The sequence below is a fragment of the Podarcis gaigeae genome, assembly GCF_964106915.1.
Source record: "Podarcis gaigeae genome assembly, chromosome: 9".
Classification (NCBI taxonomy): domain Eukaryota; kingdom Metazoa; phylum Chordata; class Lepidosauria; order Squamata; family Lacertidae; genus Podarcis; species Podarcis gaigeae.
In genome coordinates, this window is record NC_139685.1 from 77025383 (window position 1) to 77147278 (window position 121896).

The 121896-nt window shown below is 43.7% G+C and overlaps 5 protein-coding genes across 15 annotated transcripts; 2 read left to right on the forward strand and 3 right to left on the reverse strand.

The window, feature by feature from the left end:
- Positions 1–8805: 8805 nt before the first annotated feature.
- Positions 8806–22078, reverse strand: LOC310852822 (uncharacterized protein). The gene is made up of 8 exons (XM_083756920.1): positions 21978–22078; positions 21724–21777; positions 20761–20880; positions 18891–18989; positions 17531–17617; positions 12274–12437; positions 11170–11279; positions 8806–9098 (listed from the first exon to the last, which is right to left on the reverse strand). The coding sequence occupies exons 1-8, from the start codon at positions 21997–21999 to the stop codon at positions 8924–8926; spliced, it is 831 nt and encodes a 276-aa protein (XP_083613046.1). The 5' UTR covers positions 22000–22078; the 3' UTR covers positions 8806–8923.
- Positions 22079–39507: 17429 nt separating this feature from the next.
- On the reverse strand, positions 39508–60078 carry LOC310852818 (uncharacterized protein). 5 transcript variants are annotated; one of them, XM_083756909.1, is made up of 8 exons: positions 59993–60077; positions 59742–59798; positions 58731–58850; positions 52313–52411; positions 50891–50977; positions 47004–47167; positions 44737–44846; positions 39508–39801 (listed from the first exon to the last, which is right to left on the reverse strand). In XM_083756909.1, exons 1-8 carry the CDS (start codon positions 60012–60014, stop codon positions 39627–39629), a joined length of 834 nt encoding a protein of 277 aa, XP_083613035.1. In that variant the 5' UTR covers positions 60015–60077; the 3' UTR covers positions 39508–39626. The 5 variants fall into 5 exon arrangements, with proteins under 5 accessions (XP_083613035.1, XP_083613037.1, XP_083613036.1 ...); XM_083756911.1 differs by lacking the exon at positions 50891–50977 and having other exon boundaries at positions 59993–60078; XM_083756910.1 differs by lacking the exon at positions 59742–59798 and having other exon boundaries at positions 59993–60030.
- Positions 60079–62870: 2792 nt separating this feature from the next.
- On the reverse strand, positions 62871–90738 carry LOC310852035 (lithostathine-1-alpha-like). Of its 3 annotated transcripts, XM_083754743.1 has the most exons (9): positions 90591–90714; positions 89614–89685; positions 87218–87316; positions 84670–84789; positions 83321–83419; positions 80361–80447; positions 75590–75741; positions 73082–73197; positions 62871–63144 (listed from the first exon to the last, which is right to left on the reverse strand). In XM_083754743.1, exons 2-9 carry the CDS (start codon positions 89624–89626, stop codon positions 62973–62975), a joined length of 858 nt encoding a protein of 285 aa, XP_083610869.1. In that variant the 5' UTR covers positions 89627–89685; positions 90591–90714; the 3' UTR covers positions 62871–62972. The 3 variants fall into 3 exon arrangements, with proteins under 3 accessions (XP_083610869.1, XP_083610870.1, XP_083610868.1); XM_083754744.1 differs by lacking the exon at positions 89614–89685 and having other exon boundaries at positions 73119–73197; positions 87218–87336; positions 90632–90738; XM_083754742.1 differs by lacking the exon at positions 89614–89685 and having other exon boundaries at positions 87218–87336; positions 90632–90684.
- On the forward strand, positions 90731–103247 carry LOC310852036 (collectin-12-like). Of its 3 annotated transcripts, XM_083754745.1 has the most exons (9): positions 90731–90869; positions 91509–91555; positions 92519–92542; positions 93630–93737; positions 95198–95296; positions 97938–98024; positions 99158–99312; positions 102168–102283; positions 102958–103247. In XM_083754745.1, exons 2-9 carry the CDS (start codon positions 91534–91536, stop codon positions 103118–103120), a joined length of 774 nt encoding a protein of 257 aa, XP_083610871.1. In that variant the 5' UTR covers positions 90731–90869; positions 91509–91533; the 3' UTR covers positions 103121–103247. The 3 variants fall into 3 exon arrangements, with proteins under 3 accessions (XP_083610871.1, XP_083610872.1, XP_083610873.1); XM_083754746.1 differs by lacking the exon at positions 92519–92542; XM_083754747.1 differs by lacking the exon at positions 91509–91555 and having other exon boundaries at positions 90784–90869.
- A 4724-nt stretch (positions 103248–107971) lies between these two features.
- LOC310852812 (CD209 antigen-like protein 2) lies at positions 107972–120759 on the forward strand. 3 transcript variants are annotated; one of them, XM_083756869.1, is made up of 9 exons: positions 107972–108082; positions 109799–109928; positions 110599–110736; positions 112408–112515; positions 113529–113627; positions 115927–116013; positions 116938–117098; positions 119769–119878; positions 120339–120759. In XM_083756869.1, exons 2-9 carry the CDS (start codon positions 109916–109918, stop codon positions 120511–120513), a joined length of 891 nt encoding a protein of 296 aa, XP_083612995.1. In that variant the 5' UTR covers positions 107972–108082; positions 109799–109915; the 3' UTR covers positions 120514–120759. The 3 variants fall into 3 exon arrangements, with proteins under 3 accessions (XP_083612995.1, XP_083612997.1, XP_083612996.1); XM_083756871.1 differs by having other exon boundaries at positions 107983–108103; positions 109801–109928; XM_083756870.1 differs by having other exon boundaries at positions 107991–108103; positions 109797–109928.
- Positions 120760–121896: the final 1137 nt, after the last annotated feature.

Sequence of the window (121896 nt, forward strand, 5' to 3'; positions counted from 1 at the left end):
AGTCTTTATCTGCATAGCCTCTTTCTTTGATATCTCTACTAAACATCTGATTCACCTGATGGTGATGTAGCCAATCGTAAACATGTTCCTTTGTTTGCTCATACGGTTTTAGCTTCCATTTCCCTTCAACCTTAGTTAGTAGCTGATCATAAGTTGCCCAATTGCTTCTCATATTAATGGTTTTTGTACTCATTACTTCGAGAGGTGAAAGCCAATGTGGTGTTTTCGGCTCTAACAGATTTTGATATCTTTCCCAAACTTCGATTAGCGGCCCTCTAAAAATGTGATTCGCAAACCCCTTGTGTTCTTTCCTTTTGTTCTTCCATAAGTACGCGTGCCAGCCGAATCTATTATCGAAGCCCTCTAAGTCGAGCAGCTCCGTATTCACCAATTTTACCCATTCTTTTATCCAACATAGGCATGATGCCTCATAGTACAGTTTCAGATCCGGCAGGGCAAAGCCCCCTCTTTCCTTTACATCTGTCAGTGATTTAAACTGAATTCTGGGTTTTTTGCCCTGCCATATGAATCTTGAGACTATCCTTTGCCATTCCTTAAAGATTCGACTCCCTTTGATTATAGGGATGGTTTGGAATAGAAACATCAACCTTGATAAGACATTCATCTTGATTACATTAATCCTTCCCCAGAGTGACAATTTTAGCCCTCCCCATTTCTCTAAATCTTTCTTTATTTCCTTCCACATCGGCTCATAATTATTTTTAAATAAGTCTATGTTTTTAGGTGTTAACCAGATGCCGAGATATTTGACTTTTTTGACCATCTCTATCTGCGATTGTTGTTGGATTGTTTTAATTATCTTTGGGTCCACGTTTTTTCCTATCATTTTCGTTTTTGTCTTGTTTAATTTAAAGCCTGCCACTTCTCCAAATTGTTCTATTTCCTTTAATATTTCCCCTATTGCCGTTGCTGGTTCTTCTGTCATTATTACTAAGTCGTCAGCGAAGGCTTTGGTCTTATAAACATTCTGTCCTACTGATACTCCTTTTATATTATCGTTTTGTCTTATTGAGTTCATAAGGACTTCTAACACAGTTATAAATAGTAACGGAGAAAGCGGACATCCTTGTCTTGTTCCCTTCTGTATCCTTATCTCCTCCATCACCATATTGTTTATGATCAATTTGGCCTTCTGTTCTGTGTATATTGCTTTTACCCCATTAAAGAAATCGTTACCCACATCCATGTGTTCTAAGTTCTTCAACATAAAGTTCCATATCACGTTATCGAATGCCTTCTCGGCATCTACAAACACCATTATAGCTTGTTTGTCAATCCTAACAGACAGGTATTCTAGCATATTAATTATATTTCTTGTGTTGTCTCTCATCTGCCGACCTGGCAGGAATCCCGCCTGGTCCCTGTGAATAATTTCTGATAGCAAAATCTTCAGCCTTCTTGCCAGAATTCCTGCAAATATTTTATAATCTGTGTTTAGGAGTGAAATTGGTCTGTAATTTTTAACCTGGGTTGGATCTGCATCCTGTTTGGGGATAAACGTAATATATGCCTCTTTCCAGGTCTCTGGGGTTTCTCCTTTCTTTAAGATATTGTTCATAATCGTTTTTAGAGGTCCCACCAAAATAGATTTCATTTCCTTGTAGTAGCCGGCTGTGAATCCGTCAGGGCCTGGTGCCTTACCCCTCTTTAAATCTTTAATTGCCTCCTCTATTTCCTCATTTCCAATTGGTGTATTCAAACGTTGCTTTTCCTCTATTGAGATTTTTTGCACCCTTTTATCCTTCAAGAATCTCTCTATCCTCCTTAAACCAACTTTCTCTTGATCTTTATACAAATTCCTGTAATAGCTGAGGAATTCGCTCTTAATTCCTTTGGGGTCGGTTCTTTCTACTCCCTCCACTGTTATTTTATTAATTACACCTTGCTCCTTCCTTTTTTTGATTTGCCAGGCAAGCCATTTGCCTGATTTATTCGCAAATTCAAAATTTTTTTGCCTTAGTTTTTTAATGTTCCACTCCACCTCTCTATTTATTATTATAGCAAACTGGGCTTGTAGAATTTTAATTCTTTCCTTCACTTTTTGACAATTTGGTTTTTGTGATAGTTTTTGTTCGTTAACCATTATCTGTTTTAGAATTTCCTCTTTGTTTTTCTCTCTATTCCTATTTTTGATTGCATTCTGTTGGATAAAAAACCCTCTTATTACAGCCTTACTCGCATCCCAGACAACGCTATCCTTTGTTCCTTTATCACCATTATCTTTAAAATAGTCTATCAGTTTTTTCTGTGCCTTTTCCACAACTTTCTGATCATCTAAAAGGTGGTCTTTTAATCTCCATCTGAAGGTTCTTGTCTCTAGGCTTTCCAGTTCCAGCTCTGTTGGGCTATGATCTGAAATTACTTTTGGTCTTATTTCTATTAATTTAACTCTTGGACCCAGTTCCTTTGAGACCCATATCTGGTCTATGCGTGACAGCGATTGGTTAGGCTCAGAATGAAAGGTGAATTGTTTGTCAAGCGGGTGTCTGAGACGCCAGATGTCCACCAGATTACAATTTTCTACCATGGAGAAGAAGGTTTTTGGTAACTTTCCTTCTTTGTTTGTTCCTTTTCTTTGTCTATCCATTTCTAGTGAAACAACCCCGTTCATATCCCCCATTAAAATTATTTTTTGGTCCACAAATTCCGTCAACTTCTCTTCCAATCTTTTAAAGAATTCCGTTTTACTACCATTTGGGGCGTATAGCCCCACTACCATCAGCTTTTCACCTTGCCAGTTAATACTGACCCCTATCATCCTCCCCTCTTCATCCTTGAATATTGTTTTAGCTTCTATATTATTTTTAACATACAGTACCACACCTCTTTTCTTTACCTTGTCTGAGGATTCAAATTCCTTTCCCAACCTTTTGTTAATTAACACTTTCCTATGCCTTCTAGCAACGTGCGTTTCCTGTAGACAGATAATGTCCAAATTTTTCTTTTTCAGATATTGCTCAATTTTATTCCTCTTATTTTTATCGTTCATCCCATTAATATTCCAGTTCCAAATTTTTAATCCCATGATGCTTAACTTTCACTTCGGAAGTTAAGTTTTCGCCTGAGTTTTATTCAAATTCTCTTTTCCTTTAAGGATTCCCTGAGTCCTCCGCTTCCTCCTCTGCCTCTTCGCCCGATCTACTTCCTCCTTCCTCCTCCTCATCCCCTTCTCCTGACTCTCCTGATGGGGCCCCCTCATCTCCTCCAGCCCCCGTTCCATTTACCTCCACTTTAAGTTCCTTATACTTCCTCAAGAACTTCCCGGTTTCTTCTTGACTTGACAACTTGTGCCTCTTACCTCTATATACAAATGATATCCCTTCCGGGAATTCCCATCTAAATTCGATCTTATTTCTTCTCAGTACCTGCGCCAAGGATTTATAGTGATCTCTTCGTTTGAGTAGTCTGATCGGGACATCTTTAAAAATAATTATATAATTCCCATCTATATTCAACCTCTTTTCTTTATTCCTTTGAAGGATCCTATTTCTCATTTCTTTATCCTTGAATGTAATCAGACAATCACCTATAAGTTTCCTTCCTCTTGTTGTGTTAACGCGCATTCTGAATGCATTTTGTATATTATTGGCCATTTCCTCCGCTGGTAAACCCATCCATTCTGCTAACTCCATTGTCAATCTCTCTTTAATATTTTCATTTTGGGTCTCTGGCACAGCTCTAAATTTCAGATTAACCTCCCTCTGCCTCAGTTCATTCATCGCAATAATGTCCTTCATCTCTTCCTGAGCCTTATTTAAGTCCATCATTTCAGTTTTAATCCTTTCTTTATCCCTCTTAATATCCTTTAATTCTATCCTTGTCTTCTTTAACCCTTCCTCTGTAAGCTGCGTTCTCCTAAATATTTCTTTTATTGGGCCCTTAAGTTCATTAACAGTCTCATCCATTTTTTTATCCATTTTCCCGATCCTGTTATCCACTTGCTCTAATTTATATTCTAAGTTGGCTTGGCTTTGTTTGATCTCTGTAAACATCTTCAAGGTTCAGGTTACAGACTCCATTAACCCAGAAATAGTACCTTGGGTTAAGAACTTTGCTTCAGGATGAGAACAGAAATCATGCTCACGTGGCGCAGCAGCAGCAGGAGGCCCCATTAGCTAAAGTGGTGCTTCAGGTTAAGAACAGTTTCAGGTTGAGAACGGACCTCCGGAACGAATTAAGTACTTAACCCGAGGTACCACTGTATTGGCTTTCTCTGGAGGCCAAAGTTGAATAAGGGTGTCTCGTAAGGAAGTCATTCTGCTAATGATGTCTTCCTGTGACTGGTAAGGGAGGGCTAAAAAAAAGCGTTTGAAGGTCTCTTTTCATCGAAGGCAAGGGAATCGTCAAACTCATTTATTGAATGGTGTACTCATTGGTTTAGACTGGGCTGTTTCCCTCCGTCATCTCTCACCTTGATAGCAGAACATTGTGAGTCGTGTGTAGGTGATGTCTTCCTTTCTGGTTTTGATGTCTGTTGTTTATAGGAGAGTGGCAAGGATTCTTGGGTCCCAGTCAGATCAATGAGGCTTTCATCACTGTTTGGTTTTTCGGAGAATGATTGTTTTTGCACTCGACTGCCATATCACCAAGAAGAGAGGCCACTGGCACCTGGTTTTCAAAAAAATCTTATAATTTCTAGCCTGTCTTTTATGAAAAACTCCCTGATTTTACAAATAAAATTGGCTAGACCTGGGCCCCTAAAGGTAACCACTGCCTGTGCCCTAAAGCTGTCATATTATATATATTCTTTAGACAATATCCTTGGACCTCATTGCTTCTGGTAAGGTCTTATTTCAAATAAGCATGAGATGTGTTATACGTTCTGCCTGAGTGAGGAGGCCTTTTGGTTTTGGATAATTTGCAATAACTAGTTTTTGTGGAATCATCACCCTTTTTCCTGATGAAAATTACGCTGTGTCTCTGAGTAATTAGTTATTAGGTCAGATTCAATTTTGTGGATAGTGTCCTCTCTGTTTCCCTTGTTCCCATGTCCTTTCCCTCCTGGAGTCAGAGCAACAACAACCGAGGAGTATCTTTTATTTTCCTCTGTCAGATTTTCTTTCTCTGGCATTTGCTGTGGTTTGGCGACATTGGTGCTGTCTTCTTTGTTTCCCCTTTTTCCCTATGAGCTTTTAATACAGGCTTATTTGTATCCCAGGTGGAAGCGTTGCTAGCAAGTTGTAATTGATTTTTACGTGCACAGTGAGTTTTCTTCTGCTTCTTTAAATTTTTAATATTTTTAGTTTTCTTCAGTGCTTTAGATTACCGTATTTTTCGCCCTATAGGACGCACTTTTCCCCCTCCAAAAATGAAGGGGAAATGTGTGTGCGTCCTATGGGGCGAATACAGGCTTTCGCTGAAGCCTGGAGAGCGAGAGGGGTCGGTGCGCGCCGACCCCTCTCACTATCCAGGCTTCAGGAAGCTCCGTGCAACCCTCCATAGCCCGGCTATGCACTCCCGGGCTCTGCACAGCTCTGCGCAACCCCCCCGCCCGGAGCCCGGCGTGAAGCCGCGCCGGGCTCCCGAAGGTTGCGCAGAGCTGCCTGCGTTCCCGGGCTCCGCGCAGCTCCGTGAAACCCTCCGGAACATGGCGCGAAGCCACACCCGGCTCCCGAAGTTTGCGCAAGCTCCTAGAGCTTCGGCATCACTCTGGCTCCTGTTCTGGGGCTGGGGTCGGGGGAAGCTCGGGCTTCCCCCACCCCAGCCCCGCACTTGGCGGGGAAGATTTTTTCCCCCTTTCCCCCCCTCCCCAGAAAATCTAGGTGCGTCCGATGGGCCGGTGCGTCCTATAGGGCAAAAATTACGGTATTTTTTATACAGTCCTTTGGTGACTTCTTTAGCATTTGCCTTTGTCATTTTAGTAATTGCCGGCTGGGTTTGCCTGGCTATCCTTTCAATATCTTTTGAGTCTGAAGCTCTCCCTTGATTTGGAAAGTTTTCTAGCCATGTTGTACGCAGCCCATTGCTTATTGTAAGGAAGTTTTCAATGAGAGTTAATTCTAGGCAGATCATATGAAGCTGATCCTGGAATTCAGTGGAATTCAGTGACTCTCCTTTGTGTACATTTAGAAATGGGTGGGCTTCTACTAAGCTCAAAATAATGCCTCTGTATAAGCTTGCCATTTTGCCCCAGTTTATTTCTCTGTTTTGCCTTGTTTATGTTCTCTGCCTAGGCCAATTCTAGGGCCAAATTTATCAAAGGACTTGTATTCCCAAATTCTTGCATGTTCCCTTGCTCGACTCTTTTTTCTGTCCTGAAGGAAAAACTGTGTGATTTTACTTTGTCTTCCCCAAGGTTCAGGAGAGCTACTTGTAAAGTTTGGCATAATTCCCAGAGCTTTACAAGCCCTCCTTTTATACACCATATTGGTCAGCCACTTGGGGAGAGAATGGAGCAAAAGCTGAAATCTTAAGCTTACACAGAGTCCCACAAGAAGTTACATCCCTCAAAGTGGAGAGGGGTTAATTGTTTGTTCCTTTTCTTCCTCACCTTATCAGTAAAACACTGACTCTCTCTCAGTGTTTTTCTCAGCCCTCACCACCCCTATCCCAGCAGTCTCTCCAACAGTCTCTCAGCTGGGTTTTCTCATCCAGTAAGTTGCAATTACAGTTGTATCTCAGTTTTTGAACAGCTTAGTTCACGAAGAACATGGAATTCGAACGCCGCAAACTTGGAAGTAGGTGTTCCAGTTTGCGAACTTTTTTTGTAATCCGAATGGGCTCTGTTCTGAGTGTTGCACTTCTGTTTTGAGTGCCACACTTCCATTGCCCACTTGCTTACTTCCCAGCCCAGCCTTCCCTCACTCAGTGCTGGGGCCGCAGGCAACACCCAGAACCAGAGGAGGGGGTAGATGTTGCTGCAGAGGGACCTAGCACTGGTGTGTGTGTGTGTGTGTGTGTGTGTGTGTGTGACATCCCTTGCCTGCTCATTTGCCGCCTGGCCCAGCCTTTCTTCACTCAGCGCTGGGGCTGGGGTGGCTGCTGGTGATACCCAGAATCTAAGGAGGGGGTGGTTGATGCTGCAGAGGTGGTGGTGGAGGACGGACCCAGCGCCGGGTGGTGGTGGTGGCATCCCTTGTCCACTCGTTTGCCGCCCGGCGCTGGGTCCCTGTGCCACCTTCGCCACCTTATCATACCACAAGCAGGTATGGCTTCCGTATTGATTTCCATATCCTTCCAAATCTGATCCAATTCCCTTAACCAAATCAGACTGAGAATCCACCTCTTTCTTTAACATCCATTAATTTAAATTTAATCATCGGTCTTTCCCCCTACCAGATAAATTTTGATAACTCTTTTTGCCATTGTTTGAAGCAGCTCATATTCCAGTGGTACCTCAGCTTACATACGCTTCAGGTTACATATGCTTCAGGTTACAGACTCCGCTAACCCAGAAATATTACCTCGAGTTAAGAACTTTGCTTCAGGATGAGAACAGAAATCATGCTCACGTGGCGCAGCAGCAGCGAGAGGCCCCATTAGCTAAAGTGGTGCTTCAGGTTAAGAACAGTGTGAGGTTAAGTACGGACCTCTGGAACGAATTAAGTACTTAACCTGAGGTACCACTGTACATTTCACTAGTATTGTCTGAAACAGAAATGACATATTAGGAAAGATATTCATTTTTACCACCAAAATCATCACTATTAGAGGAAATTTCATTCTACTCCATCTCTCCATATCTTTTTTATTCTTACTCCACATAATGATATGATTGTTTTAGATCAGATTTGCATTATTATTTGTTATCCCCAAACAGTACCCAGATATTTTACCTGGCGAGAGCCAGTGTGGTGTAGTGGTTAAGTGTGATAGACTCGTAATCTGGGGAACCGGGTTTGCGTCTCCGCTCCTCCACATGCAGCTGCTGGGTGACCTTGGGCTACTCACACTCCTTATGCATATATCTTTTTTTTTTTCCTGCTGACACTACTGCAGTGATATTACAACAGGTGTCAAAGACAGGAAGAGTCACCCAGACACACAGCAGCTGCTGCTGACAGTGAACACCTGATGCTCTACACAAAGAAGCGCCTGCTTGATCGTGGCACCCACAAAGATCAGCAGAGCTCTTTCTTGGTATTTCCTGGCAGTTGGTCACTGAGTGTTAGTTTTGTTCTGACTGCTGTGGTGGCTGAAATTTAGATGACTATTTGGAAGGTTTAGCTGTTGTTAGTTATTCAGGCTAATGACTTCATCAAATTCATAAAGGTATGAATGAACAAAATGTGACCAATTTTTAAATTAATTAGTTAATTAATTAATTAAAATACATACATACATACATACATACATACATGACAAAAGTTCAACTTCTGTCCCCTGGATCCTTGACACCTGTTGTAATATCACTGCAGTAGTGTCACCAGGAAAAAGATATACATGAAATTGGCTAGAATACACTGGAAAGGTGAATACGATACAATACTTGACTATACTACACTCAAATCCTGAAATGTTTCTTTGATTGTCCTTGAATCTTCCTGCCACACTTCCCACCCTCTCCTGCCACACTATTGTAGCATGCAACCTCCTGTGCCTCTGTCTTCACACAAAAGGAAAACAGTGCCTAGTCTGGAGAGAACTGAATAAACAATTTCTACCCTAAAAGCTTCAGGAAAAAGGCTGTGATCCTTTAGATAAACCTTGATCTAATACCACAGGAGTCCTTTCCAGACCTTGTAACATATCCGTAATCAAAAGGACAAACTAGAAACCAGATCTATCTGTTCTAACATTGCTAGGTAGATACACACAGTTAATCTATTGAAACGTACACAGACGGAATTCTTCCACACTTTATTTCACTGCCCAACTAAGCCTTTGCAGGTGTAAAACAATGGCTCTTTTCCAGCCTTGGAATAGCAGGATTGACAAGGTGGTATAGAGTGCAGATTATCAATTATTTCATCCACTTTTTAATAGGTTTCCTTTTGCAGACGCACCGTTTTAGGCCGTGGCACAAAACATCATGCCAACACTCATAAATGTTCTCACAGCCCCTTGTGATGATGACACAGTTGTTTGAATCTGGTTTTGCAGGACCTTTATTTCTTGGACGATTATTATCCCAGTAGCTAAAAAGGAGAGGAGAAACTATTCAGTCTGAATACTTATTTTATTGTGTACCTCTTAGAATCAAATACTTGCCTATCCTCCACACACTTATTCATTATTTTTGCAGTAACCCAGAGGAGTAACATTCAGAGGAGAATTCTCTTTTGGTCTAGCAGACTCCCCTGCCTCTCTGCCCTACCCTGTAGTCAGAGCTTACACACTTTCTGCACTACCACCAACACCAGATGAGTCCCTGTATCAAGAAGTTTTTAATGATTGCTTTTTTATGTTTTGATATATGCTGTGAGCTGCCCAGAGTGGTTGGGGGAAACTAGCAGATGGGTGGGGTATTATTATTATTAGTGTCTGATTGGAAGGCAAATCATGTGCTAGCCTGCAGAAACACGTACATCCAGCCAGCACTTATTGTGCTTTCCTCAGGAAAATAAGGGGGAAAATATTCTTGCAGGCAAACCCTATAAATTAATAAATGGTAGGATTTTGATTATTTGGAGTGTTGAAGGGAAGATTACAGGCCAGTGGAAAAATACAGGCTAAGCCTCCCTTCCAAGGCAGTGCCTCACCTGTGACAAAGTTGCACAGTTTGATGGCCTGGGACTTGGGCTTGGACTCGGAACCAGAGGAGTCTCAATCCGCACCAGATCCTTTGCCTCTGGGTCCATTAACCCACCGACATCTCCCGAGATGCAGAGACTAAGGTCTGAGAGAATGAGAGACCTGAGTACTTGCAGGAGGAGTCCTTGCCTTTGGGCGAGACAAGGAGGTGAGTCACTGGGGGATCAGGACCGGCTGTTACCCTGACAAAGAAAAAAGGCTGTCAGACCCCACCCCAGGTTGTGGGAGCAACATTGCTGTTTGCTAGAACCTGCCTGAGACCCTGAGCCTGACCTTGCCTGGTTTCCTGCCTCGTGTCCTGCCTTGGCCTGTTAGACTGATTCGGCACTGGACCTGGACCGCGTTGCTCGGGTTACCCCCGGGCCCAGCACACACAGCTTACAGAGAGGGCAATCCTAATACACTCCTTTTGGTCCTAATCAGGTCCACCAAGCAATTTGATAGTAGCATTTTCCAGTCTTTGTCTTTTGTCCATTCAGAGAACAAAGCAGGAGAAGACAGAGAGGGAACAGGGGTTCTGGGAGGTGTGTCTACCATTGGCAAGTGCCACAGCTCAGTAGCAGAGCATCTGATTTGAAAGCAGAAAGTCATTTTATGACTTACTAAATGTGTGCTCTATGTTTGTGCTAGGGAAGTTGGGAAGAACCTTTGAAAGTGGGATACTTTGCAGTTCACTGGGAAGGGGACATTTTTCAAGGTTTATAGCTGACATTTCCACAGTTTTCTTTGTTGCATCTTTTGCTATCTTGAATCTCTGCTGGGGTTCTCTCATCAAAGAGTACTCACCCCACACTTGGGTCTTGGCTTCCAGGATTCCCAACACACAGAGTGTGGGCTGCCTTTGCACTCTGATTGAAGCAGGGGTGTCCAAACTTTTTTCAAAGAGGGCCAGATTTGATGAAGTGAACATGCGTGAGGACCGACCAAAGTTGTTGTCTTTTTTTTTTTTTTGATTGAAGTTGTTTACCTTTTTTTAGGATTTTACCCCAGCATATAAACTGCTGCATGGGCCATATTAAACTAACCGGCGGGCTGGATTAGGCACCTGGGCCTGACTTTGGACATGCCTGGTAAAGCATCAGAGAAGCTTGAAAAGCAATTGCTTTGGTGCACCGCAGGTCCCTCCCCCCTGGACTGCTGGAGGAAGTGGAAGGGTGGTGGCAGCAACGGCCAGAGAATAAATCCCACTGGTTGCACTGCAGGGTTGTTGTGTTGCAGCTGGGCAACAAAGGTGGTGTGAGAGGCTCATTTAATCACACCTTTCCTGCCCGTGCATTTTGTTCTTTTCTGTTTTAATTTTGTATTTTGTAAAGCACTTTGAAGCTCTCTGGAAACGAATTGGTCTATAAATTAAACCATCATAATAAAGAACAATATAAACACACAAACATCTTGGCTCTCTTCAAATACTTATTGGTTATGAAAGTTCCCAGATGAGGAGGAGTTTGGACTTACAGTTTATCCAGGCGAAAGCCCTTTTGATAGCAGCGCCAATCTGAGCCTACCATGGAAATTCCAATAAAATAATCGGTTGGTCTGGGCTTCACTATGGCTACAGCAAAGGCCTACATCACAGAAAAGAAGAAAGTCTAGATAAGGGGGAAACGAAGGAGCACAAATACCTAGGTCTTGGTCTCATTGAGGAGCAGGAAACTTCAGCTGGCCGAAATGCAATGGGCAGATTGATCACCAGAACACCAATCAGGGCACAACTGCACTGGCTGCTGATTAGTAGTCCAAATCGAAGGGCTATAAAGCTTTACATGGCTGAGGATCCAATACCTTAAGGATTGCCTCTCCCCTTAGGAACCCACCATACCCTGTGCTTGTCATCTGAGGCCCTCCTCAATGTCCCAGAGAGGTTAGAAGGATTGCAAAAAGAGAAGGGGCCTTTTCTGTGGTGGCTCCCAATTATGGAATGTTCTTCCCAGAGCGGCTTCTCTGGCGCCATCATTACATGCCTTTAGGCATTGGGCAAAACCATTCCTCTTTCCCCAGGCTATAAAGTAATCTTTGGCCTGTAAAAGTGTGGGGGAGAGGACTGTTATTATGATGATTGTTTTATTATTAATAACCTGTCTGTTAGTATGCTTTTTTATTACTTCATGGCAGAGTGGGGATTCAAATCCCAGTTTCCCAGGTCTCATTATTCCTGGTCTCCCCATACAATTGTATCCTGAACTATTGTGTTTCTATCACTGAAAAATATGTAATTTTTTAAAATGTTGCACACTACCCTGGGTTCTTATGATAAAAGGAATAACTGAAATAACTGGAATAAATACTAATACTAATATGCCACCTTTTCCTCCAAAGGAGCTCAAGGTGCTGCATGCCCTTCTCCTCTCCCCATTTGTCCTCACGACAGTCCCATGGGGTAAGTTGGGATGAAAGGCAGTCCTGACCAGTAAGATTCATGGCAGAGTGGGGATTCAAATCCCGGTTTCCCAGGTCTCATGTCTGTCCCTTATCAGTCTCTACAACCACGGCAGACGCTGAACTCCACGGCAGTCACACTCCTCCATTGTCCCTTAAGAATTTATTCCATGATCTGCTTACCTCCTCCTCCTCACTTTCAACACATAACAATTTTGTATCGTATTTCATCCTTTCGCAGTATTGTATGCACTGTTTCCAAGTCCTTGGGGTGGCAATGAAGTCAAATAAATATAGGGCTCCATGCCAAACAATCCATTCCTCACGTAACCTGTGGCGAATGTCACCTTTGAGCAATGCCCAGAATATGAGAGCAATAAAAAGAGAGAAAGGACAAGTGAGGTTGTAGTAGAAGCCAGCTTGTAGGACTCTGCAGAATTTAAAACACTGATATCAGGGGGAACCTTGGGAGCACCTTGGGTGGGGGAACCACCCCCACTGAAGAAAATCTAGCATTGTCCTCAAAGACCCACTAGGACCCACTGGCTACGCACTCCAAATGTTGCATCTCCAATTGAAGAACCCAGTGCCTCTATAGAGGATGTTTAGTGGGATCAGTTTCACCTTATGCAATTAGCTGATGTGGAGAAGGTACCGGCAGCAATGCATCCAACCCCATGGCCCCTCAACTCCAATCCCTCCTGGCTTATCAAATCTATCAGAGGGGGCTGACTGGTTGGGTCCAGATTGTGGTTAATGCTTTGCTGCATGAGGGGGTGGTCCCTTCAGCATTGAAAGAAGCAGTGGTGTGACCACTGCTAAAGAAAGCAGCTCTGGCCCCTTTGGATTAGAACAGCTATGGGCCATTGCCAATGTTCCCTTTTGGGGGAAGGTAGAGGAGAGGGCCATGGTCGATGCCCCAATGGCTAGAAGTGGCTTTTACCAGCTTCAGCTGGTTCAACAAGTCTGGTCATTCCTGAACCATGATTCCTTGCCACAACAGTTCATACTTTGCTCAGTTCAAGACTGGATTTCTGCAGAATGCTCTGTTTGAGGCTTCCCTCGTGCTTGACCTGCAGTTGGTGCTGAATGCTGCAGCATGATTGCTGACAGGAGTGAGGCCTTGTCAGCATATCACTTCTTTGCTCAGGGATCTGCACATAGCTTATTTGGTCTGAGAAGTACCATTCATTTCCTTCCCTCTTTCTCTTTTTGCACCCATTAAAAATCACTAGCCAGCTTTCTAACTGATTTGGGTCAACAGGCCCAAGTACCAGACACAGACTGAGAGGTGCAAGGGAGCTCCACCAGGTCTCCTGTGAAATTCGACCTTGCTGTAGCCAATTCCTTCTAGACAGTTTCAGAACTGTTTTTGAGTACAGAGTATATACCAAAAAACCTAGAACGACCCACCATTTGAACAGTAGGAAAGAAAATATAGGAAACAAAAGCTGTACTACTGATCTGATGGGAAAGAAAATACTTTTTCTTACTTCACAGGCTCAGGATGAATTCCCTTAGCATGGAAAGGAGGACATGTGGGGACTGGTCATTGAGTCATGAGTCAAGTTCAGTATTTGGCCCTCAGCACAAATGCCTCAACAGACATGCTAATGCACCAGTCCTCAAAGGACTATGGGCTTAACCAGACATCCGTAATAATATTAATATTATTATTAATAATAATAATAATAATAATAATAATAATAATAATAATAATATAGTAATAAATATTTATACCCCGCCCATGCTAGGTTTCCACTGTAATGGAGCTGTTGCCCTCATAGGCTCAACAACATGGCCTTTTGACTGTGTCCATATTATTTAAAATCCTGTACCTGATAGAGACCCCTTCATGGATCACTGCCTTGCCGTGGCGAAGGGGCTTGAATAACTCAGAGAAGCTATGAGCTATGCCGTACAGGGCCACCCAAGATGGACAGGTCATAGTGGAGAGTTTTGACCAAACGTGATCCACCTGGAGGAGGAACCGGCAAGCCACTCCAGTATCCCTGCCAAGAAAACTCCATGGAGAAAGACAACAGGCATATAAAAGATATGACGCTGGAAGATGAGCCCCTCAGGTCGGAAGGCGTCCAACATGCTACTGGGGAAGAGTGGAGGGCAAGTACAAGTAGATCCAGAGCTGATGAAGCGGCTGGGCCAAAGCCGAAAGGACGCTCAGTTGCGGATATGCCTGGAAGTGAAAGGAAAGTCCAATGCTGTAAAGAAAAATATTGCATAGGAACCTGGAATGTAAGAACCATGAACCTGGGTAAGTTGGAGGTGGTCAAAAATGAGATGGCAAGAATAAATATTGACATCCTGGGCATCAGTGAACTAAAATGGACGGGAATGGGTGAATTCAGTTCGGATGACCATCATATCTACTACTGTGGGCAAGAAACCCGTAAAAGAAATGGAGTGGCCCTCATAGTCAACAAAAGAGTGGCGAAAGCTGTACTGGGATGCAATCTCAAAAATGATAGAATGATCTCGATACGAATCCAAGGCAGACCTTTTAACATCACAGTAATCCAAGTTTATGCACCAACTACTTGTGCTGAAGAAACTGAAATTGACCAATTCTATGAAGACTTACAAGACCTTATAGAAGTGACACCAAAGAAGGATGTTCTCCTCATTATAGGGGATTGGAATGCTAAAGTAGGGAGTCAAGAGATAAAAGGAACAACTGGCAAGTTTGGCCTTGGAGATCAAAACGAAGCAGGGCAAAGGCTAATAGAGTTCTGTCAAGAGAACAAGCTGGTCATCACAAACACGCTTTTCCAACAACACAAGAGACGACTCTACACATGGACATCACCAGATGGGCAGCATTGAAATCAGATTGATTATATTCTCTGCAGCCAAAGATGGAGAAGCTCTATACAGTCAGCAAAAACAAGACCTGGAGCTGACTGTGGCTCAGATCATCAGCTTCTTATAGCAAAATTCAAGCTTAAACTGAAGAAAGTAGGAAAAACAACTGGGCCGGTAAGATACAATCTAAGTCAAATCCCTTATGAATACACAGTGGAAGTGAGGAACAGGTTTAAGGATTTAGATTTGGTGGACAGAGTGCCTGAAGAACTATGGATGGAGGCTCGTAACATTATACAGGAGGCAGCAACAAAAACCATCCCAATGAAAAGGAAATGCAAGAAAGCAAAGTGGCTGTCCAATGAGGCCTTACAAATAGCGGGGGAGAGAAGGCAAGCAAAATGCGAGGGAGATGGTGAAAGATACAGGAAATTGAATGCAGATTTCCAAAGAATAGCAAGGAGAGACAAGAAGACCTTCTTAAACGAGCAATGCAAAGAAATAGAGGAAAGCAATAGAATGGGAAGAACCAGAGATCTGTTCAAGAAAATTGGAGATATGAAAGGAACATTTCATACAAAGATTTCCATAATAAAGGACAAAAGTGGAAAGGACCTAACAGAAGCAGAAGACATCAAGAAGAGGTGGCAAGAATACACAGAGGAATTATACCAGAAAGAAATGGATGTCTCGTATACCCCAGGTAGTGTGGTTGCTGACCTTGAGCCAGACATCCTGGAAAGTGAAGTCAAATGGGCCTTAGAAAGCACTGCAAATAACAAGGCAAGTGGAAGTGATGGTATTCCAGCTGAACTATTTAAAATTTTAAAAGATGATGCTGTTAAGGTGCTACACTCAATATGCCAGCAAGTTTGGAAAACTCAGCAGTGGCCAGAAGATTGGAGAAGATCAGTCTACATCCCAATCCCAAAGAAGGGCAGTGCCAAAGAATGCTCCAACTACCGCACAATTGCACTCATATCACACGCTAGCAAGGTTATGCTTAAAATTCTACAAGGAAGGCTCAAGCAGTATGTGGACCGAGAACTCCCAGAAGTGCAAGCTGGATTTAGAAGAGGCAGAGGAACCAGAGACCAAATTGCAAACATGCGCTGGATTATGGAGAAAGCTAGAGAGTTCCAGAAAGACATCTACTTCTGCTTCATTGACTATGCAAAAGCCTTTGACTGTGTCGACCACGGCAAACTATGGCAAGTTCTTAAAGAAATGGGAGTGCCAGATCACCTCATCTGTCTCCTGAGAAATCTCTATGTGGGACAAGAAGCTACAGTTAGAACTGGATATGGAACAACTGATTGGTTCAAAATTGGGAAAGGAGTACGACAAGGCTGTATTTTGTCTCCCTGCTTATTTAACTTATATGCAGAATTCATCATGAGAAAGGCTGGGCTGGATGAATCCCTAGCCGGAATTAAGATTGCCGGAAGAAATATCAACAACCTCAGATATGCAGATGACACAACCTTGATGGCAGAAAGTGAGGAGGAATTAAAGAACCTTTTAATGAGGGTGAAAGAGGAGAGCGCAAAATATGGTCTGAAGCTCAACATCAAAAAAACGAAGATCATGGCCACTGGTCCCATCACCTCCTGGCAAATAGAAGGGGAAGAAATGGAGGTAGTGAGAGATTTTACTTTCTTGGGCTCAATGATCACTGCAGATGGTGACAGCAGCCATGAAATTAAAAGACGCCTGCTTCTTGGGAGAAGGGCAATGACAGGCCTAGACAGCATCTTGAGAAGTAGAGACATCACCTTGCCAACAAAGGTTCGTATAGTTAAAGCTATGGTTTTCCCAGTAGTGATGTATGGAAGTGAGAGCTGGACCATAAAGAAGGCTGATCGCCGAAGAATTGATGCTTTTGAATTATGGTGCTGGAGGAGACTCTTGAGAGTCCCATGGACTGCAAGAAGATCAAACCTCTCCATACTGAAGGAAATCAACCCTGAGTGCTCACTGGAAGGACAGATTGTGAAGCTGAGGCTCCAATACTTTGGCCACCTCATGAGAAGAGAAGACTCCCTGGAGAAGACCCTGATGTTGGGAAAGATGGAGGGCACAAGGAGAAGGGGACGGCAGAGGACGAGATGGTTGGATAGTGTTTTCGAGGTTACCAGCATGAGTTTGACCAAACTGCGGAAGGCAGTGGAGGACAGAGGTGCCTGGCGTTCTCTGGTCCATGGGGTCACGAAGAGTCGGACACGACTAAACGACTAAACAACAACAACAACCTGATAGAGAACATGTACATAGTACACAGAGAACTTGTGACCTTCCCTATGTTGCTGGTTCGCAGCTTGAGACCGTCACCCTGCAATTTCACAGGGAAGAGCCCTAGTGGGCAAGAGCTAGTATGCTCATCCCTACAGCCCTCTGCACATGTGCTCACTTTAAACACCTGAAGAGAGCTACCCATTCTCTGTTTCCAGCTGTGCTAATCTGACTGATATTTCAAAACGGGATTGGCACCAGAATATGCCATTCTAGCCTGTAATGGAAAAGGGAAGTCCATGCCAATGGTTCTGAAATCGCCTATTGCCTCAAAGGTTCTGGCACCTTGACCTTGACCGATAAACTTGGTTTCTGAGTAACTTACTAATAGCCTGCTGTAGTTCACTGATTTTCTTTTTCTCTTCGGATATTGCCGCAGATATATTCTCAGCTTTCTTGAATTTTGTGATATCTAAGAGAGTGGCAACAATTGAAGTTGGGAGGAATCTCAAACAGCCATGTACAGATACTGAAAAGCCATGTTTCTCAAGATCTAATATTTATTTTTCATATACAGGAACCTAGGAAGTTGCCTTATACAGAATCAGACCATTCATTAATCTAGATGAGAATTGTCTGTGCTGACTAGCAATGGCTCTCCAGGACTTCTGAAAGAGGTCATTCCCACTTCTGCCTGGAGGTGCTGAAAATTGAACTTGGGCCTTTTTTAACACAACAACAACAATGGCATTTGCGCGTCCACTCAGCTGCAGTCCTTTCCTGGAGCTTCTGGATAGCTCAGTCAATAGAGCATGAGACTCTTAATCTCAGGGTTGTGGATTTGAACCCCCCATTGGGTGAAAGATTCTTGCACTGCATGGGGTTGAGCTAGAAGACCCTTGTGCTCCCTTCCAACTCTGCAACTCCAAAACGTAGGTTAATCAGTCTCATATAACCCACATGCTTAACTCTAAATAATGCATTAAGGTGTTCAAGCCATAGAGTATGCTGTCCTGCCAGCCTCAGCTACATTGGGAAGAAATAGGTAATCAAGCCTATTGTTTCCCCCCAGGCTACTTGAGAAGCTTAGTATGTGATGAGGTTTGATCTGGTTGCTCAAGCTCAAGCTCTTGAGTTCCTGTACCATTACTCTAGGAAATTTCTCCACATTGTTGCTAAGCTACGTTTTCCTGGTTTTATCTGATTGCTCAAGGTCAGCCACATGCTCCTCATGAGCCACTCTTGACTTCCTGTACCAATACTCTAGGATATTCCTCCACATTGTTGCTAAGCTAAGTTGCCCTGCCGGGCACCTTTTCTGAAGCACATGGCTCTGACCTTTGAAGAGCTTGTAAGCAAATCATTCTTTAACTTACCAAGTGTGTGTTCTCATTTGCTGGGGGAAGAAGGAAACTTTGGAACTCACTTGGAAGAGCCTATTTTAAAGGTCTACCAGGCTATACTTTCAGTCTGACATTTGCTGCATATTTTGTGACTGTGAATCTCTGCTGGGTTCTCTCACCAATGGGTACTTGCCCCAAACTTGGATCTTGGAATTCAGGAATTTTCTTTCTTATATCAATATATTTTTCCACCAACACGGAACACAAACACACACGCACAAACACACAAAGACACACACACCATGCTTATGGAGAAGTTGAGAATAGAATGAGCTTGAAGCAACCCTCCCATTCCTCTTCGACTTCCCTGAACTGAGTAATGAGAAGAAATGGTGGGCTTACCATCTGCCTCAAAAAGATCCGGAAAGGTGTCTTCTACCATTTGCAGAATCTTTGTCGTTCCTTCTTCAAATATGGCTCTCCTTTGCACTTCCTTAACATCTAAAGGTGATGATGGGTAAAGTTGTTCAACACATGTGGGAGAATAGCTTTGCTCCCCCCAGCACCCCTTTGGAGGGGATTAAGTTGCATTTGGAATGAGACTTCTGTCGTATAAGTTCCAATATGCAACGTACTTCCCAAAATTCGTAAAGGAAGAATTTCTCCTCTAGGAAGGTCCATTTTCAAGCCTCAAGATCTTAGCCCAATATCTTCATAGATAGATGAGTCCTTAGCCCAATATCTTCATAGATAGATGATGATAGATAGATAGATAGATAGATAGATAGATAGAGGAGTGTGTGTGTGTGTGTGTGTGTGTGTATTCTGAATTGAAAAGGTGCCGGGCCGTTACAGGAGATGGACATGATGGCTACCTCATCTTGACGAGATCGAGACCTAGAATCCCCTCCTCCCTCCACCTGACACTTGACGGAGGTGTTCTCTGTGGGTACTCCAGCCTCTCGATACCCTTGGGAGTTGAAGAAAGCATTTCAGCCTTGGGAAGCTCTCCTTCCCCCAGAGGTGAAGCAACCTGCTCTGGTACTCGGAGCGGCACTTGTCCCAGGGCGTGTGGTGTGCCACCCACAGGGGACATGGTTTGTGTCCCGGAGGTCATGGCACGCGTCCCGGGGGCATGGAGTGCCAACCGTAGGGGTGGCATGCTTCCTGGGGGGATGCATACCGCTGGGGTCGGTGCACAGTGAGTAGGGCGCACCCTGGGAGACACTGCTGATTGGGGGTCAGCATTTTGCCCCCCTTTTGGAATGACACCCTGGGCAGCCGCGCCCCCCCCCCACGGAATGCCCCTGCCTCTCCCTGACTGAGTCTCTTTCAGTAGCAGGATAGCTGCCGCCAGGTCGGCTTGGCTTGGCTGACCAGGGTTGGGTCTACCCCTCTCTCACAGTCCAGATTTGTCAGGAAAGGAACAGCTGAATGCACATATTTATGCTGGGCCATGAACATTAGGAAGGTTTTCTACAGGCTCCCAAAAGCAACAGTCTGGCCCCCAACCTGCTTCATCCTACAGGTAGTGTAGCTGCTTTGGGTACTTCTCAGATTTGAGGACCCTAGGCCACAACAGATGGTAGAGGTTGCAGTGTGCTCATCCAAGGAAGGGGTTAATCGCCTGAGTACAAAGGAGCAAGGCACGTTCCAGAAGAACTCCCAGAAGAACCAGTTGGGAAACGGGTGGCCACTGAGCCTAGGGCCTGCTGATTGGAAGGTCGCCGGTTCGAATCCCCGAGACGGGGTGAGCTCCGATTGCTTAGTCCAAGCTCCTGCCAACCTAGCAGTTTGAAAGCATGCAGTGCAAGTCGATAAATAGGTACCACTGCAGCGGGAAGATAAACGGCGTTTCCGTGCGCTGCTCTGCTTTCGCCAGATGCGGTTTAGTCATGCTGGCCACATGACCCAGAAAAGCTGTCTGTGGACAACTGTCGGCTGCCTCGGCCATTAAAATGGGATGAGTGCCGCAACCCCAGAGTCGTATGTGATTGGACTGAACTGTCTGGAGTCCTTTGCCTTTTTTTAACAAACCAGTTAATAGTCTCTGAGCATTTCTTCAGGGACAACGCTACGGTGCCACTGGTTTCAATGGGAGAGAGTACATTAAAAGTTTATCTCACCAACTGAAATCAGGAGGTGAAAGGGCTTAGTAGAGACCAGAACCTATCCTTTCCTTTTAAAGGTCTCCACTGAAATGAAGCAAGCAAGAGTGAATTGTAATTCTGCCCATTACCCTTTTATATTTTCCTAGAAGACTGGAACTTACACAGATATGTGAGCATTATTGCCCCTATAACGGAGCCCATCACAAGCACTGCGCCAACATACAGGGAATATGAAGATTCGAAGAACTTTTTCACTTTTTCCTGCAAAGGTGTTAGATTCCCTTGATGGACAGGAGGAGAGAAAATTCTGCTTTAGCCATCAACAGACAACATCCCAGTGCCACCCCAGTCAAGAAATTTCCCATAATCTCTGGCAACCCATCTAGATCAACATATGGCAGTCAGCTTCCTAAACCCATGGTGGATGAAGGAATCTGGCATGGAAGTATTGCTTCTTGAAGACACTTTTCTGCCTGTGTTCCCAGTCTGGAGGCCTCAGGAGCATGAAGAGACATCACCCGGGACTAGAAGGACCTTGGTCTGACCCAGCAAGCTCTTGCTATGTTCTCATAGAATAATAGACGAAGGTGGAAGGGACTACGAGGGTCATCTAGTCCAACCCTCTGCAATGCATGAATCTTTCCCCAATGTGGGGCTCAAACCCATGACCCTGAGATTAAGTGTCCCACTCTGCCCACGAAGCATAATGTTCTTATAGTGAAAGGTAGAGCTGAGGAGAGACTTCACGTCCTCAACTAGCAGAGTGGATTGGACACCCTCAATGTGTCTGTTACCCCGGCCTGGAACAAGAACACAGCATACTCATGGGAAGACTGGGGTTGTGGAGTTCCATCTGACTGCCCTCCATCAAGTAAGTGGAAGGGGCTGCAGCAGTGGATGGGTTGTAGTGAGGGTGAGGGCACATCAAGGAGAGCTTTCATTTCAAGCTGGGGCTGTTCACTCCCAGCAGCAGATGGTGGACACAAGCTCAAATTCATTGCTCCTCAGTTGCACTTGGTGGATGTCCTGGACCTATAGAAAATGCTTGTCCTCACTCTGGTCCGCCCCATCACAACTTTCCTTTAGTGTTCCTTCCTCCTCCATGTGCTAATGAACATACAGACCTGGTCCTTTGGCAGCCTTGTCTCCTGCGGGTGGTTCAGCTTTCTCTGGCTTATCTATATAAAGACAGCATGAGTATAGTAATGTTATATGATGAGATGAGATGAGATGATCAACATAAAAATAAAGATCGAGTAACAGCCCGAAATATCTCAGCTAAGTCAAGTGTCTACAGTACAATGTACTGGAGGGAACATATCAAGTCAGCAGATCTCTGTGTTCCTGTGAAGAGAAAATAGTAACCGAAGGGACTTACCTGGTGGCTTTTTAGGAGCCATTGAACTGGTTTCTTATTTTTTTCACAACCTGTGGGAGTATAAAGTAGACAGTGAAGTCAACACCTTACTTAAAAGCAGAGTCACAATGGGCAATTCATAGGCAGTGTTGCCATGGAGACCCTCTCCCAGTTAATATAATTGTTAGAGGGAGTTACTGTAACAATGCACTTACCTGCATTTCTTATCCCTCTGATCTACCTCTCTACAATCCCACTATAGAACTCTGCAGGCATCTTTTAAAGTGTAAAATACATTTGTTAGTCTTTAAGCTGCCAAAATAATATGTATTGTTTTTGCTGCAGAAAGACTAATAAGGCAACTCTGAAGATGTTCTTATAATGCTAATTCCTTCATCCTTGACCATGATTGTTTAAAGCAGTTAAGGAATCACGGTTTCACTGCTTGTGCTATTAGAAAAGAATTCTCTCTCTCTCTCTCTCTCTCTCTCTCTCTGTGTGTGTGTGTGTGTGTGAGAGAGAGAGAGAGAGAGAGAGAGAGAGAGAGAGTACATATGTACTTTGCTTGTTGAACTTAATTCATTCTGGGAGTCCGTTCGACTCCAGGAACCATTTAAAAACCAAGGTACAGCTTTCAATTGGCTGCAGGAGTGTCCTACCCACATGTGTTTCTTGTAGACAAATCAAGTCCAAATGTTCTTTTTTCAATAAATGAAAGACTCTCTGCCTTTTTTCCGGGGAGTTCAGTCCATTCACATTCCAACTCAATACTTGCAACGCCATTATGTAATTACTCTGATTTTCCTCCAACTGCACCCAATGCTTGCTCTTCTTCTGTTGGTAATGTTGGTGTCACATTCACTGGAGGGTCCGGTCCAAAGGAAAATGTTGATATATCCAATATTCCCCTATTTGATGATCTTCCGTCCAATGCTCTTTGCTCTTGTCCTCTGTCTGGTGATCTTCTATTCAATACTTCTGTTTCTTTCCCAAGTCCCTTCTGGAGATCTTCTTCATATTTATACAAAAACCTTCCTTTGAAATTGAAGGATAGACCTTGGGGAAACTCCCACCTGAAGATAATTTTGCTCCTTCTCAGCAGGTCGACCAAATCTCTATAGTTAGACCTAAGATCCAAAAGATATTTTGGGACGTCTTTAAAAATTTCCACTCTTGACTGTTGTACTTCCAAAGTCTTCTGATAGTGCCAACCCAAAATTCTGTCTCTCTCTTCTTTAGTTCGGAGGGTGATCAAACAGTCTCTTATTCTATTCTTCTCTTCCCCCCTCCTTCTAAGTCTGAAGGCACTCACAATTCTGAACTCCACTTGCTCCAAGTCCAAGTCCCAAAAATCAGCAAATTCCTGCGTGAGAAAATCTATCAAACTTTCCTTCTCCAGTTCAGGTACAGCTCTAATACTCAGATTTGTCTGTTTTTCTTTGAGCTCAATCATAGAAAGCGTCAGCTTATGGTCATCAAGTTGCCTCTGTAGATCTGGGACTCTCTCTGCCTCCAGTTGTGTTACTTTGCCTTCCACAGCAGCAACTTTTTCCCTGGATTCCTCTGCGGTAGATTCCTGTATCAATTTCTGGATAGTTTCTGTGTTAGTATTCACCTTTTGTCCCAAATTATTTATACTTTCTGTATTTAAATCAGTTTTAATAGTTGCGGCATCCACTTTCGCATTTGTCACGTCTGCTTTCTTGTTAAGCTGTTCCAATGCGTCATTTATCTTACCCAATGCAGCTGCTAAAGCTTCTTCTGTTGACATTCCTCTTGATTTGGAGGAATGTCAAGAAGGAGGTGGAGTCTCCTTCTTTGGAGGTCTTTAAGCAGAGGCTTGACAACCATATGTCAGGAGTGCTCTGATGGTGTTTCCTGCTTGGCAGGGGGTTGGACTCGATGGCCCTTGTGGTCTCTTCCAACTCTATGATTCTATGATTTAGAATGTACTGGTACAGCCGCTGAGGAAGCAGACGGACCTGATGTTGAAGCTCTCCTAGGTTGCTGCCAGGTCTTCCCAGACCTTGTTTTTTTTTTTTCTGGGATTGGCTGGTCTATTTTTCCCTTTCCATCTTCCATAACACTTAAAAAATTCAAGGTCAGTCACACATTTCTTATCTTGCAGCTGGGAATTCCTTAATCCAGCTCTTGTGACAGTTTCAAAAGCTTCCTCTAGAGGGAAACAGTTGCTATTTGTAACAGTCCGTAATGTCCCCTTTTAAAATGCAGTTCAAACAGTAAAGTTAGTTTCAATTTTCAGTTACTTTTTTAAAAAATCAGACGGAGACAATCAAAACAATGTATCTCTCTTATTTGACAAGCTATCAATGAATGTTCTATTCGCAGTGAATAAACATTTCAAAGCACATCAATCTTATTGGCAGCCCGTTTCCAGGTTCGGAGCGGTGGTATTTTAACTTCCTTCACTCTTTCCTGCAGGCATGTACAATCCAACACTTCCCCCCTCTTCTCCTGCTTCCAAGGGGGGTTTGATATTTTTAACAGATGGAAATTTAGTTCTTTACAGTAGACTTTCCAAGACTTTAGCTTGCAGCCTCTTTGCTTCAGTCTATTTACAAAAGGGGAAGGCGGACTTCCTGTTTTGAACCTCCCCTCGTTTGATGCCAAATTAAGACATTTAAAAACCCAATTCTTCACTCTACTCATGGGTAGTTGCTTCAAAATCAAATTGTCCACAGGAAAAAGTCAGTGCTCTCCGGCAACAGCCATGCGGCTTCGCTCTGTGAAAAAAGCAGTCGGTTCGAAGCTCCGTGCCGCTCACTCTACATCACTCCAGATCCCCAAAACCGGGTTTCCCCGCGAGTAGAGGAGGCGCAAAAGGTGCCAGCCAAATCCCACATTCACAGGCTTCACCCGCCTGTGATTTATAGTGGGTCTCCGCCTTCGCCGTGGCGGCCAGACCCAGATTTCCACGAAGCAAATTCCTCCCGGTCAGAGGAATTCCGCCATTGCCAATGGTGCTAACCTGGAAGTCCTAAAATTCAAATCTACTACGGTAACTTGGAGGACCATCCCGCCACATTCCATGATAAGACCTTCAATGTATTGTTGGCGACAATTGTATTGTTGACCTGCAGAATTCCTTATTGGAGTTATAACCTCATAGTCAAACAAGACTTGAACTTCATGTTTTCCCCAGAGGTTTGCATGGCATTGGGTGCTAAAAACTCTATTGAACTGTTCATTAAGGAATCATTATATCAATCCAGTTCTACAGTTGGATTTAATTCCCTACCTTTGTCCACAAACACAGACCCACCTCCTATTAAAGAGTTAATAACTCCTTTTTAGTAGTTGGAATTTGGCTTGTTGATTTCAGGTCAGCGAGGCCTAATTCTTCCGGATTAAGAAATCTTCTTTGGAGTCATTCAACAGAAGTTATAGAATAAAGCCACTTCTGACATTAGGAGGAGGTGGTGTTGCGGGCTTCCAGCCCCCGCACGATCAGGGGAATCCTCGGGCCACGTCATCCCCTGAGCCAGCCAATCGGCTGGCTCGGGGTGTGTGGCTTGCCTCATTTAAGGCAAGCGTGGCCTCGGGATCTCCCTCTTTGGTCTGTGCAGCTGCCGTGGTTGTTATGTAGATGTGCTGGGGGAGGGAGCACCATCACCTCCCCCAAATATTGAAGGGTAGTCCGGTAAAGGATTCCGGGGGGGCGTGGCCTCGTCCGAAGCCTATGAAGGTCAGGGCCTAAAGCGCCCCCTCAAGTGGTGACCCGGGGGGAGTCACTAATTGATGTGCATCAGCAGGACTCTCCCTACTGGTGGTTAACTCTTCCCAGTCTTCAAGCAAACAGGCTGAAGCCGGATAGTCGGTTAGGACCAATGCCTAAGCCAATACTGCTCTTTACCTGTAACCAATAAAGTTGTGGCCAACATTAGCCTATTAACCTAAACAATGGTGTCATGTGTCTTTATTTATACTGGGGGGAAGCAGGAACTCACCACGCAACTTGAAGGGACAGTACAGTTATATTCTCTGATAGGAGGGTGTTCCTTACCGATTTGGTTATCTTTATTTATAGAGGGGAGTTTCCCCACCTCATCCCTTTGTTTAGCTGTGATGATTAGACGTTATTTCCATAAATTGATCCGTGATTGTACAGAAGTACCTCAGATTACATACACTTCAGGTTACAAACGCTTCAGGTGACAGACTCTGGTTAGACGTTATTTCCATAAACTAATCCGTGATTGTACAGAGGTACCTCAGGTTACATATAATTCAGGTTACAAATGCTTCAGGTTACAAACGCTTCAGGTTACAGACTCCGCTAACCCAGAAATAGTACCTCGGGTTAAGAACTTTGCTTCAGGATGAGAACAGAAATCATGCTCACGTGGCGCAGCAGCAGCAGGAGGCCCCATTAGCTAAAGTGGTGCTTCAGGTTAAGAACAGTTTCAGGTTGAGAACGGACCTCCGGAACGAATTAAGTACTTAACCCGAGGTACCACTGTATTGGCTTTCTCTGGAGGCCAAAGTTGAATAAGGGTGTCTCGTAAGGAAGTCATTCTGCTAATGATGTCTTCCTGTGACTGGTAAGGGAGGGCTAAAAAAAAGTGTTTGAAGGTCTCTTTTCATCGAAGGCAAGGGAATCGTCAAACTCATTTATTGAATGGTGTACTTCTTGGTTTAGACTGGGCTGTTTCCCTCCGTCATCTATCACCTTGATAGCAGAACATTGTGAGTCGTGTGTAGGTGGTGTCTTCCTTTCTGGTTTTGATGTCTGTTGTTTATAAGAGAGTGGCAAGGATTCTTGGGTCCCAGTCAGATCAATGAGGCTTTCATCACTGTTTGGTTTTTCGGAGAATGTTTGTTTTTGCACTCGACTGCCATATCACCAAGAAGAGAGGCCACTGGCACCTGGTTTTCAAAAAAAATCTTATAATTTCTAGCCTGTCTTTTATGAAAAAATCCCTGATTTTACAAATAAAATTGGCTAGACCTGGGCCCCTAAAGGTAACCACTGCCTGTGCACTAAAGCTGTCATATTATATATATTCTTTAGACAATATCCTTGGACCTCATTGCTTCTGGTAAGGTCTTATTTCAAATAAGCATGAGATGTGTTATACGTTCTGCCTGAGTGAGGAGGCCTTTTGGTTTTGGATAATTTGCAATAACTAGTTTTTGTGGAATCATCACCCTTTTTCCTGATGAAAATTACACTGTGTCTCTGAGTAATTAGTTATTAGGTCAGATTCAATTTTGTGGATAGTGTCCTCTCTGTTTCCCTTGTTCCCTTGTCCTTTCCCTCCTGGAGTCAGAGCAACAACAACTGAGGAGTATCTTTTATTTTCCTCTGTCAGATTTTCTTTCTCTGGCATTTGCTGTGGTTTGGCGACATTGGTGCTGTCTTCTTTGTTTCCCCTTTTTCCCTATGAGCTTTTAATATAGGCTTATTTGTATCCCAGGTGAAATCCGTTGCTATCAAGTTGTAATTGATTTTTACGTGCACAGTGAGTTTTCTTTTGCTTCTTTAAATTTTTAATATTTTTAGTTTTCTTCAGTGCTTTAGATTACCGTATTTTTCGCCCTATAGGACGCACTTTCCCCCCTCCAAAAATGAAGGGGAAATGTGTGTGCGTCCTATGGGGCGAATACAGGCTTTCGCTGAAGCCTGGAGAGCGAGAGGGGTTGGTTCACACCGACCCCTCTCACTCTCCAAGCTTCAGGAAGCTCCGTGCAACCCTCCGTAGCCCGGCGAGAAGCCGCGCCGGGTTCCCGAGGGTTGCGCAGAGCTGCCTGCACTCCCGGGCTCCGCACAGCTCCGCGCGACCCCCCCGGAGCCCGGCGTGAAGCCGCGCTGGGCTCCCGAAGGTTGCGCAAAGCTGCCTGCGTTCCCTGGCTCTGGGCAGCTCCGTGAAACCCTCCGGAGCACGGTGCAAAGCCACGCCCGGCTCCCGAAGGTTGCGCAGAGCTGCCTGGTGGGGGGGGATAATTTTTTCCCCTTTAAACCCCCCCCCAATCTAGGTGCGTCCAATGGGCCGGTGCGTCCTATAGGGCGAAAATTACGGTATTTCTTATACAGTCCTTTGGTGACTTCTTTAACATTTGCCTTTGTCATTTTAGTAATTGCTGGCTGGGTTTGCCTGGCTATCCTTTCAATATCTTTTGAGTCTGAAGCTCTCCCTTGATTTGGAAAGTTTTCTAGCCATGTTGTACGCAGCCCATTGCTTATTGTAAGGAAGTTTTCAATGAGAGTTAATTCTAGGCAGATCATATGAAGCTGATCCTGGAATTCAGTGGAATTCAGTGACTCTCCTTTGTTTGTGTACATTTAGAAATGGGTGGGCTTCTACTAAGCTCAAAATAATGCCTCTGTATAAGCTTGCCATTTTGCCCCAGTTTATTTCTCAGTTTTGCCTTGTTTATGTTCTCTGCCTAGGCCAATTCTAGGGCCAAATTTATCAAAGGACTTGTATTCCCAAATTCTTGCATGTTCCCTTGCTCGACTCTTTTTTCTGTCCTGAAGGAAAAACTGTGTGATTTTACTTTGTCTTCCCCAAGGTTCAGGAGAGCTACTTGTAAAGTTTGGCATAATTCCCAGAGCTTTACAAGCCCTCCTTTTATACACCATATTGGTCAGCCACTTGGGGAGAGAATGGAGCAAAAGCTGAAATCTTAAGCTTACACAGAGTCCCACAAGAAGTTACATCCCTCAAAGTGGAGAGGGGTTAATTGTTTGTTCCTTTTCTTCCTCACCTTATCAGTAAAACACTGACTCTCTCTCAGTGTTTTTCTCAGCCCTCACCACCCCTATCCCAGCAGTCTCCCCAACAGTCTCTCAGCTGGGTTTTGTCATCCAGTAAGTTGCAATTACAGTTGTATCTCAGTTTTTGAACAGCTTAGTTCACGAAGAACTTGGAATTCGAACGCCGCAAACTTGGAAGTAGGTGTTCCAGTTTGCGAACTTTTTTTGTAATCCGAATGGGCTCTGTTCTGAGTGTTGCACTTCCGTTTTGAGTGCCACACTTCCATTGCCCACTTGCTTACTTCCCAGCCCAGCCTTCCCTCACTCAGTGCTGGGGCCGCAGGCAACACCCAGAACCAGAGGAGGGGGTAGATGTTGCTGCAGCAGCAGTTGCGGCAGAGGGACCTAGCACTGGTGTGTGTGTGTGTGTGTGAGAGAGAGAGAGAGAGAGAGAGACATCCCTTGCCTGCTCACTTGCCGCCTGGCCCAGCCTTTCTTCACTCACCGCTGGGGCTGGGGTGGCTGCTGGTGATACTCAGAATCTGAGGAGGGGGTGGTTGATGCTGCAGAGGTGGTGGTGGAGGACGGACCCAGCGCCGGGTGGTGGTGGTGGCATCTCTTGTCCACTCGTTTGCCGCCCGGCGCTGGGTCCCTGTGCCACCTTCGCCACCTTATCATACCACAAGCAGGTATGGCTTCCGTATTGATTTCCATATCCTTCCAAATCTAATGAACTTGTGTTCTTTAAGGATATCAATTCCCTTAAGCAAATCAGACTGAGAACCCACCTCTTTCTGTAACATCCATTAATAATTTAAATTTAATCCTCTTTCCCCTGCCAGATAAATTTTGATAACTCTTTTTGCAATTGTTTGAAGCAACTCATATTACATTTCACTATGATTGTCTGAAACAGAAATGACATCTTAGGAAAGATATTCATTTTTACCACCAAAATCATTCCCATTAGAGGAAATTTCATTCTACTCCATCTCTCCATTTCTTCTTTAATCTTACTCCACATAATGATATAATTGTTTTGGATCAGATTAGCATTGTTATTTGTTATCCCAAAACAGTAGCCAGATATTTGACCTTCTTCTTCATCTTAATACTTTCTTGCAGTTTCTCTTTCCCTTGCCAGTCTAACTTTTTTTGGTGTCATCTTAGTTTTATTCTTGTATCGCAATGCTGCTTCATTACTTCCAATAGCTTAACAACAGGGTCCAACAGGTTTTCCAAGAACAATAGTGCATCAACTGCAAATGCCTTCAGTTTATAAGAATGGGAATCTACTTGAAGGCCTTGTATATTACTATTATGGAAGAACGGAAGATCGCAGCATCCCCAAGGAAGTTCACTATGGACTCCCCTCTCCTGTCTCCGCTAATTAGATTTGGGATAACTGGACTGTGAGCAAAACAAAAACAAAACAAAACAAAACAAAAACTTCACTTATTGGGAAAATATTTGCTTTGTCATTGTGTGCAGCTCATCAGGCCCTGGAGATTTGAATTCATTCAAAGTAGCTACTGTAGGTGTTCCCTTGCCACTTATTTCCCTTTCTTGGGCCCCAGTTCCTTCCTTCCATTGTTCATTCAATTCTCTCCACACTAGGCACTATTTTCCTTTCGTGTGAAAACAGAGGCACAGGAGGTTGCATGCTACAATAGTGTGGCAGGAGAGAGTGGAAAGTGTGGCAGGAAGATTCAAGGACAATCAAAGAAACATATCAGCATTTGAGTATAGTATAATCAAGTATTGTATCATATTCACCTCCTCCAGTGTATTCTAGCCAATTTCATGCATATATCTTTTTCCTGCTGACACTACTGCAGTGATATTACAACAAGCGTCAAGGATAGGAAGAGGCAGACTTCTGGGTTAGCGCCATCGGCAATGACGGAGCTCCTCTGATCGAGAGTGTTGGGTTGAAATAAACGACAGACGAGTAGTGGTGTCATCTGGGAGGCAACCTCCTGAGCATGTCTCGGGGAGTCCCTTTTATGGAATATTACAACATTGCCACATATGTGCTTGTTGCTGATTGGTTAACACAAGTACAAAGCAAAGGTTACATATAGGTATTAATCACTGGTAGATTAAAGGCTGAGAAAGGGAGCACAAAACTAGACAGGCATGAAAACCTCCTAATTAAATTATAACTGGTGATTAATAGAACATGACCTAAAACAATTACTTAATGATTGATAATGTAAGATTTAAAAGGACATATCAATCACGTTCCATAGATGTGATCAACTATGCATTAAGAACAGGTCAGAATGCCATGTTTATGTGAAGTAACTGTGAACTGAACATCCTAGGAAGATTTCAGCTTGGAGCGGTTTGTGCAGAAACATGTGCAGAAACAAATACTTTCCTTCATCCCGCTCCGCGAAAATCGGGTCTTGCCACCGCGGCGAAGGCGGAGACCCTTTAAAAATCCCAGGCGGAGGAAGCCTGGGAACGTGGGATTCGGCTGACACCAGGAACGCCTCCCCTACTCGCAGGGAACCCCTTTTTTCGGGGATCCGAAGCAACGTGGGGTGAGCGGCGCGGTGTTTTGAATTGACCGCTATTTTTACAGAGTGAAGCTGCACAGCTGTTGCCGGAGAGCGCTGACTTTTTCCTGTGGACAATTGGACTCTAAACAAGTACCCGTGTGTAGAACGGAAAATTGGATTAAGAAACATCTTAATTTGGCACCAAAGCGAGAAGGTTCTAAACAGGAAGTCCGCCTTCCGCTTTTGTAAATAGATTGAAGCAAAAATTGTGCAAGCTAGGACTTCCGGGTTAGTGCCATCGGCGAATGGCGGAGTTCCTCTGACCAGAGGAACGGGCTCCATGGAAACTGGGTCTTCCCGCTGCGGCGAAGGCGGGGACCCACTACAAATCCCAGGCAGAGAAGCCTGGGGACGTGGGGTTCGGCAGAGCACCAAGAGCGCCTCCCCTACCCGCAGGGAAACCCCCTTTTTGGGGCCCCGGAGTGAAGTGGGGTGAGCAGCGTGGTGCAGTGAACCAATTGCTACTTTCACGGAGGGAAGCCACATAGCTATCGCCGGAGAGCGCTTACTTTTTCCTGATGACAATTGGACTCTAAACAAGTACCCGTGAGTAAAATCGGAAGATTTGACTAAGAAAAATTATGAATTAGGCAACGAAGCGGGAAGGTCTAAACAGGAAATCCACCTTCCGCTTTTTGTAAACAGACTGAAGCAAAGATCTTGCAAGCTAAATAGCCTGGAAAATTGATTCTAAGATTGAAATTTCCCGCATCTATAATCATCAAAACCCCCTTGACAGCAGGAGAAAAGGGGGGGGGGGACTTTGACCATCTAATCCTGCAGAGAGAGAGAGTAAAGGAATATAGGTTTCCATCATCCCAAACCTGGGGACAGGACGTCAGGACAGAAATTGTTGGAGATGTCCATTAATTGAAAACAGAACACTTTTGACAGATAGAAACAAAAGAGAAACAAATTAACTTCAATGCTGCTTTCTGCTTTTCTGTATTGTAAGGAAACAAAGTATTTGAAAATCGAAAGTAAATTTCCCTTTGTTGGATACATTTTAAAGATGGACGTTAAATAGAAACTGTGTCCCCTAGAGGGAGCTTGTCAGTTTGTTTGCTGCAGTTCACAGGGAGACATAACAGCTGTGAAAATCAGACCGTGGGATCAGCCACTTGACCTTGAACAGAAATGAGCAGGGAGGAAGTTTTACCCTCTGCCCTTGGCAAAGTAAATGCTATGCTGCAGCAGTTGCATGAGAAAATGAATTTGATGAATGAAAAGTTGGATTTTATGACTGCTGTAGCCAGTAAATATGAACCAACAGGAAACAAAGACAAAGAAATCTCACAACAACCAATTCAGGAAATTGGCTCAATAAGGCAAGTCCAAGGCCAGATGAAGATGGAAGAGGTCGCGATTGCACCTCAAAAGATACAAAGGGAGAGATCCAAAGTCCTGCATGACCAAAAGCCGCAACATTGGAAGATTGAATTTGGAGAATGTCTGCAAGTCTCTGGAGTTAAGGAAGTTCTTAGCTCTGGAGGGACTGGGAAACAAGTTGATAATTATTTCTGGAACAACTATCTTTTGGATTACAAAATTAACATAGGGGAGTGGGATTGTGGGGAATGGGATAACCTGATGAAAGAAAATGGAGACTATTACTGCATGGAATTCCCCGGAGACCCACTCCCCAGGGGGAAAGGGAAGAAACTATGAAAGAATCCAACAAGGGACAAGGAAGTGTGCAAGTACAAACAGGAACAAGAAAACCTACAGAGGGGGCATAGAAGAGACCTGAGAGCCTCGGACATTAGAACACCAGATTGATGGACAGGATGTAATGGTTAGAAAGGATTGACATAACCTGAAACCAGGAAGAAGGGACGTTGGATAAAATTAGAAGAGAATTTCTTTTTATATATCTTTTTTACTTTTGGAATTAGTGTAATACTAATGAAATATTAGAATGTGCTGGAAAGGAATTAATTGGCTTTAGTAGAAAGGTTTGAAGGAGTTAAGTATAAATATGGTTCAAATTTTGAAATTCTATGGTTTTGAAGGTAAGATATGGTTAAAGAAATTAACAGTAAATTGAGACAGATTGTTAAGATAAATTATTCAAATAAAAAATTGAGAAGTATGGGAAGAATTTGCTGAAATAATGATTGAAGTTAGAATACAAAAAGGGAGGTGTGAGGAGGTCCAAGAAACAAGTTAATGAAAGGATGTAATTTGAATATATATATTTTTCTGTTATCTATGTTTTTTCATTCTTTTTTATGTTTTGTTGTTATTTTCTTGGTTTTTGTATGTTTTTCTTTTTTTGTATTTTGAAAATCTGAATAAATATCATTTTTTTAAAAAATTGTGCAAGCTAAAGTCTGGAAAGTCGTATATAAAGGTCTAAATTTCCTTCAGTTTTAACCACCAAAACCCCTCTTGGAAGCAGGAGAAAAGAGGGAGAATTTTGATTGTTCAAGCCTGCAGGAGAGAGAGTAAAGAAAGATAAATTTCCACTGTCTCAAACCTGGGAACGGGGTGTCAGAGACAGAAATTTCTGGGGAAGTTCATTGACTGTGAATGGAACGTCTTTTGACAGATAGTTAAAGAAGAGAAACAAATTGATTCCAATGTTGCCTTTTGCATTTAAAAGAAACAAAAAAATTGAAAAATGAAAGTAACTTTCTTTTGTTGGACTTGCTTTTAAAAGATGGATACAAATAGAAATTGTCTCCTCTAGAGGGAGCCTGTTAAATTGTTGCTGGAGTTGATCTGGGAATTTCACAGCTGTGGAGATTAGGATTGTGGGACCAGACTCTGACCTTGAATAAAAATGTGTTTAGAAGAAGCTTTGGTGCTTGCTCTTTGCAAGACAAGCGCTTTGTTGGAGCAGTTGCATGAGAAGATGGATTTGCTGACTGTTGGCAGTCAAAAACCTTGGACAAACAGCGAATATAGAAACTATTCAGGAACCAACCCAGGAACCTGTTTTGACAGGGCAAGGCAAATGCAGAAGACAATGGAGGAGGTTGTTGCCGAATCTCAAGTAACACAAATGGAGAGACCCGAGGCCCTGCAGGAGCATAAGCCGCTGTTCTTGAAGATTCAATCTGGAGCGGGCCAGGGGGGGTCTGGAGTTGTGGGGGCTCTTAATTTTGGAGTGACTTTGAAACATGCTTTTAAATACTTTCTGGACTACATTGCTGGATGTGGGGAATGGGACTGTGGGGGGAATGGGCTGATCTGCTGAGGGGAGATGGAGATTTTTTTGGGTTGGAGTTTCCCCGAGACCTACTCCTCAATGAGAAAGGAAAGAAATTAAGAAAAAGATCAACAAAAGACAAGGTCAAGTGCAGGTATAAACAAGAAGATCTGCAGAAGGGACATGGAAGAGACTTAAGAGCCTCGGACACAAGATTACCAGGTTGATGGACTAGAAGGAATGGACAGTAAGGACTGACATAACCCGAGACCAGGAAAAAGAGACGCTGGATGAAGATTGGAAGAAAGCTTTTAAAGATTTACTTTGGGAATTAGTGTAAAATTAATGAGTATTAGGAAAAATGTTGAAATGAAACTATTTGGCTTTAGTAGAAATGATATAAGGAGTTATGTATAATTAAGTATTAAGTTTTAAGCTTTAAGGTATTTTTGTTGGTTTCTATTTCCCTCACTGAGCAGCAGATGCAGTCACAAGGCATTGTTTTGCATTCCACAGTCCGAGTTACTGTTGGGTTCCCATGGGAATGGGAGACTGGATGTGACGTTCACTGGTTTCCTGTTTTTCACTGTTCTCTTGGTGTTCTTTGTTTCCGAGAGGAGTTGCTTCTCTGCTCTCACAGAGGCAAGATGCATGTTTGTATTCTCTCAGCATAGAACCTAAATAAAGTTAAGAATGTGGCACTTACTGCTTATACTTCTGCTGTGTGGACTACTCTGTTTGGGCTCAAGATAAGACGAGCCTGTATCAGCTTCAGATGGGCAGAAGCTGGTCAAAATCTCACATTTTTGGTTCCGGGCCCAGAAAAACGGCAAAGGGACGGATCGGACGTTATCTGCGCGTCAAGATGATTGATGAGAGGTATGTGCTCATTGCTCCGGGCAGCCTGCCAGCTCCTAATTAATAGCTTTATGGCTGGACTTTGAACTTTTAAAGCCGTTTGCCGCGGCACAGGCTCACAGGCTTACAGGCTTGGGAGGCTTGAAAATCGAAAGTACTTTTACAAGTGCTGTTGGAATGAAGCAGCTGTACACAGATGCAGCTTGATTTAATGCAGCAGAGATGGCTAATGCAAGGCTGGCTGATGCTTGTTGGGAGTCCATTGCCACTCAGATTGCTGTTCAGCCAACTGCTCAGCTCACAGTAGCCCATGTTACTGCCATGATTCAGAATGAAGCAGACCGCCGAGGTGCTAGCTGCATGGGTAAGGGGGAGTCTTCACAGACGTCATCCCAGAATGCAGTGGAACCACCAGATGGCGCCAAAGCTTTGAAGGCAGTGAAATGCTACTCGTGTGGACGTCTAGGCCATATGAAGAGGGAATGCAGATATCCCAGGGCCAAGACAGAGCAGCACAGCGAAAGCTCATCGCGTGGAAAAGGCAAAGGCAAAGGTCCGGTGTCCAGGACAACGCAGCACAAGGCAATGGTCTCACGCTTCACTCCAAAGGTTGCAAAGGTCCAGAAGACGTCTAGATCTTTCTTCGTCATGGATTCGGGAGCCACAAGACATTTATGCAACGAAAAGTGACTGTTCGTGTCTTTTACACTGCAGGACGGTGCGATTCACCAGGCGGATGACCACACAAACCCCAGTCAAGGCTATGGAACTGTTGTTCTTCACAGTTTGGACTTGTTGATATAAGATGTTCTCTACGTTCCAGATGCCACACACAATCTACTCAGTGTTGCGCAGCTAAATGAACGGAAAATTGACGTTTCCTTCAAGAACAAGAAGCACCATCACAAAGAAAAACGATTATGTATTGCATGCTGAATATGTTGATCGTTTGTTTGTTTTGTATTTTGATGATGATGTGCAGGATGAAACTTGTTGCATTGCAGGTTCTAACAAAAGTTTGCATGCAGGATTTATTCATGATTTTCACAGGAAATTTGGTCATTTGCATTTTGAGGCAGTATCTAAAATGCCTGCCTTGGTTGAAGGTATGACTATTAAACCCTGCAGGTACCACATGAAGTGCAAGGCATGCGCAGCAAACAAGGTGAAAATGGCTGCGAAAGGTAAGGTGTCTAGTAGGCAAGCTACAGAACCATACCAGGTTGTTCATGCTGTTTTGGTTGGTCCGCTATCACCCTCTTTGGGTGGAAACAGGTACTTCATGGTTCTCATTGACGCATTTTCCAGGTATATTTATGTGTACAATCTCGAGCAGAAATCAGAGGCTTTTCCAAGGTTTAAGGAATTCTGTGCTTGGTTGGAAAATGTGCATGGTAAGAAGATAAAGACTTTTTTCACTGATCGCGGGGGGGGGGGGGAGATTCACTTCTCAGCAGTTTGAAGCTTTTCTGACTGAGAAAGGAATTCAACACGATTTGTCTAGTCCTTGCTCGCCATAGCAGAATGGACTTTGTGAGAGGGTAAATCAAACATTGCTTCAAGGGTTGAAAACCTTGCTGCATGATGCCAATCTTCTAGAGAGTTATTGGGCCAAATCTCTCTCTTGTTTTGTTTACAGTTATAATCACAGGTTATCTTCAGCGATTGGTTGTACCCCCTATGAGAAGATGTTTGGCAAGAAGCCATACATCAAACACATGAGAATTTTTGGTTCTGACATGTGGGTTCACACACCACAAAGCTCCAAGTTAGGCAAGCGTGGATTGCATGGTATCTTTCTAGGTTATCAGAAAGGTTCTTACAGAATAATGATGACTGACTCTAAGACAATTAGGCTCACAAGAAGTGTTGAGTACAATGCCAAGTGGAGAGAGAATGTGGGAATTTTCCAATGTTATCCTGATGACAGTGATGAGTCTGAGGATAGGAAACAGCCACAGCTGCCGCAACAACCCACACCCACTGATGAAGGTCCTGATTCTGAATCTGAGACTGAGTCGGGTGATTCAGTGGATTTCAAGAGTGCGAAAGCCTCTATGCGACCCTCTGAAAGCTCTGATCAAGAATTGGAAGAACCATTGTTCACAATAGGTCACTTTTCTCCTTAGAAGGAAGAGAAGAGTGTTGAAGACCTACGGCTAATTCGCAGGTCACAAAGAGCCACAAAAGGAAGACCTCCAAAAAGATTTGCTGATGAATTTGCTAAGACAGCAGTAGCAGCTGTTAAAAGCTCCAAGAAGGTATTTGAACCTTCAAGTTTCCAAGAAATCCAGGATTTGGATTCAAAGGATGCTGAGCCATGGTTAAATGCTATGAAGGCTGAGCTTGATTCCTTAGAGAGGAACAAAACATGGGAGCTTGTTCCAGTAGTTCCAGGAATGAAACTGCTTGGAAGCAAATGGGTCTTCAAAGCGAAGACAGATCAAAATGGCAAGATAGTCAGACACAAAGCCAGATTGGTAGCCAAAGGTTTTTCACAGGTACCAGGAGAAGACTATCACAAGACCTACTCACCCACAGTGAGGTATGAGAGCATTAGGCTTATGCTCAAGCTGGCTGCAGAGGAGAATCTACACGTTAGTCACCACGATGTGAATACAGCATTTTTGTACGGCTCTCTAGGTGAATCTCTTTATATGCTTCCACCTGATGGCGTAAAGGTAAAACAGGGATTTGTTTGGATTTGATATCCCGCCTTTCACTCCCCTTCAGGAGTCTCAAAGTGGCTAACATTCTCCTTTCCCTTCCTCCCCCACAACAAACACTCTGTGAGGTGAGTGGGGCTGAGAGACTTCAAAGAAGTTTGTGCTCTGAAGAAGTCCCTTTATGGTCTCAAACAAAGTGTACGGTGTTGGCACACAAAATTCACTGAAGTATTGTTTTCTCTAGGTTTTAAGCAAGGGAAAGCTGATCCATGTGTATTTGTCAAAGAGGAGGGCAAAAGAAGCTGTATTGCTTGTTTTATGTTGATGATATTTTGTTCTTTTGGAAAGATGTTACAATGTACAATAACGCCCTAGCTCAACTGAAAGAGCACTTTGACATGAAAGATCTTGGTAAGGTAAACAACTACCTATCTCTGGAAATAGAGAGAGATCAAGATGGTAACATTCTAGTACACCAGTCACGGAAAATTGCTGATGTGTTAAGCAAACTAAACCTGATGGATGCTAACCCTGTAGACACACCGATGACAACAGGTTATCAGGTAGATGACACTGAAGAAGCATTTTCTGACACTACACTGTACAGAAGTGTGCTAGGCAAACTAAACTTCATTGCCAGATGTTCAAGACCTGACAATTTTATGGTAAGATAAGGTTAAAATAAATTAAGGCAAACTGAACGACAGAATATAGTGAAAGATGGAAAGGATTTGTTGAGTCAATTAATAGGTTAGACTGTTAAGCTAAATTACCCAATAAAAATTGAGAAAGATGGAAAGAATTTGCTGAAACAAATAATTAAACTAGAATACAAAAAGGGAGGTGTGAGGAGGTCGATGAAACAAGTAATTGGAAGATTAAGATATGGAATATTGGATGTGTGTGGTTTTTTTTAATTGTTATTGTTGTATTGGTTTTTATGTTTTCCCCCTTTTTATGTATTGTAATGTATGTTTTGTTAATTTTGTTGTTGTTTTCTTTTCTTCTTTTTTCTGTAATTTTTAAACTTCTAATAAATATCATTATTATTTTTTTAAAAAAGGATAGGAAGAGGCACCCAGACACACAGCAGCTGCTGCTGACAGCGAACACCTGATGCTCTACACAAAGAAGCGCCTGCTTGATCGTGGCACCCACAAAGATCAGCAGAGCTCTTTCTTGGCATTTCCTGGCAGTTGGTCACTGAGTGTTAGTTTTGTTCTGACTGCTGTGGTGGCTGAAATTTAGATGACTATTTGGAAGGTTTAGCTGTTGTTAGTTATTCAGGCTAATGACTTCATCAAATTGATAAATGTATGAATGAACAAAATGTGCATCATTTTTTAAATAAATAAATACATGACAGTTCAACTTCTGTCCCCTGGGTGATAGAAAAGCATTTCTACACTAAATGCTTCAGGAAAGAGAGGGTTCTGATCGTTAGATAAACCTTGATCTAATACCACAGGAGTCCTTCCCAGACCTTGTAACATATCAGTAATCAAAAGGACAAACTAGAAACCAGATCTATCTGTTCTAACATTGCTAGGTAGATATACACAGTTAATCTATTGAAACGTACACAGACTGAATTCTTCCACACTTTATTTCAGCACCCAACTAAGCCTTTGCAGGTGTAAAACAATGGCTCTTTTCCAACCTCGGAATAGCAGGATTGACAAAGTGGCGTAGATTGCAGATGATCAGTTATTTCATCCACTTTTCAATAGGTTTCCTTTTGCAGATGCACCGTTTTAGGTCGTGGCAATAAACATCGTGCCAACAATTATAAATATGCTCACAGCCCCTTTTGATGATGACACAGTTGGTTGTATCCGGTTTTGCAGGACCTTTATTTGCTGGAAGTTTATAACCCCAGTAGCTGAAAAGGAGAGGAGAAACTACTCAGTCTGTATACTTACTTTATTCTGTACCTACTAGAATAAAATGCTTGCCTATCCTCCACACACTTATTCATTTTTTTTTTACAGTAACCCAGAGGAGTAACATTTAGAGGAGAATTCTCTTTTGGTCTAGCAGACTCCCCTGCCTCTCTGCCCTACCCTGTAGTCAGAGCTTACACACTTTCTGCACTACCACCAACACCAGATGAGTCTCATTTTATTCCCTGTATTGCAAAGTTTTTAATGATTGAATTTTTTAATGTTTTCATATATGTTGTGAACTGCCCAGAGCAGTTGGGGGAAACCAGCAGATGGGTGTGGTATTATTGTTGTTGTTATTATTATTATTTGATTGGAAGGCAAATCATGTGCTAGCCTGCAGAAACACATATAGCACTTACTGTGCTTTCCTCAGGAAAATAAGGGGGGAGATATTCTTATAGGCAAACCCTATAAATTAATAAATGGTAGGATTTTGATTATTTGCAGTGTTGAAGGGAAGATTGCAGGCCAGTGGAAAAATACAGGCTAAGCCTCCTTTCCAAGGCAGTGCCTCACCTGTGACAAAGTTGCACGGTGTGATGGCCTGGGACTCGGGCTTGGACTCGGAACCAGAGGAGTCTCAATCCGCACCAGATCCTTTGCCTCAGGCGGCATCTGAACCTAGTCTGGGGCCTGATTCTGAAGAGCCCCAGTCTGCACAGGTACTCCTGCAACAAGCACCAGCTGGGCCGTGTCAGGGGCCTGAGCCTGCCCTGGCTCCAGATGCAAGGATGACCTCGTTGCCTTCAGCTGGGCCATCACTTACAGCTGCTCCACTACCAGTTGGGTCAGGGGAGGCTGAGGCGGCCTCTGGGTCCATTAACCCACCGACATCTCCCGAGATGCAGAGACTAAGGTTTGAGAGAAGGAGAGGCCTTTGTGCGAGACAGGGAGGTGAGTCACTGGGGGATCAGGACAGGCTGTTACCCTGACAAAGAAAAAAGGCTGTTGGACCCCGCCCCAGGTTGTGGGAGCAACATTGCTGTTTGCTAGAACCTGCCTGAGACCTGTGCCTGACCTTGCCTGGTTTCCTGCCTCGTGTCCTGCCTTGGCCCTGTCGGACTGACTCCTCGTGGAACCCTTGGATTCTGGACCGGACCTGGACCGCGTTGCTCGGGTTACCCCTGGGGCCAGCACACACAGCTTACAGAGAGGGCAATCCTAATCTTAATCAGGTCCACCAAGCATTTTGAAGGTAGCATTTTCCAATCTTTGTCTTTTGTCCATTCAGAGAACAAAGCAGGAGAAGACAGAGAGGAAACAGGGGTTGTGGGAGGTGTGTCTACCATTGGCAAGTGCCACAGCTCAGTAGCAGAGCATCTGATTTGAAAGCAGAAAGTCATTTTATGACTTACTAAATGTCTGCTCTATGTTTGTGCTAGGGAAGTTGGGAAGAACCTTTGAAAGTGTCTCAGTCTCAGTCTCAGTCAGTTTTATTGCACATAGCCAAAGGCTCCCGCAATGTACACAGAATTATTTGACAATTAAAAGAAAATATACTAAATTGGTAAAAAAAGACTTAAAACATTTATATTATTAAAACATTACGTACTCTAAACAAAGCTATAAAAGTACCCCAATGTACAAATAAAAACATTAAACAATAAAATTCATAAGCTAAAATCATCACATGGTCACTAATGTTAAAAACAATATCAATTAATACAGTGTGCAATTTATACTCAGAGTTTGGTGACAAAGATAGAGCATAGCCTGAGGTAGATAGATGGGATCAAATAAATTCATCTCCTTTGCAATTAATGGCTACCTTGGCTATATAATTTGCTCTATTTTTCCTAGCAGCAGTTGCAAAAAGTGCTACCCACCAGGTCACATACTTATCTGTGTCTGCAAGGAGATATAACATCATGTCAAGGGGGTTCTGGCCAGGGGACCCTGTCATTATAGGTACCAAAAATCTTTTTCTTGCATCATTATATAACGGACAGTGCAAGATATAAGGCGTAAGGTCCTCTACTTCAGAACATCCCCTGATGCAAACACGTTCGTTTTTTGGTATGCCTCTATGTCTCCCAACTCTATAAGCAGAGCTTATTGTATTTAGTCGTAGCTCTGTAAAAGCTTTTCGAAGCTGTGCACAAGTCAATTCATTAAAATAAGATATGTGTTCATTGACCTCTCTAAGTTTAAAATACAATGGGGCGCATGTCGATGTGCACATAGAGTCTAGATCGTTTTTAGTTGCCACTGCCCTTATGGTTCGTTTAAAAATATTTTTCTGTGAATATAAGGGGAGTTCTTTAATCTCAGTCACTGAGAGGTCATATTTGCCCATCAGTTGGGCAGCATGATGTACCCAGTTTTTAAGGGGTAATCCATTTGAGAGCTCAATCAGGCATATTTGGCTCTCTATGCTCAACCTGCGAGTTTCCAACCTGACCATGGCACATTGCACGTCTTTGGGTAAACCTAAAAGAACTCTTAAAAAATAATTCTGTGGGGGTTCCAGACTGGAGACCTTTGAGGTACCCCAAACATCTGCACCATATAAAATCTGGGCCATTGTTTTTGCTTTATACACAGATAGAGCTGGGTTGACCAGATTTCCACCTTTACAGGCAGCAAATTTCAGAATGGCTTTTGGTGATTTAAAGGCTTGCAATTTAATATTGGATAGCTGTGTATTCCAAGATGCTGTTTCTGAATAAATCAATCCCAGATATTTAAACTTATTTACTTGGTTTATGATGTGTTCATCCAGGTGCCAAACATGCTTTTTAGAACGCTTCCCAAATACAATGACCTGCATCTTATCATAGTTTATAGATAAAGCATTCCTCGTGCAATATGAACTTAATTTTGCAAGCAGCCATCTCAGGCCCACCTGGGTTCTAGATATAAGTACTAGGTCATCAGCATACATTAAAACTGAGAGTTTTTGGTCGAGAATTGTGACAGGGGCAAACTGTAGGCCCTCCAGTTCTTTAACCAGGTCATTAATATAAAAATTAAACAGGAAAGGTGCCAAAATGCATCCCTGTTTGACTCCAGTAATGGTCTTAATTCTAGTGGTGAGATGGCCAGCCAGATCCACCTTTACTTGTATTGATGTATCAGTATATAATGTTTTGATGAGAAATAATAGACGGTCTATATTTGTCTTTTCCAATTTTTGCCACAATGCGTGTCTTGGGACCATATCAAAAGCTGACTTTAGATCAATAAAAGCAACATATAATTTTTGCTTCAAATTATGGATGTATTTACATAGCAGAAAGTTCAGCACAAAGCACTGGTCCAATGTGGCTTTCCCTCTTTGGAAACCTGCCTGGACTTCAGATATCACCTTATTTGTATCTGCCCATTCTTCTAGTCTCCCAAGAAGGAGCCTGGCATATAGTTTGGAGGCTACATCTAACAAAATAATGGGTCTATATAATTGGCAGGGTTTTTCTTATCACCCTTTTTATATATTGGGGCGATTATACTCAACTTCCACCCTTCAGGTATACGACCTGAGCTGTTAATGTATGAAAACAATTTTGCAAAAATAGGTGACCAGAAATCAGGTCTTATCTTATAGATCTCCATTGGGATCATGTCTTCTCCTGGAGCTTTATTAGCTAGTTGGCTTGCGATTAGCCACTTAATCTGATTGGGCGTGACGACGCCATTCTGGCAATTCTGATAACTGAGTATAGTAAACTTGTGGGGGTACGTCAGGACAGGGGCCATATATTTCTGTAAAATATGTCACCCAATCCTTTCCTTGGACAGATGCTTCTAACGAGTAGCCCAGCCCATATGTGCCTTGGGCAACCAGATGCCAAAATTTCCGTGAGTCCTTTTGAAGTGCTGCATCTCCCAATTCTTTCCACTGTTATTCATAATATATTTGTTTCTTGCTTTTAAGTAATAATTTATAGTTGTTTCATAATTGGGCTACCTCAGCTTGTAGAGCAAGATTGGCTTATCCTGTTTTAACTTCAGTTTTCTAAGTACGCTAGCTAGGCATTTTTTGCTATTCTGACATTCCTTATCAAACCAAGTCTGTCTCTTAAACTTTTTGTTTTTTATCACACTAGCTGTGGTCATCAGTGGGTGCATTCGGTTGATTATGTTCTCATAAAGTCCAATTACGGTGAGTCACCGGGGGATCAGGACCGGCTGTTACCCTGACAAAGAAAAAAGGTTGTCAGACCCCACCCCAGGTTGTGGGAGCAACATTGCTGTTTGCTAGAACCTGCCTGAGACCCTGAGCCTGACCTTGCCTGGTTTCCTGCCTCGTGTCCTGCCTTGGCCTGTTAGACTGATTCGGCACTGGACCTGGACCGCGTTGCTCGGGTTACCCCCGGGCCCAGCACACACAGCTTACAGAGAGGGCAATCCTAATACACTCCTTTTGGTCCTTATCAGGTCCACCAAGGAATTTGATAGTAGCATTTTCCAGTCTTTGTCTTTTGGCCATATTAAACTAACCGGCGGGCTGGATTAGGCCCCTGGGCCTGACTTTGAACATGCCTGGTAAAGCATCTGAGAAGCTTGAAAAGCAATTGCTTTGGTGCACCCCAGGTCCCTTCCCCCTGGACTGCTGGAGGAAGTGGAAGGGTTGGTGGCAGCAACGTCCAGAGAATAAATCCCACTGGTTGCGCTGCAGGGTTGTTGTGTTGCAGCTGGGCAACAAAGGTGGTGTGAGAGGCTCATTTAATCACACCTATCCTGCCCGTGCATTTTGTTCTTTTCTGTTTTAATTTTGTATTTTGTAAAGCACTTTGAAGCCCTCTGGAAACTAATTGGTCTATAAATTAAACCATCATAATAAAGAACAATATAAACACATATATATCTTGGCTCTTTTCAAATACTACTTGGTTATGAAAGTTCCCAAGTGATGAAGAATCTAGACTTACAGTTTCTTGATTCTAAACGATCTATCATAGCATTGCCATTCTGAGCCTACCATCGAAACTCCAATAAAATAATCGGTCGGTTTGTTCTTCACTCTGGATACAGCAAAGGCCTACAACACAGGAAAAAAGAAATTCTAGTTTTCCTCTTAAAACTTTCCACATAATGCCCCTTCCCCAGGAAGACAAAGTAGACTATATATTGTTCTGTGTGTGGCAGTAGCTCACAGTGGCAGGATTTATCATAAACTACAGTATACACAGCCGTTCAAATACCTGAATGCAGCCATCTTGACTCAAACATGGGGAGCTCACTACATCACTGGAAACTCTGCAAAGTCAGTGTGTGTTTATGGAGAAAACCCTCCACCAAGAGCGGAGACTGCAAGCACAATGATGTGTCTTTTTCTTCTCGGTTTTGCTGTGAGGCTCACTCTTGTATGATAGGGCTGCCATAAGTTTGAATTTTCCCAGACATCACCAGGATTTCAAAGGTAGAATAGAGATCCCATGGGGAATTTCTGAAATGTTGTGCTATGCCCTGGATCTTAGGCAAGTCAATTGAAAAAAATCGCTATTGTTTTTTACATTTTTTTTGTAGCTGAAACTGACACAATGGCTGCTACATTGGCAGACCCTGTGCTCATAAAACCTTAAAATCTGCCAGTTGGTGTTCAGGTGAATACAGGTTAAGAGGGGTAAAGGGTGCTTTTGTGGATACAAATGTTTATGAGATTCCTTTGGGGAAAACATATATCCCTTTGGGGTGTCATTTTCTTCCCTCAAGAAAAGCAAGAAAAATAGAGGGGTGAGTATGTTTATATCTTTTCAGTCCTTTTCAGGAGGTCTGAAAAGAATGGAGAAGGCCAATAAGAATGATAAGGCGGAAACGAAGGAGCAAAAATGCCTAGGTCTTGGTCTCAGTGAGCAGCAGAAAACTTCAGCTGGTGAAAAATGCAATGGCCAGATTGATGACCAGAACAAGTTCCCCTTAGGTACCCACCATACTCTGGGCCTCTCTCTCTTTTATTATTACTGAAGATTTTATTAGACAAACAGATTCTTAAAATACGTGCAATACCAACAAAATAACATTCACTATGTTATAAAGATGATAAAGAATATAAATGTAAAAAGAAAAGAATGGAAAAGAACAGAAGAAAGAAAAAAACAAAGCGAAAGAAGAATGAAAGTGTGAATAAAGGCAAAGACATAATGATATCCACTGTTTGAGTCAGCAAAGAAAAGAAACTTCCGACCATAGCCAGTGTACTAATTTACAATTAAACTATTATTTACACAGTTGTGTGAAGTTGTTTTTCGTTAACTTAATTTAACTTTATCTAACAAATACTTTATATTGCATGGCTCATTCAATAGCTGCCAGAAAGCATCTGAGGCCTTTCTCAATGTCCCCCACTACTGAGAGGTTAGGAGGATTGCAAAAAGAGAAGGGGCCTTTTCGGTGGTGGCTCCCCAATTATGGAATGTTCTTCCCAGAGAGGCTTCCTTTGTGCCATCATTACATGCCTTTAGGCAAAGGGCAAAGCCATTCCTCTTAATTAATCTATGGCCTGTAGAAGTGTGGGGGGGGGGGAGAGGACTGTTATTATGATCATTATTTTATTATCAGGCTGTCTGTTAGTATACTTTTTTATTATTTCATTGTGTTTCTATCTCTGATATTCTATAATGTGTTTTTAATGTTGTACACCACCCTGGACTCTTTTGATAAAGGAGTATTTCGATAAATGGAATAAATAAATAAATACTAATACTAATATGCAACCTTTTCCTCCAAAAGAGCTCAAGGTGCTGCATGACCTTCTCGTCTCCCCATTTGTCCTTACGACAGTCCCGTGGGGTAAGGTGGGATGAAAGGCAGTCCTGATCAGTAAGCTTCATGGCAGAGTGGGGATTCAAATGGTTTCCCAGGTCTCATTATTCCTGGTCTCTCCATACAATTGTATTGTGAACTTGAGTACTTGAAAAGAGGTTTCTGACTCTTGCTCATGGAGCAGAGGAGCAGGAAGCCATAATGTTCCCACTTACACATGATGGCAAGTTACCCAGAGGATCAGGATGGAGCAGCATCCTGCTGTGATGGGTCAATCCTACCTCTTATATATGAAATGTATATATAATGCCAGAGGTGCAGCAAAAAATGTCTGTCCCTTACCAGTCTCTACAACCACAGCAGACGCTGAAATCTACCCCCAAAGTCACACTCCTCCATTGTCTCTTAAGAATTTATTCCATGATCTGCTCACCTCCTCCTCATCATTTTCAACACATAACAATTTTGTATCGTATTTCATGCTGTTGCAGAGTTGTATGCACTGTTTCCAAGTCCTTGGGGTGGCAATGAAGTCAAATGTATATAGGGCTCCATGCCAAACAATCCATTCCTCAGCTAACTTGCGGTGAATGTCATCTTTGAGCAATGCCCAGAATGTGTGAGGAATAAAAAGAGAGAAAGGACAAGTGAGGTTTTTGGAGAAGCCAGCTTGTAGAACTCTGCAGAGTTTAAAACACTGATATTAGGGGGAATATCAGTGCTTGGGAGCACCTTGGGAGCACCTTCGGTGTGGGAACCACCCCCACTGAAGAAAATCTAGCCTTTTCCTCAAAGACCCACTGGCTACACACTTAAAGGATAAAGTTGCTCAACTTCAGAGTGCATTTGTTTCTCCAAATGTTGCATCTCCAGTTGAAGAACCCAGTGCCTCTATAGAGGATGTTTAGTGGAATCAGTTTTACCTTATGCAATTAGCTGATGTGGAGAAGGTACTGGCAGCAATGCATCCAACCCCATGGCCCCTCAACTCCAATCCCTCCTGGCTTATCAAATCTATCAGAGGGGACTGACTGGTTGGGTCCAGATTGTGGTTAATGCTTTGCTACATGAGGGGGTGGTCCCTGCAGCATTGAAAGAAGCAGTGGTGTGACCACTCCTAAAGAAAGCAACTCTGGACCCTCTGGATTGGAACAGCTATGGGTCGTTGCCAATGTTCCCTTTTGGGGGAAGGTACAGGAGAGAGTCACTAGCCAACTTCTTCTAACAGATTTGGGTCAGCAGCCCAAAGTACCAGACACAGGGGACTTCCGGGTTGGCGCCTCCGGCAATGGCAGAGCTTCTCCGATCGGGAGGAACTTGCTCCGTGAAAAGCAGGGTCTGACCGCCATGGCAAAGGCGGAGACCCATAAAATCACAGGCGAGAGAAGCCTGTGAACTTGGGATTCGGCTGGCACCTTTTGCGCCTCCCCTACTCGCAGGGAAACCCTGTTTTGGGGATCCGGAGCGATGTGGGGTGAGTGGCGCGGTGCTTTGAATCGGCTGCTTCTTTCACGGAGTGAAGCCGCATTGCTGCTGCCGGAGAGCACTGACTTTTTCCTGTGGACAATTGGATTTTAAACAACTACCCATGAGTAGAACGGAAAATTGGATCTTTAAATACTTTAATTTGGCACCGAAGCGGGAAGGTTCTAAACAGGAAGTCCGCCTTCCGCTTTTGTAAATAGACTGAAGCAAAGACGTTACAAGCTAAAGTCTCTGAAAGCTTTTGACAAAGGATTAAATTTCCATCGGCTAAAAATACAAAACCCCCCCTTGGAAGCAGGAGAAGAGGGGGAAAGTTTTGGACCTAGTGAGCCTGCAGGAGAGAGTGAAAATCAAATTACCACTGCTCTGAACCTGGGAACGGGCTGCCAGATGACATTTGGGGAATGTTCATTGACAGAACGGATTTGACAGCTAAAATAAGAAAGATACTGTTTCCATTGTACTCTTCTGCGTTCAAAAAAAGGAGGAAAAAGTAACTGAAAATTGAAACTATTTTTCTGCTTGAAAGAATTGATACAAGTGGAGACTGTTTCCTTCTAGAGGGGGCATGTGAAACTGTTACAGGAGTGTAACAGGGAGATCTCCAGCTACAAGATAAGGATTCTGAGAACCAGAGATTGACCTTGGACCATTCAAAATGTTGATAGGAGAAGCCCATTGTGACTGTATTATATAAGCTAAACTATTCGCTGGAACGGCTTCATAAAAAGACAGATGACACGATTTTTAAAATTGATAACTTGGAACAGAAAGTGACTAATTTGAGTCAAAAAGCAAGCACCAACACAGAAATAATTCAGGACTCGGCACAGGAATATACCTTGGCAGGACAAATGGTGGAGGAAAAGGAGAAAGCTGCTGTTGTGAAACCTAAAGTAGTTCAAGCGGGATCCTCAATTTTACAGAAGCAAATTGAGGACTATAAATTGAGGCCTTGCATGATTGAATCTAGCAAGAGTCAAATTTTGAGGATTGGATCCCGGCTTGGACAGAAGAAGGAAAGTTGGAAAGATCCCTCTATCCAGGGATTAACTGGCTTTTGGGACATGGGCTTGGGTTTGGAGGAGTTTGAAGTTTTGGGGGCCTTTAGACTTGGAGGAATCCTGAAATACGTCCTGAAACACTTTATGGACCTTAGCTTTAACTATGGGAATTTGGCTGAACTGTCCAGAAGGAATAAAAGTACTGTTAAGTTGGAGTTTTCCTGAGATTTGCTCCTGAGCATTAAAGAATATGAAGAAGACCCGCAGAAGGGACTTGGAAAAGAATTAAGAGCCTAGGACATAAGATCTCCAGGTTGATGGACTATACGGAACTAACGGAAAGGACTGGCAGAATCCGAAACCAGGGATAGGAGATGGTGGAAGAAGACTGGGAAATTTAAAGTTTATATTTAGAAATATTGTAAAAGTAATGACTGCTAGAAAAATGGTAGAATGACATTTTATGGATTTAGCAGAAATGTTATAAGAAGTTAAGTATATATAAGTAATTTAGTCTTAATGGGAAATAAGGTTAAAAAATATGTTATTTATAATATGATAGAAAATAGAGAAAGATGGAAAGGATTTGCTGAAACAATTAGTAGAAGTGGGATACAAAAAGGGAGGTGTGAGGAGGTCGAGGAAATAAGGGAATGAAGGATAGAATATGGAAAAGGAGATATGTTTTTTAAATTGTTTTTCTTTTGCTTTATTTATGTGTTTAGTTTAGTGGGCTTAGGTTGGGTTTTATATTGTTTATATATTGTATGGTATTGTTTTTGTTTTTCTTCTCTTTTGTTTTTTTTTTCTTTCTTGTCTTTCTTTTTCTTCTCCTTTTTTGTAACTTTTAAAAGTAATAAATATTTTTTAAAAAAACAACAACAAAGTACCAGACACAGACTGAAAGGTGCAAGGGAGCTCCACCAGGTCTCCTGTGAAATTTGACCTTGCTGTAGCCAATTCCTTCCAGACAGTTTCAGAACCGTTTTTGAGTACAGAGTAATATACCAAAAAAAACCTAGAATGACCCACTATTTGAACAGTAGGAAAGAAAAGATAGGAAACAAAAGCTGTACTACTGGTATGATGGGAAAGAAAATAATTTTTCTTATTTCACAGGCTCAGGATGAATTCCCTTAGCATGGAAAGGAGGACATGTGGGGACTGGTCATTGAGTCATGAGTCAGGCACAGTATTTGGCCCTCAGGACAAGTGCCTCAACAGACAAATCAGCCTCCTGATTTCATCATGCTAATACACCCACTTGTTCCTCAAAGGAATATGGGATTAACCAGACATCCGTAATACTACTACTACTACTAATAATTTATTTATACCCCGCCCATCTGGCTAGGTTTCCACCGAAATGGAGCTTTGCCCAGAAAGGCTCAACAACATGGCCTCTTTGACTGTGTCCAGATTATTAATAATCCTGTACATAATAGAGAACTTGTACATTGTACACCGAGAACTTGTGACTTTCCCTATGTTGCTGGTTCTAAAAAATGTTGGGAGCCTCCATGAGGACATTCTTCTTAAGACCATCACCCTGCAATTTCACAGGGAAGAGCCCTAGTGGGCAATAGCTAGTATGCTCATCCCTACAGCCCTCTGCGCATGTGCTCACTTAAAACACCTGAAGAGAGCTAGTCATTCTCTGTTTCCAGGTGCTCTAATCTGACTGATATGTCAGAACGGGATTGGCACCAGAATGTGCCATTCTAGCGTGTAATGGAAGAGAGTCCATCCCAATGTTTCTGAGATCACCTATTGCCTCAAAGGTTCTGGCACCTTGACCTTGACCGATAAAAGTGGTTTCTGAGTAACTTACTAATAGCATGCTGTAGTTCACTGATTTTCTTTCTCTCTTCGGCTATTGCCATAGATACATTCTCAGCTTTCTTGAATTTTGTGATATCTAAGAGAGTTGCAACAATTGAATTTAGGAACAATCTCAAACAGCCATGCACAGATACTGAACCGCCATGTTTCTCAAAATATAATATTTACCTTTCATATATGGGAACCTAGGAAGTTGTCTTATACAGAATCAGACGATTCATTAATCTAGATGAGAATTGTCTATGCTGACTAGCAATGGCTCTCCGGTACTTCTGAAAGAGGTCATTCCCACCTCTGCCTGGTGATGCTGAAAATTGAACCTGGGGCCTTTTTTAACACAACAACAACAATTGCATTTGCGCGTCCAGTCAGCTGCAGTCCTTTCCTGGAGCTTCTGGATAGCTCAGTCAGTAGAGCATGAGACTCTTAATCTCAGGGTTGTGGATTTGAAACCCCCCTTTGGGTGAAAGATTCTTGCACTGCATGGGGTTGAGCTAGAAGACCCTTGTGCTCCCTTCCAACTCTGCAACTCCAAAACGTAGGTTAATCAGCCTTGTCTAACCAACATGTTTAACTCTAAATAATGCATTAAGGTGTTCAATGCACCTTAGAGTATGCTGTCCTGCTAGACTCAGCTACATTGGGAAGAAATAGGTAATCAAGCCTATTGTTTTTCCCCAGGCTACTTGAGAAGCTTAGTATGTGATGAGGTTTGATCTGGTTGCTCAAGTTCAAGCTCTTGAGTTCCTGTACCAATACTCTAGGAAATTCCTCCACATTGTTGCTAAGCTACGTTTTCCTGGTTTGATCTGATTGCTCAAGCTCAGCCACATGCTCCTCATGAGCCACTCTTGAGTTCCTGTACCAATACTCCAGGATATTCCTCCACATTGTTGCTAAGCTACGTTTTCCTGCCGTGCACCTTTTCTGAAGCACATGGATCTGACCTTTGAAGAGTTTGTAAGCAAATCATTCTTTAACTTACCAAGTGTGTGTTCTTGTTTGCTGGGGGAAGAGGGAAACTTTGGAACTCACTTGGAAGAGCCTATTTTAAAGGTCTAGCAGCCTATACTTTCATGCTGACATTTGCTGCATATTTTGTGACTGTGAATCTCTGCTGGGTTCTCTCACCAATGGGTACTTGCCCCAAACTTGGATCTTGGAATTCAGGAATTTTCTTTCTTATATCAATATATATTTTTTCCACCAACACACCACACACACACACACACACACACACACACACACACACACACACACACCATGCTTATGGAGAAGTTAAGAATAGAATGAACTTGAGGCAACCCACCCATTCCTCTTTGACTTCTCTCAACTGAGCAATGAGTAGAAATCACATTTGGTGGGCCATGGAAGGAGCTCCTGAGCAGACAAAAAGTAACATATGACTTACCATCTGCCTGAAAAAGATCCGGATAATTGGCTTCTACCATTTTTAGAATCTTTGTCGTTCCTTCTTCAAATATGGCTCTCCTTCGCACTTCCTTAATATCTAAAGGTGATGATGGGGAAAGTTGTTCATTGCATGTGGGAGAATAGCTTTTCTTCCCCCAGCACACCTTTGGAAGGGATTAAGTTGCATTTGGAATGTGACTTCTGTCGTATAAGTTCCAATATGCAATGTACTTCCCAAAATTTGTAAAGGTAAAATTTCTCCACCAGGAAGACCCATTTTTCAGCCTCAAGATTTTGTTTAGAGTCCTTAGCCCAATATCTTCATTATATATCTCATTTCCCATCCAGGTCTTTAGGGAAATGCTTAGAAAACAGAAGCAGCAGGAAGTCGTAGGGATACAATACTATGTGAGTTTCCTGGGGAAAGAATTTCCGAGTAGAGAAGCCTTTACTGCTATGGCCGCTCATGGTAGGGGCTTTTGAGGACATTTTCCCCATCAGGTTCATGTAGAAGAAAGTGATGTAGGAAAGGAAGGGTGAGCCTTTTTGACCCATCAGGCCAGATCCATCTCTCTTTCCAACCCCACGGGCTAACTTCGAAAGGTGGTTGGTTGGGACAACTCACTTGTAAATCATCTGATGCTATAATGACATGAGTGGCTGACACCTGTCAAAGTTGTTAATGAGCTGAATACTGGGGACAAATGTGTGGTGAAGGTGTTATGGAGTAGAATATCCCAGGAGTTAGAAAATCCCAGGAGTTATGGAGTAGAATAAAACCATGGCTGATGACCGAAGAAGGCCTCAGTGTCTTTTTTGAGAGCAGTAATGTTTTTTCTGTGTGGAATATATGAGAAACAGAAATACTGACAAAGCCTTAGTTGAGCTAAGAAAGTGCATAAGTGTGTAGAGGCACAATATTTGTTACTCCATGTGGCCAGCAATGCTGAGTGACCTCTGTGAATCTCCTGATAAGGCTTGGAATCATATTAACCCCCTGAAATACTGCGAAAGTGTTTTGTGCAGGTGACTACTCCATGACCTGCCATTTGTGAACTTTTCTGTGCTTGTTTACCCCCACACATTTTGTACAGCTCTGATCACTTTCTTCCCAGGGGAAGTTCAGGTCATTTCCATTTCCCAGATTCATTTCCTGTTTGGATTTTCTGCTGCTGTGTTCAAAACAAATCTTTCCAAACAGATCTTAGCCTTTTGAATTCTGTGGGGGTCATTTCCCACTTAGTGGGAGAACCCCTCTTTAAGAACCCCATTTTCAAAATACTGCTGTGCATTGTTTTGAAGGCACCTGACCACAAACATGTGTACTCAATTCACACACACCCTTGACCTGCCCCCACATTGTTATAATTATTAATTATTATTTACTTATTGCTCTCATGGTATCTTGTATATCCTTGTTGCCATGAGATCTCGCAAGTTCATCCCAAATAATTCCAGAGCCCAGTAAGCAAGTCTGAGAACATAAAGGTCTTTCGGTGCCAAGAAAACCTGGTACTTGAAAGCTCTCTGCCTTGAGAACAATTATTTGTGGGGTTTCAATCAAGTGGTGTTTGACCACATAACGTTGGTAATAATATTTATTAAGTTTTCCATTTTAATAATCCAATAAGAACAGTAAAATATTTCAAATTACAATACAATCAAAAAAGGCTAAATATATTGTCAAATTATATATCTTTGGGTGACTTCCCATGCTCTGAATTTTGTGGAGTGCTAATCTAATATCACATTGCATTTCTTAATTAGTCAATAAACCATTCCAATATTAATCCTTCACTTAATTTTCATTTATGTTTACAACCACTGGTCTGTTCAAACTTTCGTCTTCATAGTTCTGTGTGAAATATTTTCCCTTGTTGTTATCCACATTCCAGCCATTCCATTTTCGATTTCTGCCAGCAGGAGCCATAATACACCACATCCCAGACAAAAAGATACCATTAGCTCCTGGCAGCCATCCAGAAATCTCCTCTGTGGTCTTGCACCATCTCCCAACAGTCTGGTACCTCTGCAAAAACAAAGTAGCTCCAATCCAGAATTTTTTCCTTCCTTCCACTGAGTGAACAGCAGTAGTGTTTTTTCGAACCCAACAGTATTTCAAACTGTTGCCTTTTGGGGGAGGTTTACCAGGTAAAACTGCAAATACATATATATCAAAAGAGAATAAAAAAGGCTCACCTCCCCCTGGGGCTATACAATTAATCCATCAATTAATTCAACAAGTGAGTCAGTCCTTTGAACTGTTGTTCCTGCTCCTCAGTGATCTTTAGTTTCATTTCTGCTCACGGTGATATTTTAACTGCATCATTGTCCCACATTAATCCCGGGCAGATATCCAGAACTCTCCTCTTGGTCTCCTTCCAGCTGTTGATGAGGTAATGCCTCCACATTAAAACGATCACTCCATCAGGAATTCCTTTCATCTTTCCCTTAATGATCATTGTGAGAATCATAGTCAAAATATCATACAGTCCGTTTCGTAATTAAGATAGTGTCCACTTACATATTTGAAGCCATTGTGTTTTGGTGACGACGAAAAGTCTTTCCCCAGATCAAATCCTTCTCAGTAGCTGATTAAATTTGCAAATTATTTTATCTCCACTGGTTCAGGACATGTCTGTTAGTTAAGTCTGAATTTTTATATTAAAAAAAGGTGTCCTCTGCCCCTGGTGCTGCCTTTGGAGAGTTGCCACAATCATGCCATGTACACCCAGCACCCCTTGCCCCCTCTTCCTTCTGGATGGGCAGCAGGTATTGGACAATCTGCGGGTGGAGTGGCCCCGACCCGGGGTTGGGGGGGATCGGGAGGATAATTACTCCCATATTATCCTCTATTACCAGCACAGAAGGGCTCTGGTGTAATTGGCACAGCCGATTGCCATGGCAGACAAACAGGAAGTGCTTGACCACACTAGTGAAACTGCACTAGTTAATTGTGCCCAAGATCTGATTGTACTGTGCCAGCAAAGCCACTTTCAGCCCAGCTCTGAATTCCCATGAGATCTTGTGAGAGCATCCTGGAACCCCTTAAGCAATTCTGAGAGTTTAAAAGCTCTTTTAGTGCCAGGAAAACCAGGTGGTTTCATTTTTTTGCCAATTAATTTTTATTAATTTTCCAATAGGTTAACAACAAATTAATTCAAATTAAACACACACACATGACTTTCTGCCCCGCTTTAGAGATGCTTCTTTGCTCCTTCGCTGCTCACAGTAAAGTGCTTTAAAAAAATAATAATTCTAATACTTTCCCAGCCATTCTCTATTTCAACCGGCTGTGCATGTTCAAATTCTGCTTAGACTTTTATTGAACTATTTTCCCAATTGATCAAATAGAATTGCTCCTCCTTTATCAATCAATACAGCTTGTTCATCATGCCTTTATGCCTTCATGACATTTTAATTGATAATAATAATGATGTGATCTGCTTTAGCCCTAGCATTCTATTCAAGTTTTACAATCCTCACAAACATTGGGGGAAATCTCCTGGTCAACCTTGTTATTCAGTTTCTTTTTCACAAAACAGACCTACACTCTCTACTTTCCCTGGCTTAATGCATTCTGCTCCCATCATTCACTCCTTGGTATGCAGCTCACTAACCCCAACAAACCTTGATCGTATCCTAGGGTTGCCATATTTCAAAAAGTGGATTTTTTTAAAAAAAAATGGTCAAAGCTGTTGGGCTACATACACATACACACACAAATGTGATTTTGAGCTATTTTTAAGGAAATACACCAACACCCACACTTCAGACAAGTCTTTCGTGCGTCCAGATTTTCCTGGACAATTTAGCAATTTCCACCTGGACACTGTTTCCGATGGCCAAATCCCAGGTATGTTGGGGAAATTCTGGATGTATGGCAACCCTATTTTACCTATTTTCTAGTCCCCATTAACCCTGTCCATGCCAAATGCTGGAGGGAGAATGAACTTTATACCTGTGAAACATCCAAATCGCTTCTCCCCTTCATATTGCCCGATTCATTCTTGTTTACAAACTACCTCCAAATTTTAATATATCAACTACATAAAACTCAGAACTGCTTCCTCCTCTCTCTCCAATTAGGTGTTGAAAAACATTATTCTCCCACACCAACCACACAAGAGTCACCAGTTCTGTTATGCAACTATCTTTAAGCAAAAACAGTCTTTGACAGGGTCTCTTCTCTTTAATCTGCTGGCTTCTGTTTGACCCCAATGGCACTGCCTACGGAATACGGAGGCAAGAATGGAACTTGTGAATCTTTACCATGTTATAATGCATTCCCCCACCAGCCCAGCCCACCCCCACCCTATTATGCCACCAAAAACATTACCACCACCTTCTGTCCTTTGTGTCGCCAGACTCAGTCTCCTTTTTCTTTGCATACCCACAGCTTAATGTTCACGACTGCTTCTCCCTCTCTGTCTGGGTCCTTTAATTAACAAAGATAGCATCCTTATTCCGCACAGATGGTTTATCACACTCGACTGTATACCCAGTTATAATCCATCTGCTCCTTTGCATATTCTTTTCCACAGGTCTGGGTAGGTCTGGAGAAGTCCCTCGTAAGCCTTTGCAATAACACAACTCCACTCATTCCCTTTAATTGAGCAACTTGGCGAATGCATCCAACATAGTTAATTGGAGTTTTAAACCCTTTCTTCTGGAATCCTTAGAATTCCAATGCTCAGGGGTGGGGGAGCAGCTATAGAAAACCCTTGCAATTAAAACGACTCGAAACATTGTCTGCCCCTTCCTTCTTGAACGGGCTCGTCTTCTCAGGGATAACATCTTTATGAAAGGGGAATCCGAAGCGTAACACAGTTGTAGAATGAGGCTGTCTTTGTTAAACTCCTTCCATTCAGTGGCAATCCATGTTTTAATTCTTGCCATAAGCAGTCCTTATGCAATTTGTCTCAGACGTTCTGCTGCCAAGAATCTCAAAGTTGCCCATCAGAGACTGTTTCGCAAAAGAGGAGATCGTATTTCCAAAGTCCTGTCTCTTCCTCCCCTCCATTCATTCCAAACCACAGTCAATGTTGCCAACCAGGAGAGATTCCCCTACTAAACCATTTACAGTTTTTCCTGAGAGCTCCTCCTGCTCTCCACAACCAATCCTCCTTCAGCACTGCAAGTTGTAAATCTTTATAGCCTCCACAGTGCAAGTTGTAAACTGCATCAAGTCAATTAGAGGCGAGTTCTTCTCCCAGCAAACTCCCCTCCTTCGCAGTCTCAATGCAGTTCACAAAGCAGTTCAAATCTTCACACACCCAGTTTTAGCTCACAGACTTCCAGCCTCATAAATCTCCTTTAACAAACCTTACTTGAAGTGTCTTGAAGAGAGGGTAGATTTTAAACCTTGGAGACATATATACTAGTAAAAACAAAATAATACCTCTCTCTTTTATCCATTTTCTACTATGGCAGGAATTTTCAACTGAGCCTTGTTCCTTCCATTTCACTCCTTCTGTTTTCAATCCAATATTCCGAATTGCAAAGGTGGCTGGTCCTTACAGGGGATGGACACGAAGGCTTCCTCATCTTGACAAGGAGATCCAGACCCAGAGTCCCCTCCCCATCCACCTGACACTTGGAAGAGGGTCTGTGGGTACTCCAGCCTCCTGATACCCATGGGAGTTGAAGAAAGCATTCCAGCCTTGGGAAGCTCTCCTTCCCCTTTCCTGAGTCTCTCTCACTAGCAGGAGAGCTGCTGCCATCTCGCAGACCGGAAAAGGAAACCAATTATGTGTGGGATTTCAACCATCTGCCTAAGGTGGTTCATACTGTACCTGCAAAGCCACTTCCAGCCCTGACTTTACCTGCCCCACAGGTGAAGTCATATGAGATCAGCTATAGGGCAGGTGGGCTTGGCTTGGCTGACCAGGGTTGGGTACTTCTACGATTTGAGGACCCTAGGCCGCAACAGATGGTAGAGATTGCAGTGTGCTCATCCAAGGAAGGGGTTAATCGCCTGAGTACAAAGGAGCAAGGCACATTCGAGAAGAACTTCCAGGAGGAGGGACAGAACTTTCAGGAGACAAACCCACCACAGATAAAGCTAGCAAATCTCCCGTTTCTCTACTGTGCTATAGACAGAGACCTGAAAGAATGTGTGGCTATGAATTTCAGATGAGAATGCTTCCTCTCTTCCAACGAAGGAGAAAGGAACAGAGGAATGGGAAATAGGATGGAAGGCTACGAATGTGGGCCCAGGAATTTATGTTGCCTTACAAACCAGTTAAAAGTCTTACATGTTTATCTCACCAACTGAAATCAGGAGGTGAAAGGGCTTAGTGGAGACCAGAACCTATCCTTTCCTTTTAAAGGTCTCCACTGAAATGAAGCAAGCAAGAGTGAATTGTAATTCTGCCCATTACCCTTTTATATTTTCCTAGAAGACTGGAACTTACACAGATAGGTCAGCATTGCTGCCGCTATAACGGAGCCCATCAGAAGCACTGTGCCAACATACAGAGAATATGAAGATGAGAAGAATTTTTCCATACGTTGCTTGAAAGGTACTCGTTTTCCTTGATGGACAGGGAGAGAGAAAATTCTGCTTTAGCCATGAACAGACAACATCCCAGTGCCACCCCAGTCAGGAAATTTTCCCATATACTCTGGCAACCCATCTAGATCAAGACATGGCAGTCAGCTTCCTAAACCCATGGTGGGGGGTTGCTCCACTGTGAAATGACAGGGGGCCAGACCCTTGGAAGGCTAAGTGGATGAAGGAACCTGGCATGGAAGTATTGCTTCTTGAAGATACTTTTCTGCCCATGTTTCCTGTCTGGAGGCCTCAGGAGCATGAAGAGACATCACCCGGGACTAGAAGGACCTTGGTCTGACTCAGCAAGCTCTTGCTATGTTCTCATAGAATAATAGACTAAGGTGGAAGGGACTACAAGGGTCATCTAGTCCAACCCCCTACAATGCATGAATCTTTCCCCAATGTGGGGCTCAAACCCATGACCCTGAGATTAAGTGTCCCACTCTGCCCACGAAGCTTAATGTTCTTATAGTGAAAGGTAGAGCTGAGAAGAGACTTCATGTCAAGACCTTTGATCCTCAACTAGCAGAGTGTCTGTTACCCCGGCCTGGAACAAGGACACAGCATACTCATGGGAAGATTGGGGTTGTGGAGTTCCATCTGGCTGCCCTCCATCAAGTAAGTGGAAGGGGCTGCAGCAGTGGATGGTTTGTAGTGAGGGTGAGGGCCCATCAAGGACAGCTTTCAGTTCAAGCTGGGACTGTTCACTGCCAGCTGCAGATGGTGGACACAATCTCAAGTTCATTGCTCCTCAGTTGGACTTGGTGGATCCCCTGGACATATAGAAAATGCTTGTCCTCACTCTGGTCCACCCCATCATAACTTTCCTTTACTGTTCCTTCCTCCTCCATGTGCTAATGAGCATACAGACCTGATGCTTTTCTTGCTCGTTTTGCTGTTCTTTTTTTAGCTTTCACTAGCTTCATACCTATATAAAGACAGCATGAGCATAGTAATATGATGTAATATATGATATGATCAAGATAGAAATAAACATAGAGCAACAGCCTGAAATATCTCAGCTCTGTCAAGTGTCTACAGTACAATGTACTGGAGGGAACATATCAAGTCAGCAGATCTCTGTGTTCCTGTGAAGAGAAAATACTAACTGAAGGGATTTACCTGGTAGCTTTTTAAGAGCCATTGAACTGGTTTCGTTATTTTTTTCACAACCTGTGAGAGTATAAAGTAGACAGTGAAGTCAATGCCTTATTTAAAAGCAGAGTCACAATGGGAAATTCATAGGCGGTGTTGCCATGGGGACCCTCTCCCAGTTAATGTAATTGATAGAGTGAATTACTGTAACAATGCACTTACCTGCATTTCTTATCCCTCTGATCTACCTCTCTACAACCCCACTCCTGAATATCATCATCATCATCAACATAATTTTATTTGTATGCCACCTTTCCACAGTTAAAAGCAATGCTCAAGGCAGCTTACAACATGACAAGATTTGCATAATTACAAAAGTCCTAAACAATACAAAAACCACATCAAAAAAAAAATACACAACCAAAGGGAAAACAATTTCCACATAAATCAAAAGCTAAAACTAAGAATACAGCATTGTCACAGTTTAAAATGACATAGGTAAAAAAATAACAGCATTTTTAAAAAACCAACAAAAAACCCCAAAATGGAGCCCTCTCTGACCAGCAGAAGCAGCAGTCCTTTATGGAGCCTGTCAGGCCCTGCCCTAGGCCAGGTGGTGAGTGACAGGACTGGGGCCCTCAGGCGCTCAGCAGGAGAGTCTATCATGTCTAGAGAATGCTGCAGCTATCTGTTAAAGTGTACAGTGGACGCTTGGGTTGCGAAAGTGATCTTTGCGGGATGCACCTTTGCAACCCGCAGCGTTTGCAACCCGCTTCTACACACGCGCGGGTTGCAATTTGGCACTTCTGTGCAGGCACAAAGCGCAATTTAGTGCTTTTGTGCATGCGCAACCGCCGAAACCCAGAAGTGACCCATTCCAGTACTTCCGGGATTCGGTGGTCTGTAACCCAAAAAAACGCAACCTGAAGCGGCTGTAACCCGAGGTAGGACTGTAGTGTGGTTCTCATTAACACAATACATTCTTTAGTCTTTAAGCTGCCAAAATAAAATGTATTGTTTTTAGTGCACAAAGACTAATAAGGAAACTCTGAAGATGTTTTTATACTGCTAATTCCTTCATACTAGACCATGAATTTTTTTAAGCAGTGGTGTGTGTGTGTGTGTGTGTGAGAGAGAGAGAGAGGGAGACAGAGTGAGTACAGTCATATCTTGGTTGTCAAACTTAATCCCTTCCGGGAGTCTGTTCAACCCCTGGAAGAATAATAATAATAATAATAATAATAATAATAATAATAATAATGTATTATTTATACCCCGCCCATCTGGCTGGGTTTCCCCAGCCACTCTGGGTGGCTTCCAACAAAATATTAAAATACAATGGTCTGTTAAACATTAAAAGCTTCCCTAAACAGGGTTGCCTTCAGATGTCTTCTAAAAATCTGGTAGTTGTTTTTCTCTTTGACATCTGGTGGGAGGGTGTTCCACAGGGCGGGCGCCACTACCAAGAAGGCCCTCTGCCTGGTTCCCTGTAACTTGACTTCTCGCAGTGAGGGAAGCTCCAAAAGGCCCTCAGCGCTAGACCTCAGTGTCCGGGCAGAACGCTGGAGATGGAGACACTCCTTCAGGTATACTGGACCGAGGCAGTTTCAGGCTTTAAAGGTCAGCACCAACACTTTGAATTGTGCTTGGAAACGTACTGGGAGCCAATGGAGATCTTTCAAGACCATTGTTATGTGGTCACGGCAGCCGCTCCCCAGTCACCAGTCTAGCTACCGCATTCTGGATTAGTTGAAGTTTCCGGGTCACCTTCAAGGGTAGCCCCACATAGAGAGCATTGCAGTAGTCCATGCAGGAGATAACCAGAGCATGCACCACTCTGGCGAGACAGTCTGTGGGCAGGTAGGGTCTCAGCCTATGTACCAGATGGAGCTGCTAGACAGCTGCCCTGAACACAGAATTGACCTGCGCCTCAATGGACAGCTGTGATCTCTCTGAACAGGGTGACTGGGCAGTAAAATAGCAAATGCATTTCAGTGTAAGCAAGTTCAGGGGTGGGGAGTGCTTTTTCACACAGTGCAGTTAAACTTGATCCCCCTCCCACGAGAAGAAGGAGTGACTGTCAAGCTTAGATGGTTTTGAAAATGATGTTCTGGCTCTTACTGATGAAGAATTGGAACTTGAGGTATGGCTACTGCCAAAATCATTCAAGCCAAGATCAGTGCAGTACAAAGGTGAAAGAAAGTTCCAAGACTCAGCAGATGTGACACATGGCTAACAAGCTAAGACCTTGATACAACAAACAACACCCCCCCCCCGCCTTATATGAAAGCAGAGTAGGCACAAATTTAGCACTGCAAACAGGCAAGCAAACAGGATCTCGTTCTGGAGGGCTGGACCTGATCTGTCTGGCATCTCCATGACCTTGGTGAGAGTGGCAGCTTTGAACCAGACTGAATGCCCAACTCCTGCTGAGTGGATGGGCTAAGGGCAAGCTCTAGCAGCACCAGAGGGGGGTCAGGATTGGAGGCGAAACTGGCACAGGAGGTGTGGGTGGAGGGGGTGACATATGTGACAACGTGTCTAGGTGACATATGAGAGGATAGAGAGGAGCACTGGTACTCTCCCCAGGATCTAACTCCCTCCCAGGGTGATGCATCTCTCTTGAGGATCAGACAAGTCCTGCTGGTGGGCTTCTCATTGAGGCGTCTGAATGGCCACTGTGAAGACTGAATTTTGGACAAGTTTGTTTGGCCTTGCAGGAATCTTCTAATGTTCTTATGACAGAGATTTTTCATGTGCCTGGTAGGTCCAGCCTGTGCAAAATATTTTCCTACCTTGAACCCATTGGAAGTTAGAGAAAGACTATTTTGCTTGAATCTGGGGGATGTTAACCTGTGATATTGCAGTAATTGTTTCATGCCCTGTACAAAATACAGGAAATAACTGTTGGTGCACATTTTCAATTTATTTCAACAGATGGAACTGTTCTTCATTTTATTGTATCCAGTGTTATCTGACTGCTTTTCTGTAGGTTGATTCCTACATCTTAAGGCATGGCAGCCATAAACTTCGGATCAGGTGACTTCTTACAAACATATTTTGTTTGCAAAAAGCAAGGATAGTCATGCCAGCAACGTAGCAGGGGACACCTGCTGCTAACTAAAATACAGTCTTCACCCGTTTCAGCATCTGGCTGGCCAGTGGATCTATCCCAATATCTGAAAAGAAGAGGCAGCACTAATTAGTACAGGAAGGATGCTTATTTCATCTCTACCTTCCAGCATTATATAAATGTTAAAAACACATACACCCTCTTTTATATTTGTGATGGTTTGGGGACTTCCGGAGGCGGCGCGAACGGCAATGGCTGCCCTCTTCTAAGAGGGAGAGAGGGCTCCGTTGAGAACGGGTCGTCCGCTACGGCAAAGCGGAGACCCACATCGGAAAACCACAGGCAGCAGAAGCCTGTGGTCTCGGGACCCGGCGGGTGCCAGGAGCTACCCCCGAAACGTTGAAGGAACCCCGTAAGGGGCTCCGGATCGCGGAGGGGGGTAGCGGCGCTGTGGGTCGTTTCGCAATCAACGGAGCGAAGCTGCGCTGCTGCTGCCGGTGAGCGCTGACCTCTCTTCCTGATTTTTGATTCGGAAAGCAACAACCCGTGAGTAACAAGGATTTTACAAAATTTTGGGATCTAAAAACCCTGAATTTGGCTGAAAGCGGAGTGATGAAAAACAGGAAGTCCGTCTTCCGCTGCCATTGACCTTCAAAGTAAAGAGCTGGAGGAGTGGAGGTAAAGAGTGAACTTTTAACCTAACTGACCTGAGCACCCACTGAATTTCTCTTTAAGCAGAATAAGGACTTTAAGCATTGGATTTTATGACTCTTATCTGGACTGTGATACCTTTCTTCTATTGGGATTACAATTTAAGCAAGAAACCCAGGTGCTGGAACTGCCTGAGTAACTGAGCAGTCAGCTTGCAGGTTTGGATACTTTGAACTTAAATTTTGAAACAATCTGAGGGAGTTTGGACTTGCTACTTTGAAGCATATCTGGAATGCCAGTAAGCACTGTCTGAAACATTGTGGTTTTTAAATACTAACTCTGCTAAAACCTATTTTATTGAAGGTTCCTGGACATTAAATTTGATTTCATTAATTTTATTGGAATTGATCTCTTCCCTAAAGACATTTTAAGCTCCCCCTAGAGGATTTGGGATTTATAGCAGTGACATTGTTTTACTTTCCTTTTCCCGGCCTCCTGTTTGACTGCCACCATCTGGGCCGTTGAGTTCTCATGAGAACAACTCAGCTTGACCTTGACTTTTAGATAACTCTGGAATGAGTGGCGCAAGAAAAAAGGGACCAAAAACCAGACAAACAACCTTAACAACCTTAACCGCAGCCTCTCAGGCACGTAGATCTTCTGTGCCTACTTTGCCTTCTGAGGAAGAAGCTGCTTCTCTGCCACGGGCAGGGGAGGGAGAAACTGAGGAATTACAATTGGAAGATATGGCCTCAGGAGCAACCGGCTCCATTTTAGAGAAAATCCTTGAAAAATTGGAATCTTTGGATAAAAAAGTTGACCAGCAAACAGCCAAAATCGATCAAAACACAGAATGTCTAAATAGATTAACTGGACAAGTAGCACAGAATGTACAAGCAATTGGAGAATTGAAGGAGGATGCAGGTGAAAATCGGAAATTGGCTGAGGATACCAGCCAAAGACTTGGAAAGTTAGAAAAAGAGGTAAGACCACTCTGTAAACAAGTAGGTGAACATCAGACCTATCTTTCTATGATAGAACTGCAGAACAGGGAGACTAACTTAAGGATAATGTCGGTACCAGAAGCGGAAGAAGGCAACCTAGCTGAGTTTCTGACTAAAGAATTTTCCAAGTTTTGGAACTTAGAGGAAAAAGACTTTAAAATCGTATCAGCTTTTAGGCTTGGAAGACTTATAAAGAAAGAGAAGCCCAGAGACTGTCTGATAACATTGAGATCAAAGGAGGAAAGGGACAGGATTTTGGGCCTGCATTACGGAAAGTCACTGGACATTTCGGACAAGAGAATTGAAATTTACAAGGACATTCCTAAACAACTGTTGGACCTTAGATCTGATTATTTGGAACTAGTAAGACTGTTGAGGAGCAATTCAATCATCTTCAGGTGGGATTTTCCCCAAGGATTATCTTTCACTTTTAGAGGGAAGATTAAAATTAGAACACTGGAAGACAGAGATAAGTTTCTGACTGCATACGGAGAGGACCTTCAAAAAGGACTTGAACTACCCTCGGGGCCTGAACCACCAGGGGTACCTGCACCCTCGGACCCTGAAGACCCGGAGAACAAAGTTCCACCCTAAGGAAAATAACCAGATTTATTCAGGATGTCTCTGCAACTTTTGAGCTGGAATATAAATGGCTGTAACATCCCGGAAAAAAGGAGGAAAATTTTTCATATATTAAAAAAGGAACAATTGGACATTATTTGTTTACAAGAAACACATGTGACTAGGCTCCACAGAAAAGTGTTAATAAATAAAAGGCTTGGCCAGGAATTCATATCTTCGGACATAGTAAAGAAGAGAGGCGTGGTGATATACGCAAAAGAGAGCCTTTCACCTAAATTTTTATTCAAAGATGAACATGGAAGAATTTTGGCAATCGAAATACAACATCAAGGAGAGAAAATTCTGATATTAGGAATTTATGCCCCAAATGAAGGGAAATCGGAATTTTACAAGAAGTTGCATGAGATTATGCTGGACTATCTGGACTATAACAACATCATTATGATGGGAGATATGAACGGGGTCGTATCAACTAACATGGATAAGTCACAAAGCCAAAATGTTACAAAAGACGGAAGACTACCAAAGACCTTCTTTGAAATGACAGACAATATGGATTGGATTGATATCTGGAGAATGAAGAACCCCTTGGGAAGAGAAGGAACATTTTTCTCTGAAGCCCAGCTGACTTGGACAAGAATCGACCAAATATGGATAACTAGAGGTCTGGCACCCAAGGTCAGAAAGGTGGAAATCTGCCCAAAGACCTGCTCCGACCATAATGCACTGAAAATGGACATGACATTATTACCAACCGGTTCCTTCAGATGGAAGATGAATGACAATTTGTTTAGAGATCAGGAGATCATTAAGAAGGCCCAAAAAGTTTTGAAGGACTACTTTGAGATAAACATGAACACTACGGTGGAAAAAAGAACTATTTGGGATGCAAGTAAAGCCGTGATGAGGGGGTTCTTGATACAACAGAATGCTGTAAAGAAAAGAACACAAAATGAGAGGAAAGATAAGATCTTGGAGAAAATTAAAGAATTAGAGAAGAAGTTAAGATTAAATCCGAAGTCACAGCCGATTCTGAGAGAAATCAAACTTCATCAAGCACAATATTCTAAACTGATAAACCAGGAAATAGAGTGGAAGATTAAACTAATGAAACAAAAAACCTTTGAATCGGCAAACAAATGTGGGAAACTGCTAGCTTGGCAGTTGAAGAAGAGACAAAAATTAAATACAGTTACAAATCTGGAAATTGAAGGAAGAAATATTCAGAACCCCGCGGAGATTAGAAAATGTTTTCAGAAATATTTCAAGAAATTATACACTCAAGGGCCGCAGGATGAGGTTGAGATTAAACAATTTTTGGGAAAAAAATGGACTAAAAAAACTGTCGCAAGAAAATAGATCACTCCTGAATAGCAAAATAACACGACAAGAGATTGAACAAGCCATTCAGAACATGCAATTGGGCAAATCTCCAGGGCCAGATGGGCTGACCTCCAAGTATTATAAGACATTAAAAGACTACTTGATACAACCACTGATAGAGGTCAGCAATGAAATTATAGAGGGGAAGAGGGCGCCGGAATCGTGGAAGGAAGCTTTCATCACATTGATACCCAAATCGGAGTCTGAAAAGACACAACTTAAGAACTATCGTCCCATCTCCCTTTTAAATGTGGATTACAAAATATTTGCAGATGTTTTGGCAAGTAGATTTAAAAAAGTTTTAAATGAAGCAATTCATAAAGACCAGGCAGGCTTTCTCCCAGGTAGACACATGTTTGCTAATACAAGGAACATTATTGACATTTTGGAACTCCTGCAAACAGACATAAACACAAAAGCAGTGCTAATCTTCATAGACGCGGAGAAGGCCTTTGATAATATCTCTTGGAAATTTATGAAGGGAAATTTAAAAGAAATGGGAGTGGGACGGGGTTTTGAAAATGGGATTGAGGCAATATATTCAGAACAAAAGGCCAAATTGATAGTTAACAATGTGGTTACAGAAGAGTTCAAAATTGAAAAAGGAAGACCACAAGGCTGCCCGATTTCCCCTTTGTTATTTATCTCGGTTCTGGAAATGCTCTTAAATATGATTAGAGGGGACCGGTTGGTGGAAGGGATTCAGGTCGGAGCGAAACAATATAAACTTAAAGCCTTTGCAGATGACCTAGTTTTGACCCTGCAGGAGCCAGAATCTAGTACAAAAAGAGTATTACAATTGATTCAAGACTTTGGTCGGGTGGCGGGATTTAAACTAAATAAACAGAAAACTAAGGTGTTGGGAAAAAACTTGACAGATACAGAGTCAGAACGGTTTCAGAGAGAAACAGAACTAACTGTGGTTAAAAAAGTAAAGTACCTAGGGGTAAATATAACAGCAAAGAATCTGAGTCTATTTAAGGATAACTATGAAAAATGTTGGTCTGAAATTAAGAGAGACTTGGACAGTTGGACAAAATTGAAGCTTTCTTTGTTAGGCCGAATTGCTGCTATTAAGATGAATGTATTGCCAAAAATGTTGTTTTTGTTTCAAACATTGCAGATTGTGGACAAGACGGAGTGCTTCCGGAAGTGGCAGAGAGATATCTCTAAATTTGTCTGGCAGGGCAAAAATCCCAGAATTAAGTTTAAGATATTAACTGATGCAAAAGAAAGAGGGGGCTTTGCCCTGCCAGACTTAAAGCTGTACTATGAAGCCGCAGCTTTCTGCTGGCTAAAAGACTGGCTACTTCTCGAAGACACTGATGTATTGGACCTGGGAGGCTTTAACAATGCTTTTGGTTGGCATGCAGACTTATGGTATGACAAGGTTAAGATCAATAAGGCCTTTAAGAACCATAATGTCAGGAAAGCAGTATTTAATGTCTGGACAAAATACAAAGACTTATTGGCAAACAAAACTCCAAGGTGGCTTTCACCTCTGGAAGCTAAGGCCCGAAAAAGACCCAATATGGAGGCCAAATGGCCAAAATATTGGGAAATATTAGAAAAAGATGGAGACAATTGGAAATTGCAGAGTTTGGAGAAAATGAAGGATAAAGTGCGAGACTGGTTACATTATGCTCAGATTAAAGAAGTCTTTAAAAACGACAAAAAGTTAGGGTTTCAGGTGGAGAAATCGAAGTTGGAAACAGAATTGTTAGAACCAAAGACTAAGGTACTATCAAGAATGTATAACTTGCTGTTAAAATGGAATACACAAGACGAAATGGTTAAATCGGCTATGATAAAGTGGGCACAGGACATTGGGCATAACATTATGTTTGAGGATTGGGAAAGGTTGTGGACCACTGGGCTGAACTTCACTGCATGTAATGCTCTGAAGGAAAATGTAATGAAAATGATATATAGATGGTACATGACCCCAGTTAAACTTGCCAAAATATACCATTTGTCTGAAAATAAATGTTGGAAATGTAAAGAAAGTGAAGGAACATTCTTTCACCTCTGGTGGACTTGCCCTAAAGTGAAGGCCTTCTGGGAAATGATATATAATGAGTTGAAAAAGGTATTTAAGTATACCTTCACTAAGAAACCAGAGGCCTTCCTTCTGGGTAATGTCGGTCAGAAGGTGCTAAAGAAGGACCGAACATTTTTTATGTATGCAACAACGGCAGCAAGGATACTCATCGCTAAGAACTGGAAAACTCAAGATCTACCCACACTGGAAGAATGGCAGATGCAACTGATAGACTATATGGAACTGGCCGAGATGACCGGCAGAATCCGAGACCTGGGAGAAGAGAGGATTGAAGAAGACTGGAAGAAATTCAAGATTTATTTACAAAAATACTGTAATTTGGTTGAATGTTAAGAAGGATGCTAGATCAAAATAACTGTCCACCACTAAATTAGATTTGAATTTGATGATAAGTGAGATTAAGGAAAATATAAACCTTTTGGAGAACTGCTAGATTGTACTTAAATGAGCGGATATAAGATCGTAAACAAGATGATAATTTGCTTGAAAATTGATGTAAGTGGGAGCGGGAGACGTGAGGGAGTCCAAAGAAGTGATGAAATTATGTTATGATATAAGTAATGTTGTTTATTATTTATGCATTTGTATTCAAAAATTTTAATAAATATTTATAAAAAAATATATATTTGTGATGGTTTGTTCTTTTCTCAAATCATTCCCAAGCGTAGGATCAGAACCACTGTTATACATTGTCCACAAGGTCACACTCCTGTCTTGCTCAGCTGACTCAGTCCTGTTGCCAGGCCTAAACCCAGTTTGGAACAACAATTTCTATTTCTATTGTTGTTGTTTTTATATTTCTACCCCACCCATCTGACTGGGTTGCCCCAGCCACTCTGAGCAGCTTCCAACCTATATGATGATTTGTGTTCTCCCAAGAATGTGTGCAGCTGTCCCACCACAACCCTCTCCAGCCCCTTCCCTCAAAAGGGGTATTTGTGACCAGTCAATAGTGCTTTCTGTCTTTAATTACACAACCTGAATTTGCCAATATGTGATGGAATCCCACCCCACAATAGCAACTGCTTAGAAGAGCCCTAATTCAGCATGTTTGACATGGATTAAGGAATGGATAGTATTAAAAAAAAAACCACACACTAGATAGTTGGATCTGGAAGGATATGGTTGCTACACATATCTGTGATATGAAAAAGTGAAGGTCCGTAAACGGCTTTTTTCCCCAGCCAGAACTTAAGCAAACTTAGTTTTGGGAGAATGGGCACTTACAGAGATCCTGTGCCTTTAATTAGCAGTTGCTCTTCTTCGGAGGAGGAAGAAAACAAAGGGCTGTGGGGAGAGAATGAATCTGAGAGGGGAGGGCCATTTCCAGGGCCCAGCCCCTCTCGGAGCAGAGGTAGAAGGGGGGCTGGGATTAGGAAATGGATTTGCTGGGGGAAGAAGCAGAAGTTGCCATTCAAGGCAACTGACTGATCATAATGGTGTCGTTCTTTGAACTCTTGTAAATACTTCGAAGCTACCAATAAATCACTGTAAAAATGGCTGGATTCCCGGATTGCTTATCTCAGCTAGCATTCACAGCACTTCTCCAACAGTGCCATTTCCATTCTAAGAGAACAAGGGAGGTGATCAGGGTGAGTTCCAGCACCTCTTTTTCTAGAAAAATACCACTATGCATAAAGACTTCTTAAATCACTCTGTGATGAATTTATTTGGATTATGGACCAGGTATAATTATCTACTTGAAAGGAAAACACCACTGTGGTTATCCCCCATAGAGGGTTGTGCTCAAAAAGAAATATGAAGGAGAATTGGGGGGCTTACAAAGATATATTGTTATGCTGAAAACAGTTATAAGCTTAAAAAAAGAAAAGAAAAGCAAGACCTGGTAGTGGGTTGGTATCAGTATCAAGTAAATGAACTATTTAAGAAGGATGTGTTTTATGGAACAAGGATCTGGTACTGAATGGGGTTGCTTGACAGTAATGAAAAACTGATTTCTAAAATATTATTAGAATGGGACACTAAAGATGAATTGGTTAAGGCAACAATGACACAGTGGGCCAAAGACCTAGGTCATAATATTGATATGGCTACTTGGGATAAGTTATGGAATTTACGGCTTGTTATACATTAAGAGAAAACGATCTTAAAATCATGTACAGGTGGCATTTAATGCTAAATAAACTTGCCAAGATATATAAAAATGTGTCAAGTAAATGCTGGCGATTTAAGCAGGTAGATGAGTCTTTCTTTCATTTGCGGTGGACATGTAAAAAATCTAAACATTTTTGGAAAATGATATTAATGAAATGAAGAAAATGTTTAAATGGGCTATTCCCCAAAGAACAGAAGCTTATAATATATATATTATAATCAAATCAAATTGCAGATAGGTTTCAAGATAAAAGCAGCGGAAGAAAAATGACCAAAAAGTTGTAAAAGAGAATTTTTCATAATAGATGAAAATATAATGCAGTAGAAAAGGTCTGAACAAAAATGCTGTTGTGGTGAGGGTGGGAAGTCAGCTTAAGAAACAATGTATTTGATTTAAAGGTTATTGTGAAAATATGTGATATAAACCCTAACTAGAGCTATTTTTCTAGAAAAAGAGTTTGCTGGCTCTTACCATGTTCTTTTAGAATGGCAATGGTGCCCACCTGAGAGGTGCCAGAAATGATTTCTTGTAAGTTCCCCCTGAAAAGAGGGAGTTAAATAGACAAACACAAAAAGAGGCTGCCAGTTTGCCCTCATGTAGGAAGTGAAGCCAAACATGCTATTTGGAAACAGTCCTGCAGTTGCTGAGAGGCTCCCTCAGGCCACACCGTAAACCATCCGTGTTTGTATCTGGCCTTTTTTCCTGAGGGGTGTGTATACTGGTGTCAGAAGCAGGGACACATGCTCTGAACCACCGAGGTGTGCCAAGGTCTTGACCCCGTATGCCTGTCTAATGTTCGTATACACCTTGTCAAGAGTATTTTCTCCTTTTGTTGCACACTCAATGTGCTGATGGAATTTTGGGAGTACTGTCCTCACATCTGTGTGATTGAAGTCCCCCGCAATAATGTGCACAGCCTCTGGGTATCTGCTCAATTTAGCATTGATGGTTTCATGCATACTACTCATGGCCCTGCATGCATTTGCAGTTGGTGCTATGTACACCGCTGTTAACACCACTGTTGTAAATTCCCGGGGAAGATAGAAAGGTCTGCATTTAATTGTCACTTTCCATTTATAACTTCATTTTTGTTTCTCAGAATCTTAGCTTTATCATTTAGTTGCTTCATTTCTCCGTACATTTGTATAGTGGGTTCTTCTGTTTCATCAGATGTTCCTTCTAGTCTTGACATAGTTTCATCTAGATCCTCTATGTCATTTCTTATTCCACTTTTCCATTTCAATAATCTCTGGTTTACTTTGATTCCTCATTTCATTGACTGTTCCTTCTAATCTTTTCCATTTTTAATCTATTTTCCCCCCTTCAAAGTTTCTATTTTACTATTGAGAGACTTTGTTTACTCTGCTATCGTCTGCTTAAGAGCAGTCACAGAAAAAGGAGTTTCCAACTAAACATCAAGAAGAACTTTCTTACAGTAAGAGCTGTTGGACAGTGGAAAGGCCTCACTCAAGAGGTGGTGGACTCTCCTTCCTTGGAGGTTTTTAAGCAGAGGTTGGGTGGCCATCATCTGTCAGGGATGCTTTTGTTGAGATTCCTGCATTGCAGGGGGTTGGACCAGAAGACCCCCAGGGATCCTTCCAAGTCTAAGATTCTATGATCATATGGTGTTCTCAAAGTGACCTGCAGAGATTCATTGATACTTGAAACACTGAGACTTGAGAATTCAGCTTCTGGGTCCCATGTATCCAGGTCTAACAATGTCTGTGCCCCCGATCAAACATTGCCAAATACCAAGTATTAGTGTGTGTCCTTTTGGAGTGTTTCTGATGTGACTGGGCAGTAAGAACACTACCAGCCCACTCCTCATTGACAGAACAGTTAAAAATGTTTGCAATGGAAGAAGAAGAAGAGTTTGGATTTGATATCCCGCTTTATCACTACCCTAAGGAGTCTCAAAGCGGCTAACATTCTCCTTTCCCTTCCACCCCCACAACAAACACTCTGTGAGGTGAGTGGGGCTGAGAGACTTCAGAGAAATGTGACTAGCCCAAGGTCACCCAGCAGCTGCATGTGGAAGAGCGGGGAAGCGAACACGGTTCCCCAGATTACGAGACTACCACTCTTAACCACTACACTACACTGGCTCTCAATGGAAGCCTGTATCTTGTGAAAAACAAAACCAGTGCTGGATTCTAGATTCAAAGAATACCAGGAGCTCTTGTTTAAAAAAAAAAGGAAAAGGAATGCAGTGCAGGAGATAAGGAAATTTTGTTCACAAACTCACGTTACTGTAGCATCCACACCACTAACCCATTCGACACCATGAGGTTTCTTTGGGTTCTTCTTGACGCCAATCCAGAAATTGTGTTTCTTATTCCTAGCTTCTGTATCTATATAGATCTTCAACAGAACAGAACAAATCAGACTCAAAGTCTTTATTGGGCATGTAGGGCTATAAACGAAAGTGTCATGTTTAGGAATTTTTGAGAATTCTGCTGGAAACAGAGGCAGAAATTGCTACTGTTTACTTATTTGTCCCGTGTATAGCTTGGAAATTTATTAGGTAGTTATTTTCTAAAATAAAAAAATCCATTGTTCACCATCTAAGTCTCAAATCAGCTTACAACAATAAAAACATACAAAATAAAAAAATTAAGCATAACTCTCAGGAATGTAAAATCTCAAAAATGTAACCAAAAAACCTTATACAGTGGTACCTCAGGATGCGAACGGGATCTGTTCCGGAGCCCCATTCGCATCCTGAATAAAATGTAAGCCGCGACTGCACGGGTCGTGTTTTGCCGCTTCCACGCATGTGCGCAACATCATTTTGAGCATCTGCACATGCGTGAGCAGCGAAACCCGGATGTAACACGCTCCGTTACTTCCGGGTTGCCGCGGAGCGCAACCTGAAAGCACTCAACCTGAAGCACATTCAACGCGAGATGACTGTAAAAGATCTGAAAAATATCTGTGATTCAATCCAAATATGATAGGTAATTGCTGCTGATGATGATACAGTGGTGCCTCGCAAGACGAAATTAATTCGTTCCGCAAGTCTTTTTGTCTTGCGAGTTTTTCGTCTTGCGAAGCACGGTTTCCCATAGGAATGCATTGAAAATCAATCAATGCGTTCCTATGGAAACCGCCTTCAGACCAGGTCCGGGGACAGTCTGTCCCCCAACCTCTTCTGAAGGCCGGCGGGCGGCGAAAGTCTTTGCTTCCCCCCCCGCCTGCCTTCCTGGGACAGCGGAGACTTCTCCGCTGTCCCGGGGCGATCTTAAAATGCTGGCGGGTGGCAGCGAAGCCATCCCCCAGCATTTTAAAAGAGGTCCAGGACCTCTTCTGAAGGCTGGCGGGGGGCAAAAGTCTTTGTCCCCCCTGCCTGCCTTCCCGGGGGCTTTTAAATCACCCCGGGACAGCGGAGAAGTAAAAAACCCCGGGACCTCTTCTGAAGGCCGGCGGGGGGCGAAAGTCTTTGCTCCCCCCCCCCGCCTGCCTTCAAAAGCCATCCGGGATAGCGGGAAGTGCTTCCCTGCTATTCCGGACTGCTTTTAAAATGCTGGCGGTGGGGAGCAAAGCCTTTCGGCCCCCGCCAGCCTTCCTGGACCTCTTCTGAAGGCCAGAGGGGGGGGGAAAGGCTTTGCTCCCCACCGCTAGCATTTAAAAGAGGTCCCCGGAGATTTCCCTATGGGCTTTCTTCTTGCGAAGCAAGCCCATAGGGAAATTCATTTTGCGAAGCGCCTCCAAAACGGAAAACCCTTTCGCCTAGCGGGTTTTTCGTCTTGCGAGGCGTTCGTCTTGTGGGGCACCACTGTAATTTCAATCTGGAAACAAAACATATTTGATTACATTTCCCCCAATTGAATTACATTTCATCTGGACTGAAATAAATGGAGTGGAATAATGTAATGAGGACATAATTTGCGTAATTATATAATAGTTTAAATTACTCAAGCCCATCAATAAGTGGTGCAATGTTTTGTTGTCAGACTTTGCGTGGATTGGTAGCAATGCTTCTGAATGCCAGCTGCTGGAGAATGTGGGAGGGGAAGAGTGCTTTAGTGCTTGGATCCCACTCATGGGTTTCCCACAGGCATCTCTTTGGCCACTATGACAGCAGGATACTGGACTAGATGGGCCATTTGCTGATCCAGCAGGCTCCTCTTATGTTCTGATGGGTTGTAGATATGCCATTCTGCATATCTATGTTCCATTTGTGAGTCCTAGAGCGTGAAACAGGCACCACCAAAAGTGGAGAGAACTGAAATTGTCTTGCCTCTCTGGCTGCAGGTGACCTTTGTAGGCACCGAAAAGGAATAAAACTCATATGTATGGTGCAGCTGATCAATGGGACACAGTACAGTAGTGGGCAGCCTGAGGAAGCTCCATCAGACCTTGATTCCTGCCCATAAACCCTAGAGTGAGAGGCCAGGGTGAGGCCAGCAGGCTCAGGAGAGATGTTGTTGGGAGAGATGTTGGAGTCACCTGTGAGTTTGCTTGAGTCCTGGGATGGTGGGTTTACTCCTGAGAGAGTCATTAGACTAAGAGGTGTTCACTGTAGATAAAGGGTTAGCAAAATTCCAGTTCTGATATCAGTATATTTTTATTAGTGTTGTATGATCAATGGTTTGATTTTATACTTTTGTAATATTTGTGTTTGTAATCTGCTCTGCCCTGTTTAGAGATATTTCTATATATTAAGCAGTATAGAAGTGGTTTACAGGTAAAATAATAAATGAAACCATTAGCCTGTGCAAGATTATTCCTAATTTGTATGTGTCCAGCTCACCTGTTCTTCCTGGTTTGTAATGGAAGCCATTTGGGTATTAACCTCCTGACATCTATTCACAGCAGCTGCCCATGATACTTTGTCATTGGAAAACAAGTAGATGTTCCATCTAAAGACCCTCCATCCTGAATTAAGTTTCTGCCGAATATCATCTTTGATCCAAGCCAGAAAAAGAGCAAAACAGGAGATTTAGTGTGTAGTAGGTCTGTGCGGATTTTTCTTGTGCTTTTCTTCTAAAAATTAATAAATTACAAACTCAAAATGAATTACATGCATCTATTTCATTACAATCTCTCATAATGTATTTAAAGTAGCAGCTTATAAATACATGAGAAGAGCTCTGTGGGATCAGGTCAAAATGGGCCCATGTAGGCACTGTGGTCTAAACCACTAAGCCTCTTGGGCTTGCCAATTAGAAGGTTGGCGGTTCGAATCCCCACAACAGGGTGAGCTCCCATTACTCGGTCCCAGCTCCTGCCAAACCTAGCAGTTCGAAAGCATGCCAAAAAGTGCAAGTAGATAAATAGGTACCACTCCGGCGGGAAGGTAAACAGCATTTCCGTGCTCTGCTCTTGTTTCACCAGAAGCGGCTTAGTCATGCTGGCCACATGACCCAGAAAAACTGTCTGTGGACAAACACCAGCTCCCTCGGCCTGTAAAGCAAGATGAGCGCTGCAACCCCAGAGTTGTTCACGACTGGACTTAACTGTCAGGGGTCCTTTACCTTTTTTAGTCCAGCAACCCGCTTTCACAGCAGCCAGCCAGATACCTCCATGGGAAGCCCACGTGCAGGATCTAAGCACAACAGGGCTCTCCTCAGTTGTGATTCTTAGCAACCGGGCCTCAGAGGCATCCCTACCTCGAGAATGTGGCCCTGGTTTCACTATGGAATGGCATGGTGAACTGGGCAGCTGCCATTATGACACCCAAGCCACCTCTCCAGTCTTGTGGAGCTGACTGGTTCCTTGGTATTCTGGTGAGCTTTGTGCTATGAAGCGAGCCAGATGAAGACTAGAGCACAAGTGGCTCAAGATTACTTCTTCTTCTTCTTCTTCTTCTTCTTCTTCTTCTTCTTCTTCTTCTTCCTCTTCCTCTTCCTCTTCCTCTTCCTCTTCCTCTTCCTCTTCCTCTTCTTCTTCATTTGTACCCCACTCATTTGGCTGGGTTGCCCCAGCCACTCTGGGTGGCTTCCAGCATATATAAAAACATAGTAAAACATTAAACCTTAAAAGCTTCCCTATACCGGGGTGCCTTCCTAAATGTTATATACAGTAGTACCTTGGGTTAAGAACTTAATTCGTTCCGGAGGTCCGTTCTTAACCTGAAACTGTTCTTAACCTGAAGCACCACTTTAGCTAATGGGGCCTCCCGCTGCCGCCATGTCACCACCACACAATTTCTGTTCTCATCCTGAAGCAAAGTTCTTAACCCGAAGTATTATTTCTGGCTTAGTGGAGTCTAACTTGAAGCGTCTGTGACCTGAAGCATCTGTAACCCGAGGTACCACTGTAATTACTCATCTCCTTAACAACTGATGGGAGGGCGTTCCGCAGTGTGGGCGCCACTGCTGAGAAGGCTCTCTGCCTAGTTTCCTGTAGCTTCACTTTTCACAGTGAGGGAACTGCCGGAAGGCCCTTGATGCTGGACCTCAGTGTCCAGGCAGAACAATGGGGGTGGAGACACTCCTTCAGGTATAAAGGACCGAGGCCATTTAGGGCCGTTTAGACTTGCACTGAAGTCATCCAAACACTGCTTGGAGGACATAACCATGCCAACAATGGACCAGTGCAAGCAGCAAGGATCATTGGGCAGCTTGCACTGCATTTTCTCTAGTGCAGGGGTCGGCAAACTTTTTCAGCAGGGGGCCAGTCCACTGTCCCTCAGACCTTGTGGGGGCCGGACTATATTTTGAAGGGGGAAAAAGAAGGAAGGAAGAATTTCTATGTCCCACAAATAACCCAGAGATGCATTTTAAATAAAAGCACACATTCTACTCATGAAAAAACATGCTGATTCCCAGACCGTCTGTGGGCCAGATTTAGAAGGTGATTGGGCCAGATCCGGTCCCTGAGCCTTAGTTTGCCTACCCATATGCTAATGACTATATGCCTGGCCACTTGCCTTGACTTCTGTCCCTCTTTGCTTCTTATATCTAACAGAAAGTAGTTAGTGCTTCATTGCATGAGGGGATGGTCCCTGCTGCCTTGAAAGAGGTGGTGGTGTGACTACCAGTGGCGTAGCGTGGGGGTGCAGGGGGGCCGGCCGCACCGGGCGCAACATCTGGGGGTTAGGGTTAGCGGGTGCAAATCCACGGGTTAGGGGGCGGAAATTACTTGCCTTGCCCCGGGTGCTGACAACCCACGCTACGCCACTCCTAAAGAAACTAGTCATAGACCCCTTAGACCCGGGTTTCCCAAACTTGGGTCTCCAGCTGTTTTTGGACTACAGCTCCCATCATCTCTAGCTAGCAGGACCAGTGGTCAGGGATGGTGGGAGTTGTAGTCCCAAAACAGCTGGAGACCCAAGTTTGGGAAACCCTGCCTTAGACTTAAATCTATTCTGACCCATCACAAATACCTTTGGGGGTGGGGAGTTAGGGGGAGGTGATGGAAAAAAATAGTGGTGAGGCAGCTACAGGGATTCTTGGATGACAGAGATTTAGATCCATTCGAATCTGGATTCAGGCCTGGTCATGGGACAGAGTTACCCTTGATTACATTGAGGGATGACCTCGGCAAGAGAACAGGACAAAGGGAGCACAACCTAGTTCCCGCTTCTTGATCTTTAGGTGGCTTTTGATACTACTGCCCATGGGATCCTTCTGGGCCAGCTCCATGGAATGGGAATGGGGGGCGCACTGTGCTGCAGTGGTCCAGAGAGTAGCATTGATCAAGTGCTTTTTTGCCCTCATTGTGGTTATTTTTTATTTATTTATATTATTTATTCAATTTATATACCACCCATTATCAAAAGATCCCAGGGCAGTGTACAACATTAAAAACACATTACAGAACAACAGTAATAAAAACATAATTTAAAGCATACTGAGAGACAGTCTAGAAGAAGAAGAGAAGAACAGTTTGGATTTGATATCCCGCTTTATCACTATCCTAGGGAGTCTCAAAGCGGCTAACATTCTCCTTTCCCACAACAAACACTCTGTGAGGTGAGTGGGGCTGAGAGACTTCAGAGAAGTGTGACTAGCCCAAGGTCACCCAGCAGCTGAATGTGGAGGAGCGGAGACGCGAACCCAGTTCACCAGATTACGAGACTACCGCTCTTAACCACTACACCACACTGGCTCTAATAATAAAGCCTAATAATAAAACAATCATAATAACAACAGTCCTCTAACCCACACTTTCACGAGCCACAGATTATTTAACAGCCATAGGCCTGGGTAAAGAGGAATGTTTTTGCCACCACAGAAAAGGCATGTTTTCATGTTGTAACCCTTCGCACACCTCTGGGATGGGGGGACATAGAGAAGGGCCTCAGAAGACAAGCCCAGGGTCCGGGTCAGTTTGCATGGGGAGAGGCAATCCTATTGAAGTCCTGAGCCATGCAAGGCTTTACAGTGGTGCCTCGCAAGACGAAAAGAATCCGTTCCGCGAGTCTCTACGTCTTCTGGTTTTTTCGTCTTGCAAAGCAAGCCCATTAGCGGCTTAGCGGATTAGCGCTATTAGCGGCTTAGCGGGCTTAGCGGATCAGCTGATAAGTGGCTTAGCAGCTTAGCGGATCAGCTGTTAAGCGGCTTAGCGGCTTGAGAAAAAGGGGGGAAGGAAAAAAAACCCGCAGGAACTCGCAAGACATTTTCGTCTTGCGAAGCAAGCCCATAGGAAATTCGTTTTGCGAAGCACCTCCAAAACGGAAAACCCTTTCGTCTAGCGGGTTTTCCATCTTGCGAGGCATTCGTCTTGCGGGGCACCACTGTAGAGTTCAACACCAACACTTTGAAATGGGCCCGGAAACTGCTCAGCAGCCAATGCAGTTGTGCCAGGATTGGTGTTATATGCTCAAACTGTCTTGTTCTGGTGAACAATCTGGCCATTGCATTTTGCACCAGCTGAAGTTTCCAAACAGTCTTCGGAGGCAGTATAACACATTGCAGTATTCCAACCTAGGGGCTACCAGGGCTTAGAATGCAGAGGTCAGGCTACCCCTGTCCAGATAGGGATTTCAGCTGGGCTGAAAGAAGGCACTCCATGCCACTGAGTCCACTTGGACCTCAAAAGACATGTGGTTACACTATTGAGTGGCACAGGGCACTATTTTAACCCCAATATTATTCAATGTTTATATGAAGCTGCTGGGAGTGGCCATTTGGAGTTTTGGGGGAAGGTGCCATCAGAACACTGAGGACACTCCACTCTATTTCTCAATAACATGTGAATCAGCAGAAGCTACACAGGCCTTTGACTGGTGCCTGGACACAGAGATGAGATGGATGAGAGGAAATAAGCCAAGCATGAATCCTGGGAATACAACAGCACTGTGTGGGAGTAGTTCACTTGGCCACAAAATTGGTACAACTGCCTGTCCTGGGTAGAGTTGCAATCCTTCTAAAGGAGCCGGTATGCAACTAGAGGTGCTCCTGGATTGAGCTTTGTCACTAGAAGTGCCTTTTACCAGCTGTGCTTGACCTACCCCAAGCAGCCCACCCCCATACATTCGAGAGCCATGTAGAAAAGTGACCTTCAGAAGGTGGAGCCTAAGGGGAGGCTCCTTTTCCACTCCGGTTCTTCATCACGATGGTCTCAGCATTACTTACCAATTTCATGTTGCAGTTCTTCGTTGAGCATGGTCAGATTGACAAAGTAGTCCGATAAGTTCACAACCATTGCAAATTTCCCATGATCTAAAAGGTTTACAAGAATCCAGGTCAAGATCTTAAATCACAATCTATATCTATTTCAAATCATCTTCCTACATTCTCCCATGCAGGGGAGCATCAGGCTTAATGTTGCATTTTAATCTTGTTTTTTAAGTTGTATTTCAATCAATTGTTTTTATACCTGGTGTTAGCCGCCCTGAGCCTAGTCTTGGCTGGGGAGGGCAGGGTATAAATAATAATAATAATAATAATAATAATAATAATAATAATAATAATAATAACTATTATTATTATTAGGCTCATGGGTACATTTGCATATGCTGAGAAAAATCAGGACACGGGCCATGCGCCTCCTTCCCAAAGTCTGGGAAGCTTCTGCCCACCTAGTCCAGCATCCTGTTCTCACAGTGGCCAACAGTGGGAAACAGGATCCGAGCAGAAGAGAATCACCCCCTCCTGTGGCTTCCAGCAACTGAGATTCAGAATCATTGCTGCCTTCAAGTGTGGAGACACAGCAGCGTTAGAAATCAGCCAGGCGCTGGGCGCATTTTACACCATTTGCAACCAAGTGAAGATGCCCAGATGCCAGGACGGCACCTGACGTCTCCACCATCTGGAGGTGCATGCCTGGGGAAGAAGACGCGGTGCTCTGACAGGGTGCAAGAGCTAACCCACCTCCTTACCAAAGCTGGGCAAAAGCTGCTCATGTTTTGGGAAGGAGGCGGGAGAGCTCTTGCACCCTGCCAGAGCATTGCGCCTTCTTCTTTAAGTGCTTGCAATGGTTCCCATGTTTCTTTGGGGGAAGTCAAGCACTTTAAATGTGTGCTGAATGAGCTTTAAATGTATGTAAGGTAAAGGTAAAGCACCCTGGACAGTTAAGACCAGTCAAAGGTGACTATGGGGTGCGGCGCTCATCTTGCTTTTCAGGCCGAGGGAACCAGCATTTGTCCACAGACAGCTTTCCAGGTCATGTGGCCAGCAAGACTAAACCGATGTTGGTGTGGATATGACCTTGTGCTCCTCACCAGCCTAAGTTGAAGGGGTACTACTTTGATGGGGCCCTTGGCACAGTTTTCAACCCAGCCTTGGCCATCTCCTATTTTGAGAATTTAAGGACCAAATGCCCATGTGTGCATGTCAGAAGAAGCATGCAAAGCCCAGGGGAGGCGCAGGTATGGTGAACACGGCCAGGTGCAGCTTAGAGGGACCTGGAGCAAAGTAGCCTCTGATGAGCCTCTTACTCGGTCAGGGTTATTTGGTTGTGGGAAGCATTAGCACCAGTCTAGATGCCTGCTTAGTGTCACACAATGCTCACAATATAGCATCACTCTCAGGAACTGTAGGGAATTAATATGGCACATAGATGCAGACATCTGGTGCTGCTTTGATCATTGAGTTGCAGGTGACTCTGGTAGACCCTAAGGAAGGGTCTTAGGCAGTGATTTCTGAGCTCCACAGGGAGCCATCTGTTATATAAGCATAAATAGACAACACATCCCCCCCCCAGAAAAGTCTGCAATACAGATAGATAGATAGATCTGAGAGATAGAGAGATAGATAGAGATAGAGATAGAGATAGAGATAGAGATAGAGATAGATAGATGATAGATGATAGATGATAGATAGATAGATAGATAGATAGATAGATAGATAGATGATAGATAGATAGAGATAGAGATGATAGATAGATAGATGATAGATAGATGATAGATAGATATAGATATAGATAGATAGATAGATAGATAGATAGATAGATAGATAGATAGATAGATAGAGATAGAGAGAGAGAGAGATAGAGAGATAGATAGAGAGATAGAGATTTTGTTTTTTTAATGTTGAGTCAGTCCATTACAGGCTTTGTGACAAAAGTCATTTCCAGCCTAAGATATGCCTGGGATTCACTTCCAGACCAGCGCTGTTAGCTAACGGGTCACAGTCTGCACTCCTGTCAGTTTGAGGCAGAGAAGCAGGATAAGATTATAGAGCAAAAGGGGAAAGCTGAGGCATGGCTACCCCAATGCTCAAGACCCGTGGACCATCCGGGAATCAGTGTGTTTTTACATGAGTAGAATGTGTGCTTTTATTTAAAATGCATCTCTGGGTTGTTTGTGGGGCATAGGAATTCATTCTTTTTTTCTTTTCTTTTTTCAAAATATAGTCCAGCCCCCCACAAGGTCTGAGGGACAGTGGACAGGCCCCCTGCTGAAAAAGTTTGCTGACCCCTGCTCAAGATGCACGCCATGCTGACCCCCAGGATGCACGCTATGCTTCCGCGGGTCGCGCTACGTCCCCAGGAAGCGTGCCAGCCCTGCCCCCACCTGCTGTCCGCCCCCCGGTGCCAGAGCATGAAGCGCCGCCACTACTGATCAGAAGAGCCTAAGGATGTCTGATTGGTTTAGAATGACAACTGTGGGTTGCAATTGCTATGGGAAGTCTGATATAATTAATTGGTTGGTTATTTGTAATCACGTGTCTAGGTTAGAAGTGTGTAGGAGTAGATGCTTGTGAAGATCATTTCAGCCTCCCTCAGAATTTTTAGGAGGCTGACCCGATGGACTCCTTTATTCAGTAAAGTCCTATCTTTTCACTTGGAGCCTCCAACCTTTCTTTCGGGTTTCTGCTAGGGGCATATCCAGCCTAGGAAACTTTTTTTAAAAAAATCTATAAGACCGTCACATTTCACTGGCAATCCACCCCTTTCCCCAGCAGGCTTTATTCCAGCTGAGCAATTGGAATAGGCTTTTATTGTGAACCACTGCTATATTTTTATGACACGGTGGTGTATTAACATTTTCAGAAATGGAAAAATACTGGGGGAAACGACCCTAAGCAGTGTTGGGGAGACACTTGCAGAGAAAGAAGCTTTCTGAAAACTCTGACCAAAACACATTGCTTACCATTCAGACTGTTCCCCTTTGGGTAGTAGGTATTAGCAAAATCCCGAACCTTCTGCTGTGCTGCTAACACTTGCACATGCTTTTTATAATTGAGAACATCTAGAAAGAAAGGAGGAATGAAAGAGTGGGCATACCAACACACTAGTTTTATGCCAGCTGGAAGTGTGGTTCTACCCTATGTAAGTATACCTGAAGGGGCTTGCATGTGGAACAGGTGGAAGGAGGAGGAGAGGTCAGGTCGGGGCAGCAAAGGGGGCCAAGTTGTGGTGGAATTGCATCATGCTAGACCGATGGGCAGTGGCTGAGGAGGTGCAACAGCCAGAGGAAAGGAGGAAGAAGCAGAAGAGTTTGGATTTGATATCCCACTTTATCACCACCCGAAGGAGTCTCAAAGCAGCTAACATTCTCCTTTCCCTTCCTCTCCCACAACAAACACTCTGTGAGGTGAGTGGGGCTGAGAGACTTCAGAGAAGTGTGACTGGCCCAAGGTCACCCAGCAGCTGCATGTGGAGGAGCGGGGAAGCGAACCCGGTTCACCAGATTACGAGTCCACCGCTCTTAACCACTACACCACAACACTGGAGGGGGTAAGGGAGAGGTTGTTCCTTCTCCCTTCTGCCTGTTGCTGTTCACGCAGGGCCAGGCTCCTTGTCAGTCACACCAACAGCAATGCAACCACCATTTGGGGTTGGCTGAGCTCAAATATGGGGAAAAACATGTCCCATTTGAAGTCCGAACAGGACAGGGGACTCTTTTGTCTAAAACAGGGGCAATGCCATTTTTCTAGGGACAGGTAGTATCACTGCTGATTGCAACGTGAATCTACACCTGCCTAGTTCTGGGGTTCGCAACCCACAGCCCATGGGCCACAAGAGGCCCACAGAGGTCGTTTAACCAGCCCACAAGACACCTCCAAACCGAGCCGCCCAGTCGGCCTGTCCCCGTGCGCTACGCTAAACTGGCACAGTGTGATGCGGGGACTCGCTTCCGCGGTGGCAGAAATCACGTCTGCACAGACAGAGACGCCCGAAATCACCGGCCCACAGAGGGATCTCTGCTGGAGTGAACTGGCCCAGGCAAGGTAAACCTTGCTGACCCCTGGCCTAGTTAGTCACTAAAAGTCTTTGAGCTATTCAAGGGCAACACTGAAATGCCATTGAAATCACTGTGTGTGCGTGTGTAAAATTGGACTCTCATCTCGTTCACTGAAATCAAAGGGAAGATAAGGGGCTTCTTCTTGATGCCATTCTTTTCTCTCTCTTTTTTAAAGGATTCTTTACACTGAAGTTAAACCAGCTAAGGCAATGGGGGGGGGGGGGAGGTTCCTTTGCTAGAAGAGTTAAACTTACACACTGTGACCAATGCAACTGTTCCGAGGAAGAGGATCGTGGCAGCGCATGCGGCGGCAGCTTTACCCACAGGGGAGTTGACCCATGCTACTCCCCGTTTCCAAAGATCGTCGGTCTTACCTTAGAGGACAAGAGGACAGAAAACCTCACTTTTACCACCCCGCAGGGAAGCGATGGGCACAGTCAGTGCAAAGCAGAACTCCACACCCTGCCCATCATAGTGATGACAGGTGGATGTGTCTTTGGGGGGGGGAGCCATCTTGAGCAAAACTGGACTCCTTGGTGGGCCAGGATTGGCCTGCAGGCCAGAGGTTCTGCACCGCTAGTTTAGGGGGACACCTGGGCTCTCAACAGCTTTCTCCTTGGAGAGCTGACTAGGCGCCCAATAGCTAAGCAGGATCACAGTCCTCAGCTGCAGGCAACTCCACAGCAGGCCAGGAAGCCTGCACCAAATCCTTTGCACTGCACAACATGCACTTACTTGGAGTCTCGATACCTGTCTCCTCTTAGCAAAAGCAACGCTCCCACAGTTATCATCATCTCTGACAAACCTTCCTCACAGAGTTGCTATGGTGAGAAAGGAAAAGGAAGAGTTGTGCGCATTGCCTTGAAGTCCTGGGAAGAAGGACCAGATGGAAAGGAGGTGAATGGCTTGGAAGTCTGTGACCTACAGCGCCAAATCCATTATGCGCATGCACATGCACACACGATTGTGGGTTTGATTCCTATATGGGCCACCTGCAAATTCCTGCATTGCAGAGTGCCAGGGGTGGGGTGGGGGTTGGACTAGAAGATCCTAGGGGTCCCTTCCGACTCTGTGACTCTGTGATTCTGTGTGACCTTTTCCCAAGGACCTCAAGACAGTGAACCTCATTCCTCTTCTTCCTGTTAAGGATTACAACAAGCTGTAGGCACAGGCAGCTTTTTAAGCAGAAGCTCAATGGCCATCTCTCATGGATGCTTTAGCTGAGATTCCAGCATTGCAGGGGGCTGGACTAGATGACCCTTGGGGTTCCTTCCAACTCTATGATTTTATGAAAAATGTTAAATGTCAAAGAAATGATTGTGTAGATACCCTACCTCATATTCCCATACTGTAATATGAATTTGGTTAATTTTCTCCCTCTCTCTCTTAAACAATACATCACATACAAGGGCAGCGTTCTATACTATAACCACAAACAGTGCTACAAGGCACGGGACTGTAACAGCAATATATTGGTGATGAGAAGTTTTTAAATAAAGTTTCAGTGAGGCTTGCAAAGAACCATAGAGCACAAAAAAATAATATTCTTATATGGACAAATAATCATAAGTAGCTGACAGCAGGCAGGCTGTCCTATTTTAATTAGCTTCCTGAGATGATAACTGCAAAAGCATTCCCCCTGGAGGAATTAACAAGCAATTAGTTTCTAAGGTAGGTATCCACATGTCAACCACACAACCCGGAAACATTTCGATACCCTGATTGCAGGTTTCACTAGTGGGAGAAAGTCAGGTATGTTTATCTGCCCAAATAAGTTACTCGATTCCAATAGGACAACTGCAATGGTCCAAATTTTAGGCCCTGCCTATACTTTGCATTTGTAATTTTGTCTACTTGATTGTAAACTTCTTCTCATCAATATGTTGTTAGGTTAGAGTTCTGTGCCTTTCAGAACTATTCTGCAGTCGATATAAATACCACCAGTTATCTGCACAAAGCCAGTTCACAACCAACAGACTGACATGACCAGAGCCAGGGCCTTTTCAACTCTGGCTCCGGCCTGGGGGAATGCTCTGTCTCATGAGACCAGGGCCCTGCGGGATCTGATTTCTTTCCGCACGGCCTGTAAGACAGAGTTGTTCCTCCTGGCCTTCGGCTTGGTATCAATTTGATTCCCTCCTCCTCTTCTTTTTTCCTTTCTCCTCCTGTGTTGGAACTCCTATTTGGGGACTTCACTGGCTTTTTTCTGGCCCATGTAGGACCAGTCTTGGTGAAGACTTGACATTTTCACCCCAAAAAAGTTTTTGATTTGAGTTTCCATTGAAATGAGGCTGTATTTTAATGTTTTAATGTTGTATTTTAATCATGTTTTTAAGTTGTATTTCAATCAATTTGTTTTTATATCAGGTGTTAGCCGCCCTGAGCCGGGTCTTGGCTGGGGAGGGCGGGGTATAAATAATATTTATTTATTTATTTATTTATTTATTTATTTATTTATTATTATTAATAATAATAATAGCTCGGTTGGTAGAACATAATCTCAGGATTGTGAGTTCAAGCCCCACATTAGGCAAAATATTTCCGCATTGCAGGACGTTGGACTAGATGACCCTCGTGGTCCCTTCCAATTGCAGTTCTATGATATATTTCGGGGGGGGGATAATATAGGGTGGCAGTTTTAGCAGGAAACATACCATGACTTCCCTTTCGGAGATTGTAACATGTGGGACACACCTGCCTAGAAATACACTTTCTCCCATCTATGCCTCCCTACCCCACAATTGTTTTTTCTTATGGTGCCCCCACTGGAATTTCCTTCCATGTGCTGTGGAGCGTACAGACCCTTGGCTGCTGGTTGTGCTGGTTGTGCTGGTGCTTTCTTGGCAGCAGTTTCGGGCTTTTTACGTTGCGGGAGGTTCTTTTTCCCTTTCCCCTTTGTATCTGAAAAAGAGCAGTGGAAGCTTAATGTATACATGCTTATCAATATGGAGCCGCAACCAGCAATACCTAAACAATACCATGAAAGTTACATAGATAACAAAATACCCTTTAAACCAGGGTCAGCCTGCTCATTGGCCCTGAGGAGGACATCGGCTCAGGTGGCAGCCTATGAACACCTGAAAATGGTGGCAGACCTGGGCCCCTGAGGAACATGCTGCTCACTGCTGCCCAGGAAGAGCAGGGTTACCACTGCCTGATCCTCTCCAGCCCCCCTTTCCCTTCCCAACCACCTTCAGCACCATAGGGTTTCCCCAGGCCACCTCCAGTTGCCTCTGATTCTGCCCCTGATTCTGGACTGCTCTCTGCCACAGCCTCTTCCTGCTCACTAAACCTTGCTGCCTCTTCAGCTTTCAAGACCTCCTTCTCCCTGTCTGCTCCCTCTTCTCCCTCTGACCACTCATCGTCATCCCACCACCAACCTCCTGGCTCTGAGTCTTGTTCCCTTGGCAGTTCATTAGTTGGTACCTCCCGCCACCCCTCTGCATCCAGCCAGTCCATGACATTCCCCCTCCCTGGGGAGTTCTACCAGGGCAACACTGGGACTCCAGTGGACTGGCTGCAAAAGAAAGGGAGTGCAACTTGTACAGCACGTTGGCAACAAATATTCACACAGTTGTTCAAAAATAATTTTACACCATTCATCAAATATGTGAGAAAGAGACAATTGCTTACAAAGTGCCATGAAAACTTACAAACTACCTAAAATAAAGTGAACTTGCAATATCAGATTTTACTAGGTTCTTACAAATTCTTGACTCAGATATTCAGTCTTGTATGCTTAAGCCAAGAAATTGTCTCTTCAAAGATATTTAGCACTAGTAGACGCATCAAGATGGCCTGAAGCTCAACATCAAAAAAACTAAGATCATGGCCACTGGGCCCATCATCTCCTGTCAAATAGAAGGGGAAGAAATGGAGGCAGTGAGAGATTTTACTTTCTTGGGCTCCATGATCACTGCAGATGGTGACAGGAGTCACAAAATTAAAAGACGCCTGCTTCTTGGAAGAAAAGCAATGAAAAACCTAGACAGCATCTTAAAAAGCAGAGACATCACCTTGCCGACAAAGGTCCATATAATTAAAGCTATGGTTTTCCCAGTAGTGAAGTATTGAAGCGAGAGCTGGACCATAAAGAAGGCTGATCGCCGAAGAACGGATGCTTTTGAATTCTGGTGCTGGAGGAGACTCTTGAGAGTCCCATAGACTGCAAGAAGATCAAACCTCTCCATTCTAAAGGAAATCAGCCCGGAGTGCTCACTGGAAGGACAGATCATGAAGCTGAGGCTCCAAGACTTTGGCCACCTCACGAGAAGAGAAGACTCCCTGGAAAAGACCCTGATGTTGGGAAAGATGGAGGGTGCAAGGAGAAGGAGACGATGGAGGACGAGATGGTTGGACAGTGTTCTCGAAGCTACCAGCATGAGTTTGACCAAACTGCAGGAGGCAGTGGAAGACAGGAGTGCCTGGCGTGCTCTGGTCCAGGGGGTCACGAAGAGTTGGACACAACTAAACGACTAAACGACAACAATATTTAAGCCAAGAAATTGTCTCTTCAAAGATATTTAGCACTAGTAGACACATCAATGGCACGAGGCAACTGAAGAAGCCTAGAAAACTGTGCTCAGGAAGTGTGCTACACGCCATCCCTCACAAATCGGCCCCACCGGGGGCAAAACAGCAGCCCCTCAACTGCATGGACTGCTAGGGCGAAACGGGGATAGAACGCTGACACCCTGTCATCTTCATTACTTCATACGCTGCTTCATCAGCACCTCACAGATACCGGGAACAATGTTGAACTGACCCTTTTCTTGAATCTCCTTGGACTTATTGTTAAAAACAAGGGGGGGAAAAACGAAAAAAATGAGTGTAAAATTATTTTTGAACAACTGTGTGAATATTTGTCGCCAACGTGCTGTACGAGTTGCACTATCTTTATTAATGGCACAGGTTGCATTTTTCTAGCAAGAGTAACAGGAAGGGAGGCAGGTAGGTGGGGCTGGTTGAAGGCTGGTTGGTGGGGAAGTGGCCCGTTTGCCTTAAAGAATCAGCTTCCTGGGGGGCCCAAATGGGAGCAGAGAAGCTCCAGCTTAGCATTCTACTAGCACATCCCTCCCTTGAGAGGCAATGGGGCAGAAGGGAGCCACCACCTCTTCCTCAGGGAGGACCTGCAGCCAGAGACAAAATGACCTGCATGCCTGTGAGAAGGAAGAGGGAAAAGAGCAGAAACAACTTACCCGCCTTTGCCATTTTAGGTTGTCATTTTGATTGCTGTCTCTGAGTGTGGATTGTTGTTCTCTATTCTTTCCCTACAATCACATAATGTGGGCAGGGTATGGAGTGGAGAAAGAATATCTTAGGACAAATGCAGCATTTGAAAACCCGTCAAATGAGTTCTCCATATGTCGCAAAGTTGGCATTAATAATAATAATAATAATAAATTATTTATGCCCCGCCCTCCCCAGCCAGAGCCGGGCTCAGGGCAGCTAACAACAATAAAATTACAGTAAAATTACAGTAAAAACATAAGGGGGGGGGGGACCAATTTAAAATACAGGTTAAAATGCAATTTAAAATGCAACCTCCAAGATGTGCTATTATGTCTCCCCTCCCCTTTGTGCATACTTCAAGCAGCTGGTAGAGTCTGAAAGATATATTTGAAGGGAAAACCTGCACCTTGCAATCTTTTAACTGCTGTAAATTAGCTAGGGAGTTGGCCTAAAGAACTTTCAGGATCCTCCTCCTTCAATTCTATGGGCTGCATTCAACTGAATCCTCAAGAATGGAGCGAAGATGGGAAGGAGGAGGAAATGAGCAAACTAGTAATAAAATAAGATAAAGGAGAGCTGGACAGTGGGCAGCACTCTGAAATGACTCCTGACCACTGGTCCTGCTAGCTAGGGATGATGGGAGTTGTAGTCTAACAACAGCTGGAGGCCCAAGTTTGAGAGACCCTGATGTAGACGATGAAGAAGTACAAAGAAGAAGGTAAGAAATACAATATGATCTAATGCCTGGTTGCATTAAGAACCATTTAGGGAAATTTAATGAAGGCAAATCAATAGAATTCTTCATTCAAAGATGCAGCACAAAGATGTTACCATAAAACTTAACATGGGTGTCAGTTCTTAAAAAATCGGTGTCCCAGATCTTATCTAAGCATATCTCAATCCTAGCTCTCTTTCCTCTTTCCACCAGGTGTTGCTCACTCACCTGGCTGTCTCCTGGGGCACCTCTTCACTTCCCTGATGCACACCTGCTTAGTCTTTCTTCCTCTTTTCCAAGGGTGCATGAGGGGCCAAGTGGAATGGCTCCATTGTTGAACTGGCAGAGCACTTGGCCAATCAGGGACTGGAAGAAAGTGAATCAGGGAAGTTCTGGAACGTTCTGCATCACAGAGGAAGATGGATGAGGCTGTTGACAGAAGGACCCCAGGTGGAGAGAAGACAAGTGCAACAGGGTGCTACAACATCCAAAAAGGAGCAATGTAAGGTAGGGAAATATTACTACATAGATTCTAAATTGTATCCTCAAGCCTTTCAAAAGTGTTTTATACTGTACATTAGTGTTACATACATGTTTTAAACAAATAAATGTCACATTTATGTTTTGCGTCAGGAGATGGAATTTGAACACTAGGTCTTCAATATAATTTTTATCATGTGTGCATTTCTTTTTTTTGATAACAGAAAGAACAGTGAACCCCCAAAGAAACGGAACTGCTCTAAATAATCAGTTAAATGCGAAGGAATTGGCATTATGATAACGTTTTCAGAGTAGCCATGTTAGTCTTGTGTGACAAAAACAAGAAATATTAATTTGGCACCTTAACTATGAACAAATGTAGCATTGTGCTGTTGTGGGCTACATGCCACTTTAACAGACAAATGCTGTGTTAGCATGAGTTGTTTATAGAAATGATTTGGGCGAGGAGTTTTAAAAAGTAGGGTCAGAGGAAAATGAAAAGTACCCACAAATTTCTTAACAGTGTGATTTACAGGTTACAATAATATTAATTTTTTGGGGGGGGGTGTGTCCCCAATGCCAGCACTGCCTATGCAATAACCCATTGTGACTCCCCTTTTAATTTAAATATTGACTTAGGAATCTACTTTATGGTCCCACATATAGAGAAGAAAATGAGACACCAATTCAAATGGCTCCTAAAAATCCACCAGGTAAGTTCCTTCCATTACTATTTCCTCTTCATAGGAACGCAAATGATCTAAGCCACAGGCTTCAAGGAAGCTCAGATGATCGCAGTTGTGAAAGGGTGCTGTGAAGGCCTGCCAATGAAACAACCCAGTGCTCCTCGTGGGGACCTGATATTGCTGAACCCCCCGCTCCACCCCCAGTCCCATGCAGGTGAACTGCAGAGACACTGGCACGGGAATCATAGAATCATAGACTCATAGAATTGCAGAGTCATCTAGTCCAACGCCCTGCGATGCAGGAATCTCAGTTGAAGCATTCATGGGAAAGTCCTGCTATGAGGGCTGCTACTTCCACAAGCTCATCAACATCACCTTCCTCTTTCTTTCTTTCTTTCTTTCTTTCTTTCTTTCTTTCTTTCTTTCTTTCTTTCTTTCAAAAAAAACAACATTTTTAATTGCATTTTTCAGAAATGGACAATAAAACTATGCAGACTACATGAAAAGCCTTGCACCAAGAGATTCCCAGGGTTCTTGTGGGAATTAAATGGGGAGGTGGAGAGTTATTATTATTGGACCACAGTGAGACACGTGCTTTAGTTACATTACGATTGGATTGCTGTAATGCGCCTTTGAAAAGTGCTCTGAACCTTTAACTGAGTCAAAGAGCTGCTGTCTGGGGCTGGTTATAGGGAGAACATGACTCCCTTGTTAGAACAGTTCAGCTGCATGAGCATAGCCAAGGAGGGGGCAGGGGGGGCCTCAAAAAGTATTGGAAAGCATAAAAAAATCTCCAATGAACTGCTCCCCACTCCCACAGAAGCTACTGGTCTGTTTCTGTGCACCATCCAAAGCACTGGTTGTGACCTATAAAGCCCACTATGACTTACCATAAGTCCAAGCTATCTGGTATAATTCTGTGGAAAAAAATATTTATGGAAATGTTGGCCCAGCTCCAGTTTCTAGTGAACATATACTGTATTTTTCCAGATCCAGCTCCCAAGAAAGATGCAGGTAAGGCACATGTTTATGCCGCAAACATATAAACTGTCTTCATTATTGCATTTTTAATTGTAGATGCCTGGGACTTTAGGGTTAAAGGTGGGTAAGAATATAAGAAGGCCATTGGCCCATCAGGTCCAGCACCCAGTTCACACCATGGAGGCCTGCTGCTGGAATGTGTTCAAGCCCAGATATCCGAGCTCAACGGTGCCAACTGGAACTGTACAGACCCATTGGGAGCTTGCTTTTGGGTCTTGACGTCCTGGTCATCCCCAAGACCTTCATTGGAGCACTCGTTGCCTACAAGCTGCCCCAAAACTCCCAAAAGCAGCAGCCGGTTTGCTGCAATAATGAGCCTTGCTTCCTTTCCCCCTCACTGAAGTCCCTTCGCAGCGTTCTTTTATATGCGTGTAGATTCCACCATGGCCACAGATTTGCCTCCAAAATGAGCTGAGTCACAAGGAGCACCTTGTTGGCTCCCCTGCTGCTCTGTAAGATAGCATCTCTCTGGTCTATTGAGGCCATCCAGGGAAGACAGACAGATACATGTCCAGAAGAAACCATGTTTTCACATTAGCTTCCTCCATCCACTTAGCCTTGCAATAAATAATAATAATAATAATAATAATAATAATAATAATAATAATAATATATTATTTATACCCCACCCATCTGGCTGGGTTTTCCCAGCCACTCTGGGCAGCTTCCAACAAAACACTAAAATAACCTATTAAACATTAAAAGCTTCCCTAAACAGGGCTGCCTTCAGATATCTTCTAAAAGTTTGGTAGTTATTTTTCTCTTTGACATCTGATGGGAGGGCGTTCCACAGGGCGGGTGCCACTACCGAGAAGGCCCTCTGCCTGGTTCCCTGTAACTTGGCTTCTCGCAGCGAGGGAACTGCCAGAAGGCCCTTGGCGCTGGACCTTGCAAGGATACAGCCCCTGAGCAGTTGGCTGCCCCATTGACTTAGGAAGCTGGCTGTCGCTTGTTGATCTAGATGTGATGCCACAGAGTATGAAAAGCTTGTTTACTGTGATGAGAGTGGGATGAATCACTGGTTGTTAAATCAGAATTTTCTGTCCTCTTGCCTCTTAAGCAACACCAGCTGAAGACAAGAGTTTCTTTAAAACGCCTCGTGGTGAAGCTGTGGTCGTATTTTTTCTCCTCCTCCTGTTTCTCGCCTCTGTTATGATGGCCGGTCTGTGTAAGTTCAACTTTTTCAAATACATAAAACACTTCGGAATGACTGTGGTGGCCTTTACTTCAGTGTGAAGAGAAGGAATAATCCAGTCTCTGCTAAGGTTGTTTATCCATTGATTTCAGTGTGTGAGCTAAGCATGTGATCAAAATCTCTACTGCTGATATCAATTGCACATTTTTCTGTTCTCAAATAATTTGTCAAGACACTTTCTGTGCTTTGCAGGCTAATAGAACTTCATGGAGTGAATTAGGGCTGGGCTGAGTTGAAAAGGACTATTTCTCAAGCATTTCACCCACCTTAAAACCAGCTGTTCAGTTTCGTAACAGCCAACTTTTTGTTCTTCTGAGCCCTGCTCTGAGGTGCTTTTTCAATTTTGTGAAATTCAGAGTGTCTCTCCATGGAGGGGGCCATTGTTCAGTAGCTGAATACAGTACCTATAGATATAAACATAGAGCTTTACAAAGTGGGAAGATCATTCCTCCAGTAGTTGATTTATTCAAGAAGTGTGATTACTATTATATGAAAGTCTTATGAAGGCATCATTTGCCAAGGTCAGGCCTGGATTTACGTTCTCAATGTTTTGTTGTCATGTTCATTGTTTAGTATTACTTTGTATATTCTGTGAGCTGGTGCTCTGGCTATCTTTTGGGGTTGAAGATCTGGATGTCAAGTGTCATCAACAATGATGTTCCATCTCCCCTTGGGCTGAGCCATGACATGGAGTCAGCCTATGGGGAAATTATTTCTAGGACATGTGAAGCCTTGACTAAGAATCAGGGCTAGCATTTGTGGCTTAGGAGTGAGGATGGAGCTGTTGGTTGGCAAGGAAAAAATAGGTATAAAAAGAGAATTCCCTGGAGGCCAAGATCCAGGTTTGGGGCAACTAATTTTTGCTTCCAGAACCCCAGCAGAGATTTAATATCACAAAATATGCAGCCTGGTAATGCGTGGAAATATAGGCTGTTGGACCTTTAAAATATGCCCTTCTTCAGTTCCTCCCAAAGTTTCTCACTTCATCCAGAATAGAAAAAGACTACACATTTGGTAAGTTAAAATTGGTTTACTCACAAACTCTTCAAAGGTCAAATTCATGTGCTTTCCCATACAGCAGTAAGAAAACACAGGCAGCAAAACTTAGATTAGTTCCAAAGTGATGAAAGCTCCTAAGCTATTGTTATAGGAACACAAGGATGGCTTGTAGAAAATCATGCATTCTGAACTTGGAGCGACTAGCTCAGACATCTTTAAATGCAGGAGTTCACAAGGTAGATGAGGGAACAATAGGCTTGACTTTTTTTTTCCTCCCCAGGGTGAGTGTGAGTGATATAATACCTTCATGTATTATTAGACTTATGTTGGTTATAGGAGGCTGGTTATCCCCCAAGAGCCATGCCATTCTCTGGCAAATGACTGTTGGTTGTTGGAGCACCGTTTATTTTCTCCCAACTTCTTCTCTTTTTTAGATTGTACATTATGGGCAGAACAGCGGTCATTCTTTTCCGGAGTAAAACAGATTCGGAATTTTGTTGAAGAATATGATCCATCTTCTGTAGGCGTGGATGGTAAGCAATGTAAAACAGTAGGAATGTGAAGGAAATCTTCTTTTTCCTTCTGCCCAACCCTGGGGTGTTTTCTCCCAGCAGAAGTGATTTCAGGGATGCATCTCAGCTGGAAGAAAAACTGCTTTGGCAAAAGTTTAATGCAGTGTAAAGTGATGAGCAAACGATGGGTCTTTTGAGGGCGATATTGATTTATTTTCAGCATTTAGATCTCATTCTTCACCCATAATTTGCCGGTCAGATCACAGCACAGAACGATCTACATGACACCCCACATGTATTACTTGGTAACAAAAACTTGTTAGAAGGCAATCGCTGAAAGACCTGGCAGAAGAAGAAAAATCTGCCAACCTAAAATGGAAACTCAATGGGAGTGGGAAGTTTGCCTGGCTCCCCTTTCCCTACACAAACACCTACATTCACAATATCCAGAAAACACCAACCCAAGAACCCATGTCTCCTGGAGAGACCCTGTGTTGGCCCAAGGCATCCCAGCAGGAAAGGAACATAAAAGGGATTCAAAATCAGATGCATTACATGGACAGTTCTACCACTTGTCCACACTGGAGTTTTCTGTGTGTTTGCATTTAAGTTGCATGGTCCACATGATGTTCCCTCAAGCAACAGCAATTGTGATGCTTTCCCCCCTGTAAAGTTGGGTTTATCCAATATAGGAATAATCCAGTGTTAGGGCAGTGGTTTTCAACCACTGTGCCGTGGCACCCTGGGGTGCCTTGAATGATGGTTAGGAGTGCCATGGGCAACACTGGCCTCTATCCCTCTTTCCCTCCCTCCTCTGATGCCCTCTCACATCTCTGCCTCCCAATGGCTTGCACAGCTGTTTGTTGCAGCAGCCCTGGCTACAAGCTCCCCAAGCAAATGGTGCCTCTGGGGCTGGCCAGGGGGTGCTGGTTGCCAGGAGCTGAAGAGGGCTTGGAATAAGCAAGCAAGTGGGTGAGGGAGCCCAGACAGCCAGTTCACCTGCCCTTGCTGTTGGGAATGGACAGACAAGTCCCAGGCCCCTGTGAGGCAGTGTGAGGAAGCATCTCTCTTTGGGGTGGGGGTGGGGGGCAGTTCAGAGACCAGGGGTGGCAGCAATGACTGCCTGGAAGACTCTCAAAGAGAGGAGAGGAGGCTGAGGGAACACTCCACAAGGGAGGGTGTTCAAAAAAGGGTGAGAGGCTGCCAGCTCTGCAGGCAAGGGGTGACATAACTGGGCTCCTAAGCCCCACAGGAGTGGCACAGAAATAAGGTAGTTGGTCAAGGGAGCCGTGGACTCAAAAGGTTGAGGTAGGGGGAATCAGGCTCCAAACTGCTCTACTTGGAGTTGCGAATGCTTTGTTCTGTTACTGTATTTCTGGTTTGGGGGAGCAATAGTCACTTTCTGCTGCTCCACTTTCTATGCCCACTGTGCCCTCCAAAGTTTCATCTCATCTCCTGCAGTTCCCACAATTATTTAAAATATGCTCTGCTGGATCCCTCATATTTGCACAAAATCAGAAGCATGCATGTACATAATGTGCACTGCTACCATTTCCACAGATGACATTGAACAGAGAGAGGGATTGCTGTTGCAATTGCTGGGCCAACTCTTGTCCGCATTTTTGATTACAGACCTTGCTTATTCAAGTATGCATACAAAGGCTATTTGCAGGGGTGGCGCTGCGGTCTAAATCACCAAGCCTCTTGGGCTTGCAGATATTAAGGTCAGCGGTTCCGCGCGATGGAATGAGCTCCCGTTGTTCTGTCCCAGCTCCTGCCAACCTGGCAGTTTGAAAGCATACCAGATCAAGTAGATAAATAGGTATTGCAACGGCAGGAAGGTAAACAGCGTTTCCATGTGTTCTGGCTTCCATCACGGTGTTCTGTTGCACCAGAAGCGATTAAGTCATGCTGGTCACAGGATCTGGAAAGCTGTCTGTGGGCAAACACCAGCTCCTTCAGCCTAAAAAGCAATACAGTGGACGCTCGGGTTGTGAACGTGATCCATGCAGGAGGCATGTTCACAACCTGCAGCACCACATCTGCACACACGTGGGTTGCGATTCTGAGCATGTGTGACCGCCGAAACCCAGAAGTAACCCATTCCAGTACTTCCAGGTTTTGGCGCGTCCATAACCTGAAAAAAACACAACCAGAAGCGTCTGTAACCCGAGGTATGACTGTATGAGCGCTGCACCCCATAGTTGCCTTTGACTGGACTTAACTGTCCAGGGATCATTTACATTTATCTTTACCTTTTATATGTAGGGACATTAACAGGGTTTTCCTGTTTACCACAACTATGACTTTGCTCATTGGCTAAAAACACTGAAACTCTGGAGCAGGTTTCTTTCACAATGAAATTGTGTTAAATAATGCCTGTTGCTGCTATTGTTCTATAAATAAATAAAAGTTTACAAATAGTGCCAGCATTTTCTCCATCCATCATAGATGACAGACATAACTAATGGTGCAAAGCAGCTCTATGCCTTGTACTGACATTAATCTCTTCAACTATGTGTTCCCAGAGGGCTTTTGTTACTGGACTGGTGCTGCTGTCCAAGGTTCTGCTTCTTGTTTCATGCCAGGGTGTGGCAAACTCTTGAGAAATGGTTTCTTAATAGTATAATTCCTCTGATTTGAATTGTTTCAAACCTTTTAGACCTTGAAATACTCGCTGTAGCTCAAGGCTTAGCAGACGAACTGCTCAACTCGACTCTCCTAAATGATGAAATTAAATCTGATATCGGTGAGTTACTTTGCGACTCTGGTGCTGAAAAACGAGCACGGGGGGAACTTGCTCTGAGGCTCAGCACCTGATTAAAAAGAAATCCTCTTTTACAGAGCTCCTGAAGATGCAGATGTCCTACCATCCAATGCACACAGCACCTTAGTTGTAGTTGAAGCTGGTTCTGAGGTGTATGTTTGGTTGAAAACACAATATTTAGTGCATTTTTTCCTCAATCTCCGCTCCAGAAGGTTAATTGAACTTACCAGCTTTGGGAGTGGGAAAGGAAGCTGTTTCCGTTGGAAGAGTGAAATTGCCAATGGAAATATATCAGCTGAAATCACATTTCTGTATTTGGGTTATGGCCACATTGGTCATAAGGCAAATGAAGAGTAGAACCCCAAGTGCAACCTGGGTTGTATGCAGCAGAAGAGCACCTAGGAGAAGCCAGGTTGGATGAGGAAGTGAGTTGGGTTAGCAGCCTGCAGCAGTTCTATGTAGCTGATTGCAGCTTCTGAGAGCTCATAACTAGGAGCTCCTGACCTTGAAGATGTATAAAGATGTATAAAGATACCCATTTAGGGGCTCTGAATCTGCCTGAAACTGGGAAGGACTGAATCTCTGTGTTGGGGGCTACTAAGTTTGCAGTTTTCAGGCACCTTGTAAAACAGAAAACACAAAGTTATGGTTATCGTGCTTTCCCAATGCAAGTCAAAGGGAGGGTTGAAACTTACATTTTCCAAATATTGCTTCGGATTTTGGATCCAAGGTGAGCAACCTTCCCGGGATCCACGGTTCTGAATTGGGCACTGGAGCAAGAGGGGAGGGTCTTGCTCAGCCCTACTGGAGATAGAAATACATTGATGGACACACACCCCAAAAGGGGAAGGAAAGTAATGATATCACAGTAAAGATGGATCTATGTCTACTAGTCAAAAAAACATGTTCATGTATTTGCCTACTCAGAGGTTAGGCTCATTGCAGGATTGCAGCTTTGATATGATGTACTGGGGTGTACTGTAATTCAGCGAGCAATACATTTTGACCTGGTAGGCTCTTGCTTTTTAATCTGCATGGCTTCTACTGAATATCTACTGAATATCCTCCTTTCTTTTCTCTTTCTGCTATTCCTGCATCGCTGCCTTGGCCCCAAGACAAGATTGCTGAATTGCTGAAGGACCCACAATGGAAGATGCATAATAGGGCCTTGTACTACTTTTCCAACGAGAAACAATCGTGGGAAGAGTCCAGAAAGCATTGTATTAAGAAAAAAACTTCATTAATTTCTGTCAGCAATGGTGAAGAACAGGTTAGCAGAACACAGGGATGCATAAAAGGCAAAGAAAAAGTCTCACAGGTGGTTTTTTTTGGGGGGGGGGTTGCACATGAACATTTTATTGCTTTCAACTCTCCTGTGATCAGAAGAAAGGTGGAGGAGCACATTTACAAGGTCTGTGCTCCAATGAAGGGAGCATACTAGAGGTGTACAGAAATAGAAGCAACAACAGACAATTTAGACAAAATATTACACAGATACACATTAAAATGTTACATTAATGCAACGTTACTAATGAGCTCTTCATACAGGATGGCAAATATGGTCTAATAGGCATTACTGAAACCTGGTGGGATGAGACTCATGACTGGAATGTAGAAATTGAGGGTTATAACCTGTTCAGAAGGAACAGAGCAAACAGGAAGGGGGGAGGAGCAGCATTATATGTAAAGGATATGTACATTTGTGGCGAGATCCATGACCTGGAGCATAGAAAGCAGGATGAGCGTATATGGGTAAAAATTGTAGGTGAGGGAAAGAACAGTGGTCTTACTGTGGATGTCTGCTATAGCCCTTCAGACAGAGGACTTTGATAAGGACTTCCTAGAGCAGATGACCAAACATTCAAAAAGGAGAGAGATAGTAGTCATGGGAGACTTCAGCTACCCTGATATTTGTTAGAATTCAAACTCTTCCGAGAATGGAAGGTCCAACAAATTCCTCCATTGCCTCACTGACAATTTCATTTCCCAGAAGGTGGAATATGCAACAAGGGGATCATCTCTCTCAGACCTGGTCATCTCCAAAAGGGAGGAACTGATGGACAAAGTGGAAGTACTGGCAATCTTGGGAGGAAGTGATCATGTTCTCCTGGGTTTCATAAGAGAGAGGCAAAGAAAAACTGACTGTAGTTGGACATGCACTCTGGACTTTAAGAAGGCTGATTTCAAAAAGCTTAAGGAATTGCTGTGTGAATCCCATGGTCAGAAATACTCAGAGAGAAGGGGGGCAGGTCCAAGATGGCTTGGATTTTCTTAAAGGTGAAGTATAGAAGGCACAAATGAAGACAATTGCAACAAGGAGGAAAAGTGGGGGGCACCTAAAGAAACTGTGTGGCTGCATAAGGAGCTTATAGTTGATCTACCAGCTCTTAGGAAAGGATGCTGTCATTATTAAGATCCAGCGTGGCTTTCTCAAAAACAGTTGGTGTGATGAATCTCATTTCTTTTTTCAATGGAATTACAGGCTTGGAGTATCGAGGGAATGCTGTGGACATAGTGTACCTTGATTTCAGTAAGGCTTTTGACAAAGTCCCCCATGATATTCTTGCAAGGAAGCTGGTAAAATGTGGGCTGGATGATATCAATAGTCTGAGCCAGTCAGATATTCCAGAGGTAATCCAGGGCTTCAACAGGAGCACCAGTCATATCATCCAGAAAAACCAGCAGAGCTGTCTGAAAAGTCAGTGTATCCATTAGCCTCCAAGGGTAGACCATCCAAATAGGTCTTCTGCCTCTGCAGAGGAGAGAAGATCTCAACAGGAAGCATTCTGACCATGACAAGGGGCTGATATGAATATCCCCCACTTTCAGATCACCTTGCTCCTGCCTACTTGAGAAATAGGTCCAGAATGTGGCCTGCCACACACCTTGGGCCAGTAACTCTCTGTTTGCATTTCTTAGTACAAAAAGTATTGATCAGATGTGTAGAGATCTTTCCTATTCTAATTCAATGAGGTTCTGGAACCTTCTCTGTGTGAAAGAAACAAGCAGAAAGTTCATGATGTTTGGGTTATGCCTTCAGAGAAACTGACTACAGCCGGCTTAAACTGGTTCACTTATCTCTTTCAGTCAAGATCATGCTGGCTATAAAAGTAGAGCCAGAAGGAGCCTGGGTTTCACTCTCTCTTTCTGTCTCTTTTCCATCTGGTGTGCTGTTCTGCACATAGTATGCTTAGTGTTAAGGTTTAGACTGATTATAAATTATTGTAAGTTTAAGTTAGGTCTGCTGCAACTGGATTTCTTATGGACAGTGCCAATCCTGAATGTATTGGATTTGTGACCACCATTATGCTAATTTGCCTTCAGTAGCAGTAAAGCTCTGCTGGATGAAATACAATTGCCTCTGGTCTATTTTTTTTTGGGGGGGGGGGAAATCCTGCAATTTGTTTAAATTTTTACTCTGCGAACTATACCTTGGAATCTACTCTGGAACAATGTTGAGTAGAAGTAAATTCTGAGACATCCCAGAGCCGGTCACCTCAGCATGGATGTTTAAGTTCCTAAAAACCAGCAGTCTGAGTGTCCTCTATCAGCTCAGGCAGGGAGGCTGCTGGGCAGAGAGGCAGGTGGTAAATCAGCAGAATCTCATTTCTGTCCCAGCTGCCCAGTGCCAGGAACACACAATCTAGCTCCCCTCATTAATTGGACAGAGAGCCTGGAGAGAGAGAATTTCTGTAGACCACAGCAACTCCTCCCTGACCCTCCAGTCTGCCCTGATGCTGCACTGAGTTCCCAGGTGGGCACAGTTGGGTGAGACTTAGCCCTCACACCTTGACCGCTGCCAAAGAAGCAGGTGGGAAATCAGCAAAATCCCGCATCTGTCTCAACTGCCCATTGCCAGGAATACACCATCTAGCTCCTCTTTTTATAGGATAAGCTTTAAAGAACTCGAGCCTGCTTCATCAGATGCATCTGACAAAGTGGACTTTAGTTCCCTAAAGCTTAAGCCATAATAAAAAGGGATCGTCTTTAAGTTATCACAAGATTAGTATTATTTTACAGGCCTGTAATGTTTTAGTGTCTCCCTGGGGATGAGCCACTCTCTGGAAACCTTTGAAAGGGGAACCTAGACACTCATTTCTTCTTTCTGGTTGTGCTTTTTTGCAGGACTTTATAAACAATGAAGGAGCTAAGTTTAAGAAACACTTCTGGATAGGACTAAGGAAGAATAACAAAAAACTGAATGGATTGGAATGGCTTGATGGTTCAGCAGTTCTTGAAGTGTGAGTTTGTAAATAAACGTTCTTAATGCCTTCATTACAGACAGACTCCCAGAAATCCATTTTCGTTTGTCAACTTTTAATTTGTCAATAGGGTCTAGAAACTTATCTCTTGTCACTTTTGTTTGCGCTCAGATTTTGAAACTTTCCTGTGTTAGTTCAGGCACAGGGATCTGCTCTTCATTATGCATGGACCTAGCTTAATCCATTAACTTCAATAGGTCTGATTAGAATTAGCAGTGAATACCACCCATAACTTGTTTCTATTCAAGTAGATGGCAAGTGGAAGCCAATGGGTTTTCTTTAGGGGTGAGGGACGTTAACGGATAGTGGTTTGTTTGGAGAGAAACAAAACATGTGTTTGGGTTCACACATTATAAAAAGCCAGACACGGGTTTCTTTCTGGCTTGTTTCCTCTGCTAACAAGAGGAACATTCTAAAACATTGGGTTTTTAGTTTAAAAAATTGTAAAGGAGGTGCAAGGGGGGGTATTTATTAGCTGCAAGACATTTAGTAGCCATTTGAAACTGTTATTATTGATTGCTTCGTTTTCTCAGGAGCCCTTGGTGAGAAACCTATCTCCACAGTGTTCCTGCATACGTATATTTATTGCTCTAACGAAGAAAATAAAGCAAACATTTAGTTTGAATTGATTTGTGCTGCCATCTTTTTTTCAGATTCTGGGATACTGAGATGAAGCAGCCCAGCACATCGCCAGATGACAACTGTGTTTATATCACACAGAAATGCAGACACAGATATTGTTGGCACGATGCTGCCTGTTGGCACAAAATGTCATTTATCTGCAAGAAGGCTCCAGATCAGAAATGGGAGAGGTAGAAGCCTTTAAGGGAATAAAAATGTGCTCTGTGATTTCTGTTCAAAATGAGCCTAAACCCATCAGGGTGCTTCAAAAGCACCCAGTTCCTTTAAATCAATCAAGTAAAGTATTACATATGCAACACCACTTGTGTTCTTACTTTGTATCTATTATTTTGACATTCACTATCTATACAGTGGTACCTCGGGTTACACACGCCTCAGGTTACATACGCTTCAGGTTACAGACTCCGCTAACCCAGAAATAGTACCTCGGGTTAAGAACTTTGCTTCAGGATGAGAACAGAAATCGTGCTCCGGCGGCGCGGCAGCAGCAGGAGGCCCCATTAGCTAAAGTGGTGCTTCAGGTTAAGAATAGTTTCAGGTTAAGAACGGACCTCCAGAACGAATTAAGTGCTTAACCTGAGGTACCACTTTACAGTACAAGTTACACAAAAAGGGCAATAGTGATGTCACAGAACAGGGCTTCCCAATGAGAGATTGATGGCTGTTCTTTGCTGACCACTTCAGAACAGCAATACCTTTTAATTATTAGAAAGCAGGCAGCAGGTGGGTCTGGAACCACTGGTGAGAAGAAATCTCTTTCGGTTTCTGATTAAGTGAAGCAGGAATTTGGAGGAACTCCCTTAGGCATATTTAGGGTGCCTCTCAAGTTACTAGGAGACCACATTTTGGTCACATCCATACCATGCATTCAAAGCACATTCCTTTTCCCCAAAGGATCTGAGGAACTGTAGTTTAGGTAGTTTAGGTAGAAGGTAAAGGTAAAGGACCTCTGGACAAAACAAAAAAAATTCCTTCCAGTAGCACCTTAAAGACCAACTAAGTCAGTTCTTGGTATGAGCTTTCGTGTGCATGCACACTTCTTCAGATACACTGAAACAGAAGTCACCAGACCCTTCTATATAGTGAGAAGGTGGGGAGGGGTATTACTCAGAAGGGTGGTGGGAATGGGTGATTGGCAGATAGCTGTGATGAGCCTGTTGACGACTCTTAACGACTGCAATAGGTCTTACAGAAAAAAGCAAGGGGTGAAAAGGTGAAAAATGGCTTTGTCATGTATAATGAGATAAGAATCCAAGGTCTTTGTTCAGACCAGGTTTCTCCATGGTTTTAAGTTTGGTGATAAGTTGCAATTCAGCAGCTTCTCTTTCCAGTCTATTTCTGAAATTCCTTTGTAGTAAAACAGCTACTTTGAGATCTTGTATAGAATGTCCTGGGAGATTGAAGTGTTCTCCTACTGGTTTCTCTGTCTTATGATTCCTGATGTCCGATTTATGTCCGTTTATTCTTTGGCGTAAGGTCTGGCCTGTTTGTCCAATATAGAGAGCTGAAGGACACTGTTGGCATTTGATGGCATACACAATGTTAGACGATGAACAAAGACCTTGGATTCTTATCTCATTATACATGACAAAGCCATTTTTCACCTTTTCACCCCTTGCTTTTTTCTGTAAGACCTATTGCAGTCGTTAAGAGTCGTCAACAGGCTCATCACAGCTATCTGCCAATCACCCATTCCCACCACCCTTCTGAGTAATACCCCTCTCCACCTTCTCACTATATAGAAGGGTCTGGAAACTTCTGTTTCAGTGTATCTGAAGAAGTGTGCATGCACACGAAAGCTCATACCAAGAACTGACTTAGTTGGTCTTTAAGGTGCTACTGGAAGGAATTTTTTTTGTTTTGACTATGGCAGACCAACACGGCTACCTATCTGTAACTGGACCTCTGGACAGTTAAGGCCAGTCAAAGGTGACTATGGGGTGCAGCGCTCATCTTGCTTTTCAGGCCGATGGAACTAGCGTTTGTCCACAGCCAGCTTTCTGGGTCATGTGGCCAGCAAGACTAAACCGATATTGGTGTGGATATGACCTTGTGCTCCTCACCAGCCTAAGTTGAAGGGGTACTACTTTGATGGGGCCTCTGGCACAGTTTTCAACCCAGCCTTGGCCATCTCCGATTTTGAGGATTCAAGGACCAAATGCCCATGTGTGCGTCTCAGAAGAAGCATGCAAAGCCCAGGGGAGGCGCAGGTATGGTGAACACGGCCAGGTGCAGCTTAGAGGGACCTGGAGCAAAGTAGCCTCTGATGAGCCTCTTACTCGGTCAGGGTTATTTGGTTGTGGGAAGCATTAGCACCAGTCTAGATGCCTGCTTAGTGTCACACAATGCTCACAATATAGCATCACTCTCAGGAACTGTAGGGAATTAATATGGCACATAGATGCAGACATCTGGTGCTGCTTTGATCATTGAGTTGCAGGTGACTCTGGTAGACCCTGAGGAAGGGTCTTAGGCAGTGATTTCTGAGCTCCACAGGGAGCCATCTGTTATATAAGCATAAATAGACAACACATTTCCCCCCCCCCAGAAAAGTCTGCAATATATATATAGATTGAGATTTTATTTTTAAAATGCTGAGTAAGACCATTACAGGCTTTGTGACAAAAGTAATTTCCAGCCTAAAGTATGTCTAGGATTGATTCTGGGATCATTTGTTTGCTAATAAATTAAAACTGTTTTATTGCTGAATCAAAGCAAATTACTACTATCTCGCATTCCCCTGTTCCTTTCTCTTTTTACATTCATTTCCAGAGAGAGGGAGGGAGCGAGAGAGAGAGAAAAAGAAAGAAAGAAAGAAAGAAAGAAAGAAAGAAAGAAAGAGCATTATTCTATGAAAATCATAGCCACACTTTCTTTCAGAACTCTTTCCATAACACACTATAGACCTCTGGATGAACAAGGTGGACTTGTGTTCCAAGGCCCCATGACACTTCAGTTGCCTATGGAGTAAATAACCAAACAAGACATTATATAGGTTGATGGACTTGAAAAGGCCTTCCGACTTCTTAACTCGTGTATGGTGAATCCATAGCAGCACTCCCACAACCTTAACAGTTCTTTGTGATGTCAGCAGAACTGTGCATGGTCCTCTCCAACGAGGTGCAAGTGGGTCTTCTTTCCACTCTTTGACCCACACTTCAGTACTTCCACTTTGTCCATCAGTTCCTCCCTTTTTGAACAGGTCTGAGAGATGATTCCCTTGTTGCATATTCCACCTTCTGAGAAATGAAATTGTCAGTGAGGCAACGGAGGAATTTGTTGGACCTTCCATTCTTGAAAGAGTTTGAATTCCAACAGATATCAGGGTAGTTGAAGTCTCCCATGACTACTATCTCTCTCCTTTTTGAATGTTTGGTTAATCTGCTCTAGGAAGGCATTATCAAAGTCCTCTGTCTAGCTTGGAGGGCTATAGCAGACACCCTCAGTAAATAAGTAAATAAATTTTATTTGTATCCCACTCTCCCCAGCCAAAGCCAGGCTCAGAGTGGCTAACATCATATTAATAAGACAATATGCATAATACAATATACAATATGAAAATAAAATAACATTCAACATTCATTAAAACAATAGAGAATAATATTAAATATCAGCATTTCAAAATTAAACAGAAATCCACACAACAGTTACAATAAGTAATTTCTAAACTCCAATCAATAAAACAACAGCAAACCACAGTGCACAACATAATACAATACAAAATGAGAAGCAGAAACTGGAGGGTGGAGCAAGGCAGGTGGAAGGAGGCCTTGTCTGATGAAGTCTCTCCCCTCATAGTAAGGCCACTGCTCTTTCCCTCACCTACAATTTTTACCCATATACACTCATCCTGCTTTCTATGCTCCAGGTCATGGATCTCGCCACAAGTGTACATATCCTTTACATATAATGCTGCTCCTCCCCCCTTCCTGTTTGCTCTGTTCCTTCTGAACAGGTTATAACCCTCAATTTCTACATTCCAGTCATGAGTCTCATCCCACCAGGTTTCAGTAATGCCTATTAGACCATATTTGCCATCCTGTATGAAGAGCTCATTAGTAACGTTGCATTAATGTAACATTTTAATGTGTATCTGTGTAATATTTTGTCTAAATTGTCTGTTGTTGCTTCTATTTCTGTACACCTCTAATATGCTCCCTTCATTGGAGCACAGACCTTGTGAAGGTGCTCCTCCACCTTTCTTCTGATTACAGGAGAGTTGGAAGCAATAAAATGTTCATGTGCAAAAAACAAAAAAAAACAACAAAACAAAACACCTGTGAGACATTTTTTTCTTTGCCTTTTATACATCCCAGTGTTCTGCTAGACTGTTCTTCACCATTGCTAACAGAAATTAATGAAGTTTTTTTCTTAATGCAATGCTTTCTGGACTCTTCCCACGATTGTTTCTCATTGGAAAAGTAGTACAAGGCCCTATTATGCATCTTCCATTGTGGGTCCTTCAGCAATTCAGCAATCTTGTCTTGGGGCCAAGGCAGCGATGCAGGAATAGCAGAAAGAGAAAAGAAAGGAGGATATTCAGTAGATATTCAGTAGAAGCCATGCAGATTAAAAAGCAAGAGCCTACCAGGTCAAAATGTATTGCTCGCTGAATTACAGTACACCCCAGTACATCATATCAAAGCTGCAATCCTGCAATGAGCCTAACCTCTGAGTAGGCAAATACATGAACATGTTTATTTGAATAGTAGACATAGATCAATTGCTTCGGAGACTCCCAACTTCGATAGCCAGATCTGCTCAGTTTCCAGACTGCCAATTGGAAGAACTCTGACATCGGGGTGGAGGACAGATCCCCTTACACCCCTCTTCCTGTCTTGTGCCAAAGCTCTTTCCTTGCAGCATCTTTGCAAACTGTAGTAACAATTCTTTTTTGGGGGGAAGCAATATAGTAGATATGAAATGAACATTTTCCCTGGGTTTATCCTTTCTGTGCAATTCCTATTAGGCATGGCAGATAGCCAATCAGGAAAGAGCATAAGTTGAGTGGGAGGTGTTCCTAGAATGTAGAAGGCTCTACATCACAAGGAAAGCGGTTCTAGGTATTGGGGGGATGAAAGAAACTCATGAAGAAACCGAGGCAGAGAGAAACTTGGAAGCAATACTGTCTCTACAAGGAAAGGCTATGATATTGTGGTATTTTAATTTCAGAAAAAGGCAACTATGGCTATCGTCCCCTGGTCCTTATGGTGAACATCCCAGGGGCCATAATCTTCATCAGATCTCTCTCTCCAGAATCAAGGACACAGCCCCAACCACAGAGAGGGATATCTGATGTCAGATCCGCACCCCCTACTGCCATGGAAACCTCTGCAGCCCTAGCCCAGCAATGTTAGAGGCTGGGATCCGATGACTAAATGCTAAAAAATGGAACGTTGTTTGGTGAAAGTTTGGTCTAATGTCAGAGGAGGACCATGAGATGACTTGGATCCAAAGGATCCAATGCCTTCTTGTTTAGGGAAGTTTTGTTTGGCGTTTTATTGTGCTTTTAATTTTCTGTTGGGAGCCACCCAGAGTGGCTGGGGAAACCCAGCCAGATGGGTGGAGTATAAGTAATAAATTATTATTATGATTCACACAACATATTCCCAAACCAGGAACTCATGCGTGCCTGCCCACATGTTGGTGTAATTCAATCCCATTTATTTCCCTACCATTGTTTCTAACAGGATGCAAATGGGCTAAAAAAATAATATAAAATAGGGTCTGGATGTGAGCCTGTGGGGCAAGGCATTGGACAAGGTGCTGCAACCACCTTTGGTTCTCCCTCCTGCACACCTCCAAACTCACGTCTAAGGCTTGAGTGGGTGGGTGTCAGGATGCTGTCAGCAGCTCCCGATTGCTTGTCCAGGAAAGTATAAAGACAAGGGAAGGTTTCTTACTTTCCTTTTTTAATTTAAAATTTACAGAGAGAGGCTATAGAACCCAGACTCTTGGATAATGACATTGTCCCAAATGAATCTCAACCTCCCCCATCTCTCCCACTTCCTCATTCTTCATTCATCATCGTCAACATCATCACCACCACCGCCGCCTGTACAAGTGCTGCTAGATGCCCTCTGTCTTTGAGCTCTTTGCTCTCCTACTTTCAAGGTTCCACCATTTGGGGGAGCTGCCAGATGCCCCCACAAGTGGTCCTGCAAAGTGTGGGTGGGGTGGGAATGGATGATGCTCTTTTCAATGCTACAATCAAGCTGCCATGTTTTTAAATAATAAAAAAGCGAACAGGGTGGTGATACAATGGCTACTGCAATCAACACAAGATAATATCACCAAGGCAACTACCTGTAAAGAAACAATAAATGTCAATAAAAATGGCAAAAGTAGTTTCTTTCCCAAATCTGTTTCATCTTGAACTAGCAAACACAGTAAATATTGTCTCCACTTGTGATATACCAGTGGGTCAGTGCTCAGGCAATCCGAAGTGTTGTCGCTAAATCTCTTAATCATCAAGCTGTCAAGATCTATTGTAACAGAACTGCACTGAATTAACACGTAGAATAAGAAAAAATAAAATTAAAAATACACTGAGACTGCATAATTAAAGCATACCTTTGTAGTAAATGATATACAAGAGAACACAGTATGTAAACGGCTTAAAGCAGGGATATATCTACAAGAAGAAATGTGAGACTATAACTAGTCCATTAATACATACATAGTTAATACCCCGTGTCCCACTAATACAAAAATAAATAAATTTACCTGCCCATTTGTGGGAGCTGCCCTACCAGCTGTCCCCACAAGTGGCCCTGCAAAGTGTGTGTGGGGTGGGAGGGGATGATGTTCTTCTCAATACTACAATCAACCTGCCATGTATTTAAATAAGGCAGGTCTGGGATGTTAGCGCTGCAGCTGAAGAACCCACTGCTCTGTGACTCCTCTTTAAACACCAGGCCCTCAGCAGATCAGATGACATGAGGCACCAGCACAATCAACACACATGAAATGGCGGAGGCAGGTAGGTAGCTTCAGACTTTTGTCTTCTCTTCAGGAGAATTCATTGTCTCTAGCCACAGTTCATTCATGGTGGTGGTGGGCCTCCATACTGCTCTTCCAAGTAAGTAAGCAGGGCACCATTTGCCATTCCTCCCTGTACTTGTTGCCAGTGGCGGAGCTTCATGCTTCGGCACCGGGGGGTGGGGGTGGAGAGGAGGCGGGGAAGGGGCTGGCATGCGTCCCGGGGGTGGGGCATGCCACCTGCAGAGGCGTGGCGCCCAGCGTGGGTGGGGGTCTCAGAGGTGATGTCACCCTACCAGGGTCACTTTGCCGGGGGCGGTGCGCTCCCCCTGCACTCCTCTTCTTCCGCCAGTGCTTGTTGCGTGCAGCACTGCTTCCATTCCAATGCTATTATTCCTCATCTGCTAAAAAGTACGTTACCGGTACTCACCTTCCTGTCCGTTGCGGTGAAAATGTGGAACTTACATAATTGACATAACTTAAATTATTCCACCCCACTCATTTGAGTGCAAAGTAAGCACAGTGCTGCTCTGGGCTCCTTTAGCAGAAAGGGCGAGAGAAATCTCTAAAATTAATTAAAAATAAAAATTCATCTACTGAACATTGCTGTACATTGATGGAAACGTGCGTGTGATGCTTCTCCTGCTGCTTCCCACCCCCACCCCAAACAGCAACTGCGAAAACAACAGGAAATGTGAAACCAGCAGCAACAGCAAAGCAACCAACAAGATTCAGTGGAGTCAAGAAGTTATTCCAACGGAATAAAAGTGTACCAAAGGGACCCCCAGGGAAAAAGCCAACATTTAAGGGTCTGTAGTAGCTTGTTGTTCACAGGATGACAGGAAAGCAGAAGAAAGGGAGGTTGGTGGATGGGAAGGATCTGGAACCATTCATGATGGCGACGCGTGGCATGAGTGGCAAAGCCTGACCAGCTGTTTGGGCCCAGAGGTTGAACCAAGCCCAGTGGGGAAGGACACAGCGCATGTGGAATTTGTTGCCACATAGCTCAGTTGATTAGAGCATGGTGCTGATAATGCCAAAGTCGCAGGTTTTGATCCCTTTGTGGGACAACTGCACATTCCTGCATTACAAGGGGTTGGACTTGACAACCCCAACTCTACAATTCTATGATTCTTTGATGGAGTGATGGCCACCAACTTGGAAAATGTGCCGGTCCCGGGGGATTACCGTGCGGCGTGGTCCGAGTCAAGTCTAAGGTCGAGGGTGTGGTATGGGGGCTGTCTGTCAAGGCTGAAGTGGGGTCCAAGGCAAGGAGCCGGGTGAGGTCAGGAACTCTGGCAGAAGAGCAGGACAGGGTGCCGGCAGGAACAGGTTACCAACGATGTTGCTCCCGCAACCTGGGACTGGGCTGGCTGGCTTTTATCTCCTCTGAGGCATAGGGCAGCCCTGGTCCACAGGTGACTTGCCTCCCCTGGCCTGGAGGCAAGCACTCCTCCTACAGGAACTTAGTTCCCTCCGCCTCTCTGCTCTGAGCCTCTGCAGCTCAGGAGAGGTTGGAGGGTTACTTGCCCCAGAGGCAACCTCACCTTCCCCTGATGGGGCTGAGAGTGGAGCACCTGCAGGCAATGGGTCCTCGATCACCTCCGAAGCCAGAGCAGATTCAGCTGGTGTCTGCTCCTGAGGATCCAGCACAGGTGAGGGCCCTTCAGGTTCAAGCCCCAGCCCTGGCTCAGCTGGTCCTGAAGGCGGGGACTCCTGTGGAGGCTGGGATTCCTCAGGTTCAGCCTCTGAATCTGATTCCCAGGCCATCACAGAACACTTTAAGAGGGGCTTAGGCAAATTCATGCCAGATTAGGCTATTGGTGCCTACTAGCCACAATGCATTCCTGGCAGATGGGGAGAGTGCTCCTGTACTTGTGGTGCATCTGACTGGCTTCTGTGAGAACAGGATGCTTGACTAGATGGGCCTTGGGTCTCATCCAGCAGTCAGGCTCTTCTGATGTTCTTAGGAGCAAAAATCTGGTGTTTGAGTCCACTCTCTTGCTGGCTGTGACACACACTGTGTGAAATCCATGTTGCAGATATTAATATTGTGCAGTCTGAAGTGACTGGGTGTCTGAAAAAATGTCCCCTTTTGGAAATGAAGCATTGCACAGGCCCATGAAAATATTGTTCAAATTTTACTAGCAGAACTCTTCAAAATAAAACAGATCCAAATGATACATCCAAATATATTCATACAATGTCTTGTGCTGTTCAGCACAGGCTCAGCACCTTAGAAAATATGAAATGATCCAAACAGACCTAGAAGCAGAGGTCTGTCTATTCCACAGCCTTCATTCCAGCCTTTATTTACATATTCACTCCATGGAGTTTGGACTCAAAGGCAACTTCCTTCAAAATGGAGATTTGCTTGTTGAGCTGAACAGGTTACTGTGAAAATCTTGTTTGTTGGGATTGCAGTGGGATGTTGGCTATGGATGATTAAAGCATCATTTTCTTTTCTCTTGTCCTTCAAGAAAGGCTCATTGGGGCAAAAGCAATCCTCTATTCTCCGTACGCTCTATATGCTGCCATGATGGTTCTTGTGGGCTGCATCGTTGTCTCGGCTATTATGATCGTCTTGTGTAAGTAACACTTGCAGGGAGCACGGTGGAAACCTTCAGGTTTACTCTGATTCTCTGCTTCACTGTCAACCTTTCGAAAAGAGAAGGCGCAGTCCAATCTCTGCCGAGGCCCACTTCCTCTCATTGGTTTCAGTAGGTGAGGTAAAGGCCTGGCTAAATCTTTCCCATTGAAATCAATTTTTTCTCTACTGCTGCCCCTCAATAACCGCTTAAATACTTGGTGTGGACAAGACAGTTACTCCGATGTGAACAAAACTGAAATATACTCAAGTGTGCATTTCATGCTCTTTATTCAGCTCATAGTACTGAGGAATTGAAGTTCCCCCCAAATGTCTGCTTTATATATATTATTTACACAAGGGGCTCCACGTGATTGGCTAATTCTAGGATTCTCCTGTAGGCCAATCAGGTTGCGGATTCACTTCCACCTAGAGCTGGATTGGGTGGCTCCTGCGGACCAATCGGACTGCTGCATTCTGGATCCTATTGTGTTTTTTTTAAAAAAATTATTTAATCATGGATCCTATTGTTCTGGGACCAACCAGACTGCTGCATTCTGAATCCTATTGTTCTAGGACCAATCAGGCTGCTGCATTTTGGATCCTATTCAACTCAGTACATAGCAAAACCCATTGCCTTTTTTAAACTTGTTGTTATCTTTAGCTTGTTGTTTAAGCAGGGGCAATACTAGGATTTATTTCACCCAGGTGAACACCTCCATTTGGCAAACACACCCAATGCACATTTGTGTGCACACAGTTAGGCTCGGAGCCTCAATAGCGTTCCTCTGGAGGCTTCATCCCATGCGAAAAACCTGGCTAGCCCCCTCCCCCCCCTTGTAGTTACGGCTCTGTCTTAAGTGAGCTTTGAAGGCTTCTTCCTGTCTCAGCTTGTGTGGCTGGAGAAATTTACAATAGCCCATGCTCTGCGTGTGAAAGCAAAGCTGAACTTCCACTTGGCATGACTAGTATCAGAACATTTGTATAAATTTCTCCCTCTCACCTTTCCATTAGATAACCGTGAAATGAAAAAAAGAACCATCTTTCTCAAAGGAGTGAATGAGATTTCAGATTACATGGGCAGGAAATATCCGGATCTCCAGAGTTTGGAAGGTAAGCAACGAGTTGCAGCTGGGATGCTGAGCCTCCCCACTCAGCCCCTCCAATCATATTTTCTCCCAGCAGAGCATATTCCTACTGGTATGTCTCTGTTGGGACAGAAACCACAGGATGATGGGTGGGTTGCAGTGGTATATCGGTGGGTAGAATAAGTTTTTATTTTAACTGTCTTCTGCCAGGCATCTGGGAATCCGAACCCCCCCCCCCCCCTGACACACACACACACACAACAGGCAGCCAGGGAAAAATAGACAGCAAAAGCTCTTAAAGGTAAAGGGACCCCTGACCATTAGGTCCAGTTGTGACCGACTCTGGGGTTGCGGCGCTCATCTCGCTTTATTGGCCGAGGGAGCCAGCGTACAGTTTCCAGGTCATGTGGCCAGCATGACTAAGCCGCTTCTGGCGAACCAGAGCAGCGCACGAAAATGCCGTTTACCTTCCCGCCAGAGCGGTACCTATTTATCTACTTGCACTTTGACGTGCTTTCGAACTGCTAGGTGGCCAGGAGCAGGGACCGAGCAACGGGCGCTCACCCCGTCATGCCGATTCGAACCGCCGACCTTCTGATCGGCAAGAGCTTTTGCTGTGGTTTAACCACAGCAAAAGCTCTTACCAATGTCTTTTATTCAATATTCACAGAGAGAGGCTTAGAAAGGCAGCCTCTAGGAGTAATGGCGTTGCTCAGAGTAATCTCCTCCCCTCTTCCCTTCTCGCTTGTCAACAGCCCCACCCCCCTTACAGTGGCTGCTTAAGGCCATTTGTCTCTTAGCTCTCTGCTCTCCTACTTTCACTGCTTTCTGGGTTCTGGGAGAAAGGGAGTCTGGAATGCTTTCTAGTGATAACATGTCAGCCATCTGCCCCAGCACGGCTTCCTATCCCCTTCTCCCATTCTTTCCCAGCTTTGCCCCTCCTCTATCTCTGAGCTGTGACCTTCTGCAAACCACTATTGTAAATCTATACTGTCTTCCTCTTCTCTGAAAGTTTGAGGATGAGGTCTCCACCATTCCTCCTCAGTCCAGTCCCTGATACTGTCTGTCTGTCTCGTCCCTCATCCCAAATGGAGCCCAGGGCAGTAAATTCACCCATACAAACTCTTTTTTTAATGTTTGGGTGGGGTGAGTGCTCTAAAAGCAGTTACAGTTAGGACATCTTTTAAAAAGTACATTTAAAACAATAAAAAAATTCTCTCTACCAGTGACCTCAGGGGTGCCCGGAACAATGTCCTTCAGCCATTAAATGTTTGGGTAAATAGGAATGTTTTCAAATTCCTCCCAAAGAACAATTACAGAGACAGTCTCACAAACAGGGGGCCACCACTGGAAAGGTCCTAGCATAAGATAACATCAACCTGGCAGCCCTTGGCGGTTGCACCACCACAAAGGCCTTGCTTGATGATCATAGGGTCCATGATGGTTGATATTGCGGAAGGTGCAACGTTCGCAAGGAGGATGGTACGTAACGTGAGGTTCCAGTGTACTCGCCTGTAGTCTTGCTGACACAGCCCTATCTAACTTTGTTTACTGCTAACGTCTATTGTGCCTTTGTGGCCTTTGCCTGGATACATTTTGTTCCAATGCTGTTATCAACAGAGCTAAAACAAAAAAAATTCCTTCCAGTAGCACCTTAAAGACCAACTAAGCTCATGGCAGATTTAGAACAACGTTTCCTAAACTCCTACCCACTCAAACCTCTCTTGTACCTGTGATACATTGACAATATTTTTATCATCTGGACACATGGTCAACAGACCCTGGACACCTTCCACCAGAAATTCAATGATTTTCACCCCACAATCAACCTAACAATGAATCAATCTATGCAAGAAATACATTTTTTGGACACTACTATAAAAATACAGGATGGGCGCATAGACACCACCTTATACCGTAAACCAACTGACCGACAAACATATCTACATGCCTCTAGCTACCATCCCAAACATACCAAACAGTCCATTGTATATAGCCAGGCACTACGTTACAGCCGTATCTGTTCCAATTCTACAGACAGAGACTCTCAACTTAACTTAGTTGGTCTTTAAGGTGCTACTGGAAGGAATTTTTTTTGTTTTGACTATGGCAGACCAACACGGCTACCTATCTGTAACATCAACAGAGCTGTTTGAGCTTTATGTGTATAGCTGTTTGAGTTTATGTGATAGGGGGTGGTGGTAATTGACTTCCACTACCTCAAAGCTGAGTGGGGATTGGAACACACACACACACAAAATAAGGATAAGGCTGTAGCTAGTTGCTTGAGATTTCCCTGACTTGAATTTTTGCAATCTTTTAAGATGTTGACAGAATTAAGGTAGCTATGAATTTATCATTGCGGCTGACTGAAGAGAACAAAAAAAATCAGGAACTGCAAGTTGCAATTGGTAAGTTACTCTGAGACTGTGATGCTGAATAATGCAGGGAGAGCCCATTACAAAACAAAAACAAAAACCTGTTATTGACTTTAGAGGGGCGCTGCCAACCTCTGTATCTGCCACTCAACTTAAACTGGTTCCAAAAACCTGTCTGCAAGATGCCAAGCAGTGGAAATCTCTTCTGCAACCACTGCTGTTCAAATGCTGTTCTTTATATATCACACTCAAAAACAGTTCTGAAAGCTTTTAAAATGAATGAGCCACATACAGGTCTAATTTTACAGCAGACCTGGCAGAGCTCACACATACCTCTCAACCTGTGTCTGGTACTTTTGTCTGTCTGTGTAGATTTGTTAGAAAACTGGCTAACAAATTTTCAACGCATGTAAAAAGAGAAACAGAAGAAAATGAATTATATATCTCGGTGAAAATAGGCTAATGTTGTTGGTGGTTAGAATAAACAATCGAATCCTGTTGCACACTTTCCTGCTGCAAACATTAATGTAACTCATTAATATAATATATAATAAAATATACTGAGACTTTGTAGTACAGTGGTACCTCGGGTTAAGTACTTAATTCATTCCGGAGGTCCGTTCTTAACCTGAAACTGTTCTTAACCTGAAGCACCACTTTAGCTAATGGGGCCTCCCACTGCTGCCGCACCGCTGCTGCATGATTTCTGTTCTCATCCTGAAGCAAAGTTTTTAACCCGAGGTAATATTTCTGGTTAGCGGAGTCTGTAACCGGACGTGTATGTAACCTGAAGCATATGTAACCCGAGGTACCACTGTATAACAAGGTCTTGGTATATCACCTGTTTCACATTATAAATAATGCTTAAAGCTCTGCAGAGACATTCAAACTATCTTCTGATGAATATCCTTTCTCTCTCTCTCTTTATTCCTCACATATTTGTGGCTTGACGGAAAGATGACATTTTGGGAAGGCTTCAGCAACATTGGACGGTGTATAACAAGAAGTTATACTTGTTTGATATCTTTAAACCACCCCGAACTTGGCAAGACTGTGCAGATTATTGTGCGGGAAAACCTTTCTCCGGAATGATTAATGTTGAAAGTAGAGATGAGGAGGTTGGTTGGATGCTGGAATGCACACAAAGCAGGGACAACCCATCACAGTATGATGACTACATAGCCTTCAAGTCCTATAACAGCTGCTTCTTGCTCCTCTCCTCCATGAGCAGTAAGAAGTCACATTGACCAGAGGAAACTCCATGGGTTTGTGATGTTTTCTGTAATATCCATTAAGGAGGAGGAGAGCTAGAGCTAGTCACAAAGCAGTTACTCATTCCCCAGTAAGCAATAGTGTGCTAACTCTACCCTCCACCCACTGGCTACACATTGACTGCCAGCATTAAAACAGAAGATTATATCACTTTATTCGGACAGTCACAAATTAAAGTTCAAACTAGATGGGGGTACTGTGGCGATCACACAGGGTCCCCGGTCGTTTGACAGTCTATTGATCCCTGTGCCACCACTGTGATTGCCTATTCGCTGCCACCAACCCGTTTCTCTCGGGTACACACGGAGTCCAGACAGTTGTTAACATTAACAAATAATCAAGTTTATTTTTATAAGCATGAACAAGTTTAAGGTTTCAGTTAATTTTTCTTGTCAATTTCTTAATCGTGGTTTCTTTACTGACCTATACGTTCCTAACAACTTCAAACTGATTATCCCAACTATCTATCTGACTCCACCTAACAGTTCCTCTCACTCCCTCACCACACAGCCCGACCAACCCACAGACTTATCCTCCCTCTTCCCTCTCCAACTCCCAACTGACTTTCCAACAACTCCAACTCTAACTCCTCCCCTTGGGTTCCCACTGGCCAATCACATCACACTCATTTAACCCTTTCCTTATGACCCACCTAGGAGGGCAAACGCCACAGGTACCTTTTTTGGGGGGGAAGCAGCTCCCCAAAGTTGAGGTGAAGAGGTGTGGTGGGGCTGATTTTCAATGTGCCGGCCTGAGGAGGATCTAATTATTTTTCTTACTTAAAAGCAAAGCAATGGCTAAGCAGTGCTCCAGATGTCTGCAAACGAGCGCCTTGAAACTGGCGAAATGGTGCAACGGCAGCTGGAATACTGGCACACAGTTCTGGTTGCCTCACCTCAAAAAGCATATTGCTGGGCATGCAAAACGATCAAGCAGGTGGAGCAATGACTCTGTGAGGAAGGATCACATGAAAGAGGTGTATGCAATTTTGCTTCATGTAGAGGAGGAAGAAGAGTTTGGATTTGATATCCCACTTTATCACTACCCTAAAGGACCGTATAGTTAAAGTCATGGTTTTCCCAGTAGTGATGTATGGAAGTGAGAGCTGGACCATAAAGAAGGCTGATCGCTGAAGAATTGATGCTTTTGAATTATGGTGCTGGAGGAGACTCCCATGGACTGCAAGAAGATCAAACCTCTCCATTCTGAAGGAAATCAGCCCTGAGTGCTCACTGGAAGGACAGATCCTGAAGCTGAGGCTCCAATGCTTTGGCCACCTCATGAGAAGAGAAGACTCCCTGGAAAAGACCCTGATGTTGGGAAAGATGGAGGGCACAAGGAGACGGGGACGACAGAGGACGAGATGGTTGGATAGTGTTCACGAAGCTACCAGCATGAGTCTGACCAAACTGCGGGAGGCAGTGGAAGACAGGAGTGCCTGGCATTCTCTGGTCCAGGGGGTCATGAAGAGTCAGACACGACTAAACAACTAAACAACAACAAAGGAGTCTCAAAGCGGCTAACATTCTCCTTTCCCTTCCTCCCCCACAACAAACACTCTGTGAGGTGAGTGGGGCTGAGAGACTTCAGAGAAGTGTGACTGGCCCAAGGTCACCCAGCAGCTGCATGTGGAAGAGCGGAGATGTGAACCCGGTTCCCCAGATTACGAGTCCACCGCTCTTAACCACTACACCACACACTGGTAGAGAAAGAGCGTAGAGAAAAGTCTTTCTCCTTGTCTCATAATGCCAGAACTTAGGGACATCCAATGAAGCCAAACTTTGGAAGATTCAGGCCAGACAAAAGAACTTCACACAACACATAATGAATTTGCTCCCACTGGAAGTAGTGATGGCTACTAACTTGGATGGTCTAAAAAGAAGTTTAGACAAATTTGTGGGAGAAAGGTATATCAATGGCTAATAGACACAAAGAATATATTATGCTTCCACTGTTGGAGGTATTATTCCACCCAGTACCAGTTCCTGGGAATCCCAGGTGAGGAGAATGTTGTTGCAGTCTCAGTCCTCTTGTAGGCTTCTCACAGGCATATGGCTGGCCATTGTGAGAACAGGATCCTGGCCTAGATGGCCCCATCTATCAGTAATTGATTAGCGTACTTTCTCCTCCAGCAGGAGAAAGATCATGCTTCCACTGGAACCTCCTGGATGGAGTCTTCAGAACCAGAGGAGAGCAATGTGACCTACTGAGACCTTGAGGGAGGTGGCAAAATGGGGTCCTCTGGTGTGACTGATCTGTCCTCTAAGCCTTCCATGAATTTTGTATGCATTGGGGCCTCTTTTCAGACATTTCAAGGAAATATGCACAAGGCAAGGGCAAATCCTGCTATTGTGATGTCCCCCCCCCACACACATTATATCCCCACTAAATATCTGTAAGGAGCTATTGTCTTATTGGGCAAGGGATGTTGTCCAAAAAACATTTAAGAAATATATATATATATATAGCTTTTTTGTTTGTGTTTTCAGTAAATATTTTATTATTTTCTTCTGCAGTTATATTTGGAATCACAACTCAAAGGCTCAACTTATGATTTCTGGATTGGAATGTATAAAAGGGGTCACGCCTGGTCATGGATTGATGCAAACCATCGGTTTCATGAAGCGTAAGTCTAAACAAATTTCTTCTAAGGTCTGGGTTATACAACATTGTGTGTGTGTGTGTGTGTGTGTAAAATGTATATATATGTGTGTATGATTTTTTGGGAAACCAAACCCAGTGGTGGATATATGCCAAGATCCACCACTGGGTTTGGTTTCCAGAAAACCTAGATATTCATTTCAAATTTGAAAGGGAAGTTTGTAAAAGGCTAGGACTGTGTTGTCTTGGAACATGTATATGTTCTCAAGGCACAATGTGCAATCCAGCTTAAAGGCCATTTCAGGAGAAGAAAAGGCGGTGCCTGGCGAGCCATCGCCACAGTTGCCAGACCATGCCGGCCAGAGGATGTGGCTTTGCTCAACTCCTCCAGCTCAAAGAAAAACCTTTCTCTGCAGCCCACACCATCTCCATGCCATAGAAGCCAGCGGACATCTAAATTGATTCATGCTTCCTCTTCTTTTCAGTTACTGGATGCGTGGGCAGCCAAATAACAAGGGCTTTGCACGTCCAGGAACTGAGAACTGCGTTGGACTAATTAAAAATTGTGCTAGCCAGCTGAAATGTTGGCATGATGCCCTCTGCTCTTCTAAAAAAAAATGCATTTGTAAGATGCTTCCTCAAAAGAAGTGGCTTACATGAAACTGGATTCTAATATCTCTGTAAAAAAACAACAACCAATGACGTTGGAAAAAGCCCACCCCCTTTAAAATAAATAAATAAATGCAGAGGCAACTAAAATGGGTGGTTATTCAGCTCAACGCTCTGACATCAGGTCCTAAGAATACATCGCTTCTGCTTTCTTGAGGCTTAAACAAGACACCTTATTTGCCAACTGCAAAAACTTAAGTAGCTTCATGAAATAAAGCATAGAAGAATCCAACCACACTCCATTTGCTATTGTACTTAATTGAGATGAGAATCCTGAAGTTAGGTTGTGAGGGACCACAACCAATGTTGTTGAATCACCCCTCCAGAGATGAGCAGGGCCCTTAAACTCCTCCATCACGTTCCAAACAAAACAAAACAAAACAAAACAAAACAAAACAAAACAAAAGAACCCCTCCCAATTTACTCTGCCTGCTCCCTGTTTGGGTTGGTGTTATCCACCTCCCCCCACTATAGTGCCTGTTTGAAACTGGAAAAGTGTTGGGTCCTTCAGAGCCAAGCCTTCCCTGCCCTCCCTCTCCTCCCAGCATGCTCCCAGACTCAGTGGCGGAGCTTCATGCTCTGGACAGGGGGCGGAGAGCAGGTAGGGGCAGGGCTGGCGTGTGTCCCAGTGGTGTGCATTCTGGGGGTGTGGCGTGGCGTGGCACCCATAGGGGCATGGCATCCAACGCAGGTGGGCGCAGCTATGATGGCACCCCGCTGGGATCGTGCTGCCGGGGGCGGTGCGCTCCCTCCGCACTCCTCTTCCTCCGCCAGTGCCAAGACTACCACTGACATGTACGCTTTCCAATCCTATTAATGCCAGTGCTCCTATGTCTCATAAAAGGGGCCCTAGGAATTCTGGATAATTATATCCACCACGATTGCTTCCTTATTATGTACTTCTGATTTCTAGTTCATCTTCATCTTGATGAACTATCCAGCCTTCACCAACCTAATACCCTCAAGATGTCTTGGACTATGGTTCCCATCAGCTGGGGGCTGTTGGTAGCTGTTGTCCAAGATATCTGGAGGGCACCAGGTTGAGAGTGGCATAGCGTGGGGATGCAGGGGGGGCTGGCTGCACCGGGCGCAACATCTGAGGGTTAGGGTTAGGGGGCACAAATCCACGGGTTAGGGGGCACAAATCCACAGGTTAGGGGGCGCAAATTACTTGCCTTGCCCCGGGTGCTGACAACCCACGCTACGCCACTGCAGGTTGATGAAGGCAGAGCTATATATTACAACATCTTTTAAGGGCTACTGTGATCTTATATCAGCTTTCTTGAACCTGATACCCTCCAGGTGTCTTGGGCAAATAATAATACAGTGGTACCTCAGGTTAAGAACTTAATTCGTTCTGGAGGTCCATTCTTA

What these genes read in the sequence shown, in the direction of transcription:
- LOC310852822 (XM_083756920.1), bottom strand. Translation starts at nt 21,999, where the DNA reads ATGGCTCCTAAAAAGCCACCAG. An exon ending in CAAGGCTGCCAAAGGACCAG is followed by an intron (nt 20,881 to 21,723) that starts GTCTGTATGTTC and finishes CTGTCCATCAAG; the next exon opens with GGAATCTAACACCTTTGCAG. An exon ending in AATAATGCTCACATATCTGT is followed by an intron (nt 18,990 to 20,760) that starts GTAAGTTCCAGT and finishes CATCACCTTTAG; the next exon opens with ATGTTAAGGAAGTGCAAAGG.
- LOC310852818 (XM_083756909.1), bottom strand. Translation starts at nt 60,014, where the DNA reads ATGGCTCTTAAAAAGCTACCAG. An exon ending in ACGAGCAAGAAAAGCATCAG is followed by an intron (nt 58,851 to 59,741) that starts GTCTGTATGCTC and finishes CTGTCCATCAAG; the next exon opens with GAAAACGAGTACCTTTCAAG. An exon ending in GGATCTTTTTCAGGCAGATG is followed by an intron (nt 50,978 to 52,312) that starts GTAAGTCATATG and finishes CAACTCTCTTAG; the next exon opens with ATATCACAAAATTCAAGAAA.
- LOC310852035 (XM_083754742.1), bottom strand. Translation starts at nt 90,669, where the DNA reads ATGCACCCTTGGAAAAGAGGAAGAAAGACTAAGCAGGT. An exon ending in AGCACAACCAGCAGCCAAGG is followed by an intron (nt 84,790 to 87,217) that starts GTCTGTACGCTC and finishes TTGTCCTCTAAG; the next exon opens with GTAAGACCGACGATCTTTGG. An exon ending in AAAGGGGAACAGTCTGAATG is followed by an intron (nt 80,448 to 83,320) that starts GTAAGCAATGTG and finishes TAAACCTTTTAG; the next exon opens with ATCATGGGAAATTTGCAATG.
- LOC310852036 (XM_083754745.1), top strand. Translation starts at nt 91,534, where the DNA reads ATGGCTCCTAAAAATCCACCAG. An exon ending in AGCTCCCAAGAAAGATGCAG is followed by an intron (nt 92,543 to 93,629) that starts GTAAGGCACATG and finishes TTGCCTCTTAAG; the next exon opens with CAACACCAGCTGAAGACAAG. An exon ending in TCAGCAATGGTGAAGAACAG is followed by an intron (nt 99,313 to 102,167) that starts GTTAGCAGAACA and finishes GCTTTTTTGCAG; the next exon opens with GACTTTATAAACAATGAAGG.
- LOC310852812 (XM_083756869.1), top strand. An exon ending in GGCTATTATGATCGTCTTGT is followed by an intron (nt 112,516 to 113,528) that starts GTAAGTAACACT and finishes CCTTTCCATTAG; the next exon opens with ATAACCGTGAAATGAAAAAA. An exon ending in GGATCTCCAGAGTTTGGAAG is followed by an intron (nt 113,628 to 115,926) that starts GTAAGCAACGAG and finishes CAATCTTTTAAG; the next exon opens with ATGTTGACAGAATTAAGGTA.